Source organism: Salmo salar, chromosome 17 (assembly GCF_965601325.2).
Source record: "Salmo salar chromosome 17, fSalSal1, whole genome shotgun sequence".
NCBI lineage: Eukaryota > Metazoa > Chordata > Actinopteri > Salmoniformes > Salmonidae > Salmo > Salmo salar.
The window spans coordinates 87,554,794-87,698,972 of NC_138307.1; the positions used below are offsets into that span (position 1 = coordinate 87,554,794).

A 144,179-nucleotide genomic window follows, 5' to 3' on the forward strand; every position below is an offset into this window, starting at 1 on the left:
TGTGGAACTACAACCACGCTGCACTTTGGTCCGATCCTTTCGACAGCCGTGACACCTCCAGTGACTGCCTGGGTGGGTGAAGGTCGGGGGGTGTCCCTGCCTTCCCTCCAGTGACTGGCTGGGTGGGTGTGGGTCTGGGGTGTCCCTGCCTTCCCTCCAGTGACTGGCTGGGTGGGTGAAGGTCGGGGGGTGTCCCTGCCTTCCCTCCAGTGACTGGCTGGGTGGGTGAAGGTCGGGGGGTGTCCCTGCCTTCCCTCCAGTGACTGGCTGGGTGGGTGAAAGTCGGGGGGTGTCCCTGTCTTCCCTCCAGTGACTGGCTGGGTGGGTGAAGGTCGGGGGGTGTCCCTGCCTTCCCTCCAGTGACTGGCTGGGTGGGTGAAGGTCGGGGGGTGTCCCTGCCTTCCCTCCAGTGACTGGCTGGGTGGGTGAAGGTCGGGGGGTGTCCCTGCCTTCCCTCCAATGACTGGCTGGGTGGGTGAAGGTCGGGGGGAGTCCTTGCATTCTCCACATTGACTGGAGTGGGAGTCTCAAATGGGGCTCTGGTTAAATGTATTGCACTATCTAGGGAACACGGGTGCTATTTGGGACACAGGCCGGGTAATATGCTGGGTGTCCCTGCATTCTCCACAGTGGCTAGGTTACTGTATATACCATAGTACCATTAAGCTGGTTTGGGGGGAAACCTCTCTGTTGAATGGAAATCATTTTTTAAGGGTTGAGAGTTTGAAATACATTTTATTCCCTCCTCTCCATTCAGCCAAGTGGACTTTAATTCCTAGTCTCGGAATCTCAATAAGAAGATTTATGGTCAATTATTAAATAGGTTGGCTCTGAATTTCTCAGTAATAAACAAAGCAGGCTAGAAAATCATGGTAAATCATTCATTCACACGATAAATACATGATCAACTTTAAAGCAGTGCACATTCATTATGTTATACTAGTCAGAACAGTAATCATTGTGTTATAAACTAGTCAAAACAGTAATCATTGTGTTAAACTAGTCAGAACAGTAATCATTGTGTTATAAACTAGTCAGAACAGTAATCATTGTGTTAAACTAGTCAGAACAGTAATCATTGTGTTATAAACTAGTCAGAACAGTAATCATTGTGTTAAACTAGTCAGAACAGTAATCATTGTGTTATAAACTAGTCAGAACAGTAATCATTGTGTTAAACTAGTCAGAACAGTAATCATTGTGTTAAACTAGTCAGAACAGTAATCATTGTGTTAAACTAGTCTTCCAAGGTTAATATATGTTTGAAATGGTGACTGTATTTGTTCTGTTTGTCAGAGCTACTGATCCCTTCAGAGAAATTATCCCCTGTTTGGTTTCACATAGAATAGAGGACGATTAATCCAACCCTCTCTCTCTTCTTCTCTTTAATACAACCCTCTCTCTCTCTTCTTCTCTCTTCTTCTCTTTAATACAACCTTCTCTCTCTCTTCTTCTCTTTAATACAACCCTCTCTCTTCTTCTTCTCTCTTCTTCTCTTTAATACAACTCTCTCTTCTTCTTCTCTTTAATCCAACCCTCTCTCTCTTCTTCTCTTTAATCCAACCCTCTCTCTCTTCTTCTCTTTAATACAACCCTCTCTCTCTAATTCTCTCTTCTTCTCTTTAATACAACTCTCTCTCTCTTCTTCTCTCTTCTTCTCTTTAATACAACTCTCTCTCTCTTCTTCTCTTTAATACAACCCTCTCTCTCTTCTCTCTCTCTTCTTCTCTTTAATACAACTCTTTCTCTCTTCTTCTCTTTAATACAACCCTCTCTCTCTTCTCTCTCTCTTCTTCTCTTTAATACAACCCTCTCGCTCTTCTTCTCTCTTCTTCTCTTTAATACAACCCTCTCTCTCTCTTCTTCTCTTTAATACAACCCTCTCTCTCTTCTTCTCTTTAATACAACTCTCTCTCTCTCTTCTTCTCTCTTCTTCTGTTTAATACAACTCTCTCTCTCTCTTCTTCTCTTTAATACAACTCTCTCTCTCTTCTTCTCTTTAATACAACTCTCTCTCTCTTCTTCTCTTTAATACAACTCTCTCTCTCTTCTTCTCTTTAATACAACCTCTCTCTCTTCTTCTCTTTAATGCAACCCTCTCTCTCTCTCTCTTCTTCTCTTTAATCCAACCCTCTCTCTCTCTTCTTCTCTTTAATCCAACCCTCTCTTTCTCTCTCTCTGTCCGTCTTGCTTTCTCATCCTCTCTCTCCCTTCCCAGCCTGTGCTGCTGTAGTACAGATTATCAGAGTAGATAGAAGACAAAGCTCCTGTCTCCCTGTAACGTCTCACCGTTGATGTGAACAAGGCAGCAGAACAAGGCAGCATGTTTATATCATAATGTGTTTGTTTGTGGTTAAATCCTGCCCTCCAGGGCACCGTGCTGCTCAGTACTCAGCCCTGCAGCTCCACAGTACGGACGCATCCCAAATGGCACCCTATTCCCTACATAGTGCACTACTCTCAACCCGAGCCTTACGGGCATTATAAAGGGAACAGGGAACCATTTGGGACGTAGGATGGAGCCATTAGAAGCAGCAGCTGTTTGACACAGAGCTTGATAGCAACTCATACATATTCATTTCTGGCTTATTGAGAGGATCAGTGGGCGGAGTCAGACACAAAAACACATTCTGGTTCTCAGCCACCTCTCTCTCTCTCTCTCTCTCTCTCTCTCTCTCTCTCTCTCTCTCTCTCTCTCTCTCTCTCTCTCTCTCTCTCTCTCTCTCTCTCTCTCTCTCTCTCTCTCTCTCTCTCTCTCTCTCTCTCTCTCTCTCTCTCTCTCTCTCTGCTTTAAGCCAGGGCTGAATCAACCACGCGTTCTGTTTCAGCTGGATGTGTCCAGACATCAGAAGGAGGAGCGTAGCCATAGTGCAGGTGAATCAACCACGCGTTCTGTTTCAGCTGGATGTGTCCAGACATCAGAAGGAGGAGCGTAGCCACAGTGCAGGTGAATCAACCACGCGTTCTGTTTCAGCTGGATGTGTCCAGACATCAGAAGGAGGAGCGTAGCCATAGTGCAGGTGAATCAACCACGCGTTCTGTTTCAGCTGGATGTGTCCAGACATCAGAAGGAGGAGCGTAGCCATAGTGCAGGTGAATCAACCACGCGTTCTGTTTCAGCTGGATGTGTCCAGACATCAGAAGGAGGAGCGTAGCCATAGTGCAGGTGTGTGTTGGCAGTGGGCACAGAGCTCTACGGCTTGCTGTGCTGGGATTGGTTAGCGGACGGTCATGTGGAGCAGGTCTCTGATGTCACTGCATCGTCTAGGAGCTCAGTACCAATCAGAGAGTGTTGAGGGGGGAGAATTATAGTTTGGCGTGGCTGGTATGAGGTGTCATGGGTGTTGGTGTGTGTGTGTGTTTTGTGTTGAGCTAGTGCTGATGGTTTTGGAGAACAGTCCCCAGGCTAGATGGTAAGCCAATAGGGAGCCAGCCATTCAAACCCACTACTGAACACTGTGCTGTTCCTCATCCCTCCACCAGGTGTCAGGCTTTCTCTAGATTTTACCCCAGCCAGCTCCGAGGGGCATCAGAATGTCATGCTGTTCAATGTATTCCTGTCATGAAGTGATCTGAACAGGACAGAGAATGGCACTGTTGCCAGACGACAGGACTGTTGCCGGACGACAGGACTGTTGCCGGACGACAGGACTGCTGCCGGACGACAGGACTGTTGCCGGACGACAGGACTGCTGCCGGACGACAGGACTGTTGCCGGACGACAGGACTGCTGCCGGACGACAGGACTGCTGCCGGACGACAGGACTGCTGCCAGACGACAGGACTGCTGCCAGACGACAGGACTGCTGCCAGACGACAGGACTGCTGCCAGACGACAGGACTGCTGCCAGACGACAGGACTGCTGCCAGACGACAGGATGTGATTCAGGATGTGAACAGCCATGTCAGGGAGTGTAAAGACAAAACACATGTGAATTTACCATGTGATAATCTTTTAGCATCATTGGTCTATGATGCTGGTTATCAAAACAATCTATGTATTCATGTTTTGACTGCGTGTCACTTATTTTCAGATGTTATTCACCAAAATGTTTTTCCCATTTTCCGGGCAGTGAGGAAACAGCAATCAGAAGCAATGTGTGATCCCTGTTAAATCGCAGAAGGAAAGGTTTTACCAGTAGGGGTCACTACTACACTACATTGGTTATAAGAAGTGGCTGATGATAGCTCATCCTGTTCTTTAATGCGAATGTCTGTCTGTCTGTCTGTCTGTCTGTCTGTCTGTCTGTCTGTCTGTCCGCCCGTCCGTCTGTCCGCTCTGACTGACTCACCTCCAATAGCTCAAATCTACTTCCCAAATGACACCCTATTCCCTATATAGTGCACTTCTTTTAACCAGGGCCGATAGGGGGATAGGGGACAGACAGATCAAATCAAATGTATTTATAAAGCCCTTCGTACGTCAGCTGATATTCTCAAAGTGCTGTACAGAAACCCAGCCTAAAACCCCAAACAGCAAGCAATGCAGGTGTAGAAGCACAGTGGCTAGGAAAAACTCCCTAGGAAAAACTCCCTAGAAAGGCCAAAAACCTAGGAAGAAACCTAGAGAGGAACCAGGCTATGAGGGGTGGCCAGTCCTCTTCTGGCTGTGCCGGGTGGAGATTATAACAGAACATGGTCAAGATGTTAAAATGTCAGACTGACACACATCAGTCAGCTGTCCATCACGGCACAGGGAAAAATGGACACACACACACACACACACACACACACACACACACACACACACACACACACACACACACACACACACACACACACACACAGTTTTTCATAGAGATATCAGTCAGCTGTCCATCACTGCACAGGGAAAGACCAGGATATTAAAAAGGGTAGAGATGGATGCACAGGAGGCTGGTATTTAAAGAAGTAGAAGGTTGGAAGCAGAGGACAGCTGAGAACATTTGACTGACACGGGCCAGACGGTCTGCCAGATCTGAAGAACGTCTCACTGCTGGGTGATAGAGGGAGACGGGCCAGACGGTCTGCCAGATCTGAAGAACGTCTCACTGCTGGGTGATAGAGGGAGACGGGCCAGACGGTCTGCCAGATCTGAAGAACGTCTCACTGCTGGGTGATAGAGGGAGACGGGCCAGACGGTCTGCCAGATCTGAAGAACGTCTCACTGCTGGGTGATAGAGGGAGACGGGCCAGACGGTCTGCCAGATCTGAAGAACGTCTCACTGCTGGGTGATAGAGGGAGACGGGCCAGACGGTCTGCCAGATCTGAAGAACGTCTCACTGCTGGGTGATAGAGGGAGACGGGCCAGACGGTCTGCCAGATCTGAAGAACGTCTCACTGCTGGGTGATAGAGGGAGACGGGCCAGACGGTCTGCCAGATCTGAAGAACGTCTCACTGCTGGGTGATAGAGGGAGACGGGCCAGACGGTCTGCCAGATCTGAAGAACGTCTCACTGCTGGGTGATAGAGGGAGACGGGCCAGACGGTCTGCCAGATCTGAAGAACGTCTCACTGCTGGGTGATAGAGGGAGACGGGCCAGACGGTCTGCCAGATCTGAAGAACGTCTCACTGCTGGGTGATAGAGGGAGACGGGCCAGACGGTCTGCCAGATCTGAAGAACGTCTCACTGCTGGGTGATAGAGGGAGACGGGCCAGACGGGCTGTCAGGTCGGATTGCAGAGAAGAGAAATGTGCGATATTAGCAAAGAAAATAATGTAAATGTTGGTTACTGTAGGTCTATAGATAAACAAACTGGGGTAATACAAGCAGAACAATAAGGTAAATATTTGGCATTGAACCAACACAGTTATGATATCCAGAGTCTAGGTAGAGTTGTGGTATTGATCCTATATAACGGAGACCAGAGGTAGAGTTGTGGTATTGATCCTATATAACGGAGAACAGAGGTAGAGTTGTGGTATTGATCCTATACAACAGAGGTAGAGTTGTGGTATTGATCCTATACAACAGAGGTAGAGTTGTGGTATTGATCCTATACAACAGAGGTAGAGTTATGGTATTGATCCTATACAATGGAGAACAGAGTCAGTATGTTTCTGTAGGCTACAGGACCAGTATGTTTCTATAGGCTACAGGACCAGTATGTTTCTATAGGCTACAGGACCAGTATGTTTCTATAGGCTACAGGACCAGTATGTTTCTGTAGGCTACAGGACCAGTATGTTTCTGTAGGCTACAGGACCAGTATGTTTCTGTAGGCTACAGGTCCAGTATGTTTTTGTAGGCTACAGGACCAGTATGTTTCTGTAGGCTACAGGACCAGTATGTTTCTGTAGGCTACAGGTCCAGTATGTTTCTATAGCCTACAGGGCCAGAATGTTTCTGTAGGCTACAGGACCAGAATGTTTCTGTAGGCTACAGGACCAGAATGTTTCTATAGGCTACAGGACCAGTATGTTTCTGTAGGCTACAGGACCAGTATGTTTCTGTAGGCTACAGGACCAGTATGTTTCTGTAGGCTACAGGACCAGTATGTTTATATAGCCTACAGGACCAGTATGTTTCTACAGGCTACAGGACCAGTATGTTTCTACAGGCTACAGGACCAGTATGTTTCTATAGCCTACAGGACCAGTATGTTTCTACAGGCTACAGGACCAGTATGTTTCTACAGGCTACAGGACCAGTATGTTTCTGTAGGCTACAGGACCAGTATGTTTCAGTAGGCTATAGGACCACTATGTTTCTATAGGCTACAGGACCAGAATGTTTCTATAGCCTACAGGGCCAGAATGTTTCTGTAGGCTACAGGACCAGAATGTTTCTATAGGCTACAGGACCAGTATGTTTCTATAGGCTACAGGACCAGAATGTTTCTATAGGCTACAGGACCAGAATGTTTCAGTAGGCTACAGGACCAGTATATTTCTATAGGCTACAGGACCAGTATGTTTCTATAGGCTACAGGACCAGTATGTTTCTATAGGCTACAGGACCAGAATGTTTCAGTAGGCTACAGGACCAGTATATTTCTATAGCTACAGGACCAGTATGTTTCTATAGGCTACAGGACCAGTATGTTTCTGTAGGCTACAGGACCAGTATGTTTATATAGCCTACAGGACCAGTATGTTTCTATAGCCTACAGGACCAGTATGTTTCTATAGCCTACAGGACCGGTATGTTTCTGTAGGCTACAGGACCAGTATGTTTCTATAGGCTACAGGACCAGTATGTTTCTATAGGCTACAGGACCAGTATGTTTCTATAGGCTACAGGACCAGAATGTTTCTATAGGCTACAGGACCAGTATGTTTCTATAGGCTACAGGACCAGTATGTTTCTATAGGCTACAGGACCAGTATGTTTCTATAGGCTACAGGACCAGTATGTTTCTGTAGGTGTGACCTTCCTTGTCCCGTCCCTCCAGTCCGTGAGTCGACACAGGAAGGAGTAATGGATGGATAGTCATTTTATTTCCAAAGCTGCGATCACGGGACACACACAGCATGGAGGAATGAAGAGTAGTAGACGGGATATAACAGCCCTCCTAAAGATGAATTCTCCAGTTAGCTACCAACTTCAAAGAGGGAATTTTTAGCTAGCATAAAACCCACATGGCAAAAATGAGCTTCGACAAATTTTTTATTTATTTTTATTTCACCTTTATTTAACCAGGTAGGCTAGTTGAGAACAAGTCCTTTATTTAACCAGGTAGGCTAGTTGAGAACAAGTCCTTTATTTAACCAGGTTAGGCTAGTTGAGAACAAGTCCTTTATTTAACCAGGTAGGCTAGTTGAGATCAAGTTCTCATTTAAAACTGCGACCTGGCCAAGATAAAGCAAAGCAGTGGGACAACATACAACAACACAGAGTTACACATAAACAAACGTACAGTCCAATAACACAATAGAAAAACAAATAGAAAATAAAAAATGTCGTCATGAAATACACTAGAGTGCAGCCTACCGAGGGCCTACTCATCGTTAGACATAGAAGACTTCCTGCTTTCACCACCAACCAACCTCTTTTAGCACAAATATAATAATTCAGGAAACCTGAAGTCCCGTTGAACAATTTGTCCATCGAGACAGCATATAATTGCAATATTTGGAGATTTCAGACAGCCATCTACATTTCCCCTTCTTGTTATAAAGTCAAATATTTTCTGTCTTTTAGACATTCACTTCCTTGTAATCAGGGGAGAAGAAGAATATAACACTGGACTTACTTTCGTTTTCTTACCATTTTTAATTCCTACTTTTTCTTTCTTCCCCATATCGGACTACTGGTTTGATTGAATACCACAGGAGGACTCTGTTTGAGCATGCGCATTACCCTGTCAGCATGGAAGAGGAAGTTTAGTTCCAGAAACACCTGAGCAGAACATGTCTCCTATTCAAACCGCTACGGAGGTAAGGGTCATATTTCATTGTTCTTAGTAGGATCATGGCGTTGTTCTCATGTTGTGTTTCGGGTCAGAATAGTTAGAAAACTAACGTTATTTTAATCCGTTATCAAGGAGTTGTGTCCAGGTGTAGTTGAGAATCAATCGCACACGCGGAATGTTTCCGTCCTTCACGCCTTTTTCCGTAGTCTCGTCCGTTTTTTACCGGATTTAATAAAGGATTCTTCTCTTCCAGTTGTGTTCCAGTCTGGTTTAATACAGGAATAATAGTGTGTAGGAGACTGTGCATGTTAAACTGAACGGACAGAACAGGAGCACATCTGCTCAGGTCGTCTAGTTATTCTGTGTTATGAGAAAACATTGAAAGACGTGAGACTTTTGTACTGAAGTAAAGTTGGTTTTATAGTCACACATTCATCACGCATTCGACCAAAAAAATACATTTAAAAATGTAAAAAAATCAATAACTAATTCACCGTTTGTCACAGAATCATCAAGCTAGATATGATTTGTTTTTTATAAATGTCTAGTATACTTTTACAACTTTTTTGGTTTTGAGTAGAAATTCCAGTTTTGACTTGATAGAAAAACATCAAATCTATAAAATCAATAACTAATTCACTGTTTGTCACAGAGATGGAAACCATTCAGCTTGTTTGGGGATGACGACAAAGGACTTCAACAAAGACAAGATAGAAAATAATTGAAGGGGCCTGTTTGCTGTTAAATTTTATATATATATATATATATATATATATATATATATATATGACTGTTGTGCCTTGTAACTACTTTAACATGTGGAACTGTTGCACTAACAATACAAACATTACTTTGGCATACCATTTAAGATGGAAAACATTGTAAAATTTTTATGTAAATATTGTCTAATTTCATATAGAACAAATTGCACTTGAAATTAAACATTTATTTTTAAAAGTTATTGCAAATAAATGCATATTGTCTCCGAAAAAAAGTGAAAATCACTGAATTAGTTATTGATTTGTTCATCTTTTAAAATGCAATATTTGAGATTTTATTTATTTCTTCAAAACTGGAATTTTTCATTGAAAACGAAAGTTGTGAGAGTAAGCTAGACATTTCATAGAATAAATCATACATCGTTTGATGTTTCTGCGACAAACGGTGAATTAGTTATTGATTTATACGTTTTGAAATGGCTTTTAGCGAATGTCTGTTCGAATGTATGAAATATAAAACCAACTTTTACCTCTGATATTTGCCTAGTTACTTATGTGGCTACTTGGATCAAAAACAACAGGAGTCGCACACAAGCTGATTTTTAAAAAATGAAACCCTTTCCCAGCATGCAATGTAGATGAGGAAAATATTGTTCTCCTTTAGTGGGATCATTTCCGTCATCCCTGTCAATAGGTTTATATAATTTCTGTATCCTCCGGGTAACCATTTTATAAATTCACCACTCAACTGATGTTAAACCTTCCTAGAGTTCATTACAGATTGTAAACCAGATCATGTGATATAACCAAAGAGGTTGTTTGTCCATTACTGGGCGTTACATTAACCCCGTACAAACCCGCCGCCAGAGAGTTGAACTAACATGCAGAACGGACCGTGTGTTGTTGTCCACCCACACCAGACGCCGTCAGGACACGCAGCTGGAAATATCAAAACCGGGATTAAACATTGGGTTGTTATTTTACCTGAAATGCACAAGGTCCTCTACTCTGACAATTAATCCACAGATAAAAAAACCAGTCAACCATTTCTAGTCGTCTCTCCTCTTCATTCTTCTTCTGTGGACTTTATATTGTGGTTGGCAAACAACTTTAAGGTGCATTACCACCACCAGCTGGACTGGAGACCTCAGTTCATCTTTCAATCACCCACGTGGGTATATGCTCCTAACATCCAATGAGGAGATGGTATATGCTCCTAACATCCAATGAGGAGATGGCATGTGGGTATATGCTCCTAACATCCAATGAGGAGATGGTATATGCTCCTAACATCCAATGAGGAGATGGTATATGCTCCTATCATCCAATGAGGAGATGGCATGTGGGTATATGCTCCTAACATCCAATGAGGAGATGGCATGTGGGTATATGCTCCTAACATCCAATGAGGAGATGGCATGTGGGTATATGCTCCTAACATCCAATGAGGAGACGGCATGTGGGTATATGCTCCTAACATCCAATGAGGAGATGGTATATACTCCTAACATCCAATGAGGAGATGGCATGTGGGTATATGCTCCTAACATCCAATGAGGAGATGGTATATGCTCCTAACATCCAATGAGGAGACGGCATGTGGGTATATGATCCTAACATCCAATGAGGAGATGGCATGTGGGTATATGCTCCTAACAACCAATGAGGAGATGGCATGTGGGTATATGCTCCTAACATCCAATGAGGAGATGGCATGCGGGTATACGCTCCTAACATCCAATGAGGAGATGGCATGTGGGTATATGCTCCTAACAACCAATGAGGAGATGGCATGTGGGTATATGCTCCTAACATCCAATGAGGAGATGGGAGAAGCGGGACTTGCAGCGCATCAAGCGTAGAGAGAGAGAGCAGTGTGGGTGTGAAGATTGAATAACATATTATGTGTAGATTTATTTTGCGTCGCTCGAGTCGTGTGCGGTGTGGTCAGCCTGTTACATACAGTGTTTCCTGTAAACCCCCCAGTAATGGACACCACAAATCTTTGGTTATATCATGTTAAGTGGCCTAGAATCTATAGCTGGCCTACAGTATGTGCAGTCAGCCTCCAGGTGTACTGGGTAGGGTCCCACAGTCAACCCCCAGGTGTACTGGGTAGGGTCCCACAGTCAACCCCCAGGTGTACTGGGTAGGGTCCCACAGTCAACCCCCAGGTGTACTGGGTAGGGTCCAACAGTCAACCCCCAGGTGTACTGGGTAGGGTCCCACAGTCAACCCCCAGGTGTACTGGGTAGGGTCCCACAGTCAACCCCCAGGTGTACTGGGTAGGGTCCCACAGTCAACCCCCAGGTGTACTGGGTAGGGTCCCACAGTCAACCCCCAGGTGTACTGGGTAGGGTCCCACAGTCAACCCCCAGGTGTACTGGGTAGGGTCCCACAGTCAACCCCCAGGTGTACTGGGTAGGGTCACACAGTCAACCCCCAGGTGTATTGGGTAGGGTCCCACAGTCAACCCCCAGGTGTATTGGGTAGGGTCCCACAGTCAACCCCCAGGTGTACTGGGTAGGGTCCCACAGTCAACCCCCAGGTGTACTGGGTAGGGTCCCACAGTCAACCCCCAGGTGTACTGGGTAGGGTCCCACAGTCAACCCCCAGGTGTACTGGGTAGGGTCCCACAGTCAACCCCCAGGTGTACTGGGTAGGGTCCCACAGTCAACCCCCAGGTGTACTGGGTAGGGTCCCACAGTCAACCCCCAGGTGTACTGGGTAGGGTCCCACAGTCAACCCCCAGGTGTACTGGGTAGGGTCCCACAGTCAACCCCCAGGTGTACTGGGTAGGGTCCCACAGTCAACCCCCAGGTGTACTGGGTAGGGTCCCACAGTCAACCCCCAGGTGTACTGGGTAGGGTCCCACAGTCAACCCCCAGGTGTACTGGGTAGGGTCCCACAGTCAACCCCCAGGTGTACTGGGTAGGGTCCCACAGTCAACCCCCAGGTGTACTGGGTAGGGTCCCACAGTCAACCCCCAGGTGTACTGGGTAGGGTCCCACAGTCAACCCCCAGGTGTACTGGGTAGGGTCCCACAGTCAACCCCCAGGTGTACTGGGTAGGGTCCCACAGTCAACCCCCAGGTGTACTGGGTAGGGTCCCACAGTCAACCCCCAGGTGTACTGGGTAGGGTCCCACAGTCAACCCCCAGGTGTACTGGGTAGGGTCCCACAGTCAACCCCCAGGTGTACTGGGTAGGGTCCCACAGTCAACCCCCAGGTGTACTGGGTAGGGTCCCACAGTCAACCCCCAGGTGTCAACCCCCAGGTGTACTGGGTAAGGTCCCACAGTCAACCCCCAGGTGTACTGGGTAGGGTCCCACAGTCAACCCCCAGGTGTACTGGGTAGGGTCCCACAGTCAACCCCCAGGTGTACTGGGTAGGGTCCCACAGTCAACCCCCAGGTGTACTGGGTAAGGTCCCACAGTCAACCCCCAGGTGTACTGGTAGGGTGCAACAGTCAACCCCCAGGTGTACTGGGTAGGGTCCTACAGTCAACCCCCAGGTGTACTGGGTAGGGTCACACAGTCAACCCCCAGGTGTACTGGGTAGGGTCACTACAGTCAACCCCCAGGTGTACTGGGTAGGGTCCCACAGTCAACCCCCAGGTGTACTGGGTAAGGTCCTACAGTCAACCCCCAGGTGTACTGGGTAGGGTCCCACAGTACAACCCCCAGGTGTACTGGGTAGGGTCCCACAGTCAACCCCCAGGTGTACTGGGTAGGGTCCCACAGTCAACCCCCAGGTGTACTGGGTAGGGTCCCACAGTCAACCCCCAGGTGTACTGGGTAGGGTCCCACAGTCAACCCCCAGGTGTACTGGGTAGGGTCCCACAGTCAACCCCCAGGTGTACTGGGTAAGGTCCCACAGTCAACCCCCAGGTGTACTGGGTAGGGTCCCACAGTCAACCCCCAGGTGTACTGGGTAGGGTCCCACAGTCAACCCCCAGGTGTACTGGGTAGGGTCCCACAGTCAAACCCCCAGGTGTACTGGGTAGGGGTCCCACAGTCAACCCCCAGGTGTACTGGGTAAGGTCCCACAGTCAACCCCCAGGTGTCCTGGTAGGGTGCAACAGTCAACCCCCAGGTGTCCTGGGTAGGGGTCCTGACGGAGTCTCCAGGGGTAATGAGACGGGGTCTCCAGGGGTAATGAGACGGGGTCTCCAGGGGTAATGAGACGGGGTTCCAGGGGTAATGAGACGCTCCGGGGTAATGAGACGGGGTCTACAGACGGGGTCTCCAGGGGTAATGAGACAGACGGGGTCCGGGGTAATGAGACGCTCTACGGTGGTAATGAGACGGGGTCTCAGGGGTAATGAGACGGGGTCTCCAGGGGTAATGAGACAGACGGGGTCCGGGGTAATGAGACAGACGGGGTCTCCAGGGTAATGAGACGGGGTTCAGGGGTAATGAGACGGGGTCTCCAGGGGTAATGAGACAGACGGGGTCCAGGGTAATGAGACGGGGTCTCCAGGGTAATGAGACGGGGTCTACAGGGGTAATGAGACGGGGTCTCCAGGGGTAATGAGACGGGGTCTCAGGGGTAATGAGACGGGGTCTCAGGGTAATGAGACGGGTCTCCAGGGTAATGAGACGCGGGGTCTCCAGGGGTAATGAGACAGACGGGGTCTCCAGGGGTAATGAGACAGACGGGGTCTACAGTGGTAATGAGACGGGGTCTAAGGTGTTTACATAATCATGTGATCTGTGTTTTCAGTGTTGACAGTGAAAGGTGAAAGTGAAAACCAGAGTTCAATGGCAACGATCTCAGCTACTGATCTGGAGCAGCTGGCTGAAATAGGTGACACACACACACACACACACACACACACACACTATTTAATAGTTGAGATTGTAACACTATTCGTCCTATCCATGAAACACATAAAATCTACATCGTCTTCCTACCTTCTATTCCTCTAAATATATATATACCACTATATATATATATATATATATTATTACCACTATATATATGTTATATAAATATATTATTACCACTATATATATTATTACCACTTTATATATATATGTTATATAAATATATTATTACCACTATATATATTATTACCACTTTATATATATATGTTATATAAATATATTATTACCACTATATATGTATGTATGTATGTATGTATGTATGTATATATATATATATATATATATATATGTATATGTATATATATATATGTATGTATGTATGTATGTTATATAAATATATTATTACCACTATATATATATTATTACCACTATATATATATTATTACCACTATATATATATATATATATATATATATTATATATATATATATATATATATATATATATATATATATATATATATATATATATATACCAGTTAGAATTCAAAGAGATCCAGATTTGGGGTCATATGTAGCTCTAATTAACAAACCATTAAAATGTCTAACGTGCTCTATGATTAGGGGTCATATCTAGTTCTTCTATATGTATATCTAATTATCAAAGTACTACATTTCAATAACATTTCAACAATATTTATTGCACATTTTCAATGCAGACACATTAAACATGAGGTGAAATTAATGTGCAGCCGAATCGTAATTAAAAGTAGGTCTGTCACAAATGTTCTCATTTCAAACGCAACGAGGCCGCGTCTTCAAACGCAACGGGGCCGCGTCTTCAAACGCAACGGGGCCGCGTCTTCAAACGCAACGGGGGGCCGCGTCTTCAAACGCAACGGGGCCGCGTCTTCAAACGCAACGCGGGGCCGCGTCTTCAAACGCAACGGGGCCGCGTCTTCAAACGCAACGGGGCCGCGTCTTCAAACGCAACGGGGCCGCGTCTTCAAACGCAACGAGGCCGCGTCTTCAAACATAGCGAGACTGCGTCGTCTGCATCTTGTCTGTCTCCTACAGCATCATGGGTATTAGAAGGGGGAAATGATCAATGCCCGAGATCTAACTGAAGAGGTACCAATCTCTCACCATGACCCACAAACACTCAGGCTGTCATTGGCCATGTAGCTAAGATCTGTCTGACCCCCTCCTCCTCTGTGAGTCAGACTTACTGACTGTGTTCTCTGGAACAGAGGATATGATTCAGTCAGGGGACCCAAACACAAACAGGCTTAGTTTCCTCCCAACCACATTCTGCACCTCACCATACAAAGCTGTTTTTAGAACGGGCAATCTTGCAAGAAGGAGGAGGAGAGGGATATGAAGGAGGAGGAGGAGGAGGGATATGGAGGAGGAGAGGGGATATGGAGGAGGAGAGGGATATGAAGGAGGAGGAGGAGGAGAGGGGATATGAAGGAGGAGGAGAGGGGATATGAAGGAGGAGGAGAGGGGATATGGAGGAGGAGGAGAGGGGATATGGAGGAGGAGGAGAGGGGATATGAAGGAGGAGGAGAGGGGATATGGAGGAGGAGGAGGAGGAGTGGGATATGGAGGAGGAGGAGGAGAGGGAGGAGAGGGGATATGGAGGAGGAGGAGGAGAGAGGATATGGAGGAGGAGAGGGGATATGAAGGAGGAGGAGAGGGGAGAGGGGATATGAAGGAGGAGGGAGAGGGGATATGGAGGAGGAGGAGGAGGAGGTATATGAAGGAGGAGGACGGGTCATCTTGCTGATAAGAGGCCCAGCTCGTAATTGTATCTGGAGGGGCTTGGAGAGGGAGAGGAGGAGGAGGAGGAGGAGGAGGAGGGAAGCTGGTAGCTGGTCATTGTTAATGAACAAATCTGGGCAGGGCTTAGTGCCAGCTCCTCTCTCCCTCCTTCCTCCTCTCTCCCTCCTTCCCCCTCTCTCCCTCCTTCCTCCTCTCCCTCCTTCCTCCTCTCTGCCTCCTTCCTCCTCTCTGCCTCCTTCCTCCTCTCTGCCTCCTTCCTCCTCTCTGCCTCCTTCCTCCTCTCTCCCTTCTTCCTCCTCTCTCCCTCCCTCCTCTCTCCTCCCTCCTCTCCCTCTCCTCCTCCTCTCTCCCTCCTTCCTCCACTCTCCCTCCTTCCTCCTCTCTCCCTCCCTCCTTCCTTCCTCCTCTCTCCCTCCCTCCTCTCCTCTCTCCCTCCTTCTTCCTCTCTCCCTCCTTCCTCCACTCTCCCTCCTTCCTCCACTCTCCCTCCTTCCTCCACTCTCCCTCCTTCCTCCACTCTCCCTCCTCCTCCTCCTCCCTTCCTCCTCTCTCCCTCCCTCCTTCCTCCTCTCTCCTCCCTCCTTCCTCCTCCCCCTTCCTCCTCTCTCCCTCCCTCCCTCCTCTCTCCTCCTCTCTCCCTCCCCCTCCCTCCTCTCTCCCTCCCTCCTTCCTCCTCCCTCCCTCCTCTCCCTCCCTCCTCCTCCTCTCTCCCTCCTTCCTCCACTCTCCCTCCTTCCTCCCTCTCCCTCCTTCCTCCTCTCTCCCTCCCTCCTTCCTCCTCTCTCCCTCCCTCCTTCCTCCTCCTCCCTCCCTCCTTCCTCCTCCTCCCTCCTCCTCCTCCCTCCCTCCTCTCTCCTCCCTCCTTCCTCCTCTCCCTCCCTCCTCCTCCCTCCCTCCCTCCTCCTCCTCCCTCCCTCCTTCCTCCCTCTCCCTCCTCCTCCTCTCTCCCTCCTCCTCCTCTCTCCTCCCTCCTTCCTCCTCCCTCCCTCCTCTCTCCCTCCCTCCTTCCTCCTCTCTCCCTCCCTCCTTCCTCCTCTCTCCCTCCCTCCTTCCTCCTCCCTCCCTCCTCTCTCCCTCCCTCCTTCCTCCTCTCTCCCTCCCTCCTTCCTCCTCTCTCTCTCCCTCCTTCCTCCTCTCTCTCTCCCTCCTTCCTCCTCTCTCCCTCCCTCCTTCCTCCTCTCTCTCTCCCTCCTTCCTCCTCTCTCCCTCCCTCCTCCCTCCTCTCTCCCTCCCTCCTTCCTCCTCTCCTCCCTCCTTCCTCCTCTCTCCCTCCCTCCCTCCTCCTCCTCCTCCTCCTCCCTCCCTCCCTCCTTCCTCCTCTCTCCCTCCCTCCTTCCTCTCTCCCTCCCTCCTCCCTCCCCTCTCCCTCCCTCCTCCCTCCTCTCTCCCTCCCTCCTCCTCCTCCTCTCTCCCTCCCTCCTCTCTCCCTCCCTCCTTCCTCCTCCCTCCCTCCTTCCTCCTCCTTCCCTCCTTCCTCCTCTCTGCCTCCTTCCTTCCTTCCTCCTTCCTCTCTCTCTCCTTCCTCCTCTCTGCCTCCTTCCTCCCTCCGCCTCCTTCCTCCTCTCTCTCCTTCCTCCTCTCTCCCTCCTTCCTCCTCTCTCCCTCCTTCCTCCTCTCTGCCTCCTTCCTCCTCCGCCTCCTTCTCCTCTCTCTCTCCTTCCTCTTCTCTCCCTCCGTCCTCCTCTCTTCTTCCTCTCTGCCTCCTTCCTTCCTCCTCTCTCTCTCTCTCCTTCCTCCTCTCTGCCTCCTTCCTCTCTCTCTCCTTCCTCCTCTCTGCCTCCTTCCTCCCTCCGCCTCCTTCCTCCTCTCCCTCCTTCCTCCTCTCTCCCTCCTTCCTCCTCTCTCCCTCCTTCCTCCTCTCTCCCTCCTTCCTCCTCTCTCCCCCCCTCCTTCCTCCTCTCTCCCTCCCTCCTTCCTCCTCTCTGCCAAGCCAAGGACTGGGAGGTCATCTGGCCGAGTGTTAGCTGCTTACCATTCCGTCACACCACTTCAAGGAAAACCAAGCAGCTGGAAAGTACCTAGAATATCAACACGTCTTTGATGTTTTTTGTGACCACAGCTGACTGTGTTCTCCTTCCAATGTTTATTCCTGGAAGGAGGATCGTTAAGAATATTCTCCCCATTCCACAGTTAGTCCACTAGTTAGACTGAGCCGTTCCACAGTTAGTCCATTAGTTAGACTGAGCCGTTCCACAGTTAGTCCATTAGTTAGACTGAGCCGTTCCACAGTTAGTCCAGTAGTTAGACTGAGCCGTTCCACAGTTAGTCCACTAGTTAGACTGAGCCGTTCCACAGTTAGTCCACTAGTTAGACTGAGCCGTTCCACAGTTAGTCCACTAGTTAGACTGAGCCGTTCCACAGTTAGTCCATTAGTTAGACTGAGCCGTTCCACAGTTAGTCCATTAGTTAGACTGAGCCGTTCCACAGTTAGTCCATTAGTTAGACTGAGCAGTATCTCCCCATTCCACAGTTAGTCCACTAGTTAGACTGAGCCGTTCCACAGTTAGTCCACTAGTTAGACTGAGCCGTTCCACAGTTAGTCCATTAGTTAGACTGAGCAGTAGTCTCCCCATTCCACAGTTAGTCCATTAGTTAGACTGAGCCGTTCCACAGTTAGTCCATAGTTAGACTGAGCCGTTCCACAGTTAGTCCACTAGTTAGACTGAGCAGTAGTCTCCCCATTCCACAGTTAGTCCATTAGTTAGACTGAGCCGTTCCACAGTTAGTCCACTAGTTAGACTGAGCCGTTCCACAGTTAGTCCATTAGTTAGACTGAGCCGTTCCACAGTTAGTCCACTAGTTAGACTGAGCCGTTCCACAGTTAGTCCACTTAGTTAGACTGAGCCGTTCCACAGTTAGTCCATTAGTTAGACTGAGCCGTTCCACAGTTAGTCCATTAGTTAGACTGAGCCGTTCCACAGTTAGTCCATTAGTTAGACTGAGCCGTTCCACAGTTAGTCCACTAGTTAGACTGAACAGTAGTGTTGAGACCTGTATTGTTGTTGGAACTATCCCGGTAGACATTATGAGACCAGAAGATTAAATGGTCTCATTGTCCCCCAGAATAAACAACAGAGAACTCTGGGTAGCTTTTCCCAACATCGGCTCACTATATATATATCAGTACACTACACTTGACAAGGGCCCTTAGGGCTCTGCTCATAAGTAGTCTCCTCTATAGCGAAATAGGGTGTCATTTGGGACACAATCAGTAATTGTGGTTTCCTTCCCTCTGGACCGCCGGGCAGAGCAGGGTAAACACCCATCTAGATTAGGACACAGTTTCCAGTCTCTGTTTTGGATATTTTTTCTCTTTTTAATCCGTTTTTTTTTGTTTTCTGTGGATTATCAGTTTTTCGGTTGGCGGAAACAGCAACGGACAGGAAAGACCCAACACGACCCAGGAAGTGGATGTGAATTTATAGAGGAGAGATTTATATGGTTGTTATATATTATTGTTATTAATCAAAATGTTTAGACGGGAATGGGCCCATAACCTAGTCAGTAGTCTGTAGTCTGTACAGGACTAGTTATGTGTCGTTGAAGTGATGTCATAACCTAGTCACTAGTCGGTAGTCTGTACAGGACTAGTTATGTGTCGTTGAAGTGACGTCATAACCTAGTCACTAGTCGGTAGTCTGTACAGGACTAGTTATGTGTCGTTGAAGTGACGTCATAACCTAGTCACTAGTCAGTAGTCTGTACAGGACTAGTTATGTGTCGTTGAAGTGATGTCATAACCTAGTCAGTAGTCTGTACAGGACTAGTTATGTGTCGTTGAAGTGATGTCATAACCTAGTCAGTAGTAGTAGTCTGTACAGGACTAGTTATGTGTCGTTGAAGTGATGTCATAACCTAGTCACTAGTCGGTAGTCTGTACAGGACTAGTTATGTGTCATTAAAGTGATGTCATAACCTAGTCGGTAGTCTGTACAGGACTAGTTATGTGTCGTTGAAGTGATGTCATAACCTAGTCACTAGTCTGTACAGGACTAGTTATGTGTCGTTGAAGTGATGTCATAACCTAGTCAGTAGTAGTAGTCTGTACAGGACTAGTTATGTGTCGTTGAAGTGATGTCATAACCTAGTCACTAGTCGGTAGTCTGTACAGGACTAGTTATGTGTCGTTGAAGTGATGTCATAACCTAGTCAGTAGTAGTAGTCTGTACAGGACTAGTTATGTGTCGTTGAAGTGATGTCATAACCTAGTCATAACCTAGTAATCCTTCTAACCCCCCCCTTAAAAGATTTAGATGCACTATTGTAAAGTGGTTGTTCCACTGGATATTATAAGGTGAATGCACCAATTTGTAAGTCGCTCTGGATAAGAGCGTCTGCTAAATGACTAAAATGTAAAATGTAAAATGTAGTCACTAGTCGGTAGTCTGTACAGGACTAGTTATGTGTCGTTGAAGTGACGTCATAACCTAGTCAGTAGTCTGTACAGGACTAGTTATGTGTCGTTGAAGTGATGTCATAACCTAGTCACTAGTCTGTACAGGACTAGTTATGTGTCGTTGAAGTGACGTCATAACCTAGTCAGTAGTCGGTAGTCTGTACAGGACTAGTTATGTGTCGTTGAAGTGATGTCATAACCTAGTCACTAGTCGGTAGTCTGTACAGGACTAGTTATGTGTCATTGAAGTGATGTCATAACCTAGTCGGTAGTCTGTACAGGACTAGTTATGTGTCGTTGAAGTGATGTCATAACCTAGTCACTAGTCTGTACAGGACTAGTTATGTGTCATTGAAGTGATGTCATAACCTAGTCGGTAGTCTGTACAGGACTAGTTATGTGTCGTTGAAGTGACGTCATAACCTAGTCACTAGTCAGTAGTCTGTACAGGACTAGTTATGTGTCGTTGAAGTGATGTCATAACCTAGTCACTAGTCAGTAGTCTGTACAGGACTAGTTATGTGTCGTTGAAGTGATGTCATAACCTAGTCACTAGTCGGTAGTCTGTACAGGACTAGTTATGTGTCGTTGAAGTGACGTCATAACCTAGTCAGTAGTCTGTACAGGACTAGTTATGTGTCGTTGAAGTGACGTCATAACCTAGTCACTAGTCAGTACAGGACTAGTTATGTGTCGTTGAAGTGATGTCATAACCTAGTCACTAGTCAGTACACGACTAGTTATGTGTCGTTGAAGTGATGTAATAACCTAGTCAGTAGTCGGTAGTCTGTACAGGACTAGTTATGTGTCGTTGAAGTGACGTCATAACCTAGTCACTAGTCAGTACAGGACTAGTTATGTGTCGTTGAAGTGACGTAATAACCTAGTCAGTAGTCACTAGTCAGTACAGGACTAGTTATGTGTCGTTGAAGTGACGTAATAACCTAGTCACTAGTCGGTAGTCTGTACAGGACTAGTTATGTGTCGTTGAAGTGACGTCATAACCTAGTCACTAGTCAGTACAGGACTAGTTATGTGTCGTTGAAGTGATGTCATAACCTAGTCACTAGTCAGTACAGGACTAGTTATGTGTCGTTGAAGTGACGTAATAACCTAGTCAGTAGTCGGTAGTCTGTACAGGACTAGTTATGTGTCGTTGAAGTGATGTCATAACCTAGTCACTAGTCAGTACAGGACTAGTTATGTGTCGTTGAAGTGACGTAATAACCTAGTCAGTAGTCGGTAGTCTGTACAGGACTAGTTATGTGTCGTTGAAGTGATGTAATAACCTAGTCAGTAGTCGGTAGTCTGTACAGGACTAGTTATGTGTCGTTGAAGTGACGTCATAACCTAGTCACTAGTCTGTACAGGACTAGTTATGTGTCGTTGAAGTGACGTAATAACCTAGTCAGTAGTCGGTAGTCTGTACAGGACTAGTTATGTGTCGTTGAAGTGACGTATAACCTAGTCACTAGTCGTACAGGACTAGTTATGTGTCGTTGAAGTGACGTAATAACCTAGTCAGTAGTCTAGTCAGTACAGGACTAGTTATGTGTCGTTGAAGTGACGTAATAACCTAGTCAGTAGTCGGTAGTCTGTACAGGACTAGTTATGTGTCGTTGAAGTGACGTAATAACCTAGTCAGTAGTCACTAGTCAGTACAGGACTAGTTATGTGTCGTATTTTGAAAGAACAGCATGTATAACATTGTCATCAACCTCCTCAGTGTGCTACAGAACAACACTGACGTTTACCATCTACTTTTTTGGGTTCAACATGGCTGTTTAATCAAGGTGTAGTGCTATCCGGGATCCCTGGGATGTCCATATCCTAAATCCTAATCCTAATCCATTGCCCTATACAATCCAGTACATTCTTTTAGCCTGATTCTGTCTCGGGTTTTCGCTCTCAAAAATCACTATTTAAAAATAAAGAAATAAATTGTAATAGAAAAACAACTAAATTGAAGCACTTTGACAGCTGCTAATGTAGAAAAAATACTTTATATAAATAAATCTGATCTACCAGAAGGTTTCTCATTTACAATCGTTGTTAACGGCTAGACAGCGGTCTGTACACACGGGGACATTCTCGTTGTCTCTTCGGTAAATTGTAGGAAATGAAATCACTAATGCATTCTGTTCATGTCTTATGATAAACTCGGGCAAATTTAATACATTTTCAATACATTTAGTTGATTCCCTATTGAGTTCAATACATTTAGTTCGATTCCCTATTGAGTTCAATACATTTAGTTGATTCCCTACTGAGTTCAATACATTTAGTTGATTCCCTACTGAGTTCAATACATTTAGTTGATTCCCTACTGAGTTCAATACATTTAGTTGATTCCCTACTGAGTTCAATACATTTAGTTGATTCCCTATTGAGTTCAATACATTTAGTTGATTCCCTATTGAGTTCAATACATTTAGTTGATTCCCTATTGAGTTCAATACATTTAGTTGATTCCCTATTGAGTTCAATACATTTAGTTGATTCCCTATTGAGTTCAATACATTTAGTTGATTCCCTACTGAGTTCAATACATTTAGTTGATTCCCTACTGAGTTCAATACATTTAGTTGATTCCCTATTGAGTTCAATACATTTAGTTCGATTCCCTACTGAGTTCAATACATTTAGTTCGATTCCCTACTGAGTTCAATACATTTAGTTGATTCCCTATTGAGTTCAATACATTTAGTTCGATTCCCTACTGAGTTCAATACATTTAGTTGATTCCCTACTGAGTTCAATACATTTAGTTGATTCCCTATTGAGTTCAATACATTTAGTTCGATTCCCTACTGAGTTCAATACATTTAGTTCGATTCCCTACTGAGTTCAATACATTTAGTTGACTCCCTATTGAGTTCAATACATTTAGTTGATTCCCTACTGAGTTCAATACATTTAGTTGATTCCCTATTGAGTTCAATACATTTAGTTGACTCCCTATTGAGTTCAATACATTTAGTTGACTCCCTATTGAGTTCAATACATTTAGTTGACTCCCTACTGAGTTCAATACATTTAGTTGACTCCCTACTGAGTTCAATACATTTAGTTGATTCCCTACTGAGTTCAATACATTTAGTTGACTCCCTATTGAGTTCAATACATTTAGTTGACTCCCTATTGAGTTCAATACATTTAGTTGACTCCCTATTGAGTTCAATAAATTTAGTTGACTCCCTATTGAGTTCAATACATTTAGTTCGATTCCCTATTGAGTTCAATACATTTAGTTCGATTCCCTACTGAGTTCAGTAGATTTTTGAATATTGTTGAATTCCGTTTTATTTTCTGGATTCTGTGACTCCGTCCGCGTTCTCCGAATGACGTATTTTATAGAGCCCTGCTAACCTTAACCATTTTAAATGGGTTAGGGACGTCCCGAGGATCCCAGAGCCCTGCTAACCTTAACCATTTTAAATGGGTTAGGGACGTCCCGAGGATCCCAGAGCCCTGCTAACCTTAACCATTTTAAATGGGTTAGGGACGTCCCGAGGATCCCAGAGCCCTGCTAACCTTAACCATTTTAAATGGGTTAGGGACGTCCCGAGGATCCCAGAGCCCTGCTAACCTTAACCATTTTAAATGGGTTAGGGACGTCCCGAGGATCCCAGAGCCCTGCTAACCTTAACCATTTTAAATGGGTTAGGGACGTCCCGAGGATCCCAGAGCCCTGCTAACCTTAACCATTTTAAATGGGTTAGGGACGTCCCGAGGATCCCAGAGCCCTGCTAACCTTAACCATTTTAAATGGGTTAGGGACGTCCCGAGGATCCCAGAGCCCTGCTAACCTTAACCATTTTAAATGGGTTAGGGACGTCCCGAGGATCCCAGAGCCCTGCTAACCTTAACCATTTTAAATGGGTTAGGGACGTCCCGAGGATCCCAGAGCCCTGCTAACCTTAACCATTTTAAATGGGTTAGGGACGTCCCGAGGATCCCAGAGCCCTGCTAACCTTAACCATTTTAAATGGGTTAGGGACGTCCCGAGGATCCCAGAGCCCTGCTAACCTTAACCATTTTAAATGGGTTAGGGACGTCCCGAGGATCCCAGAGCCCTGCTAACCTTAACCATTTTAAATGGGTTAGGGACGTCCCGAGGATCCCAGAGCCCTGCTAACCTTAACCATTTTAAATGGGTTAGGGACGTCCCGAGGATCCCAGAGCCCTGCTAACCTTAACCATTTTAAATGGGTTAGGGACGTCCCGAGGATCCCAGAGCCCTGCTAACCTTAACCATTTTAAATGGGTTAGGGACGTCCCGAGGATCCCAGAGCCCTGCTAACCTTAACCATTTTAAATGGGTTAGGGACGTCCCGAGGATCCCAGAGCCCTGCTAACCTTAACCATTTTAAATGGGTTAGGGACGTCCCGAGGATCCCAGAGCCCTGCTAACCTTAACCATTTTAAATGGGTTAGGGACGTCCCGAGGATCCCAGAGCCCTGCTAACCTTAACCATTTTAAATGGGTTAGGGACGTCCCGAGGATCCCAGAGCCCTGCTAACCTTAACCATTTTAAATGGGTTAGGGACGTCCCGAGGATCCCAGAGCCCTGCTAACCTTAACCATTTTAAATGGGTTAGGGACGTCCCGAGGATCCCAGAGCCCTGCTAACCTTAACCATTTTAAATGGGTTAGGGACGTCCCGAGGATCCCAGAGCCCTGCTAACCTTAACCATTTTAAATGGGTTAGGGACGTCCCGAGGATCCCAGAGCCCTGCTAACCTTAACCATTTTAAATGGGTTAGGGACGTCCCGAGGATCCCAGAGCCCTGCTAACCTTAACCATTTTAAATGGGTTAGGGACGTCCCGAGGATCCCAGAGCCCTGCTAACCTTAACCATTTTAAATGGGTTAGGGACGTCCCGAGGATCCCAGAGCCCTGCTAACCTTAACCATTTTAAATGGGTTAGGGACGTCCCGAGGATCCCAGAGCCCTGCTAACCTTAACCATTTTAAATGGGTTAGGGACGTCCCGAGGATCCCAGAGCCCTGCTAACCTTAACCATTTTAAATGGGTTAGGGACGTCCCGAGGATCCCAGAGCCCTGCTAACCTTAACCATTTTAAATGGGTTAGGGACGTCCCGAGGATCCCAGAGCCCTGCTAACCTTAACCATTTTAAATGGGTTAGGGACGTCCCGAGGATCCCAGAGCCCTGCTAACCTTAACCATTTTAAATGGGTTAGGGACGTCCCGAGGATCCCAGAGCCCTGCTAACCTTAACCATTTTAAATGGGTTAGGGACGTCCCGAGGATCCCAGAGCCCTGCTAACCTTAACCATTTTAAATGGGTTAGGGACGTCCCGAGGATCCCAGAGCCCTGCTAACCTTAACCATTTTAAATGGGTTAGGGACGTCCCGAGGATCCCAGAGCCCTGCTAACCTTAACCATTTTAAATGGGTTAGGGACGTCCCGAGGATCCCAGAGCCCTGCTAACCTTAACCATTTTAAATGGGTTAGGGACGTCCCGAGGATCCCAGAGCCCTGCTAACCTTAACCATTTTAAATGGGTTAGGGACGTCCCGAGGATCCCAGAGCCCTGCTAACCTTAACCATTTTAAATGGGTTAGGGACGTCCCGAGGATCCCAGAGCCCTGCTAACCTTAACCATTTTAAATGGGTTAGGGACGTCCCGAGGATCCCAGAGCCCTGCTAACCTTAACCATTTTAAATGGGTTAGGGACGTCCCGAGGATCCCAGAGCCCTGCTAACCTTAACCATTTTAAATGGGTTAGGGACGTCCCGAGGATCCCAGAGCCCTGCTGACCTTAACCATTTTAAATGGGTTAGGGACGTCCCGAGGATCCCAGAGCCCTGCTGACCTTAACCATTTTAAATGGGTTAGGGACGTCCCGAGGATCCCAGAGCCCTGCTGACCTTAACCATTTTAAATGGGTTAGGGACGTCCCGAGGATCCCAGAGCCCTGCTAACCTTAACCATTTTAAATGGGTTAGGGACGTCCCGAGGATCCCAGAGCCCTGCTAACCTTAACCATTTTAAATGGGTTAGGGACGTCCCGAGGATCCCAGAGCCCTGCTAACCTTAACCATTTTAAATGGGTTAGGGACGTCCCGAGGATCCCAGAGCCCTGCTAACCTTAACCATTTTAAACGGGTTAGGGACGTCCCGAGGATCCCAGAGCCCTGCTAACCTTAACCATTTTAAACGGGTTAGGGACGTCCCGAGGATCCCAGAGCCCTGCTAACCTTAACCATTTTAAATGGGTTAGGGACGTCCCGAGGATCCCAGAGCCCTGCTAACCTTAACCATTTTAAATGGGTTAGGGACGTCCCGAGGATCCCAGAGCCCTGCTAACCTTAACCATTTTAAATGGGTTAGGGACGTCCCGAGGATCCCAGAGCCCTGCTAACCTTAACCATTTTAAATGGGTTAGGGACGTCCCGAGGATCCCAGAGCCCTGCTAACCTTAACCATTTTAAATGGGTTAGGGACGTCCCGAGGATCCCAGAGCCCTGCTAACCTTAACCATTTTAAATGGGTTAGGGACGTCCCGAGGATCCCAGAGCCCTGCTAACCTTAACCATTTTAAATGGGTTAGGGACGTCCCGAGGATCCCAGAGCCCTGCTAACCTTAACCATTTTAAATGGGTTAGGGACGTCCCGAGGATCCCATCAACCGCAGTAGTCTACCGAGAAGGCCTAAGACTGGTACTGCAACATGGCCCGTTTTGGTGTAACAATGCGACCCTCTATTTGTCTCCTCAGAGCTGCAGAAGGAGGAAGATGAGGAACAGGGTCGTCACAGCTACCGTCCGGATCGCCCTCCACCCCCACGTAGAGTCAGCTTCAGCCAGGACACCTCTCACCCCTACTACGATGTGGCTCGACACGGCATCCTCCAGGTCACAGGTAACCAGGACACCTCTCACCCCTACTACGATGTGGCTCGACACGGGATCCTCCAGGTAACCAGGACACCTCCTACTACGATGTGGCTCGGCACGGGATCCTCCAGGTAACCAGGACACCCCCTACTACGATGTGGCTCGACACGGGATCCTCCAGGTCACAGGTAACCAGGACACCTCCTACTACGATGTGGCTCGACACGGGATCCTCCAGGTCACAGGTAACCAGGACACCTCCTACTACGATGTGGCTCGACACGGGATCCTCCAGGTCACAGGTAAACAGGACACCCCCTACTACGATGTGGCTCGACACGGGATCCTCCAGGTAACCAGGACACCCCCTACTACGATGTGGCTCGACACGGGATCCTCCAGGTCACAGGTAAACAGGACACCCCCTACTACGATGTGGCTCGACACGGGATCCTCCAGGTAACCAGGACACCTCCTACTACGATGTGGCTCGACACGGGATCCTCCAGGTCACAGGTAACAGGACACCCCTACTACGATGTGGCTCGACACGGGATCCTCCAGGTCCAGGACACCCCCTACTAGATGTGGCTCGACACGGGATCCTCCAGGTCACAGGTAACCAGGACACCTCCTACTACGATGTGGCTCGACACGGGATCCTCCAGGTACACCAGGTAACTCAGGACACCTCCTACTACGATGTGGCTCGACACGGGATCCTCCAGGTCACAGGTAAACAGGACACCTCCTACTACGATGTGGCTCGACACGGGATCCTCCAGGTCACAGGTAAACAGGACACCCCCTACTACGATGTGGCTCGACACGGGATCCTCCAGGTCACAGGTAAACAGGACACCTCTCACCCCTACTACGATGTGGCTCGACACGGGATCCTCCAGGTCACAGGACACCTCTCACCCCTACTACGATGTGGCTCGACACAGGAACATCCAGGTAACCAGGACACCTCCTACTACGATGTGGCTCGACACGGGATCCTCCAGGTCACAGGTAACCAGGACACCTCCTACTACGATGTGGCTCGACACGGGATCCTCCAGGTCACAGGTAACCAGGACACCTCCTACTACGATGTGGCTCGACACGGGATCCTCCAGGTCACAGGTAAACAGGACACCCCCTACTACGATGTGGCTCGACACGGGATCCTCCAGGTCACAGGTAAACAGGACACCCCCTACTACGATGTGGCTCGACACGGGATCCTCCAGGTCACAGGTAACCAGGACACCTCCTACTACGATGTGGCTCGACACGGGATCCTCCAGGTCACAGGACACCTCCTACTACGATGTGGCTCGACACGGGATCCTCCAGGTCACAGGTAAACAGGACACCTCCTACTACGATGTGGCTCGACACGGGATCCTCCAGGTAACCAGGTGAGTTTTTAGGGCTGTGGCGGTCAGTACATTTTGTCAGCCGGTGATTGTCAAGTAAATAATAATAACAATTAACATAAACACGTTTATCATCTCCTGGCTTCCACACACAGCCTACAAGCCACTGATACAGACCTTTAAGAACATCTACATTCAAAAATATATACAAAAAAAGTCCAATACATCCATCTAATATAGTCTACACCTTCACAATAAATCCATGATTTATAGTCTACACCTTCACAATACATCCATCTAATATAGTCTAAACCTTCACAATACATCCATCTAATATAGTCTACACCTTCACAATAAATCCATCTAATATAGTCTACACCTTCACAATACATCCATCTAATATAGTCTACACCTTCACAATAAATCCATGATTTATAGTCTACACCTTCACAATACATCCATCTAATATAGTCTAAACCTTCATAATACATCCATCTAATATAGTCTACACCTTCACAATACAACCATCTAATATAGTCTACACCTTCACAATAAATACATCTAATATAGTCTACACCTTCACAATACATCCATCTAATATAGTCTACACCTTCACAATACAACCATCTAATATAGTCTACACCTTCACAATACATCCATCTAATATAGTCTACACCTTCACAATACATCCATCTAATATAGTCTACACCTTCACAATACATCCATCTAATATAGTCTACACCTTCACAATACATCCATCTAATATAGTCTACACCTTCACAATAAATCCATGTAATATAGTCTACACCTTCACAATACATCCATCTAATATAGTCTACACCTTCACAATAAATCCATGATTTATAGTCTACACCTTCACAATACATCCATCTAATATAGTCTACACCTTCACAATAAATCCATGTAATATAGTCTACACCTTCACAATACATCCATCTAATATAGTCTACACCTTCACAATAAATCCATCTAATATAGTCTACACCTTCACAATACATCCATCTAATATAGTCTACACCTTCACAATAAATCCATGTAATATAGTCTACACCTTCACAATACATCCATGTAATATAGTCTACACCTTCACAATACATCCATCTAATATAGTCTACACCTTCACAATACATCCATCTAATATAGTCTACACCTTCACAATAAATCCATGATTTATAGTCTACACCTTCACAATACATCCATCTAATATAGTCTACACCTTCACAATACATCCATCTAATATAGTCTACAACTTCACAATACATCCATCTAATATAGTCTACACCTTCACAATAAATCCATCTAATATAGTCTACACCTTCACAATACATCCATCTAATATAGTCTACACCTTCACAATAAATCCATGATTTATAGTCTACACCTTCACAATACATCCATCTAATATAGTCTAAACCTTCATAATACATCCATCTAATATAGTCTACACCTTCACAATACAACCATCTAATATAGTCTACACCTTCACAATACATCCATGTAATATAGTCTACACCTTCACAATACATCCATGTAATATAGTCTACACCTTCACAATACATCCATCTAATATAGTCTACACCTTCACAATACATCCATCTAATATAGTCTACACCTTCACAATACATCCATCTAATATAGTCTACACCTTCACAATACATCCATCTAATGTAGTCTACACCTTCACAATACATCCATCTAATATAGTCTACACCTTCACAATACATCCATCTAATATAGTCTACACCTTCACAATAAATCCATCTAATATAGTCTACACCTTCACAATACATCCATCTAATATAGTCTACACCTTCACAATAAATCCATCTAATATAGTCTACACCTTCACAATAAATCCATCTAATATAGTCTACACCTTCACAATACATCCATCTAATATAGTCTACACCTTCACAATACATCCATCTAATATAGTCTACACCTTCACAATACATCCATCTAATATAGTCTACACCTTCACAATAAATCCATCTAATATAGTCTACAACTTCACAATAAATGCATCTAATATAGTCTACACCTTCACAATAAATCCATCTAATATAGTCTACACCTTCACAATACATCCATCTAATATAGTCTACACCTTCACAATAAATCCATGATTTATAGTCTACACCTTCACAATAAATCCATCTAATATAGTCTACACCTTCACAATACATCCATCTAATATAGTCTACACCTTCACAATAAATCCATCTAATATAGTCTACACCTTCACAATAAATCCATCTAATATAGTCTACACCTTCACAATACATCCATCTAATATAGTCTACACCTTCACAATACATCCATCTAATATAGTCTACACCTTCACAATACATCCATCTAATATAGTCTACACCTTCACAATACATCCATCTAATATAGTCTACACCTTCACAATACATCCATCTAATATAGTCTACACCTTCACAATAAATCCATCTAATATAGTCTACACCTTCACAATAAATCCATCTAATATAGTCTACACCTTCACAATAAATCCATGATTTATAGTCTACACCTTCACAATACATCCATCTAATATAGTCTAAACCTTCATAATACATCCATCTAATATAGTCTACACCTTCACAATAAATCCATGATTTATAGTCTACACCTTCACAATAAATCCATCTAATATAGTCTACACCTTCACAATAAATCCATCTAATATAGTCTACACCTTCACAATACATCCATCTAATATAGTCTACACCTTCACAATAAATCCATCTAATATAGTCTACACCTTCACAATACATCCATCTAATATAGTCTACACCTTCACAATACATCCATCTAATATAGTCTACACCTTCACAATAAATCCATGTAATATAGTCTACACCTTCACAATACATCCATCTAATATAGTCTACACCTTCACAATAAATCCATCTAATATAGTCTACACCTTCACAATACATCCATCTAATATAGTCTACACCTTCACAATACATCCATCTAATATAGTCTACACCTTCACAATACATCCATCTAATATAGTCTACACCTTCACAATACATCCATCTAATATAGTCTACACCTTCACAATACATCCATCTAATATAGTCTACACCTTCACAATAAATCCATCTAATATAGTCTACAACTTCACAATAAATGCATCTAATATAGTCTACACCTTCACAATAAATCCATCTAATATAGTCTACACCTTCACAATACATCCATCTAATATAGTCTACACCTTCACAATAAATCCATGATTTATAGTCTACACCTTCACAATAAATCCATCTAATATAGTCTACACCTTCACAATACATCCATCTAATATAGTCTACACCTTCACAATAAATCCATCTAATATAGTCTACACCTTCACAATAAATCCATCTAATATAGTCTACACCTTCACAATAAATCCATGATTTATAGTCTACACCTTCACAATACATCCATCTAATATAGTCTACACCTTCACAATACATCCATCTAATATAGTCTACACCTTCACAATAAATCCATCTAATATAGTCTACACCTTCACAATACATCCATCTAATATAGTCTACACCTTCACAATACATCCATCTAATATAGTCTACACCTTCACAATACATCCATCTAATATAGTCTACACCTTCACAATACATCCATCTAATATAGTCTACACCTTCACAATAAATCCATGATTTATAGTCTACACCTTCACAATAAATCCATCTAATATAGTCTACACCTTCACAATAAATCCATCTAATATAGTCTACACCTTCACAATACATCCATCTAATATAGTCTACACCTTCACAATAAATCCATCTAATATAGTCTACACCTTCACAATAAATCCATGATTTATAGTCTACACCTTCACAATAAATCCATGATTTATAGTCTACACCTTCACAATACATCCATGTAATATAGTCTACACCTTCACAATAAATCCATGTAATATAGTCTACACCTTCACAATAAATCCATGTAATATAGTCTACACCTTCACAATACATCCATCTAATATAGTCTACACCTTCACAATACATCCATCTAATATAGTCTACACCTTCACAATAAATCCATCTAATATAGTCTACACCTTCACAATACATCCATCTAATATAGTCTACACCTTCACAATAAATCCATCTAATATAGTCTACATCTTCACAATAAATCCATCTAATATAGTCTACACCTTCACAATACATCCATCTAATATAGTCTACACCTTCACAATACATCCATCTAATATAGTCTACACCTTCACAATAAATCCATCTAATATAGTCTACAACTTCACAATAAATGCATCTAATATAGTCTACACCTTCACAATAAATCCATCTAATATAGTCTACACCTTCACAATACATCCATCTAATATAGTCTACACCTTCACAATAAATCCATGATTTATAGTCTACACCTTCACAATAAATCCATCTAATATAGTCTACACCTTCACAATACATCCATCTAATATAGTCTACACCTATACAATAAATCCATCTAATATAGTCTACACCTTCACAATAAATCCATCTAATATAGTCTACACCTTCACAATACATCCATCTAATATAGTCTACACCTTCACAATACATCCATCTAATATAGTCTACACCTTCACAATACATCCATCTAATATAGTCTACACCTTCACAATACATCCATCTAATATAGTCTACACCTTCACAATACATCCATCTAATATAGTCTACACCTTCACAATAAATCCATCTAATATAGTCTACACCTTCACAATAAATCCATCTAATATAGTCTACACCTTCACAATAAATCCATGATTTATAGTCTACACCTTCACAATAAATCCATGATTTATAGTCTACACCTTCACAATACATCCATCTAATATAGTCTAAACCTTCATAATACATCCATCTAATATAGTCTACACCTTCACAATAAATCCATGATTTATAGTCTACACCTTCACAATAAATCCATCTAATATAGTCTACACCTTCACAATAAATCCATCTAATATAGTCTACACCTTCACAATACATCCATCTAATATAGTCTACACCTTCACAATAAATCCATCTAATATAGTCTACACCTTCACAATACATCCATCTAATATAGTCTACACCTTCACAATACATCCATCTAATATAGTCTACACCTTCACAATAAATCCATGTAATATAGTCTACACCTTCACAATACATCCATCTAATATAGTCTACACCTTCACAATAAATCCATCTAATATAGTCTACACCTTCACAATACATCCATCTAATATAGTCTACACCTTCACAATACATCCATCTAATATAGTCTACACCTTCACAATACATCCATCTAATATAGTCTACACCTTCACAATACATCCATCTAATATAGTCTACACCTTCACAATACATCCATCTAATATAGTCTACACCTTCACAATAAATCCATCTAATATAGTCTACAACTTCACAATAAATGCATCTAATATAGTCTACACCTTCACAATAAATCCATCTAATATAGTCTACACCTTCACAATACATCCATCTAATATAGTCTACACCTTCACAATAAATCCATGATTTATAGTCTACACCTTCACAATAAATCCATCTAATATAGTCTACACCTTCACAATACATCCATCTAATATAGTCTACACCTTCACAATAAATCCATCTAATATAGTCTACACCTTCACAATAAATCCATCTAATATAGTCTACACCTTCACAATAAATCCATGATTTATAGTCTACACCTTCACAATACATCCATCTAATATAGTCTACACCTTCACAATACATCCATCTAATATAGTCTACACCTTCACAATAAATCCATCTAATATAGTCTACACCTTCACAATACATCCATCTAATATAGTCTACACCTTCACAATACATCCATCTAATATAGTCTACACCTTCACAATACATCCATCTAATATAGTCTACACCTTCACAATACATCCATCTAATATAGTCTACACCTTCACAATAAATCCATGATTTATAGTCTACACCTTCACAATAAATCCATCTAATATAGTCTACACCTTCACAATAAATCCATCTAATATAGTCTACACCTTCACAATACATCCATCTAATATAGTCTACACCTTCACAATAAATCCATCTAATATAGTCTACACCTTCACAATAAATCCATGATTTATAGTCTACACCTTCACAATAAATCCATGATTTATAGTCTACACCTTCACAATACATCCATGTAATATAGTCTACACCTTCACAATAAATCCATGTAATATAGTCTACACCTTCACAATAAATCCATGTAATATAGTCTACACCTTCACAATACATCCATCTAATATAGTCTACACCTTCACAATACATCCATCTAATATAGTCTACACCTTCACAATAAATCCATCTAATATAGTCTACACCTTCACAATACATCCATCTAATATAGTCTACACCTTCACAATAAATCCATCTAATATAGTCTACATCTTCACAATAAATCCATCTAATATAGTCTACACCTTCACAATAAATCCACCTAATATAGTCTACACCTTCACAATACATCCATCTAATATAGTCTACACCTTCACAATAAATCCATGATTTATTTTAGAGGTCTAAAGAAACATGATATGAAGAAAATGTATTTCAGAAGAACAGAATAGCATCCTCTGAGTTATCCTTATGTTAGGTCCTGATGTGGTTATGTCATATGGCTGTGGGGCTACACTAGTTCATTTAGCAGGTCCTGATGTGGTTATGTCATATGGCTGTGGGCTACACTAGTTCATTTAGCAGGTCCTGATGTGGTTATGTCATATGGCTGTGGGCTACTACACTAGTTCATTTAACAGGTCCTGATGTGGTTATGTCATATGGCTGTGGGGCTACACTAGTTCATTTAGCAGGTCCTGATGTGGTTATGTCATATGGCTGTGGGGCTACACTAGTTCATTTAGCAGGTCCTGATGTGGTTATGTCATATGGCTGTGGGGCTACACTAGTTCATTTAGCAGGTCCTGATGTGGTTATGTCATATGGCTGTGGGCTACTACACTAGTTCATTTAGCAGGTCCTGATGTGGTTATGTCATATGGCTGTGGACTACTACACTAGTTCATTTAGCAGGTCCTGATGTGGTTATGTCATATGGCTGTGGGCTACTACACTAGTTCATTTAGCAGGTCCTGATGTGGTTATGTCATATGGCTGTGGGCTACTACACTAGTTCATTTAGCAGGTCCTGATGTGGTTATGTCATATGGCTGTGGGGCTACACTAGTTCATTTAACAGGTCCTGATGTGGTTATGTCATATGGCTGTGGGCTACTACACTAGTTCATTTAGCAGGTCCTGATGTGGTTATGTCATATGGCTGTGGACTACTACACTAGTTCATTTAGCAGGTCCTGATGTGGTTATGTCATATGGCTGTGGACTACTACACTAGTTCATTTAGCAGGTCCTGATGTGGTTATGTCATATGGCTGTGGGCTACTACACTAGTTCATTTAGCAGGTCCTGATGTGGTTATGTCATATGGCTGTGGACTACTACACTAGTTCATTTAGCAGGTCCTGATGTGGTTATGTCATATGGCTGTGGGGCTACACTAGTTCATTTAGCAGGTCCTGATGTGGTTATGTCATATGGCTGTGGGCTACTACACTAGTTCATTTAGCAGGTCCTGATGTGGTTATGTCATATGGCTGTGAGGCTACACTAGTTCATTTAGCAGGTCCTGATGTGGTTATGTCATATGGCTGTGAGGCTACACTAGTTCATTTAGCAGGTCCTGATGTGGTTATGTCATATGGCTGTGGGCTACTACACTAGTTCATTTAGCAGGTCCTGATGTGGTTATGTCATATGGCTGTGGACTACTACACTAGTTCATTTAGCAGGTCCTGATGTGGTTATGTCATATGGCTGTGGGCTACTACACTAGTTCATTTAACAGGTCCTGATGTGGTTATGTCATATGGCTGTGGGCTACTACACTAGTTCATTTAGCAGGTCCTGATGTGGTTATGTCATATGGCTGTGAGGCTACACTAGTTCATTTAGCAGGTCCTGATGTGGTTATGTCATATGGCTGTGGGCTACTACACTAGTTCATTTAGCAGGTCCTGATGTGGTTATGTCATATGGCTGTGGGGCTACACTAGTTCATTTAGCAGGTCCTGATGTGGTTATGTCATATGGCTGTGGGGCTACACTAGTTCATTTAGCAGGTCCTGATGTGGTTATGTCATATGGCTGTGGGGCTACACTAGTTCATTTAGCAGGTCCTGATGTGGTTATGTCATATGGCTGTGGGCTACTACACTAGTTCATTTAGCAGGTCCTGATGTGGTTATGTCATATGGCTGTGGGGCTACACTAGTTCATTTAGCAGGTCCTGATGTGGTTATGTCATATGGCTGTGGACTACTACACTAGTTCATTTAGCAGGTCCTGATGTGGTTATGTCATATGGCTGTGAGGCTACACTAGTTCATTTAGCAGGTCCTGATGTGGTTATGTCATATGGCTGTGGGCTACTACACTAGTTCATTTAGCAGGTCCTAATGTGGTTATGTCATATGGCTGTGGGGCTACACTAGTTCATTTAGCAGGTCCTGATGTGGTTATGTCATATGGCTGTGAGGCTACACTAGTTCATTTAGCAGGTCCTGATGTGGTTATGTCATATGGCTGTGAGGCTACACTAGTTCATTTAGCAGGTCCTGATGTGGTTATGTCATATGGCTGTGGGCTACTACACTAGTTCATTTAGCAGGTCCTGATGTGGTTATGTCATATGGCTGTGGGGCTACACTAGTTCATTTAGCAGGTCCTGATGTGGTTATGGCTGTGGGGCTACACTAGTTCATTTAGCAGGTCCTGATGTGGTTATGTCATATGGCTGTGGGCTACTACACTAGTTCATTTAGCAGGTCCTGATGTGGTTATGTCATATGGCTGTGGACTACTACACTAGTTCATTTAGCAGGTCCTGATGTGGTTATGTCATATGGCTGTGGGCTACTACACTAGTTCATTTAGCAGGTCCTGATGTGGTTATGTCATATGGCTGTGGACTACTACACTAGTTCATTTAGCAGGTCCTGATGTGGTTATGTCATATGGCTGTGGACTACTACACTAGTTCATTTAGCAGGTCCTGATGTGGTTATGTCATATGGCTGTGGACTACTACACTAGTTCATTTAGCAGGTCCTGATGTGGTTATGTCATATGGCTGTGGACTACTACACTAGTTCATTTAGCAGGTCCTGATGTGGTTATGTCATATGGCTGTGGGCTACTACACTAGTTCATTTAGCAGGTCCTGATGTGGTTATGTCATATGGCTGTGGGGCTACACTAGTTCATTTAGCAGGTCCTGATGTGGTTATGTCATATGGCTGTGAGGCTACACTAGTTCATTTAGCAGGTCCTGATGTGGTTATGTCATATGGCTGTGAGGCTACACTAGTTCATTTAGCTGGTCCTGATGTGGTTATGTCATATGGCTGTGAGGCTACACTAGTTCATTTAGCAGGTCCTGATGTGGTTATGTCATATGGCTGTGGGCTACTACACTAGTTCATTTAGCAGGTCCTGATGTGGTTATGTCATATGGCTGTGGGGCTACACTAGTTCATTTAGCAGGTCCTGATGTGGTTATGTCATATGGCTGTGGGGCTACACTAGTTCATTTAGCAGGTCCTGATGTGGTTATGTCATATGGCTGTGGACTACTACACTAGTTCATTTAGCAGGTCCTGATGTGGTTATGTCATATGGCTGTGGGGCTACACTAGTTCATTTAGCAGGTCCTGATGTGGTTATGTCATATGGCTGTGGACTACTACACTACTTCATTTAGCAGGTCCTGATGTGGTTATGTCATATGGCTGTGGGGCTACACTAGTTCATTTAGCAGGTCCTGATGTGGTTATGTCATATGGCTGTGGGGCTACACTAGTTCATTTAGCAGGTCCTGATGTGGTTATGTCATATGGCTGTGGGGCTACACTAGTTCATTTAGCAGGTCCTGATGTGGTTATGTCATATGGCTGTGGGGCTACACTAGTTCATTTAGCAGGTCCTGATGTGGTTATGTCATATGGCTGTGGGGCTACACTAGTTCATTTAGCAGGTCCTGATGTGGTTATGTCATATGGCTGTGGGCTACTACACTACTTCATTTAGCAGGTCCTGATGTGGTTATGTCATATGGCTGTGGACTACTACACTAGTTCATTTAGCAGGTCCTGATGTGGTTATGTCATATGGCTGTGGGGCTACACTAGTTCATTTAGCAGGTCCTGATGTGGTTATGTCATATGGCTGTGGGCTACACTAGTTCATTTAGCAGGTCCTGATGTGGTTATGTCATATGGCTGTGGGCTACTACACTAGTTCATTTAGCAGGTCCTGATGTGGTTATGTCATATGGCTGTGGGGCTACACTAGTTCATTTAGCAGGTCCTGATGTGGTTATGTCATATGGCTGTGGGGCTACACTAGTTCATTTAGCAGGTCCTGATGTGGTTATGTCATATGGCTGTGGGGCTACTACACTAGTTCATTTAGCAGGTCCTGATGTGGTTATGTCATATGGCTGTGGGGCTACTACACTAGTTCATTTAGCAGGTCCTGATGTGGTTATGTCATATGGCTGTGGACTACTACACTAGTTCATTTAGCAGGTCCTGATGTGGTTATGTCATATGGCTGTGGGCTACTACACTAGTTCATTTAGCAGGTCCTGATGTGGTTATGTCATATGGCTGTGAGGCTACACTAGTTCATTTAGCAGGTCCTGATGTGGTTATGTCATATGGCTGTGGACTACTACACTAGTTCATTTAGCACGTCCTGATGTGGTTATGTCATATGGCTGTGGGCTACTACACTAGTTCATTTAGCAGGTCCTGATGTGGTTATGTCATATGGCTGTGGGGCTACACTAGTTCATTTAGCACGTCCTGATGTGGTTATGTCATATGGCTGTGGGCTACTACACTAGTTCATTTAGCAGGTCCTGATGTGGTTATGTCATATGGCTGTGGACTACTACACTAGTTCATTTAGCAGGTCCTGATGTGGTTATGTCATATGGCTGTGGGGCTACTACACTAGTTCATTTAACAGGTCCTGATGTGGTTATGTCATATGGCTGTGGGCTACTACACTAGTTCATTTAGCAGGTCCTGGTGTGGTTATGTCATATGGCTGTGAGGCTACACTAGTTCATTTAGCAGGTCCTGATGTGGTTATGTCATATGGCTGTGGGCTACTACACTAGTTCATTTAGCAGGTCCTGATGTGGTTATGTCATATGGCTGTGAGGCTACACTAGTTCATTTAGCAGGTCCTGATGTGGTTATGTCATATGGCTGTGGGGCTACACTAGTTCATTTAGCAGGTCCTGATGTGGTTATGTCATATGGCTGTGGACTACACTAGTTCATTTAGCAGGTCCTGATGTGGTTATGTCATGGCTGTGGACTACTACACTAGTTCATTTAGCAGGTCATGATGTGGTTATGTCATATGGCTGTGGGGCGACACTAGTTCATTTAGCAGGTCCTGATGTGGTTATGTCATATGGCTGTGGGGCTACACTAGTTCATTTAGCAGGTCCTGATGTGGTTATGTCATATGGCTGTGGGGCTACACTAGTTCATTTAGCAGGTCCTGATGTGGTTATGTCATATGGCTGTGGGGCTACACTAGTTCATTTAGCAGGTCCTGATGTGGTTATGTCATATGGCTGTGGGGCTACACTAGTTCATTTAGCAGGTCCTGATGTGGTTATGTCATATGGCTGTGGGGCTACACTAGTTCATTTAGCAGGTCCTGATGTGGTTATGTCATATGGCTGTGGGGCTACACTAGTTCATTTAGCAGGTCCTGATGTGGTTATGTCATATGGCTGTGGGGCTACTACACTAGTTCATTTAGCAGGTCCTGATGTGGTTATGTCATATGGCTGTGGGGCGACACTAGTTCATTTAGCACGTCCTGATGTGGTTATGTCATATGGCTGTGGGCTACTACACTAGTTCATTTAGCAGGTCCTGATGTGGTTATGTCATATGGCTGTGGGCTACTACACTAGTTCATTTAGCAGGTCCTGGTGTGGTTATGTCATATGGCTGTGGGCTACTACACTAGTTCATTTAGCAGGTCCTGATGTGGTTATGTCATATGGCTGTGAGGCTACACTAGTTCATTTAGCAGGTCATGATGTGGTTATGTCATATGGCTGTGGAGCTACACTAGTTCATTTAGCAGGTCCTGATGTGGTTATGTCATATGGCTGTGGGCTACTACACTAGTTCATTTAGCAGGTCCTGATGTGGTTATGTCATATGGCTGTGGGGCTACACTAGTTCATTTAACAGGTCCTGATGTGGTTATGTCATATGGCTGTGGACTACTACACTAGTTCATTTAGCAGGTCCTGATGTGGTTATGTCATATGGCTGTGGGGCTACACTAGTTCATTTAGCAGGTCCTGATGTGGTTATGTCATATGGCTGTGGGCTACTACACTAGTTCATTTAGCAGGTCCTGATGTGGTTATGTCATATGGCTGTGGGGCTACACTAGTTCATTTAGCAGGTCCTGATGTGGTTATGTCATATGGCTGTGGGCTACTACACTAGTTCATTTAGCAGGTCCTGATGTGGTTATGTCATATGGCTGTGGGCTACTACACTAGTTCATTTAGCAGGTCCTGATGTGGTTATGTCATATGGCTGTGGACTACTACACTAGTTCATTTAGCAGGTCCTGATGTGGTTATGTCATATGGCTGTGGGCTACTACACTAGTTCATTTAGCAGGTCCTGGTGTGGTTATGTCATATGGCTGTGGGCTACTACACTAGTTCATTTAGCAGGTCCTGATGTGGTTATGTCATATGGCTGTGGGGCTACACTAGTTCATTTAGCAGGTCCTGATGTGGTTATGTCATATGGCTGTGGACTACTACACTAGTTCATTTAGCAGGTCCTGATGTGGTTATGTCATATGGCTGTGGGCTACTACACTAGTTCATTTAGCAGGTCCTGATGTGGTTATGTCATATGGCTGTGGGGCTACACTAGTTCATTTAGCAGGTCCTGATGTGGTTATGTCATATGGCTGTGGGCTACTACACTAGTTCATTTAGCAGGTCCTGATGTGGTTATGTCATATGGCTGTGGACTACTACACTAGTTCATTTAGCAGGTCCTGGTGTGGTTATGTCATATGGCTGTGGGGCTACACTAGTTCATTTAGCAGGTCCTGATGTGGTTATGTCATATGGCTGTGGGACTACACTAGTTCATTTAGCAGGTCCTGATGTGGTTATGTCATATGGCTGTGAGGCTACACTAGTTCATTTAGCAGGTCATGATGTGGTTATGTCATATGGCTGTGGAGCTACACTAGTTCATTTAGCAGGTCCTGATGTGGTTATGTCATATGGCTGTGGGCTACTACACTAGTTCATTTAGCAGGTCCTGATGTGGTTATGTCATATGGCTGTGGGGCTACACTAGTTCATTTAACAGGTCCTGATGTGGTTATGTCATATGGCTGTGGACTACTACACTAGTTCATTTAGCAGGTCCTGATGTGGTTATGTCATATGGTTGTGGGGCTACACTAGTTCATTTAGCAGGTCCTGATGTGGTTATGTCATATGGCTTTGGACTACACTAGTTCATTTAGCAGGTCCTGATGTGGTTATGTCATATGGCTGTGGGCTACTACACTAGTTCATTTAGCAGGTCCTGGTGTGGTTATGTCATATGGCTGTGGGCTACTACACTAGTTCATTTAGCAGGTCCTGATGTGGTTATGTCATATGGCTGTGGGCTACTACACTAGTTCATTTAGCAGGTCCTGATTTGGTTATGTCATATGGCTGTGGGGCTACACTAGTTCATTTAGCAGGTCCTGATGTGGTTATGTCATATGGCTGTGGGGCTACACTAGTTCATTTAGCAGGTCCTGATGTGGTTATGTCATATGGCTGTGGACTACACTAGTTCATTTAACAGGTCCTGATGTGGTTATGTCATATGGCTGTGGGGCTACACTAGTTCATTTAGCAGGTCCTGATGTGGTTATGTCATATGGCTGTGGGGCTACACTAGTTCATTTAGCAGGTCCTGATGTGGTTATGTCATATGGCTGTGGGCTACTACACTAGTTCATTTAGCAGGTCCTGATGTGGTTATGTCATATGGCTGTGGACTACTACACTAGTTCATTTAGCAGGTCCTGATGTGGTTATGTCATATGGCTGTGGGGCTACACAAGTTCATTTAACAGGTCCTGATGTGGTTATGTCATATGGCTGTGGGGCTACACTAGTTCATTTAGCAGGTCCTGATGTGGTTATGTCATATGGCTGTGGGCTACTACACTAGTTCATTTAGCAGGTCCTGATGTGGTTATGTCATATGGCTGTGGGCTACTACACTAGTTCATTTAACAGGTCCTGATGTGGTTATGTCATATGGCTGTGGGCTACTACACTAGTTCATTTAGCAGGTCCTGATGTGGTTATGTCATATGGCTGTGGACTACTACACAAGTTCATTTAGCAGGTCCTGATGTGGTTATGTCATATGGCTGTGGGGCTACTACACTAGTTCATTTAGCAGGTCCTGATGTGGTTATGTCATATGGCTGTGGGGCTACACTAGTTCATTTAGCAGGTCCTGATGTGGTTATGTCATATGGCTGTGGGGCTACACTAGTTCATTTAGCAGGTCCTGATGTGGTTATGTCATATGGCTGTGGGCTACTACACTAGTTCATTTAGCAGGTCCTGATGTGGTTATGTCATATGGCTGTGGGGCTACACTAGTTCATTTAGCAGGTCCTGATGTGGTTATGTCATATTGCTGTGGGGCTACACTAGTTCATTTAGCAGGTCCTGATGTGGTTATGTCATATGGCTGTGGGGCTACACTAGTTCATTTAACAGGTCCTGATGTGGTTATGTCATATGGCTGTGGGGCTACACTAGTTCATTTAGCAGGTCCTGATGTGGTTATGTCATATGGCTGTGGACTACTACACTAGTTCATTTAGCAGGTCCTGATGTGGTTATGTCATATGGCTGTGGACTACTACACTAGTTCATTTAGCAGGTCCTGATCTGGTTATGTCATATGGCTGTGGACTACTACACTAGTTCATTTAGCAGGTCCTGATGTGGTTATGTCATATGGCTGTGGGCTACTACACTAGTTCATTTAGCAGGTCCTGATGTGGTTATGTCATATGGCTGTTGTGCTACACTAGTTCATTTAGCAGGTCCTGATGTGGTTATGTCATATGGCTGTGGGGCTACACTAGTTCATTTAGCAGGTCCTGATGTGATTATGTCATATGGCTGTGGGCTACTACACTAGTTCATTTAGCAGGTCCTGATGTGGTTATGTCATATGGCTGTGGGCTACTACACTAGTTCATTTAGCAGGTCCTGATGTGGTTATGTCATATGGCTGTGGACTACTACACTAGTTCATTTAGCAGGTCCTGATGTGGTTATGTCATATGGCTGTGGGCTACTACACTAGTTCATTTAGCAGGTCCTGATGTGGTTATGTCATATGGCTGTGGACTACTACACTAGTTCATTTAGCAGGTCCTGATGTGGTTATGTCATATGGCTGTGGGGCTACACTAGTTCATTTAGCAGGTCCTGATGTGGTTATGTCATATGGCTGTGGGCTACACTAGTTCATTTAGCAGGTCCTGATGTGGTTATGTCATATGGCTGTGGGCTACTACACTAGTTCATTTAGCAGGTCCTGATGTGGTTATGTCATATGGCTGTGGGGCTACACTAGTTCATTTAGCAGGTCCTGATGTGGTTATGTCATATGGCTGTGGGGCTACACTAGTTCATTTAGCAGGTCCTGATGTGGTTATGTCATATGGCTGTGGGGCTACACTAGTTCATTTAGCAGGTCCTGATGTGGTTATGTCATATGGCTGTGGGGCTACACTAGTTCATTTAGCAGGTCCTGATCTGGTTATGTCATATGGCTGTGGGGCTACACTAGTTCATTTAGCAGGTCCTGATGTGGTTATGTCATATGGCTGTGGGACTACACTAGTTCATTTAGCAGGTCCTGATGTGGTTATGTCATATGGCTGTGGACTACTACACTAGTTCATTTAGCAGGTCCTGATGTGGTTATGTCATATGGCTGTGGGGCTACACTAGTTCATTTAGCAGGTCCTGATGTGGTTATGTCATATGGCTGTGGGCTACTACACTAGTTCATTTAGCAGGTCCTGATGTGGTTATGTCATATGGCTGTGGGCTACTACACTAGTTCATTTAGCAGGTCCTGATGTGGTTATGTCATATGGCTGTGGACTACTACACTAGTTCATTTAGCAGGTCCTGATGTGGTTATGTCATATGGCTGTGGGCTACTACACTAGTTCATTTAGCAGGTCCTGATGTGGTTATGTCATATGGCTGTGGACTACTACACTAGTTCATTTAGCAGGTCCTGATGTGGTTATGTCATATGGCTGTGGGGCTACACTAGTTCATTTAACAGGTCCTGATGTGGTTATGTCATATTGCTGTGGACTACTACACTAGTTCATTTAGCAGGTCCTGATGTGGTTATGTCATATGGCTGTGGGGCTACACTAGTTCATTTAGCAGGTCCTGATGTGGTTATGTCATATGGCTGTGGGGCTACACTAGTTCATTTAGCAGGTCCTGATGTGGTTATGTCATATGGCTGTGGGGCTACACTAGTTCATTTAGCAGGTCCTGATGTGGTTATGTCATATGGCTGTGGGCTACTACACTAGTTCATTTAGCAGGTCCTGATGTGGTTATGTCATATGGCTGTGGGACTACACTAGTTCATTTAGCAGGTCCTGATGTGGTTATGTCATATGGCTGTGGGCTACTACACTAGTTCATTTAGCAGGTCCTGATGTGGTTATGTCATATGGCTGTGGGACTACACTAGTTCATTTAGCAGGTCCTGGTGTGGTTATGTCATATGGCTGTAGGGCTACACTAGTTCATTTAGCAGGTCCTGATGTGGTTATGTCATATGGCTGTGGGGCTACACTAGTTCATTTAGCAGGTCCTGATGTGGTTATGTCATATGGCTGTGGACTACTACACTAGATCATTTAGCAGGTCCGGATGTGGTTATGTCATATGGCTGTGGACTACTACACTAGTTCATTTAGCAGGTCCTGATGTGGTTATGTCATATGGCTGTGGGGCTACACTAGTTCATTTAACAGGTCCTGATGTGGTTATGTCATATGGCTGTGGACTACTACACTAGTTCATTTAGCAGGTCCTGATGTGGTTATGTCATATGGCTGTGGACTACTACACTAGTTCATTTAGCAGGTCCTTATGTGGTTATGTCATATGGCTGTGGACTACTACACTAGTTCATTTAGCAGGTCCTGATGTGGTTATATCATATGGCTGTGGACTACTACACTAGTTCATTCAGCAGGTCCTGATGTGGTTATGTCATATGGCTGTGGGACTACACTAGTTCATTTAACAGGTCCTGATGTGGTTATGTCATATGGCTGTGGGGCTACACTAGTTCATTTAGCAGGTCCTGATGTGGTTATGTCATATGGCTGTGGGGCTACACTAGTTCATTTAGCAGGTCCTGATGTGGTTATGTCATATGGCTGTGGGGTTATGTCATATGGCTGTGGGGCTACACTAGTTCATTTAGCAGGTCCTGATGTGGTTATGTCATATGGCTGTGGGGCTACACTAGTTCATTTAGCAGGTCCTGATGTGGTTATGTCATATGGCTGTGGGGCTACACTAGTTCATTTAGCAGGTCCTGATGTGGTTATGTCATATGGCTGTGGACTACTACACTAGTTCATTTAGCAGGTCCTGATGTGGTTATGTCATATGGCTGTGGGGCTACACTAGTTCATTTAGCAGGTCCTGATGTGGTTATGTCATATGGCTGTGGGGCTACACTAGTTCATTTAGCAGGTCCTGATGTGGTTATGTCATATGGCTGTGGGCTACACTAGTTCATTTAGCAGGTCCTGATGTGGTTATGTCATATGGCTGTGGACTACTACACTAGTTCATTTAGCAGGTCCTGATGTGGTTATGTCATATGGCTGTGGGGCTACACTAGTTCATTTAGCAGGTCCTGATGTGGTTATGTCATATGGCTGTGGGGCTACACTAGTTCATTTAGCAGGTCCTGATGTGGTTATGTCATATGGCTGTGGGCTACTACACTAGTTCATTTAGCAGGTCCTGATGTGGTTATGTCATATGGCTGTGGGCTACTACACTAGTTCATTTAGCAGGTCCTGATGTGGTTATGTCATATGGCTGTGGACTACTACACTAGTTCATTTAGCAGGTCCTGATGTGGTTATGTCATATGGCTGTGGGGCTACACTAGTTCATTTAGCAGGTCCTGATGTGGTTATGTCATATGGCTGTGGGGCTACACTAGTTCATTTAGCAGGTCCTGATGTGGTTATGTCATATGGCTGTGGGGCTACACTAGTTCATTTAACAGGTCCTGATGTGGTTATATCATATGGCTGTGGGGCTACACTAGTTCATTTAGCAGGTCCTGATGTGGTTATGTCATATGGCTGTGGACTACTACACTAGTTCATTTAGCAGGTCCTGATGTGGTTATGTCATATGGCTGTGGGGCTACACTAGTTCATTTAGCAGGTCCTGATGTGGTTATGTCATATGGCTGTGGGGCTACACTAGTTCATTTAGCAGGTCCTGATGTGGTTATGTCATATGGCTGTTGTCTACTACACTAGTTCATTTAGCAGGTCCTGATGTGGTTATGTCATATGGCTGTGGGGCTACACTAGTTCATTTAGCAGGTCCTGATGTGGTTATGTCATATGGCTGTGGACTACTACACTAGTTCATTTAGCAGGTCCTGATGTGGTTATGTCATATGGCTGTGGACTACTACACTAGTTCATTTAGCAGGTCCTGATGTGGTTATGTCATATGGCTGTGGACTACTACACTAGTTCATTTAGCAGGTCCTGATGTGGTTATGTCATATGGCTGTGGGGCTACACTAGTTCATTTAGCAGGTCCTGATGTGGTTATGTCATATGGCTGTGGACTACTACACTAGTTCATTTAACAGGTCCTGATGTGGTTATGTCATATGGCTGTGGGCTACACTAGTTCATTTAGCAGGTCCTGATGTGGTTATGTCATATGGCTGTGGGGCTACACTAGTTCATTTAGCAGGTCCTGATGTGGTTATGTCATATGGCTGTGGGCTACTACACTAGTTCATTTAGCAGGTCCTGATGTGGTTATGTCATATGGCTGTGGGGCTACACTAGTTCATTTAGCAGGTCCTGATGTGGTTATGTCATATGGCTGTGGGCTACTACACTAGTTCATTTAGCAGGTCCTGATGTGGTTATGTCATATGGCTGTGGGGCGACACTAGTTCATTTAGCAGGTCCTGATGTGGTTATGTCATATGGCTGTGGGGCTACACTAGTTCATTTAGCAGGTCCTGATGTGGTTATGTCATATGGCTGTGGGCTACTACACTAGTTCATTTAGCAGGTCCTGATGTGGTTATGTCATATGGCTGTGGGGCTACACTAGTTCATTTAGCAGGTCCTGATTCTGGTTATGTCATATGGCTGTAGGCTACACTAGTTAATTTAGCAGGTCCTGATGTGGTTATGTCATATGGCTGTGGGGCTACACTAGTTCATTTAGCAGGTCCTGATGTGGTTATGTCATATGGCTGTGGACTACTACACTAGTTCATTTAGCAGGTCCTGATGTGGTTATGTCATATGGCTGTGGGCTACTACACTAGTTCATTTAGCAGGTCCTGATGTGGTTATGTCATATGGCTGTGGACTACTACACTAGTTCATTTAGCAGGTCCTGATGTGGTTATGTCATATGGCTGTGGGCTACTACACTAGTTCATTTAGCAGGTCCTGATGTGGTTATGTCATATGGCTGTGGGCTACTACACTAGTTCATTTAGCAGGTCCTGATGTGGTTATGTCATATGGCTGTGGGGCTACACTAGTTCATTTAGCAGGTCCTGATGTGGTTATGTCATATGGCTGTGGGCTACTACACTAGTTCATTTAGCAGGTCCTGATGTGGTTATGTCATATGGCTGTGGGGCTACACTAGTTCATTTAGCAGGTCCTGATGTGGTTATGTCATATGGCTGTGGGCTACTACACTAGTTCATTTAGCAGGTCCTGATGTGGTTATGTCATATGGCTGTGGGGCTACACTAGTTCATTTAGCAGGTCCTGATGTGGTTATGTCATATGGCTGTGGGCTACACTAGTTCATTTAGCAGGTCCTGATGTGGTTATGTCATATGGCTGTGGACTACTACACTAGTTCATTTAGCAGGTCCTGATGTGGTTATGTCATATGGCTGTGGGCTACACTAGTTCATTTAGCAGGTCCTGATGTGGTTATGTCATATGGCTGTGGGGCTACACTAGTTCATTTAGCAGGTCCTGATGTGGTTATGTCATATGGCTGTGGACTACTACACTAGTTCATTTAGCAGGTCCTGATGTGGTTATGTCATATGGCTGTGGGGCTACACTAGTTCATTTAGCAGGTCCTGATGTGGTTATGTCATATGGCTGTGGACTACTACACTAGTTCATTTAGCAGGTCCTGATGTGGTTATGTCATATGGCTGTGGGCTACTACACTAGTTCATTTAGCAGGTCCTGATGTGGTTATGTCATATGGCTGTGGACTACTACACTAGTTCATTTAGCAGGTCCTGATGTGGTTATGTCATATGGCTGTGGGGCTACACTAGTTCATTTAGCAGGTCCTGATGTGGTTATGTCATATGGCTGTGGGCTACACTAGTTCATTTAGCAGGTCCTGATGTGGTTATGTCATATGGCTGTGGACTACTACACTAGTTCATTTAGCAGGTCCTGATGTGGTTATGTCATATGGCTGTGGGGCTACACTAGTTCATTTAGCAGGTCCTGATGTGGTTATGTCATATGGCTGTGGGCGCTACACTAGTTCATTTAGCAGGTCCTGATGTGGTTATGTCATATGGCTGTGGGGCTACACTAGTTCATTTAGCAGGTCCTGATGTGGTTATGTCATATGGCTGTGGGCTACTACACTAGTTCATTTAGCAGGTCCTGATGTGGTTATGTCATATGGCTGTGGGCTACTACACTAGTTCATTTAGCAGGTCCTGATGTGGTTATGTCATATGGCTGTGGGGCTACACTAGTTCATTTAGCAGGTCCTGATGTGGTTATGTCATATGGCTGTGGGGCTACACTAGTTCATTTAGCAGGTCCTGATGTGGTTATGTCATATGGCTGTGGGGCTACACTAGTTCATTTAGCAGGTCCTGATGTGGTTATGTCATATGGCTGTGGGGCTACACTAGTTCATTTAGCAGGTCCTGATGTGGTTATGTCATATGGCTGTGGGGCTACACTAGTTCATTTAGCAGGTCCTGATGTGGTTATGTCATATGGCTGTGGGCTACTACACTAGTTCATTTAGCAGGTCCTGATGTGGTTATGTCATATGGCTGTGGGGCTACACTAGTTCATTTAGCAGGTCCTGATGTGGTTATGTCATATGGCTGTGGGGCTACACTAGTTCATTTAGCAGGTCCTGATGTGGTTATGTCATATGGCTGTGGGCTACTACACTAGTTCATTTAGCAGGTCCTGATGTGGTTATGTCATATGGCTGTGGGGCTACACTAGTTCATTTAGCAGGTCCTGATGTGGTTATGTCATATGGCTGTGGGCTACTACACTAGTTCATTTAGCAGGTCCTGATGTGGTTATGTCATATGGCTGTGGGCTACTACACTAGTTCATTTAGCAGGTCCTGATGTGGTTATGTCATATGGCTGTGGACTACTACACTAGTTCATTTAGCAGGTCCTGATGTGGTTATGTCATATGGCTGTGGGGCTACACTAGTTCATTTAGCAGGTCCTGATGTGGTTATGTCATATGGCTGTGGACTACTACACTAGTTCATTTAGCAGGTCCTGATGTGGTTATGTCATATGGCTGTGGGGCTACACTAGTTCATTTAGCAGGTCCTGATGTGGTTATGTCATATGGCTGTGGGCTACTACACTAGTTCATTTAGCAGGTCCTGATGTGGTTATGTCATATGGCTGTGGGCTACTACACTAGTTCATTTAGCAGGTCCTGATGTGGTTATGTCATATGGCTGTGGACTACTACACTAGTTCATTTAGCAGGTCCTGATGTGGTTATGTCATATGGCTGTGGGGCTACACTAGTTCATTTAGCAGGTCCTGATGTGGTTATGTCATATGGCTGTGGACTGCTACACTAGTTCATTTAGCAGGTCCTGATGTGGTTATGTCATATGGCTGTGGACTACTACACTAGTTCATTTAGCAGGTCCTGATGTGGTTATGTCATATGGCTGTGGACTACTACACTAGTTCATTTAGCAGGTCCTGATGTGGTTATGTCATATGGCTGTGGGCTACACTAGTTCATTTAGCAGGTCCTGATGTGGTTATGTCATATGGCTGTGGGGCTACACTAGTTCATTTAGCAGGTCCTGATGTGGTTATGTCATATGGCTGTGGGGCTACACTAGTTCATTTAGCAGGTCCTGATGTGGTTATGTCATATGGCTGTGGACTACTACACTAGTTCATTTAGCAGGTCCTGATGTGGTTATGTCATATGGCTGTAGGCTACTACACTAGTTCATTTAGCAGGTCCTGATGTGGTTATGTCATATGGCTGTGGGGCTACTACACTAGTTCATTTAGCAGGTCCTGGTGTGGTTATGTCATATGGCTGTGGGGCTACACTAGTTCATTTAGCAGGTCCTGATGTGGTTATGTCATATGGCTGTGGGCTACTACACTAGTTCATTTAGCAGGTCCTGATGTGGTTATGTCATATGGCTGTGGGGCTACACTAGTTCATTTAGCAGGTCCTGATGTGGTTATGTCATATGGCTGTGGGGCTACACTAGTTCATTTAGCAGGTCCTGATGTGGTTATGTCATATGGCTGTGGGCTACTACACTAGTTTATTTAGCAGGTCCTGATGTGGTTATGTCATATGGCTGTGGGGCTACTACACTAGTTCATTTAGCAGGTCCTGATGTGGTTATGTCATATGGCTGTGGGGCTACACTAGTTCATTTAGCAGGTCCTGATGTGGTTATGTCATATGGCTGTGGGCTACTACACTAGTTCATTTAGCAGGTCCTGATGTGGTTATGTCATATGGCTGTGGGCTACTACACTAGTTCATTTAGCAGGTCCTGATGTGGTTATGTCATATGGCTGTGGACTACTACACTAGTTCATTTAGCAGGTCCTGATGTGGTTATGTCATATGGCTGTGGGCTACTACACTAGTTCATTTAACAGGTCCTGATGTGGTTATGTCATATGGCTGTGGGGCTACACTAGTTCATTTAGCAGGTCCTGATGTGGTTATGTCATATGGCTGTGGGGCTACACTAGTTCATTTAGCAGGTCCTGATGTGGTTATGTCATATGGCTGTGGGGCTACACTAGTTCATTTAGCAGGTCCTGATGTGGTTATGTCATATGGCTGTGGGCTACTACACTAGTTCATTTAGCAGGTCCTGATGTGGTTATGTCATATGGCTGTGGGGCTACACTAGTTCATTTAGCAGGTCCTGATGTGGTTATGTCATATGGCTGTGGGCTACTACACTAGTTCATTTAGCAGGTCATGATGTGGTTATGTCATATGGCTGTGGGCTACTACACTAGTTCATTTAGCAGGTCCTGATGTGGTTATGTCATATGGCTGTGGGCTACTACACTAGTTCATTTAGCAGGTCCTGATGTGGTTATGTCATATGGCTGTGGACTACTACACTAGTTCATTTAGCAGGTCCTGATGTGGTTATGTCATATGGCTGTGGGGCTACACTAGTTCATTTAGCAGGTCCTGATGTGGTTATGTCATATGGCTGTGGACTACTACACTAGTTCATTTAGCAGGTCCTGATGTGGTTATGTCATATGGCTGTGGACTACTACACTAGTTCATTTAGCAGGTCCTGATGTGGTTATGTCATATGGCTGTGGACTACTACACTAGTTCATTTAGCAGGTCCTGATGTGGTTATGTCATATGGCTGTGGGCTACTACACTAGTTCATTTAGCAGGTCCTGATGTGGTTATGTCATATGGCTGTGGGGCTACACTAGTTCATTTAGCAGGTCCTGATGTGGTTATGTCATATGGCTGTGGGCTACTACACTAGTTCATTTAGCAGGTCCTGATGTGGTTATGTCATATGGCTGTGGACTACTACACTAGTTCATTTAGCAGGTCCTGATGTGGTTATGTCATATGGCTGTGGGGCTACTACACTAGTTCATTTAGCAGGTCCTGATGTGGTTATGTCATATGGCTGTGGGGCTACACTAGTTCATTTAGCAGGTCCTGATGTGGTTATGTCATATGGCTGTGGACTACTTCACTAGTTCATTTAGCAGGTCCTGATGTGGTTATGTCATATGGCTGTGGGCTACTACACTAGTTCATTTAGCATGTCCTGATGTGGTTATGTCATATGGCTGTGGGGCTACACTAGTTCATTTAGCAGGTCCTGATGTGGTTATGTCATATGGCTGTGGACTACACTAGTTCATTTAGCAGGTCCTGATGTGGTTATGTCATATGGCTGTAGGGCTACACTAGTTCATTTAGCAGGTCCTGATGTGGTTATGTCATATGGCTGTGGGGCTACACTAGTTCATTTAGCACGTCCTGATGTGGTTATGTCATATGGCTGTGGGGCTACACTAGTTCATTTAGCACGTCCTGATGTGGTTATGTCATATGGCTGTGGGGCTACACTAGTTCATTTAGCAGACTAGTGTAGCATTGTGGTGTTATTTTATAGTATGAAGAATAGAATTTAAAATGGCTGAATGGAATAGAAATCGGAGGACGTAACAGAGCTCGTTCTTCCTATCAGATTCCAAGGCGCATTTTGCTCTTTTTGCACCCCAGTATCTCTACATGCACATCTTCATCTGTTCATCATCATCTGCTCATCTATCACTCCAGTGTTAATCTGCTAAATTGTAATTACTTTGCTACTACGGCTCATTTATTGCCTTACCTCCTCACGCCTTTTACACACACTGTATATAGACTTTCTTTTTTTCTCTACTGTATTATTGACTGTATGTTTGTTTACTCCAAGTGTAACTCTGTGTTGTTGTTTTTGTCGCACTGCTTTGCTTTATTCTTGGTCAGGTCGCAGTTGTAAATGACAACTTGTTCTCAACTTGCCTACCTGGTTAAACAAAGGTGAAATAAATAAAATACAAATTGAAGATGTTGGAAGAACTGTCTACATTTACTTTTAACATTTTCATCAGCCAACAAGCTGAGTAGGCCTAACGAACAGCGAAAGCACTAGCCTATGTCAATCTACTATCCCCTATAAGTACAAAAGTTGACCTAGAGAGCATTTGGAAAGTATTCAGTCCTCCAATTTCCATATTTTGTTACGTTTACAGCCTTATTCTAAAATGTATTAAATTGTTTTTTTCCTCCTCATCAATCTACACACAATACCCCATAATGACATCACAATACCCCATAATGACATCACAATACCCCATAATGACATCACAATACCCCATAATGACATCACAATACCCCATAATGACATCACAATACCCCATAATGACATCACAATACCCCATAATGACAAAGCGTAAACAGGTTGAGAAATGTTTGCGAATTTATTACAAATAAAAAAACTGAAATCTCATTTACATAAGTATTCAGACCCTTTACTCAGTACTTTGTTGAAGCACCTTTGGCAGTGATTACAGCATCGAGTCTTCTTGGAAATGAAGCTACAAGCTTGGCACACCTGTATTTGGGGAGTTTCTCCCATTCTTCTCGACAGATCCTCTCAAGGTCTGTTAGGTTGGATGGGGAGCGTCGCTGCACAGCTATTTTCAGGTCTCTCCAGAGATGTTTGATTGGGTTCAAGTCCGGGCTCTGGCTGGGCCACTCAAGGACATTCAGAGACTTGTCCCGAAGCCACTCCTGCATTGTCTTGTCTGTGTGCTTAGGGTCGTTGTCCTGTTGGAAGGTGAACCTTCGCCCCAGTCTGAGGTCCTGAGTGCTCTGGAGCAGGTTTTCATCTAGGATCTCTCAGTTCTTTGCTCCGTTCATCTTTCCCTCGATCCTGACTAGTCTCCCAGCCCCTGCTGCTGAAAAACATCCCCACAGTGTGATGCTGCCACCACCATGCTTCACCGTAGGGATGGTGCCAGGTTTCCTCCAGATGTGAAGCTTGGCATTCAGGCCAAAGAATTCAATCTTGGTTTCATCAGACCAGAGAATCTTGTTTCTCAAGGTCTGAGTCCTTTAGATGCCTTTTGCCAAACTCCAAGCGGGCTGTCATGTGCCTTTTACTGAGGAGTGGCTTCCGTCTGGCTACTCTACCATAAAGGCCTGATTGGTGGAGTGCTGCAGAGATGGTTGTCCTTCTGGAAGATTCTCCCATCTCCACAGAGGAACTCTGGAGCTCTGTCAGAGTGACCATCAGGTTCTTGGTCACCTCCCTGACCAAGGCCCTTCTCCTCCGATTGCTCAGTTTGGCCGGGCGGCCAGCTCTAGGAAGAGTCTTGGTGGTTCCAAACGTCTTCCATTTAAGAATGATGGAGGCCACTGTGTTCTTGGGGACCTTCAATGCTGCAGACATTTTTTTGTTGTTGGTACCCTTCCCCCAGATCTGTGCCTCGACACAATCCTGTCTCGGAGCTCTATCAATCAGATTTATCATTGAAGTGTATTTATAAAGCCCTTTTTACATCAACCGATGTCACAAAGTGCTCTACGGGCCAATTCCTTTGACCTCATGGCTTGGTTTTTGCTCTGACGTGCACTGTCAACCGTGGGACCTTATATAGACAGGTGTGTGCTTTTCTAAGTCATGTCCAATCAATAGAATTTACCACAGGTGGAGCTAAATTTTACCTCCAGATTTGACCTCCAAATTTACCACCAATCAAGTTGTAGAAACATCCAGAGCTCCTTTTCGAGTCTGAATACTTATGTAAATAAGGTATTTCTGTTTTTTTATTTATTTTTAATAGATTTTCTAAAAATCTATTTTTTGCTTTGTCATTATGGGGTAGTGTGTGTCGATTGATGAGGAAAAAACATGTATTTAATCCATTTTAGAATGAGTCTGTAACATAACAAAATGCGGGGTGAAAAAAAAGGCAAAGGTTCTGAGTACTTTTCTGAATGCAATGTTTGGTCTATTGGTCGACTTGTCCTTCTGCGAGAGAGAAATATTCCAAACATAGTCTGAGATAGTTGTGGGATGCAATATATCCCAAATGAATACAACCACTCACATCAAAACACCTTTTAAAAGCAATGAAGCTGATGCACCAGATCAGAACGTTTTTTTAAATGTTTTATTTTACCTTTATTTAAACTAAGCAAGTCAGTTAAGAACAAATTCTTATTTACAATCACGGCCTACACCGGCCTAATTTAGCCTGAAAATCTTCACAAAATGGCAGCAATTCACACAGCAGTAGGCTATGTTCCAAAATGCTATCAATTAGTGGGAAAACACCATTAATTAATGTGCTGATGTGCTCTCTCTCTCTTCGTTCTCTCTCTCTCCTCCTGTTCTCTCTCTCTCCTCCTGTTCTCTCTCTCTCCTCCTGTTCTCTCTCTCTCCTCCTGTTCTCTCTCTCCTCCTGTTCTCTCTCTCTCCTCCTGTTCTCTCTCTCCTCCTGTTCTCTCTCTCTCCTCCTGTTCTCTCTCTCCTCCTGTTCTCTCTCTCCTCCTGTTCTCTCTCTCTCCTCCTGTTCTCTCTCTCCTCCTGTTCTCTCTCTCTCCTCCTGTTCTCTCTCTCCTCCTGTTCTCTCTCTCCTCCTGTTCTCTCTCTCTCCTCCTGTTCTCTCTCTCTCCTGTTCTCTCTCTCCTGTTCTCTCTGTTCTCTCCTCCTGTTCCCTCTGTTTTCTCCTCCTGTTCTCTTTCTCCTCCTGTTCTCTTTCTCCTCCTGTTCTCTCTGTTCTCTCCTCCTGTTCCCTTCTGTTCTCTCTGTTCTCTCCTGTTCTCTCCTCCTGTTCCCTCCTGTTCTCTCTCTTCCTGTTCTCTCTCTCTTCCTGTTCTCTCTCTCTTCCTGTTCTCTCTCTCTCTCTCCTGTTCTCTCTCTCTCCTGTTCTCTCTCTCTCCTGTTCTCTCTCTCTCCTGTTCTCTCTCTCTCCTGTTCTCTCTCTCTCCTGTTCTCTCTCTCTCCTGTTCTCTCTCTCTCTCCTGTTCTCTCTCTTCCTGTTCTCTCTCTCTTCCTGTTCTCTCTCTCTTCCTGTTCTCTCTCTCTTCCTGTTCTCTCTCTCTTCCTGTTCTCTCTCTTCCTGTTCTCTCTCTCTCCCTGTTCTCTCTCACTTCCTGTTCTCTCTCACTTCCTGTTCTCTCTCTCTCTCTCTCTCTCCCTGCTCTCTCTCACTTCCTGTTCTCTCTCACTTCCTGTTCTCTCTCTCTCTCCTGTTCTCTCTCACTTCCTGTTCTCTCTCACTTCCTGTTCTCTCTCTCTCCTGTTCTCTCTCTCTCCTGTTCTCTCTCTCTCTCTCTCCTGTTCTCTCTCTCTTCCTGTACTCCCTCTCTTCCTGTTCTCTCTCCTGTTCTCTCCTCCTGTTCCCTTCTGTTCTCTCCTCCTGTTCCCTTCTGTTCTCTCCTCCTGTTCCCTTCTGTTCTCTCCTCCTGTTCCCGTCTGTTCTCTCCTCCTGTTCTCTCTCTGTTCTCTCCAGGTGATGATAACTACGGCAGGAAGTTAGTTATCTTCAGTAGCTGCCTGATGCCCCCCTCCCATCAGCTCAACCACCACCACCTACTGCAGTGAGTCAGCACGACCATCATATCATATGTGGTGTTTATGTACACTGAGTAGTCCATATCTCCCCTGTAGAACGTCCTCTATGGTCTGTTCTGCTATATGTAGTCCATATCTCCCCTGTAGAATGTCCTCTATGGTCTGTTCTGCTATATGTAGTCCATATCTCTGTAGAATGTCCTCTATGGTCTGTTCTGCTATATGTAGTCCATATCTCCCCTGTAGAATGTCCTCTATGGTCTGTTCTGCTATATGTAGTCCATATCTCTGTAGAATGTCCTCTATGGTCTGTTCTGCTATATGTAGTCCATATCTCTGTAGAACGTCCTCTATGGTCTGTTCTGCTATATGTAGTCCATATCTCTGTAGAATGTCCTCTATGGTCTGTTCTGCTATATGTAGTCCATATCTCCCCTGTAGAATGTCCTCTATGGTCTGTTCTGCTATATGTAGTCCATATCTCTGTAGAACGTCCTCTATGGTCTGTTCTGCTATATGTAGTCCATATCTCTGTAGAATGTCCTCTATGGTCTGTTCTGCTATATGTAGTCCATATCTCCCCTGTAGAATGTCCTCTATGGTCTGTTCTGCTATATGTAGTCCATATCTCCCCTGTAGAATGTCCTCTATGGTCTGTTCTGCTATATGTAGTCCATATCTCCCCTGTAGAACGTCCTCTATGGTCTGTTCTGCTATATGTAGTCCATATCTCCCCTGTAGAATGTCCTCTATGGTCTGTTCTGCTATATGTAGTCCATATCTCCCCTGTAGAATGTCCTCTATGGTCTGTTCTGCTATATGTAGTCCATATCTCTGTAGAATGTCCTCTATGGTCTGTTCTGCTATATGTAGTCCATATCTCTGTAGAACGTCCTGTATGGTCTGTTCTGCTATATGTAGTCCATATCTCTGTAGAATGTCCTCTATGGTCTGTTCTGCTATATGTAGTCCATATCTCTGTAGAATGTCCTCTATGGTCTGTTCTGCTATATGTAGTCCATATCTCCCCTGTAGAATGTCCTCTATGGTCTGTTCTGCTATATGTAGTCCATATCTCCCCTGTAGAATGTCCTCTATGGTCTGTTCTGCTATATGTAGTCCATATCTCTGTAGAATGTCCTCTATGGTCTGTTCTGCTATATGTAGTCCATATCTCTGTAGAACGTCCTCTATGGTCTGTTCTGCTATATGTAGTCCATATCTCCCCTGTAGAATGTCCTCTATGGTCTGTTCTGCTATATGTAGTCCATATCTCTGTAGAATGTCCTCTATGGTCTGTTCTGCTATATGTAGTCCATATCTCCCCTGTAGAATGTCCTCTATGGTCTGTTCTGCTATATGTAGTCCATATCTCCCCTGTAGAATGTCCTCTATGGTCTGTTCTGCTATATGTAGTCCATATCTCTGTAGAATGTCCTCTATGGTCTGTTCTGCTATATGTAGTCCATATCTCCCCTGTAGAATGTCCTCTATGGTCTGTTCTGCTATATGTAGTCCATATCTCCCCTGTAGAACGTCCTCTATGGTCTGTTCTGCTTTATGTAGTCCATATCTCTGTAGAATGTCCTCTATGGTCTGTTCTGCTATATGTAGTCCATATCTCTGTAGAACGTCCTCTATGGTCTGTTCTGCTATATGTAGTCCATATCTCCCCTGTAGAATGTCCTCTATGGTCTGTTCTGCTATATGTAGTCCATATCTCTGTAGAATGTCCTCTATGGTCTGTTCTGCTATATGTAGTCCATATCTCTGTAGAATGTCCTCTATGGTCTGTTCTGCTATATGTAGTCCATATCTCTGTAGAATGTCCTCTATGGTCTGTTCTGCTATATGTAGTCCATATCTCCCCTGTAGAATGTCCTCTATGGTCTGTTCTGCTATATGTAGTCCATATCTCTGTAGAATGTCCTCTATGGTCTGTTCTGCTATATGTAGTCCATATCTCCCCTGTAGAATGTCCTCTATGGTCTGTTCTGCTATATGTAGTCCATATCTCCCCTGTAGAATGTCCTCTATGGTCTGTTCTGCTATATGTAGTCCATATCTCTGTAGAATGTCCTCTATGGTCTGTTCTGCTATATGTAGTCCATATCTCTGTAGAATGTCCTCTATGGTCTGTTCTGCTATATGTAGTCCATATCTCTGTAGAATGTCCTCTATGGTCTGTTCTGCTATATGTAGTCCATATCTCCCCTGTAGAATGTCCTCTATGGTCTGTTCTGCTATATGTAGTCCATATCTCCCCTGTAGAATGTCCTCTATGGTCTGTTCTGCTATATGTAGTCCATATCTCTGTAGAATGTCCTCTATGGTCTGTTCTGCTATATGTAGTCCATATCTCCCCTGTAGAATGTCCTCTATGGTCTGTTCTGCTATATGTAGTCCATATCTCCCCTGTAGAATGTCCTCTATGGTCTGTTCTGCTATATGTAGTCCATATCTCTGTAGAATGTCCTCTATGGTCTGTTCTGCTATATGTAGTCCATATCTCCCCTGTAGAATGTCCTCTATGGTCTGTTCTGCTATATGTAGTCCATATCTCTGTAGAATGTCCTCTATGGTCTGTTCTGCTATATGTAGTCCATATCTCCCCTGTAGAACGTCCTCTATGGTCTGTTCTGCTATATGTAGTCCATATCTCTGTAGAATGTCCTCTATGGTCTGTTCTGCTATATGTAGTCCATATCTCCCCTGTAGAACGTCCTCTATGGTCTGTTCTGCTATATGTAGTCCATATCTCTGTAGAATGTCCTCTATGGTCTGTTCTGCTATATGTAGTCCATATCCCTGTAGAATGTCCTCTATGGTCTGTTCTGCTATATGTAGTCCATATCTCTGTAGAACGTCCTCTATGGTCTGTTCTGCTATATGTAGTCCATATCTCCCCTGTAGAATGTCCTCTATGGTCTGTTCTGCTATATGTAGTCCATATCTCTGTAGAATGTCCTCTATGGTCTGTTCTGCTATATGTAGTCCATATCTCTGTAGAATGTCCTCTATGGTCTGTTCTGCTATATCTAGTCCATATCTCCCCTGTAGAATGTCCTCTATGGTCTGTTCTGCTATATGTAGTCCATATCTCCCCTGTAGAACGTCCTCTATGGTCTGTTCTGCTATATGTAGTCCATATCTCTGTAGAACGTCCTCTATGGTCTGTTCTGCTATATGTAGTCCATATCTCTGTAGAACGTCCTCTATGGTCTGTTCTGCTATATGTAGTCCATATCTCCCCTGTAGAACGTCCTCTATGGTCTGTTCTGCTATATGTAGTCCATATCTCTGTAGAACGTCCTCTATGGTCTGTTCTGCTATATGTAGTCCATATCTCTGTAGAACGTCCTCTATGGTCTGTTCTGCTATATGTAGTCCATATCTCCCCTGTAGAATGTCCTCTATGGTCTGTTCTGCTATATGTAGTCCATATCTCTGTAGAATGTCCTCTATGGTCTGTTCTGCTATATGTAGTCCATATCTCCCCTGTAGAACGTCCTCTATGGTCTGTTCTGCTATATGTAGTCCATATCTCCCCTGTAGAATGTCCTCTATGGTCTGTTCTGCTATATGTAGTCCATATCTCCCCTGTAGAATGTCCTCTATGGTCTGTTCTGCTATATCTAGTCCATATCTCCCCTGTAGAATGTCCTCTATGGTCTGTTCTGCTATATGTAGTCCATATCTCCCCTGTAGAACGTCCTCTATGGTCTGTTCTGCTATATGTAGTCCATATCTCCCCTGTAGAACGTCCTCTATGGTCTGTTCTGCTATATGTAGTCCATATCTCTGTAGAATGTCCTCTATGGTCTGTTCTGCTATATGTAGTCCATATCTCTGTAGAATGTCCTCTATGGTCTGTTCTGCTATATGTAGTCCATATCTCTGTAGAATGTCCTCTATGGTCTGTTCTGCTATATGTAGTCCATATCTCTGTAGAATGTCCTCTATGGTCTGTTCTGCTATATGTAGTCCATATCTCTGTAGAATGTCCTCTATGGTCTGTTCTGCTATATGTAGTCCATATCTCCCCTGTAGAATGTCCTCTATGGTCTGTTCTGCTATATGTAGTCCATATCTCTGTAGAATGTCCTCTATGGTCTGTTCTGCTATATGTAGTCCATATCTCTGTAGAACGTCCTCTATGGTCTGTTCTCCTATATGTAGTCCATATCTCTGTAGAACGTCCTCTATGGTCTGTTCTGCTATATGTAGTCCATATCTCCCCTGTAGAACGTCCTCTATGGTCTGTTCTGCTATATGTAGTCCATATCTCTGTAGAATGTCCTCTATGGTCTGTTCTGCTATATGTAGTCCATATCTCCCCTGTAGAATGTCCTCTATGGTCTGTTCTGCTATATGTAGTCCATATCTACAGGGCCTTCAGAAAGTATTCATACCCCTGGACTTATTCCACATTGTATTGTGTTACAGCTTGAATTCAAAATGGATTCATTCTACACACAAATACCCTGTAATGACGAAGTGAAAACATGTTTTTAGACATTTTAGCAAATTGTTTGAAAATTAATTACAGAATTATCTAGTTTACATCAGTATCTCACACCCCTGAGTCAATTCATGTTAGAATCACCTTTTGGTAGCGATTTACAGCAGTGAGTCTTTCTGGGTAATTCTCCCGATTGGCACATATGTTTTTTTCTGTTGCTCATTAGATAAACTGACCTATTCCTCGTAGGGCTGGGCGATATGACGATATTTATATCGCGTGACGATTGGTAAAAACGTTGATCGTTTCATATTCTGCTCTGTCATTTTTATTTCGTTGTGTCGCAAATCACACTCTTTACGACAATATTTTTCCGTTCCATTGGACGTGCCGTGTGGAAGGAAATTTGCAACACAAACAAACATGGAGGAGAGCGAAGGTGACACAGAGCTCATACCTAACATACGGGGCTATGTACATTTCAGCTTTGCATTTTTTATTAATTTGTAAAATTATTCTAAAAACATATTGTGTTTAAGGTCAGTGACACAATTTCAATTGAATCATTTTGGCGCCGCTCCAGAATCTCCCATAAGTGTTCAGTTGAGATCTGGTGACTGAGACGGCCATGGAATATGGTTTACATGGGTTTTCATGCTCATCAAACCATTCGGTGAACCTTCCTGTCTTGTGGATGGGAGGGGGGGCATTGGCATCCTATGGGGCCTTACCCACGGTACCCAAAATAACATACATGACCCTAAGCATGATGGGATGTTAATTGCTTAATGAACTCATGAATCACACCTGTGTGGAAGCACATGCTTTCAATATACTTTGTATCCTTCATTTACATTTTACATTTACATTTTAGTCATTTAGCAGACGCTCTTATCCAGAGCGACTTACAGTAGTGAATGCATACATTTCATTTCATTTCATGCATTTTTTTGTACTGGCCCCCCGTGGGAATCGAACCCACAACACTGGCGTTGCACACACCATGCTCTACCAACTGAGCCAAGAGTTTCCGTTTTATTTTGGGCAGTTACCTGAGTGTTCTGCTCTACTCTCTCCTCTCCCTGGCTGTAGGTATCTGATGTACACTCTGGACCAGTACGTAGAGAGTGATTATACGGTAGTGTACTTCCACCATGGTCTCCGCAGCAACAACAAGCCCTCACTACACTGGCTACGAAACGCATACAGAGAATTTGACAGGAAGTAAGTCACCCTGATCTCTCTAACCTACGACTTTTCAAGCCCTCTCAAACAAAATATAACTCGATATGAGCCAGTTTTTCCAGAATTATGTTTACTGTGTGTGTGTGTGTGTGTGTGTGTGTGTGTGTGTGTGTGTGTGTGTGTGTGTGTGTGTGTGTGTGTGTGTGTGTGTGTGTGTGTGTGTGTGTGTGTGTGTGTGTGTGTCCAATGTATTTCCTGACAGGTACAAGAAGAACCTGAAAGCCCTCTATGTCGTCCATCCTACTAACTTTATCAGAATCATCTGGAATATATTCCAACCACTCATCAGGTATGGTGCCCAGTCATCATTCTACAGTAAAGCTCTAGAATACAGTATATTCCAACCACTCATCAGGTATGGTGCCCAGTCATCATTCTACAGTAAAGATCTAGAATACAGTATATTCCCACCACTCATCAGGTATGGTGCCCAGTCATCATTCTACAGTAAAGCTCTAGAATACAGTATATTCCAACCACTCATCAGGTATGGTGCCCAGTCATCATTCTACAGTAAAGATCTAGAATACAGTATATTCCCACCACTCATCAGGTATGGTGCCCAGTCATCATTCTACAGTAAAGCTCTAGAATACAGTATATTCCCACCACTCATCAGGTATGGTGCCCAGTCATCATTCTACAGGAAAGCTCTAGAATACAGTATATTCCAACCACTCATCAGGTATGGTGCCCAGTCATCATTCTACAGTAAAGCTCTAGAATACAGTATATTCCCACCACTCATCAGGTATGGTGCCCAGTCATCATTCTACAGTAAAGCTCTAGAATACAGTATATTCCCACCACTCATCAGGTATGGTGCCCAGTCATCATTCTACAGTAAAGATCTAGAATACAGTATATTCCAACCACTCATCAGGTATGGTGCCCAGTCATCATTCTACAGTAAAGCTCTAGAATACAGTATATTCCAACCACTCATCAGGTATGGTGCCCAGTCATCATTCTACAGTAAATATCTAGAATACAGTATATTCCCACCACTCATCAGGTATGGTGCCCAGTCATCATTCTACAGTAAAGCTCTAGAATACAGTATATTCCAACCACTCATCAGGTATGGTGCCCAGTCATCATTCTACAGTAAAGCTCTAGAATACAGTATATTCCAACCACTCATCAGGTATGGTGCCCAGTCATCATTCTACAGTAAAGATCTAGAATACAGTATATTCCAACCACTCATCAGGTATGGTGCCCAGTCATCATTCTACAGTAAAGCTCTAGAATACAGTATATTCCAACCACTCATCAGGTATGGTGCCCAGTCATCATTCTACAGTAAAGATCTAGAATACAGTATATTCCCACCACTCATCAGGTATGGTGCCCAGTCATCATTCTACAGTAAAGCTCTAGAATACAGTATATTCCAACCACTCATCAGGTATGGTGCCCAGTCATCATTCTACAGTAAAGCTCTAGAATACAGTATATTCCCACCACTCATCAGGTATGGTGCCCAGTCATCATTCTACAGTAAAGCTCTAGAATACAGTATATTCCAACCACTCATCAGGTATGGTGCCCAGTCATCATTCTACAGTAAAGCTCTAGAATACAGTATATTCCCACCACTCATCAGGTATGGTGCCCAGTCATCATTCTACAGTAAAGCTCTAGAATACAGTATATTCCCACCACTCATCAGGTATGGTGCCCAGTCATCATTCTACAGTAAAGATCTAGAATACAGTATATTCCCACCACTCATCAGGTATGGTGCCCAGTCATCATTCTACAGTAAAGCTCTAGAATACAGTATATTCCCACCACTCATCAGGTATGGTGCCCAGTCATCATTCTACAGTAAAGCTCTAGAATACAGTATATTCCAACCACTCATCAGGTATGGTGCCCAGTCATCATTCTACAGTAAAGATCTAGAATACAGTATATTCCCACCACTCATCAGGTATGGTGCCCAGTCATCATTCTACAGTAAAGATCTAGAATACAGTATATTCCAACCACTCATCAGGTACGGTGCCCAGTCATCATTCTACAGTAAAGCTCTAGAATACAGTATATTCCAACCACTCATCAGGTACGGTGCCCAGTCATCATTCTACAGTAAAGCTCTAGAATACAGTATATTCCAACCACTCATCAGGTATGGTGCCCAGTCATCATTCTACAGTAAAGATCTAGAATACAGTATATTCCCACCACTCATCAGGTATGGTGCCCAGTCATCATTCTACAGTAAAGCTCTAGAATACAGTATATTCCAACCACTCATCAGGTATGGTGCCCAGTCATCATTCTACAGTAAAGCTCTAGAATACAGTATATTCCAACCACTCATCAGGTATGGTGCCCAGTCATCATTCTACAGTAAAGCTCTAGAATACAGTATATTCCCACCACTCATCAGGTATGGTGCCCAGTCATCATTCTACAGTAAAGATCTAGAATACAGTATATTCCCACCACTCATCAGGTATGGTGCCCAGTCATCATTCTACAGTAAAGCTCTAGAATACAGTATATTCCCACCACTCATCAGGTATGGTGCCCAGTCATCATTCTACAGTAAAGATCTAGAATACAGTATATTCCAACCACTCATCAGGTATGGTGCCCAGTCATCATTCTACAGTAAAGATCTAGAATACAGTATATTCCAACCACTCATCAGGTATGGTGCCCAGTCATCATTCTACAGTAAAGATCTAGAATACAGTATATTCCAACCACTCATCAGGTATGGTGCCCAGTCATCATTCTACAGTAAAGCTCTAGAATACAGTATATTCCAACCACTCATCAGGTATGGTGCCCAGTCATCATTCTGCAGTAAAGCTCTAGAATACAGTATATTCCAACCACTCATCAGGTATGGTGCCCAGTCATCATTCTACAGTAAAGATCTAGAATACAGTATATTCCCACCACTCATCAGGTATGGTGCCCAGTAATCATTCTACAGTAAAGCTCTAGAATACAGTATATTCCCACCACTCATCAGGTATGGTGCCCAGTAATCATTCTACAGTAAAGCTCTAGAATACAGTATATTCCCACCACTCATCAGGTATGGTGCCCAGTCATCATTCTACAGTAAAGCTCTAGAATACAGTATATTCCAACCACTCATCAGGTATGGTGCCCAGTCATCATTCTACAGTAAAGCTCTAGAATACAGTATATTCCAACCACTCATCAGGTATGGTGCCCAGTCATCATTCTACAGTAAAGATCTAGAATACAGTATATTCCAACCACTCATCAGGTATGGTGCCCAGTCATCATTCTACAGTAAATATCTAGAATACAGTATATTCCCACCACTCATCAGGTATGGTGCCCAGTCATCATTCTACAGTAAATATCTAGAATACAGTATATTCCCACCACTCATCAGGTATGGTGCCCAGTCATCATTCTACAGTAAAGCTCTAGAATACAGTATATTCCAACCACTCATCAGGTATGGTGCCCAGTCATCATTCTACAGTAAAGCTCTAGAATACAGTATATTCCAACCACTCATCAGGTATGGTGCCCAGTCATCATTCTACAGTAAAGCTCTAGAATACAGTATATTCCAACCACTCATCAGGTATGGTGCCCAGTCATCATTCTACAGTAAAGCTCTAGAATACAGTATATTCCCACCACTCATCAGGTATGGTGCCCAGTCATCATTCTACAGTAAAGATCTAGAATACAGTATATTCCAACCACTCATCAGGTATGGTGCCCAGTCATCATTCTACAGTAAAGCTCTAGAATACAGTATATTCCAACCACTCATCAGGTATGGTGCCCAGTCATCATTCTACAGTAAATATCTAGAATACAGTATATTCCAACCACTCATCAGGTATGGTGCCCAGTCATCATTCTACAGTAAAGATCTAGAATACAGTATATTCCCACCACTCATCAGGTATGGTGCCCAGTCATCATTCTACAGTAAAGATCTAGAATACAGTATATTCCCACCACTCATCAGGTATGGTGCCCAGTCATCATTCTACAGTAAAGATCTAGAATACAGTATATTCCAACCACTCATCAGGTATGGTGCCCAGTCATCATTCTACAGTAAAGCTCTAGAATACAGTATATTCCAACCACTCATCAGGTATGGTGCCCAGTCATCATTCTACAGTAAAGATCTAGAATACAGTATATTCCAACCACTCATCAGGTATGGTGCCCAGTCATCATTCTACAGTAAAGCTCTAGAATACAGTATATTCCAACCACTCATCAGGTATGGTGCCCAGTCAACATTCTACAGTAAAGCTCTAGAATACAGTATATTCCAACCACTCATCAGGTATGGTGCCCAGTCATCATTCTACAGTAAAGATCTGGAATACAGTATATTCCAACCACTCATCAGGTATGGTGCCCAGTCATCATTCTACAGTAAAGCTCTAGAATACAGTATATTCCCACCACTCATCAGGTATGGTGACCAGTCATCATTCTACAGTAACGATCTAGAATACAGTATATTCCCACCACTCATCAGGTATGGTGCCCAGTCATCATTCTACAGTAAAGCTCTAGAATACAGTATATTCCCACCACTCATCAGGTATGGTGCCCAGTCATCATTCTACAGTAAAGATCTAGAATACAGTATATTCCAACCACTCATCAGGTATGGTGCCCAGTCATCATTCTACAGTAAAGCTCTAGAATACAGTATATTCCAACCACTCATCAGGTATGGTGCCCAGTCATCATTCTACAGTAAAGCTCTAGAATACAGTATATTCCAACCACTCATCAGGTATGGTGCCCAGTCATCATTCTACAGTAAAGCTCTAGAATACAGTATATTCCCACCACTCATCAGGTATGGTGACCAGTCATCATTCTACAGTAAAGCTCTAGAATACAGTATATTCCAACCACTCATCAGGTATGGTGCCCAGTCATCATTCTACAGTAAAGATCTAGAATACAGTATATTCCAACCACTCATCAGGTATGGTGCCCAGTCATCATTCTACAGTAATGATCTAGAATACAGTATATTCCAACCACTCATCAGGTATGGTGCCCAGTCATCATTCTACAGTAAAGCTCTAGAATACAGTATATTCCAACCACTCATCAGGTATGGTGCCCAGTCATCATTCTACAGTAAAGCTCTAGAATACAGTATATTCCAACCACTCATCAGGTATGGTGCCCAGTCATCATTCTACAGTAAAGATCTAGAATACAGTATATTCCAACCACTCATCAGGTATGGTGACCAGTCATCATTCTACAGTAAAGCTCTAGAATACAGTATATTCCCACCACTCATCAGGTATGGTGCCCAGTCATCATTCTACAGTAAAGATCTAGAATACAGTATATTCCAACCACTCATCAGGTATGGTGCCCAGTCATCATTCTACAGTAAAGATCTAGAATACAGTATATTCCCACCACTCATCAGGTATGGTGCCCAGTCATCATTCTACAGTAAAGATCTAGAATACAGTATATTCCCACCACTCATCAGGTATGGTGCCCAGTCATCATTCTACAGTAAACATCTAGAATACAGTATATTCCCACCACTCATCAGGTATGGTGCCCAGTCATCATTCTACAGTAAAGCTCTAGAATACAGTATATTCCCACCACTCATCAGGTATGGTGCCCAGTCATCATTCTACAGTAAAGCTCTAGAATACAGTATATTCCCACCACTCATCAGGTATGGTGCCCAGTCATCATTCTACAGTAATGATCTAGAATACAGTATATTCCAACCACTCATCAGGTATGGTGCCCAGTCATCATTCTACAGTAAAGATCTAGAATACAGTATATTCCAACCACTCATCAGGTATGGTGCCCAGTCATCATTCTACAGTAAAGATCTAGAATACAGTATATTCCAACCACTCATCAGGTATGGTGCCCAGTCATCATTCTACAGTAAAGCTCTAGAATACAGTATATTCCCACCACTCATCAGGTATGGTGCCCAGTCATCATTCTACAGTAAATATCTAGAATACAGTATATTCCAACCACTCATCAGGTATGGTGCCCAGTCATCATTCTACAGTAAAGATCTAGAATACAGTATATTCCCACCACTCATCAGGTATGGTGCCCAGTCATCATTCTACAGTAAAGATCTAGAATACAGTATATTCCCACCACTCATCAGGTATGGTGCCCAGTCATCATTCTACAGTAAAGATCTAGAATACAGTATATTCCAACCACTCATCAGGTATGGTGCCCAGTCATCATTCTACAGTAAAGCTCTAGAATACAGTATATTCCAACCACTCATCAGGTATGGTGCCCAGTCATCATTCTACAGTAAAGATCTAGAATACAGTATATTCCAACCACTCATCAGGTATGGTGCCCAGTCATCATTCTACAGTAAAGCTCTAGAATACAGTATATTCCAACCACTCATCAGGTATGGTGCCCAGTCATCATTCTACAGTAAAGATCTAGAATACAGTATATTCCAACCACTCATCAGGTATGGTGCCCAGTCATCATTCTACAGTAAAGCTCTAGAATACAGTATATTCCAACCACTCATCAGGTATGGTGCCCAGTCATCATTCTACAGTAAAGCTCTAGAATACAGTATATTCCAACCACTCATCAGGTATGGTGCCCAGTCATCATTCTACAGTAAAACTCTAGAATACAGTATATTCCAACCACTCATCAGGTATGGTGCCCAGTCATCATTCTACAGTAAAGATCTAGAATACAGTATATTCCAACCACTCATCAGGTATGGTGCCCAGTCATCATTCTACAGTAAAGCTCTAGAATACAGTATATTCCAACCACTCATCAGGTATGGTGACCAGTCATCATTCTACAGTAAAGCTCTAGAATACAGTATATTCCCACCACTCATCAGGTATGGTGCCCAGTCATCATTCTACAGTAAAGATCTAGAATACAGTATATTCCCACCACTCATCAGGTATGGTGCCCAGTCATCATTCTACAGGAAAGCTCTAGAATACAGTATATTCCAACCACTCATCAGGTATGGTGCCCAGTCATCATTCTACAGTAAAGCTCTAGAATACAGTATATTCCAACCACTCATCAGGTATGGTGCCCAGTCATCATTCTACAGTAAAGATCTAGAATACAGTATATTCCAACCACTCATCAGGTATGGTGCCCAGTCATCATTCTACAGTAAAGCTCTAGAATACAGTATATTCCAACCACTCATCAGGTATGGTGCCCAGTCATCATTCTACAGTAAAGCTCTAGAATACAGTATATTCCCACCACTCATCAGGTATGGTGCCCAGTCATCATTCTACAGTAAAGCTCTAGAATACAGTATATTCCAACCACTCATCAGGTATGGTGCCCAGTCATCATTCTACAGTAAAGCTCTAGAATACAGTATATTCCCACCACTCATCAGGTATGGTGCCCAGTCATCATTCTACAGTAAAGCTCTAGAATACAGTATATTCCAACCACTCATCAGGTATGGTGCCCAGTCATCATTCTACAGTAAAGCTCTAGAATACAGTATATTCCCACCTCTCATCAGGTATGGTGCCCAGTCATCATTCTACAGTAAAGCTCTAGAATACAGTATATTCCCACCACTCATCAGGTATGGTGCCCAGTCATCATTCTACAGTAAAGCTCTAGAATACAGTATATTCCCACCACTCATCAGGTATGGTGCCCAGTCATCATTCTACAGTAAAGCTCTAGAATACAGTATATTCCAACCACTCATCAGGTATGGTGCCCAGTCATCATTCTACAGTAAAGCTCTAGAATACAGTATATTCCAACCACTCATCAGGTATGGTGCCCAGTCATCATTCTACAGTAAAGCTCTAGAATACAGTATATTCCAACCACTCATCAGGTATGGTGCCCAGTCATCATTCTACAGTAAAGCTCTAGAATACAGTATATTCCCACCACTCATCAGGTATGGTGCCCAGTCATCATTCTACAGTAAAGCTCTAGAATACAGTATATTCCCACCACTCATCAGGTATGGTGACCAGTCATCATTCTACAGTAAAGCTCTAGAATACAGTATATTCCAACCACTCATCAGGTATGGTGCCCAGTCATCATTCTACAGTAAATCTCTAGAATACAGTATATTCCAACCACTCATCAGGTATGGTGCCCAGTCATCATTCTGCAGTAAAGCTCTAGAATACAGTATATTCCCACCACTCATCAGGTATGGTGCCCAGTCATCATTCTACAGTAAAGCTCTAGAATACAGTATATTCCCACCACTCATCAGGTATGGTGCCCAGTCATCATTCTACAGTAAAGCTCTAGAATACAGTATATTCCCACCACTCATCAGGTATGGTGCCCAGTCATCATTCTACAGTAAAGCTCTAGAATACAGTATATTCCCACCACTCATCAGGTATGGTGCCCAGTCATCATTCTACAGTAAAGCTCTAGAATACAGTATATTCCAACCACTCATCAGGTATGGTGCCCAGTCATCATTCTACAGTAAAGCTCTAGAATACAGTATATTCCAACCACTCATCAGGTATGGTGACCAGTCATCATTCTACAGTAAAGCTCTAGAATACAGTATATTCCCACCACTCATCAGGTATGGTGCCCAGTCATCATTCTACAGTAAAGATCTAGAATACAGTATATTCCCACCACTCATCAGGTATGGTGCCCAGTCATCATTCTACAGTAAAGCTCTAGAATACAGTATATTCCCACCACTCATCAGGTATGGTGCCCAGTCATCATTCTACAGTAAAGCTCTAGAATACAGTATATTCCAACCACTCATCAGGTATGGTGACCAGTCATCATTCTACAGTAAAGCTCTAGAATACAGTATATTCCCACCACTCATCAGGTATGGTGCCCAGTCATCATTCTACAGTAAAGCTCTAGAATACAGTATATTCCAACCACTCATCAGGTATGGTGCCCAGTCATCATTCTACAGTAAAGCTCTAGAATACAGTATATTCCCACCACTCATCAGGTATGGTGCCCAGTCATCATTCTACAGTAAAGCTCTAGAATACAGTATATTCCAACCACTCATCAGGTATGGTGCCCAGTCATCATTCTACAGTAAAGCTCTAGAATACAGTATATTCCAACCACTCATCAGGTATGGTGCCCAGTCATCATTCTACAGTAAAGCTCTAGAATACAGTATATTCCAACCACTCATCAGGTATGGTGCCCAGTCATCATTCTACAGTAAAGCTCTAGAATACAGTATATTCCCACCACTCATCAGGTATGGTGCCCAGTCATCATTCTACAGTAAAGATCTAGAATACAGTATATTCCCACCACTCATCAGGTATGGTGCCCAGTCATCATTCTACAGTAAAGCTCTAGAATACAGTATATTCCAACCACTCATCAGGTATGGTGCCCAGTCATCATTCTACAGTAAAGCTCTAGAATACAGTATATTCCAACCACTCATCAGGTATGGTGCCCAGTCATCATTCTACAGTAAAGTTGCCGTTCAGGCCTGTACTGTACATCTCTAAGTCTCGTCTCCACAACAGTATTCATGGCTATGAAAGACGTTTGTCATATTGACTGACCTTTCCAACATTCTGTTCTTCCTGTTTTTTTTAGTCACAAGTTTGGTAAGAAGCTGACCTATGTGAACTACCTGGCTGAGCTCAGAGATCACCTGAGCTGGGATCAGCTCATCATCCCACCTGATGTCCTCAGGTAGGTTACATCTCTATACCACTACCTTAACCCTAACTACCTGACCTTAACCCTAACTACCTGGCTGAGCTCAGAGATCACCTGAGCTGGGATCAGCTCATCATCCCACCTGATGTCCTCAGGTAGGTTACATCTCTATACCACTACCTTAACCCCTGACCTTCACCCTAACTACCTGACCTTCACCCTAACTACCTGACCTTACCCCTGACCTTAGCCCTAACTACCTGGCCTTAACCCTAACTACCTGACCTTAACCCTGACCTTAACCCTGACCCCTGACCTTAACCCTAACTACCTGACCTTAACCCTAACTACCTGACCTTAACCCTAACTACCTGGCTGAGCTCAGAGATCACCTGAGCTGGGATCAGCTCATCATCCCACCTGATGTCCTCAGGTAGGTTACACCTCTATACCACTACCTTAACCCCTGACCTTAACCCTAACTACCTGACCTTCACCCTAACTACCTGACCTTCACCCTAACTACCTGACCTTCACCCTAACTACCTGACCTTCACCCTAACTACCTGACCTTCACCCTAACTACCTGACCTTCACCCTAACTACCTGACCTTCACCCTAACTACCTGACCTTACCCCTGACCTTAGCCCTAACTACCTGGCCTTAACCCTAACTACCTGACCTTAACCCTGACCTTAACCCTGACCCCTGACCTTAACCCTAACTACCTGACCTTCACCCTAACTACCTGACCTTCACCCTAACTACCTGGCTGAGCTCAGAGATCACCTGAGCTGGGATCAGCTCATCATCCCACCTGATGTCCTCAGGTAGGTTACACCTCTATACCACTACCTTAACCCCTGACCCCTGACCTTATCCCTAACTACCTGACCTTAACCCTAACTACCTGACCTTAACCCTAACTACCTGACCTTCACCCTAACTCCCTGACCTTCACCCAAACTCCCTGACCTTCACCCGAACTCCCTGACCTTAACCCTAACTACCTGACCTTCTCCCTAACTACCTGACCTTCTCCCTAACTACCTGACCTTCTCCCTAACTACCTGACCTTCACCCTAACTACCTGACCTTCGCCCTAACTACCTGACCTTCACCCTAACAACCTGACCTTCACCCTAACTCCCTGACCTTCACCCTAACTCCCTGACCTTCACCCTAACTCCCTGACCTTAACCCTAACTCCCTGACCTTAACCCTAACTACCTGACCTTCTCCCTAACTCCCTGACCTTAACCCTAACTACCTGACCTCCCTAACTACCTGGCCTTAACCCTAACTAACTACCTGACCTCCCTAACTACCTGGCCTCCTACACCGGCCTAACCCTACCTGGCCTTAACCCTAACTACCTGGCCTTAACCCTAACTACCTGGCCTTAACCCTAACTACCTGGCCTTAACCCTAACTAACTACCTGACCTCCCTAACTACCTGGCCTTAACCCTAACTACCTGGCCTTAACCCTAACTACCTGACCTTAACCCCTGACCTTAACCCTGTAGGTACTGTACTGTATTCATGTATCCAACCAGCCACGGAGGTACTGTACTGTATTCATGTAACATACAGTTGAAGTCGGAAGTTTACATACACCTTAGCCAAATACATTTAAACTCAGTTTTTCACAATTCCTGACATTTAATCCTAGTAAAAATTCCCTGTCTTAGGTCAGTTAGGATCACCACTTTATTTTCAGAATGTGAAACGTCAGAATAATAGTAGAGAGAATGATTTAATTCAGCTTTTATTTCTTTCATCACATTCCCAGTGGGTCAGACGTTTACATACACTCAATTAATATTTGGTAGCATTGCCTTTAAATTGTTTAACTTGGGTCAAATGTTTTGGGTAGCCTTCCACAGGCTTCCCACAAAACGTTGGGTGAATTTTGGCCCATTCCTCTTGACAGAGCTGGCGTAACTGAGTCAGGTTTGTAGGCCTCCTTGCTCGCACATGCTTTTTCAGTTCTGCCCACAAATTTTCCACAGGTTTGAGGTCAGGGCTTTGTGATGGCCACTCCAATACCTTGACTTTGTTGTCCGTAAGCCATTTTGCCATAACTTTGGAAGTATGCTTGCGGTTATTGTCCATTTGGAAGACGCATTTGCGACCAAGCTTTAACTTCCTGACTGATGTCTTGAGATGTTGCTTCAATATATCCACATACTTTTCCTTCCTCATGATGCCATCTATTTTGTGAAGTGCACCAGTCCCTCCTGCAGCAAAGCACCCCCACAACATGATGCTGCAACCCCCGTGCTTCACGGTTGGGATGGTGTTCTTTGGCTTGCAAGCCTCCCCCTTTTTCCTCCAAACATAACGATGGTCATTATGGCTAAACAGTTCTATTTTTGTTTCATCAGACCAGAGGACATTTCTCCAAAAAGTATGATCTTTGTCCCTATGTGCAGTTGCAAACCGTAGTCTGGCTTTTTTATGGTGGTTTTGGAGCAGTGGCTTCTTTCTTGCTGAGCGGCCTTTCAGGTAATGTCGATATAGGACTCGTTTTACTGTGGATATAGATACTTTTGTACCTGTTTCCTCCAACATCTTCACAAGGTCCTTTGCTGTTGTTCTGGGATTGATTTGCACTTTTCCCACCAAAGTACATTCATCTCTAGGAGACAGAATGTGTCTCCTTCCTGAGCGGTATGACGGCTGCGTGGTCCCATGGTGTTTATACTTGCGTACTACTGTTTGTACAGATGAACATGGTACCTTCAGGCGTTTGGAAATTGCTCCCAAGGATGAACCAGACTTGTGGAGGTCAAATCTTTTTTCTTCCTGAGATCTTGGCTGATTTCTTTTGATTTTCCCATGATGTCAAGCAAAGAGGCACTGCGTTTGAAGGTTGACCTTGAAATACATCCACAGGTACACCTGCAATTGACTCAAATTATGTCAATTAGCCTATCAGAAGCTTCTAAAGCCATGACATCATTTTCTGGAATTTTCCAAGCTGTTTAAAGGCACAGTCAACTTAGTGTATGTAAACTTCTGCCCCACTGGAATTATGATACAGTGAATTATAAGTGAAATAATCTGTCTGTAAACAATTGTTGGAAAGATGACTTGTGTCATGCAGAAAGTAGATGTCCTAACCGACTTGCCAAAACTATAGTTTGTTAACAAGTCATTTGTGGAGTGTTTGAAAAACGAGTTTTAATGACTCCAACCTAAGTGGATGTAAACTTCCGACTTCAACTTTATATGACCATGTATTTACTACAGGCATGACGAGAGGCTGCAGGCGGCCCAGAAGGGAGGTCCGCACCCCTCATCTAAGACTCCTCCCCCCAGACCTCCCCTGCCCACTCAGCAGTTTGGAGTCAGCCTGCAATAGTGAGTATTTAGCCGAGTCCCCTTTAATCGTCCCCAACCCCCCCCCCCCCCCCCCCCAGCCGCTCCATATTTCCACCATGGTGATGCCAACTAATATGATGTACCAATACTGCAAGCCGACTGAACTAGACGTGTTCTGTTTCCAGTATTGGTGAGAAGAACCAGGGTGTTATGATCCCTCCTGTGATGTCCCAGACTGTGTCTTATCTCAAAGACAAAGGTAAGAAGCTAGGAGCTGTCTGGTAGGACCTGTCTGGTAGGACCTTGGATCAGGTACAGGACCTCTACAGTAATAGTTGAGGTAGGAGCTGTCTGGTAGGACCTTGGATCAGGTACAGGTCCTCTACAGTAATAGTTGAGGTAGGAGCTGTCTGGTAGGACCTTGGATCAGGTACAGGACCTCTACAGTAATAGTTGAGGTAGGAGCTGTCTGGTAGGACCTTGGATCAGGTACAGGTCCTCTACAGTAATAGTTGAGGTAGGAGCTGTCTGGTAGGACCTTGGATCAGGTACAGGACCTCTACAGTAATAGTTGAGGTAGGAGCTGTCTGGTAGGACCTTGGATCAGGTACAGGACCTCTACAGTAATAGTTGAGGTAGGAGCTGTCTGGTAGGACCTTGGATCAGGTACAGGACCTCTACAGTAATAGTTGAGGTAGGAGCTGTCTGGTAGGACCTTGGATCAGGTACAGGACCTCTACAGTAATAGTTGAGGTAGGAGCTGTCTGGTAGGACCTTGGATCAGGTACAGGACCTCTACAGTAATAGTTGAGGTAGGAGCTGTCTGGTAGGACCTTGGATCAGGTACAGGACCTCTACAGTAATAGTTGAGGTAGGAGCTGTCTGGTAGGACCTTGGATCAGGTACAGGACCTCTACAGTAATAGTTGAGGTAGGAACTGTCTGGTAGGACCTTGGATCAGGTACAGGACCTCTACAGTAATAGTTGAGGTAGGAGCTGTCTGGTAGGACCTTGGATCAGGTACAGGTCCTCTACAGTAATAGTTGAGGTAGGAGCTGTCTGGTAGGACCTTGGATCAGGTACAGGACCTCTACAGTAATAGTTGAGGTAGGAGCTGTCTGGTAGGACCTTGGATCAGGTACAGGACCTCTACAGTAATAGTTGAGGTAGGAGCTGTCTGGTAGGACCTTGGATCAGGTACAGGTCCTCTACAGTAATAGTTGAGGTAGGAGCTGTCTGGTAGGACCTTGGATCAGGTACAGGACCTCTACAGTAATAGTTGAGGTAGGAGCTGTCTGGTAGGACCTTGGATCAGGTACAGGACCTCTACAGTAATAGTTGAGGTAGGAGCTGTCTGCTAGGACCTTGGATCAGGTACAGGACCTCTACAGTAATAGTTGAGGTAGGAGCTGTCTGGTAGGACCTTGGATGAGGTACAGGTCCTCTACAGTAATAGTTGAGGTAGGAGCTGTCTGGTAGGACCTTGGATCAGGTACAGGACCTCTACAGTAATAGTTGAGGTAGGAGCTGTCTGGTAGGACCTTGGATCAGGTACAGGTCCTCTACAGTAATAGTTGAGGTAGGAGCTGTCTGGTAGGACCTTGGATCAGGTACAGGACCTCTACAGTAATAGTTGAGGTAGGAGCTGTCTGGTAGGACCTTGGATCAGGTACAGGACCTCTACAGTAATAGTTGAGGTAGGAGCTGTCTGGTAGGACCTTGGATCAGGTACAGGTCCTCTACAGTAATAGTTGAGGTAGGAGCTGTCTGGTAGGACCTTGGATCAGGTACAGGTCCTCTACAGTAATAGTTGAGGTAGGAGCTGTCTGGTAGGACCTTGGATCAGGTACAGGACCTCTACAGTAATAGTTGAGGTAGGAGCTGTCTGGTAGGACCTTGGATCAGGTACAGGACCTCTACAGTAATAGTTGAGGTAGGAGCTGTCTGGTAGGACCTTGGATCAGGTACAGGACCTCTACAGTAATAGTTGAGGTAGGAGCTGTCTGGTAGGACCTTGGATCAGGTACAGGACCTCTACAGTAATAGTTGAGGTAGGAGCTGTCTGGTAGGACCTTGGATCAGGTACAGGACCTCTACAGTAATAGTTGAGGTAGGAGCTGTCTGGTAGGACCTTGGATCAGGTACAGGACCTCTACAGTAATAGTTGAGGTAGGAGCTGTCTGGTAGGACCTTGGATCAGGTACAGGACCTCTACAGTAATAGTTGAGGTAGGAGCTGTCTGGTAGGACCTTGGATCAGGTACAGGACCTCTACAGTAATAGTTGAGGTAGGAACTGTCTGGTAGGACCTTGGATCAGGTACAGGACCTCTACAGTAATAGTTGAGGTAGGAGCTGTCTGGTAGGACCTTGGATCAGGTACAGGTCCTCTACAGTAATAGTTGAGGTAGGAGCTGTCTGGTAGGACCTTGGATCAGGTACAGGTCCTCTACAGTAATAGTTGAGGTAGGAGCTGTCTGGTAGGACCTTGGATCAGGTACAGGACCTCTACAGTAATAGTTGAGGTAGGAGCTGTCTGGTAGGACCTTGGATCAGGTACAGGACCTCTACAGTAATAGTTGAGGTAGGAGCTGTCTGGTAGGACCTTGGATCAGGTACAGGACCTCTACAGTAATAGTTGAGGTAGGAGCTGTCTGGTAGGACCTTGGATCAGGTACAGGACCTCTACAGTAATAGTTGAGGTAGGAGCTGTCTGGTAGGACCTTGGATCAGGTACAGGACCTCTACAGTAATAGTTGAGGTAGGAGCTGTCTGGTAGGACCTTGGATCAGGTACAGGACCTCTACAGTAATAGTTGAGGTAGGAGCTGTCTGGTAGGACCTTGGATCAGGTACAGGACCTCTACAGTAATAGTTGAGGTAGGAGCTGTCTGGTAGGACCTTGGATCAGGTACAGGTCCTCTACAGTAATAGTTGAGGTAGGAGCTGTCTGGTAGGACCTTGGATCAGGTACAGGACCTCTACAGTAATAGCTGTTGAAGCCTTTCACTCCCTCCCACCTCTCCTCAGGCCTCCAGACAGAAGGTATGTTCAGGAGGTCCGCTCGTGTTCAGCTCATCAAGGACGTCCAGAAGCTCTACAACCAGGGTGAGATGGAACCACTATAACATCCATAATAACCTTTATAACATCCATAATAACCTTTATAACCTCTATTAGCTCTTTAACCAGAGGGAGATGGAACCTCTATAACATTCATAATACTACATAACATTCATACTAGATACTGTACAGAGAGAGATTTGTAGAAAACATGACAATTGTAACAATCAATAATTCAATTTCAATACTTTTGAATGTAGCATTTGCGTCAGGGTTGTCCATGGAATCGTTTTACTCTGGACTCAGATAGACTTCCTGTGTGCTCAGTATTCATAATGAAGTTCGATGGTCACCATCAGTCAGAGGATGAATTTGTGGTCCAGGTTTTTTAGCTGCTCAGTTAGTCTGTTATCAGGTCTCTGTCTCTCTTCCTCAGGGGAAGCTCAGTTAGTCTGTTATCAGGTCTCTGTCTCTCTCTTCCTCAGGGGAAGCTCAGTTAGTCTGTTATCAGGTCTCTGTCTCTCTCTTCCTCAGGGGAAGCTCAGTTAGTCTGTTATCAGGTCTCTGTCTCTCTCTTCCTCAGGGGAAGCTCAGTTAGTCTGTTATCAGGTCTCTGTCTCTCTCTTCCTCAGGGGAAGCTCAGTTAGTCTGTTATCAGGTCTCTGTCTCTCTCTTCCTCAGGGGAAGCTCAGTTAGTCTGTTATCAGGTCTCTGTCTCTCTCTTCCTCAGGGGAAGCTCAGTTAGTCTGTTATCAGGTCTCTGTCTCTCTCTTCCTCAGGGGAAGCTCAGTTAGTCGGTTATCAGGTCTCTGTATAGCTGGTCTATGTGCAGAAAGAAGAGTACAACTCTCTGTCTCTCTTCCTCGGGGAAGCTCAGTCTGTTATCAGGTCTCTGTCTCTCTCTTCCTCAGGGGAAGCTCAGTTAGTCTGTTATCAGGTCTCTGTCTCTCTCTTCCTCAGGGGAAGCTCAGTTAGTCTGTTATCAGGTCTCTGTCTCTCTCTTCCTCAGGGGAAGCTCAGTTAGTCTGTTATCAGGTCTCTGTCTCTCTTCCTCAGGGAAGCTCAGTTAGTCTGTTATCAGGTCTCTGTCTCTCTCTTCCTCAGGGGAAGCTCAGTTAGTCTGTTATCAGGTCTCTGTCTCTCTCTTCCTCAGGGGAAGCTCAGTTAGTCTGTTATCAGGTCTCTGTCTCTCTTCCTCAGGGAAGCTCAGTTAGTCTGTTATCAGGTCTCTGTCTCTCTCTTCCTCAGGGGAAGCTCAGTTAGTCTGTTATCAGGTCTCTGTCTCTCTCTTCCTCAGGGGAAGCTCAGTTAGTCTGTTATCAGGTCTCTGTCTCTCTCTTCCTCAGGGGAAGCTCAGTTAGTCTGTTATCAGGACTCTGTCTCTCTTCCTCAGGGAAGCTCAGTTAGTCTGTTATCAGGTCTCTGTCTCTCTCTTCCTCAGGGGAAGCTCAGTTAGTCTGTTATCAGGTCTCTGTCTCTCTCTTCCTCAGGGGAAGCTCAGTTAGTCTGTTATCAGGTCTCTGTCTCTCTCTTCCTCAGGGGAAGCTCAGTTAGTCTGTTATCAGGACTCTGTCTCTCTTCCTCAGGGAAGCTCAGTTAGTCTGTTATCAGGTCTCTGTCTCTCTCTTCCTCAGGGGAAGCTCAGTTAGTCTGTTATCAGGTCTCTGTCTCTCTTCCTCAGGGAAGCTCAGTTAGTCTGTTATCAGGTCTCTGTCTCTCTCTTCCTCAGGGGAAGCTCAGTTAGTCTGTTATCAGGTCTCTGTCTCTCTCTTCCTCAGGGGAAGCTCAGTTAGTCTGTTATCAGGTCTCTGTGTCTCTCTTCCTCAGGGAAGCTCAGTTAGTCTGTTATCAGGTCTCTGTCTCTCTCTTCCTCAGGGAAGCTCAGTTAGTCTGTTATCAGGTCTCTGTCTCTCTCTTCCTCAGGGGAAGCTCAGTTAGTCTGTTATCAGGTCTCTGTCTCTCTCTTCCTCAGGGAAGCTCAGTTAGTCTGTTATCAGGTCTCTGTCTCTCTCTTCCTCAGGGAAGCTCAGTTAGTCTGTTATCAGGTCTCTGTCTCTCTTCCTCAGGGGAAGCTCAGTTAGTCTGTTATCAGGTCTCTGTCTCTCTCTTCCTCAGGGGAAGCTCAGTTAGTTTGTTATCAGGTCTCTGTCTCTCCTCCTCAGGGGAAGCTCAGTTAGTCTGTTATCAGGTCTCTGTCTCTCTTCCTCAGGGAAGCTCAGTTAGTCTGTTATCAGGTCTCTGTCTCTCTCTTCCTCAGGGAAAGCTCAGTTAGTCTGTTATCAGGTCTCTGTCTCTCTCTTCCTCAGGGAAGCTCAGTTAGTCTGTTATCAGGTCTCTGTCTCTCTCCTCCTCAGGGAAGCTCAGTTAGTCTGTTATCAGGTCTCTGTCTCTCTCTTCCTCAGGGGAAGCTCAGTTAGTCTGTTATCAGGTCTCTGTCTCTCTCTTCCTCAGGGAAGCTCAGTTAGTCTGTTATCAGGTCTCTGTCTCTCTCTTCCTCAAGGGAAGCTCAGTTAGTCTGTTATCAGGTCTCTGTCTCTCTCCTCCTCAGGGAAGCTCAGTTAGTCTGTTATCAGGTCTCTGTCTCTCTCTTCCTCAGGGGAAGCTCAGTTAGTCTGTTATCAGGTCTCTGTCTCTCTCTTCCTCAGGGAAGCTCAGTTAGTCTGTTATCAGGTCTCTGTCTCTCTCTTCCTCAGGGAAGCTCAGTTAGTCTGTTATCAGGTCTCTGTCTCTCTTCCTCAGGGGAAGCTCAGTTAGTCTGTTATCAGGTCTCTGTCTCTCTCTTCCTCAGGGGAAGCTCAGTTAGTTTGTTATCAGGTCTCTGTCTCTCCTCCTCAGGGGAAGCTCAGTTAGTCTGTTATCAGGTCTCTGTCTCTCTTCCTCAGGGAAGCTCAGTTAGTCTGTTATCAGGTCTCTGTCTCTCTCTTCCTCAGGGAAAGCTCAGTTAGTCTGTTATCAGGTCTCTGTCTCTCTCCTCCTCAGGGAAGCTCAGTTAGTCTGTTATCAGGTCTCTGTCTCTCTCTTCCTCAGGGAAGCTCAGTTAGTCTGTTATCAGGTCTCTGTCTCTCTCTTCCTCAGGGGAAGCTCAGTTAGTCTGTTATCAGGTCTCTGTCTCTCTCCTCCTCAGGGAAGCTCAGTTAGTCTGTTATCAGGTCTTTGTCTCTCTCTTCCTCAGGGGAAGCTCAGTTAGTCTGTTATCAGGTCTCTGTCTCTCTCTTCCTCAGGGAAGCTCAGTTAGTCTGTTATCAGGTCTCTGTCTCTCTCTTCCTCAGGGAAGCTCAGTTAGTCTGTTATCAGGTCTCTGTCTCTCTTCCTCAGGGAAGCTCAGTTAGTCTGTTATCAGGTCTCTGTCTTTCTTCCTCAGGGGAAGCTCAGTTAGTCTGTTATCAGGTCTCTGTCTCTCTTCCTCAGGGGAAGCTCAGTTAGTCTGTTATCAGGTCTCTGTCTCTCCTCCTCAGGGAAGCTCAGTTAGTCTGTTATCAGGTCTCTGTCTCTCCTCCTCAGGGAAGCTCAGTTAGTCTGTTATCAGGTCTCTGTCTTTCTTCATCAGGGGAAGCTCAGTTAGTCTGTTATCAGGACTCTGTCTCTCTTCCTCAGGGAAGCTTAGTTAGTCTGTTATCAGGTCTCTGTCTCTCTCCTCCTCAGGGAAGCTCAGTTAGTCTGTTATCAGGTCTTTGTCTCTCTCTTCCTCAGGGAAGCTCAGTTAGTCTGTTATCAGGTCTCTGTCTCTCTTCCTCAGGGAAGCTCAGTTAGTCTGTTATCAGGTCTCTGTCTCTCTTCCTCAGGGAAGCTCAGTTAGTCTGTTATCAGGTCTCTGTCTCTCTTCCTCAGGGAAGCTCAGTTCGTCTGTTATCAGGTCTCTGTATAGCTGGTCTATGTGCAGAAAGAAGAGTACAACTCTCTGTCTCTCTTCCTCGGGGAAGCTCAGTCTGTTATCAGGTCTCTGTCTCTCTTCCTCAGGGAAGCTCAGTTAGTCTGTTATCAGGTCTCTGTCTCTCTCTTCCTCAGGGAAGCTCAGTTAGTCTGTTATCAGGTCTCTGTCTCTCTCTTCCTCAGGGGAAGCTCAGTTAGTCTGTTATCAGGTCTCTGTCTCTCTTCCTCAGGGGAAGCTCAGTTAGTCTGTTATCAGGTCTCTGTCTCTCCTCCTCAGGGAAGCTCAGTTAGTCTGTTATCAGGTCTCTGTCTTTCTTCCTCAGGGGAAGCTCAGTTAGTCTGTTATCAGGTCTCTGTCTCTCTTCCTCAGGGAAGCTCAGTTAGTCTGTTATCAGGACTCTGTCTTTCTTCCTCAGGGAAGCTCAGTTAGTCTGTTATCAGGACTCTGTCTCTCTTCCTCAGGGAAGCTCAGTTAGTCTGTTATCAGGTCTCTGTCTCTCTCCTCCTCAGGGAAGCTCAGTTAGTCTGTTATCAGGTCTCTGTCTCTCTCTTCCTCAGGGAAGCTCAGTTAGTCTGTTATCAGGTCTCTGTCTCTCCTCCTCAGGGAAGCTCAGTTAGTCTGTTATCAGGTCTCTGTCTCTCTTCCTCAGGGAAGCTCAGTTCGTCTGTTATCAGGTCTCTGTATAGCTGGTCTATGTGCAGAAAGAAGAGTACAACTCTCTGTCTCTCTTCCTCGGGGAAGCTCAGTCTGTTATCAGGTCTCTGTCTCTCTTCCTCAGGGAAGCTCAGTTAGTCTTTTATCAGGTCTCTGTCTCTCTCTTCCTCAGGGAAAGCTCAGTTAGTCTGTTATCAGGTCTCTGTCTCTCCTCCTCAGGGGAAGCTCAGTTAGTCTGTTATCAGGTCTCTGTCTCTCTCTTCCTCAGGGGAAGCTCAGTTAGTCTGTTATCAGGTCTCTGTCTCTCTTCCTCAGGGGAAGCTCAGTTAGTCTGTTATCAGGTCTCTGTCTCTCCTCCTCAGGGGAAGCTCAGTTAGTCTGTTATCAGGTCTCTGTCTCTCTCTTCCTCAGGGAAGCTCAGTTAGTCTGTTATCAGGTCTCTGTCTCTCTCTTCCTCAGGGGAAGCTCAGTTAGTCTGTTATCAGGTCTCTGTCTCTCTTCCTCAGGGGAAGCTCAGTTAGTCTGTTATCAGGTCTCTGTCTCTCCTCCTCAGGGGAAGCTCAGTTAGTCTGTTATCAGGTCTCTGTCTCTCTCTTCCTCAGGGAAGCTCAGTTAGTCTGTTATCAGGTCTCTGTCTCTCCTCCTCAGGGAAGCCAGTGGTGTTTGAGCAGTATGGAGACATCCATGTGCCTGCTGTCATCCTGAAGACCTTCCTCAGAGAGCTTCCTGAACCCCTGCTCACCTTCGCCCTCTACCACCAGATACAGGACATCGTCCGTAAGTACATGTGCCTGCCGAGGCTTTTTTAGCTCTGCAGGCTAACACACTGTTGTAACACACTGTTGTAACACACTGTTGTAACACACTGTTGTAACACACTGTTGTAACACACTGTTGTAACACACTGTTGTGACACACTGTTGTGACACACTGTTGTGACACACTGTTGTGACACACTGTTGTAACACACTGTTGTAACACACTGTTGTAACACACTGTTGTAACACACTGTTGGAACACACTGTTGAACACACTGTTGAACACACTGTTGAACACACTGTTGTAACACACTGTTGTGACACACTGTTGGAACACACTGTTGGAACACACTGTTGGAACACACTGTTGTAACACACTGTTGAACACACTGTTGTGACACACTGTTGTGACACACTGTTGTGACACACTGTTGTGACACACTGTTGTAACACACTGTTGTACACACTGTTGAACACACTGTTGTAACACACTGTTGTAACACACTGTTGTGACACACTGTTGTGACACACTGTTGTAACACACTGTTGTGACACACTGTTGTACACACTGTTGAACACACTGTTGTAACACACTGTTGGACACACTGTTGTAACACACTGTTGGAACACACTGTTGGAACACACTGTTGTAACACACTGTTGTAACACACTGTTGAACACACTGTTGTGACACACTGTTGGACACACTGTTGTGAGAAGGGTCCAATAATATTCGTTTTTCTAGAGAGTTTCTCCGTCAGCATCGTTCACACGCCCTCTTAAGCCTTAGCTCCACCCATCTCTTTAAAATGTCACATGTCGACGGCTCTCTCGTTGTCGTCGACGGCTCTCTCGTTGTCGACGACGGCTCTCTCGTTGTCGACGACGGCTCTCTCGTTGTCGACGACGGCTCTCTCTCTGTCGTCGTCGACGGCTCTCTCTGTTGAGAGAGACTCGTGATTCGAAATGGTCGGTGATTTGTTTATTTTCTTGGCTTTCGAAGATTTTAGAAAGGCAGGGCAGGATGGATATAGGTCTATAACAGTTTGGGTCTAGAGTGTCTCCCCCTTTGAAGAGGGGGATGACCGCTGCAGCTTTCCAATCTTTGGGGATCTCAGATGATACAAAAAAGAGATTGAACAGGCTAGTAATAGGGGTTGCAACAATATCGGCGGATACATTTAGAAAGAGAGGGTCCAGATTGTCTAGCCCGGCTGTTTTGTAGGGATCCAGGTTTTGCAGCTCTTTCAGAACATCAGCTATCTAGATTTGGGTGAAGGAGAAGCGGGGGGAAGGGGGGCTTGGGCAAGTTTCTGCGGGAGATGCAGAGCTGTTGGCCGGGGTTGGGGTAGCCAGGTGGAAAGCATTGCCAGCCGTAGAAAAATTCTTATTGAAATCATCGATTATCGTAGATTTATCAGTGGTAACAGTGTTTCCTATCCTCAGTGCAGTGGGCAGCTGGGAGGAGGTGCTCTTATTCTCCATGGACTTTACAGTGTCCCAGAACTTTTTTGAGTTTGTACTACAGGATGCAAATTTCTGTTTGAAAAAGCTAGCCTTAGCTTTCCTAACTGCCTGTGTATATTGGTTCCTAACTTCCTGGGAAAGTTGCATATCGCGGGGGCTATTCGATGCTAATTCAGTACGCCACAGGATGTTTTTGTGCTGGTCAAGGGCAGTCTGGGGTGAACCAAGGGCTATATCTGTTCTTAGTTGTACATTTTTTGAATGGGGCATGCTTATTTAAGATGGTGAGGAAGGCACTTTTAAGGAATAACCAGGCATCCTCTACTGATGGGATGAGGTCAATATCCTTCCAGGATACCCGGGCCAGGTCGATTAGAAAGGCCTACTAGCTGAAGTGTTTTAGGGAGCATTTGACAGTGATGAGTGGAGGTCGTTTGACCGCAGACCCATTACGGACGCAGACAATGAGGCAGTGATCGCTGAGATCCTGGTTGAAGACAGCAGAGGTGTATTTAGAGGGCAAGTTGGTCAGGTTACGGATTTAGGGTTGTACCTGGTAGGTTCCTTGATCATTTGTGTGATCGTAGGACGGACAGGGTGTTAAGCATATCCCAGTTTAGGTCAACATTGGAATTCATATCTCCAGATCCCAGAAGTTTGTGAAGTAGAAACTTGCAACAATATACTCATTTAACGACCCTACTGTGAAGTAGGAACCTGCATCAATTGCCCAACTTCCTGAATTGGGTCACATATGAAACCGACCGTGGTGACCCAGTCTATCTGAACTGAAAAGAGAACCTCAACATGCATTGTAATGTGTGACATGCAGCTTGTTGTTCCAGGAGTGGAGAGCAGCCTACGAGTGACCACCTGTAAACACATCCTAGAGAGTCTACCAGAACACAACTACATGGTGTTGAAGTACCTGCTCTGTTTCCTGAACATGGTAACAGCACCGCACGGCAACGCACAACACCGCACCGGCAACACACAACGCAACACACCACACCGTACGGAAACACACCACACCGCACGGCAACACACCGCAACACATAACGCTGCACGGAAACGCACAGCGCCGCACGACAACGCACAACACCGCACCGGCAACACACAACGCAACACACCACACCGTACGGAAACACACCACACCGCACGGCAACACACCGCAACACATAACGCCGCACGGCAACACACCACGCCGCATGGCAACACACCGCAACAGACAACACCGCACGGCAACACACAACACCGCACGGCAACACACAACACCGCACCGGCAACACACAACGCAACACACCACACCGTACGGAAACACACCACACCGCACGGCAACACACCGCAACACATAACGCTGCACGGAAACACACAACGCCGCACGGCAACACACCACGCCGCATGGCAACACACCGCAACAGACAACACCGCACGGCAACACACAACACCGCACGGCAACACACAACACCGCACGGCAACACACAACACCGCACGGCAACACACCGCAACACACGACACCGCACGGCAACACACAACACCGCACGGCAACACACCACACCGCAACACATAACGCTGCACGGAAACACACAACGCCGCACGGCAACACACCACGCCGCATGGCAACACACCGCAACAGACAACACCGCACGGCAACACACAACACCGCACGGCAACACACAACACCGCACGGCAACACACCGCAACACACCGCAACACACAACGCTGCACGGAAACACACCGCACGGCGACACACCATGCCGCACGGCAACCACACCACGCCACATGGCAACACACCACGGCAACACACAACACCGCAACAGACAACACCGCAACACACATTTACATTTTACATTTTAGTCATTTAGCAGACGCTCTTATCCAGAGCGACTTACAGTAAGTAGTGAATGCATACATTTCATACATTTTTTTTTTATTTTTTTTAATCATTATTATTTTTTCTCCGTACTGGTCCCCCGTGGGAATCGAACCCACAACCCTGGCGTTGCAAACACCATGCTCTGCCGAGCCACACAGGACTACACACAACACCACACAACACCGCACGGCAACACCGCACGGCAACACCGCACGGCAACACCGCACGGCAACATAGTGCTGAAGTGCCGCTCTGCTTCCTCTTCGTGATCAGAACCACGTCATTAAACAGAACACCATTATCCTTCTATCGGGCTGCACGGCTGATGTTCTGGCCCGTCTCCACAATACAACCCAGCTGCCAAAACTTCTCGCTTTGGTCCTTCATATGAAGACAGTCTCTTTACACAATGTAATGTTCTTAAAATACAACATCTCAAAGGGCTTTGGTCCTTCATATGAAGACAGTCTCTTTACACAATGTAATGTCCTTAAAATACAACATCTCAAAGCCCACTGAATAAATATTACTGAAAATGCCTGTTTTTTTTTAGGGGGGGAGGCTGTAAATCAAAATGCACAGCGAAATGAATGCCGTGTAGACGTTTTAGGACAAAAACAAAAAACGGACCACTACAATAATATTCCACTGTTGCGAAAAATCAAACCCACTTCCCCTCTGTCCCGTGTGAAACGCTGAGCTTTCAATTGTAGAAACCCTTCTCTCCAGAACTAACCCACAAGGCCTCAGACAGGAAGACTGCAGGTGTGTCCCAAACAGCACCCTGGCCCCTATATAGTGCACTACTTTTAACCAGGAGCCGTAGGGAATAGGGAGCCATTTTGGGATGAGGGCTTGCTCTGATCCAGATCGTAAAGACTCCCAGGCTATGTATAAAGTTCTCCGGTAGACAGAATAATGCTGAGCATCACTCTCTGAGACTTTACATTCACTTCTCATGGTGATGTTAATATAATGCTGCTTGTCTGTAACCCGCAGGTTAATATGGTGAGACTGTATTAGACTGTATCATCTAGTCAGATCTCTCCTGGGTGACCGGGCTGATGGGAGACTGGTTACCAGACCGGGCTGATGGGGGAGACTGGTTACCAGACCGGGCTGATGGGAGACTGGTTACCAGACCGGGCTGACGGGGGAGACTGGTTACCAGACCGGGCTGATGGGAGACTGGTTACCAGACCGGGCTGATGGGAGACTGGTTACCAGACCGGGCTGATGGGAGACTGGTTACCAGACCGGGCTGACGGGGGAGACTGGTTACCAGACCGGGCTGACGGGGGAGACTGGTTACCAGACCGGGCTGATGGGGGAGACTGGTTACCAGACCGGGCTGATGGGAGACTGGTTACCAGACCGGGCTGACGGGGGACTGGTTACCAGACCGGGCTGATGGGAGACTGGTTACCAGACCGGGCTGATGGGGGAGACTGGTTACCAGACCGGGCTGATGGGGGAGACTGGTTACCAGACCGGGCTGATGGGAGACTGGTTACCAGACCGGGCTGATGGGGGAGACTGGTTACCAGACCGGGCTGATGGGGGAGACTGGTTACCAGACCGGGCTGATGGGAGACTGGTTACCAGACCGGGCTGACGGGGGAGACTGGTTACCAGACCGGGCTGATGGGGGAGACTGGTTACCAGACCGGGCTGATGGGAGACTGGTTACCAGACCGGGCTGACGGGAGACTGGTTACCAGACCGGGCTGATGGGAGACTGGTTACCAGACCGGGCTGATGGGAGACTGGTTACCAGACCGGGCTGATGGGAGGCTGTTAAAGGGCTTTTTTGTGGATTAGCAGGCTTCTGTTCCACCATGTACTGTGTCAAACCAATAGGAGTAAAATACATTCCTGGAATAACAGGTCTTCTGTTGTCATACAGATCATTAGGATGTTGCCATTTTATATGTGGACTAGGTTGAATGGCAGGCAGTCTGTTTAGTCATGATCAAGTGTAAACACTTTCTCTCTCTCTCTCTCTCTCCCTCTTCTCCTCCCTTCCTCCTCCTCCTCCAGGTCTCTCAGCAGAGTATCGTCAACAAGATGTCTCCCTCCAACCTGGCTTGTGTGTTTGGTGTCAATCTGTCCTGGCCTTCTCAGGGTTCTGTCTCTCTGACATCTCTAACGCCGCTCAACATCTTCATTGAGATCCTTATAGAACATTATCATACAGTCTTCAGCTCCCGCTGCCCACAAGCAGAGGTACTGCCCTGATACCTGCCCTGATACCAGCCCTGATACCAGCCCTGGTACCTGCCCTGGTACCAGCCCTGATACCAGCCCTGATACCTGCCCCTGATACCTGCCCCTGATACCAGCCCTGATACCAGCCCCAGATACCTGCCCCAGATACCTGCCCCAGATACCTGCCCTGATACCAGCCCTGATACCTGCCCTGGTGCCAGCCCTGATACCAGCCCTGATACCTGCCCTGATACCCGCCCTGATACCAGCCCCTGATACCAGCCCTGATACCTGCCCTGATACCAGCCCTGATACCAGCCCTGATACCTGCCCTGATACCAGCCCTGATACCTGCCCTGATACCTGCCCTGATACCTGCCCTGATACCTGCCCTGATACCTGCCCTGATACCCGCCCTGATACCTGCCCTGATACCAGGCACAGCCAACCACCGCACGGACAGGCTCCACTACACAGCCAACCACCCCACGGACAGGCTCCACTACACAGCCAACCACCCCACAGACAGGCTCCACTACACAGCCAACCACCCCACAGACAGGCTCCACTACACAGCCAACCACCGCACGGACAGGCTCCACTACACAGCCAACCACCCCACAGACAGGCTCCACTACACAGCCAACCACCCCACAGACAGGCTCCACTACACAGCCAACCACCCCACAGACAGGCTCCACTACACAGCCAACCACCCCACAGACAGGCTCCACTACACAGCCAACCACCGCACAGACAGGCTCCACTACACAGCCAACCACCCCACAGACAGGCTCCACTACACAGCCAACCACCCCACGGACAGGCTCCACTACACAGCCAACCACCCCACAGACAGGCTCCACTACACAGCCAACCACCCCACGGACAGGCTCCACTACACAGCCAACCACCGCACAGACAGGCTCCACTACACAGCCAACCACCCCACAGACAGGCTCCACTACACAGCCAACCACCCCACGGACAGGCTCCACTACACAGCCAACCACCCCACGGACAGGCTCCACTACACAGCCAACCACCCCACAGACAGGCTCCACTACACAGCCAGACACCTTGCTACTCAACCCAACAAAACGGACACGCTGTGATTGCCTCCTGGGATGACCTGTTTTGAAGAATGTCCCGACCACCTGTTGCTCCTGAGACAAGATGGCTCCCAGAATCAGTTCCTTTTCCTTTTCTCCCGTGACATAATCCAGTTTGTTTTGCTACATTACTGACTGACATGTTGTTGCAGTGTCATGTACACATTTAAAGTGGCGGTTAAATAAAAAAACAACAACATTGACAACTTTCATAACAGTTACATACCAATATATATTTTTAATTAAAAATAAATAAATAAATAAAAAATGTGTTGTTAAATGACTAGCCTGCTCATATGGTTCTTGAACACTTAGTTTGTCAGCAGATTGTGGTTTTCCTGCTGGAGTTAAATTTATACTGCCCCCTACTGGAGTAACAACAGGTCTATACTGCCCCCTACTGTAGTAACAACAGGTCTATACTGCCCCCTACTGTAGTAACAACAGGTCTATACTGCCCCCTACTGTAGTAACAACAGGTCTATACTGCCCCCTACTGTAGTAACAACAGGTCTATACTGCCCCCTACTGTAGTAACAACAGGTCTATACTGCCCCCTACTGGAGTAACAACAGGTCTATACTGCCCCCTACTGTAGTAACAACAGGTCTATACTGCCCCCTACTGGAGTAACAACAGGTCTATACTGCCCCCTACTGTAGTAACAACAGGTCTATACTGCCCCCTACTGTAGTAACAACAGGTCTATACTGCCCCCTACTGGAGTAACAACAGGTCTATACTGCCCCCTACTGGAGTAACAACAGGTCTATACTGCCCCCTACTGGAGTAACAACAGGTCTATACTGCCCCCTACTGGAGTAACAACAGGTCTATACTGCCCCCTACTGGAGTAACAACAGGTCTATACTGCCCCCTACTGGAGTAACAACAGGTCTATACTGCCCCCTACTGGAGTAACAACAGGTCTATACTGCCCCCTACTGTAGTAACAACAGGTCTATACTGCCCCCTACTGTAGTAACAACAGGTCTATACTGCCCCCTACTGGAGTAACAACAGGTCTATACTGCCCCCTACTGTAGTAACAACAGGTCTATACTGCCCCCTACTGGAGTAACAACAGGTCTATACTGCCCCCTACTGTAGTAACAACAGGTCTATACTGCCCCCTACTGTAGTAACAACAGGTCTATACTGCCCCCTACTGTAGTAACAGGTCTATACTGCCCCCTGCTGTAGTAACAACAGGTCTATACTGCCCCCTACTATAGTAACAACAGGTCTATACTGCCCCCTACTGTAGTAACAACAGGTCTATACTGCCCCCTACTATAGTAACAACAGGTCTATACTGCCCCCTACTGTAGTAACAACAGGTCTATATTGCCCCCTACTGGAGTAACAACAGGTCTATACTGCCCCCTACTGGAGTAACAACAGGTCTATACTGCCCCCTACTGGAGTAACAACAGGTCTATACTGCCCCCTACTGTAGTAACAACAGGTCTATACTGCCCCCTACTGGAGTAACAACAGGTCTATACTGCCCCCTACTGTAGTAACAACAGGTCTATACTGCCCCCTACTGTAGTAACAACAGGTCTATACTGCCCCCTACTGTAGTAACAACAGGTCTATACTGCCCCCTACTGTAGTAACAACAGGTCTATACTGCCCCCTACTGTAGTAACAACAGGTCTATACTGCCCCCTACTGGAGTAACAACAGGTCTATACTGCCCCCTACTGTAGTAACAACAGGTCTATACTGCCCCCTACTGTAGTAACAACAGGTCTATACTGCCCCCTACTGGAGTAACAACAGGTCTATACTGCCCCCTACTGGAGTAACAACAGGTCTATACTGCCCCCTACTGGAGTAACAACAGGTCTATACTGCCCCCTACTGTAGTAACAACAGGTCTATACTGCCCCCTACTGTAGTAACAGGTCTATACTGCCCCCTGCTGTAGTAACAACAGGTCTATACTGCCCCCTACTGTAGTAACAACAGGTCTATACTGCCCCCTACTGTAGTAACAACAGGTCTATACTGCCCCCTACTGTAGTAACAACAGGTCTATACTGCCCCCTACTGTAGTAACAACAGGTCTATACTGCCCCCTACTGGAGTAACAACAGGTCTATACTGCCCCCTACTGGAGTAACAACAGGTCTATACTGCCCCCTACTGGAGTAACAACAGGTCTATACTGCCCCCTACTGTAGTAACAACAGGTCTATACTGCCCCCTACTGGAGTAACAACAGGTCTATACTGCCCCCTACTGTAGTAACAACAGGTCTATACTGCCCCCTACTGTAGTAACAACAGGTCTATACTGCCCCCTACTGTAGTAACAACAGGTCTATACTGCCCCCTACTGGAGTAACAACAGGTCTATACTGCCCCCTACTGGAGTAACAACAGGTCTATACTGCCCCCTACTGGAGTAACAACAGGTCTATACTGCCCCCTACTGTAGTAACAACAGGTCTATACTGCCCCCTACTGTAGTAACAACAGGTCTATACTGCCCCCTACTGTAGTAACAACAGGTCTATACTGCCCCCTACTGTAGTAACAACAGGTCTATACTGCCCCCTACTGGAGTAACAACAGGTCTATACTGCCCCCTACTGGAGTAACAACAGGTCTATACTGCCCCCTACTGGAGTAACAACAGGTCTATACTGCCCCCTACTGGAGTAACAACAGGTCTATACTGCCCCCTACTGTAGTAACAACAGGTCTATACTGCCCCCTACTGTAGTAACAACAGGTCTATACTGCCCCCTACTGGAGTAACAACAGGTCTATACTGCCCCCTACTGGAGTAACAACAGGTCTATACTGCCCCCTACTGGAGTAACAACAGGTCTATACTGCCCCCTACTGTAGTAACAACAGGTCTATACTGCCCCCTACTGTAGTAACAACAGGTCTATACTGCCCCCTACTGTAGTAACAACAGGTCTATATTGCCCCCTACTGGAGTAACAACAGGTCTATACTGCCCCCTACTGGAGTAACAACAGGTCTATACTGCCCCCTACTGGAGTAACAACAGGTCTATACTGCCCCCTACTGGAGTAACAACAGGTCTATACTGCCCCCTACTGTAGTAACAACAGGTCTATACTGCCCCCTACTGTAGTAACAACAGGTCTATACTGCCCCCTACTGTAGTAACAACAGGTCTATACTGCCCCCTACTGGAGTAACAACAGGTCTATACTGCCCCCTACTGGAGTAACAACAGGTCTATACTGCCCCCTACTGGAGTAACAACAGGTCTATACTGCCCCCTACTGGAGTAACAACAGGTCTATACTGCCCCCTACTGTAGTAACAACAGGTCTATACTGCCCCCTACTGGAGTAACAACAGGTCTATACTGCCCCCTACTGTAGTAACAACAGGTCTATACTGCCCCCTACTGTAGTAACAACAGGTCTATACTGCCCCCTACTGGAGTAACAACAGGTCTATACTGCCCCCTACTGTAGTAACAACAGGTCTATACTGCCCCCTACTGGAGTAACAACAGGTCTATACTGCCCCCTACTGGAGTAACAACAGGTCTATACTGCCCCCTACTGTAGTAACAACAGGTCTATACTGCCCCCTACTGTAGTAACAACAGGTCTATACTGCCCCCTACTGGAGTAACAGGTCTATACTGCCCCCTACTGTAGTAACAACAGGTCTATACTGCCCCCTACTGGAGTAACAACAGGTCTATACTGCCCCCTACTGTAGTAACAACAGGTCTATACTGCCCCCTACTGGAGTAACAACAGGTCTATACTGCCCCCTACTGGAGTAACAACAGGTCTATACTGCCCCCTACTGGAGTAACAACAGGTCTATACTGCCCCCTACTGGAGTAACAACAGGTCTATACTGCCCCCTACTGGAGTAACAACAGGTCTATACTGCCCCCTACTGGAGTAACAACAGGTCTATACTGCCCCCTACTGGAGTAACAACAGGTCTATACTGCCCCCTACTGTAGTAACAACAGGTCTATACTGCCCCCTACTGTAGTAACAACAGGTCTATACTGCCCCCTACTGTAGTAACAACAGGTCTATACTGCCCCCTACTGGAGTAACAACAGGTCTATACTGCCCCCTACTGGAGTAACAACAGGTCTATACTGCCCCCTACTGTAGTAACAACAGGTCTATACTGCCCCCTACTGGAGTAACAGGTCTATACTGCCCCCTACTGGAGTAACAACAGGTCTATACTGTAGTAACAACAGGTCTATACTGTAGTAACAACAGGTCTATACTGCCCCCTACTGTAGTAACAACAGGTCTATACTGCCCCCTACTGTAGTAACAACAGGTCTATACTGCCCCCTACTGTAGTAACAACAGGTCTATACTGCCCCCTACTGTAGTAACAACAGGTCTATACTGCCCCCTACTGGAGTAACAACAGGTCTATACTGCCCCCTACTGGAGTAACAACAGGTCTATACTGCCCCCTACTGGAGTAACAACAGGTCTATACTGCCCCCTACTGGAGTAACAACAGGTCTATACTGCCCCCTACTGGAGTAACAACAGGTCTATACTGCCCCCTACTGGAGTAACAACAGGTCTATACTGCCCCCTACTGGAGTAACAACAGGTCTATACTGCCCCCTACTGGAGTAACAACAGGTCTATACTGCCCCCTACTGTAGTAACAACAGGTCTATACTGCCCCCTACTGTAGTAACAACAGGTCTATACTGCCCCCTACTGTAGTAACAACAGGTCTATACTGCCCCCTACTGGAGTAACAACAGGTCTATACTGCCCCCTACTGGAGTAACAACAGGTCTATACTGCCCCCTACTGTAGTAACAACAGGTCTATACTGCCCCCTACTGTAGTAACAACAGGTCTATACTGCCCCCTACTGGAGTAACAGGTCTATACTGCCCCCTACTGGAGTAACAACAGGTCTATACTGCCCCCTACTGTAGTAACAACAGGTCTATACTGCCCCCTACTGGAGTAACAACAGGTCTATACTGCCCCCTACTGGAGTAACAGGTCTATACTGCCCCCTACTGTAGTAACAACAGGTCTATACTGCCCCCTACTGGAGTAACAACAGGTCTATACTGTAGTAACAACAGGTCTATACTGTAGTAACAACAGGTCTATACTGCCCCCTACTGTAGTAACAACAGGTCTATACTGCCCCCTACTGTAGTAACAACAGATCTATACTGCCCCCTACTGTAGTAACAACAGGTCTATACTGCCCCCTACTGGAGTAACACCAGGTCTATACTGCCCCCTACTGGAGTAACACCAGGTCTATACTGCCCCCTACTGGAGTAACAACAGGTCTATACTGCCCCCTACTGTAGTAACAACAGGTCTATACTGCCCCCTACTGGAGTAACAACAGGTCTATACTGCCCCCTACTGGAGTAACAACAGGTCTATACTGCCCCCTACTGGAGTAACAACAGGACTATACTGCCCCCTACTGTAGTAACAACAGGTCTATATTGCCGCCTACTGTAGTAACAACAGGTCTATACTGCCCCCTACTGGAGTAACAACAGGTCTATACTGCCCCCTACTGTAGTAACAACAGGTCTATACTGCCCCCTACTGTAGTAACAACAGGTCTATACTGCCCCCTACTGTAGTAACAACAGGTCTATACTGCCCCCTACTGTAGTAACAACAGGTCTATACTGCCCCCTACTGTAGTAACAACAGGTCTATGCTGCCCCCTACTGTATTAACAACAGGTCTATACTGCCCCCTACTGTAGTAACAACAGGTCTATACTGCCCCCTACTGTAGTAACAACAGGTCTATACTGCCCCCTACTGGAGTAACAACAGGTCTATACTGCCCCCTACTGGAGTAACAACAGGTCTATACTGCCCCCTACTGGAGTAACAACAGGTCTATACTGCCCCCTACTGTAGTAACAACAGGTCTATACTGCCCCCTACTGGAGTAACACCAGGTCTATACTGCCCCCTACTGGAGTAACAACAGGTCTATACTGCCCCCTACTGTAGTAACAACAGGTCTATACTGCCCCCTACTGGAGTAACAACAGGTCTATACTGCCCCCTACTGGAGTAACAACAGGTCTATACTGCCCCCTACTGGAGTAACAACAGGTCTATACTGCCCCCTACTGGAGTAACACCAGGTCTATACTGCCCCCTACTGGAGTAACAACAGGTCTATACTGCCCCCTACTGTAGTAACAACAGGTCTATACTGCCCCCTACTGGAGTAACAACAGGTCTATACTGCCCCCTACTGTAGTAACAATAGGTCTATACTGCCCCCTACTGGAGTAACAACAGGTCTATACTGCCCCCTACTGTAGTAACAACAGGTCTATACTGCCCCCTACCTGAGTAACAACAGGTCTATACTGCCCCCTGCTGTAGTAACAACAGGTCTATACTGCCCCCTACTGGAGTAACAACAGGTCTATACTGCCCCCTACTGGAGTAACAACAGGTCTATACTGCCCCCTACTGGAGTAACAGGTCTATACTGCCCCCTACTGGAGTAACAACAGGTCTATACTGCCCCCTGCTGTAGTAACAACAGGTCTATACTGCCCCCTACTGTAGTAACAACAGGTCTATACTGCCCCCTACTGTAGTAACAACAGGTCTATACTGCCCTCTACTGTAGTAACAACAGGTCTATACTGCCCCCTACTGTAGTAACAACAGGTCTATACTGCCCCCTACTGTAGTAACAACAGGTCTATACTGCCCCCTACTGTAGTAACAGGTCTATACTGCCCCCTACTGGAGTAACAGGTCTATACTGCCCCCTACTGTAGTAACAACAGGTCTATACTGCCCCCTACTGTAGTAACAACAGGTCTATACTGCCCCCTACTGTAGTAACAACAGGTCTATACTACCCCCTACTGGAGTAACAACAGGTCTATACTGCCCCCTACTGTAGTAACAACAGGTCTATACTGCCCCCTACTGTAGTAACAACATGTCTATACTGCCCCCTACTGGAGTAACAACAGGTCTATACTGCACCCTACTGGAGTAACAACAGGTCTATACTGCCCCCTACTGGAGTAACAACAGGTCTATACTGCCCCCTACTGTAGTAACAACAGGTCTATACTGCCCCCTACTGTAGTAACAACAGGTCTATACTGCCCCCTACTGGAGTAACAACAGGTCTATACTGCCCCCTACTGTAGTAACAACAGGTCTATACCTCCCCCTACTGGAGTAACAACAGGTCTATACTGCCCCCTACTGTAGTAACAACAGGTCTATACTGCCCCCTACTGTAGTAACAGGTCTAAACTGCCCCCTACTGTAGTAACAACAGGTCTATACTGTAGTAACAACAGGTCTATACTGCCCCCTACTGGAGTAACAACAGGTCTATACTGTAGTAACAACAGGTCTATACTGCCCCCTACTGTAGAAACAACAGGTCTATACTGCCCCCTACTGTAGTAACAACAGGTCTATACTGTAGTAACAACAGGTCTATACTGCCACCTACTGCAGTAACAACAGGGCTATACTGCCCCCTACTGTAGTAACAACAGGTCTATACTGCCCCCTACTGGAGTAACAACAGGTCTATACTGCCCCCTACTGGAGTAACAACAGGTCTATACTGCCCCCTACTGGAGTAACCGCAGGTCTATACTGCCCCCTACTGTAGTAACAACAGGTCTATACTGCCCCCTACTGTAGTAACAACAGGTCTATACTGCCCCCTACTGTAGTAACAACAGGTCTATACTGCCCCCTACTGTAGTAACAACAGGTCTATACTGCCCCCTACTGTAGTAACAACAGGTCTATACTGCCCCCTACTGGAGTAACAACAGGTCTATACTGCCCCCTACTGTAGTAACAACAGGTCTATACTGCCCCCTACTGGAGTAACAACAGGTCTATACTGCCCCCTACTGTAGTAACAACAGGTCTATACTGCCCCCTACTGTAGTAACAACAGGTCTATACTGCCCCCTACTGTAGTAACAACAGGTCTATACTGCCCCCTACTGTAGTAACAACAGGTCTATACTGCCCCCTACTGGAGTAAAAGGTCTATACTGCCCCCTACTGGAGTAACAACAGGTCTATACTGCCCCCTACTGGAGTAACAACAGGTCTATACTGCCCCCTACTGTAGTAACAGCAGGTCTATACTGCCCCCTACTGGAGTAACAGCAGGTCTATACTGCCCCCTACTGTAGTAACAACAGGTCTATACTGCCCCCTACTGTACTAACAGGTCTATACTGCCCCCTACTGTAGTAACAACAGGTCTATACTGTAGTAACAACAGGTCTATACTGTAGTAACAACAGGTCTATACTGCCCCCTACTGGAGTAACAACAGGTCTATACTGCCCCCTACTGTAGTAACGACAGGTCTATACTGCCCCCTACTGTAGTAACAACAGGTCTATACTGCCCCCTACTGGAGTAACAACAGGTCTATACTGCCCCTTACTGGAGTAACAACAGGTCTATACTGCCCCCTACTGTAGTAACAACAGGTCTATACTGCCCCCTACTGGAGTAACAGGTCTATACTGCCCCCTACTGGAGTAACAACAGGTCTATACTGTAGTAACAACAGGTCTATACTGCCCCCTACTGTAGTAACAACAGGTCTATACTGCCCCCTACTGGAGTAACAACAGGTCTATACTGCCCCCTACTGTAGTAACAACAGGTCTATACTGCCCCCTACTGTAGTAACAACAGGTCTATACTGCCCCCTACTGGAGTAACAACAGGTCTATACTGCCCCCTACTGTAGTAACAACAGGTCTATACTGCCCCCTACTGTAGTAACAACAGGTCTATACTGCCCCCTACTGTAGTAACAACAGGTCTATACTGCCCCCTACTGGAGTAACAACAGGTCTATACTGCCCCCTACTGTAGTAACAACAGGTCTATACTGCCCCCTACTGTAGTAACAACAGGTCTATACTGCCCCCTACTGGAGTAACAACAGGTCTATACTGCCCCCTACTGTAGTAACAACAGGTCTATACTGCCCCCTACTGTAGTAACAACAGGTCTATACTGCCCCCTACTGGAGTAACAACAGGTCTATACTGCCCCCTACTGTAGTAACAACAGGTCTATACTGCCCCCTACTGTAGTAACAACAGGTCTATACTGCCCCCTACTGTAGTAACAACAGGTCTATACTGCCCCCTACTGTAGTAACAACAGGTCTATACTGCCCCCTACTGGAGTAACAACAGGTCTATACTGCCCCCTACTGTAGTAACAACAGGTCTATACTGCCCCCTACTGGAGTAACAACAGGTCTATACTGCCCCCTACTGTAGTAACAACAGGTCTATACTGCCCCCTACTGTAGTAACAACAGGTCTATACTGCCCCCTACTGTAGTAACAACAGGTCTATACTGCCCCCTACTGTAGTAACAACAGCTCTATACTGCCCCCTACTGGAGTAACACCAGGTCTATACTGCCCCCTACTGGAGTAACAACAGGTCTATACTGCCCCCTACTGTAGTAACAACAGGTCTATACTGCCCCCTACTGGAGTAACAACAGGTCTATACTGCCCCCTACTGTAGTAACAACAGGTCTATACTGCCCCCTACTGGAGTAACAACAGGTCTATACTGCCCCCTACTGTAGTAACAACAGGTCTATACTGCCCCCTACCTGAGTAACAACAGGTCTATACTGCCCCCTGCTGTAGTAACAACAGGTCTATACTGCCCCCTACTGGAGTAACAACAGGTCTATACTGCCCCCTACTGGAGTAACAACAGGTCTATACTGCCCCCTACTGGAGTAACAGGTCTATACTGCCCCCTACTGGAGTAACAACAGGTCTATACTGCCCCCTACTGTAGTAACAACAGGTCTATACTGCCCCCTACTGTAGTAACAACAGGTCTATACTGCCCCCTACTGTAGTAACAACAGGTCTATACTGCCCCCTACTGTAGTAACAACAGGTCTATACTGCCCCCTACTGTAGTAACAACAGGTCTATACTGCCCCCTACTGTAGTAACAACAGGTCTATACTGCCCCCTACTGTAGTACACAGGTCTATACTGCCCCCTACTGGAGTAACAGGTCTATACTGCCCCCTACTGTAGTAACAACAGGTCTATACTGCCCCCTACTGTAGTAACAACAGGTCTATACTGCCCCCTACTGTAGTAACAACAGGTCTATACTACCCCCTACTGGAGTAACAACAGGTCTATACTGCCCCCTACTGTAGTAACAACAGGTCTATACTGCCCCCTACTGTAGTAACAACATGTCTATACTGCCCCCTACTGGAGTAACAACAGGTCTATACTGCCCCCTACTGGAGTAACAACAGGTCTATACTGCCCCCTACTGGAGTAACAACAGGTCTATACTGCCCCCTACTGTAGTAACAACAGGTCTATACTGCCCCCTACTGTAGTAACAACAGGTCTATACTGCCCCCTACTGGAGTAACAACAGGTCTATACTGCCCCCTACTGTAGTAACAACAGGTCTATACTGCCCCCTACTGTAGTAACAACAGGTCTATACTGCCCCCTACTGGAGTAACAACAGGTCTATACTGCCCCCTACTGTAGTAACAGGTCTATACTGTAGTAACAACAGGTCTATACTGCCCCCTACTGGAGTAACAACAGGTCTATACTGCCCCCTACTGTAGTAACAACAGGTCTATACTGCCCCCTACTGTAGTAACAGGTCTAAACTGCCCCCTACTGTAGTAACAACAGGTCTATACTGTAGTAACAACAGGTCTATACTGCCCCCTACTGGAGTAACAACAGGTCTATACTGTAGTAACAACAGGTCTATACTGCCCCCTACTGTAGAAACAACAGGTCTATACTGCCCCCTACTGTAGTAACAACAGGTCTATACTGTAGTAACAACAGGTCTATACTGCCACCTACTGCAGTAACAACAGGGCTATACTGCCCCCTACTGTAGTAACAACAGGTCTATACTGCCCCCTACTGGAGTAACAACAGGTCTATACTGCCCCCTACTGGAGTAACAACAGGTCTATACTGCCCCCTACTGGAGTAACCGCAGGTCTATACTGCCCCCTACTGTAGTAACAACAGGTCTATACTGCCCCCTACTGTAGTAACAACAGGTCTATACTGCCCCCTACTGTAGTAACAACAGGTCTATACTGCCCCCTACTGTAGTAACAACAGGTCTATACTGCCCCCTACTGTAGTAACAACAGGTCTATACTGCCCCCTACTGGAGTAACAACAGGTCTATACTGCCCCCTACTGTAGTAACAACAGGTCTATACTGCCCCCTACTGGAGTAACAACAGGTCTATACTGCCCCCTACTGTAGTAACAACAGGTCTATACTGCCCCCTACTGTAGTAACAACAGGTCTATACTGCCCCCTACTGTAGTAACAACAGGTCTATACTGCCCCCTACTGTAGTAACAACAGGTCTATACTGCCCCCTACTGGAGTAAAAGGTCTATACTGCCCCCTACTGGAGTAACAACAGGTCTATACTGCCCCCTACTGGAGTAACAACAGGTCTATACTGCCCCCTACTGTAGTAACAGCAGGTCTATACTGCCCCCTACTGGAGTAACAGCAGGTCTATACTGCCCCCTACTGTAGTAACAACAGGTCTATACTGCCCCCTACTGTACTAACAGGTCTATACTGCCCCCTACTGTAGTAACAACAGGTCTATACTGTAGTAACAACAGGTCTATACTGTAGTAACAACAGGTCTATACTGCCCCCTACTGGAGTAACAACAGGTCTATACTGCCCCCTACTGTAGTAACGACAGGTCTATACTGCCCCCTACTGTAGTAACAACAGGTCTATACTGCCCCCTACTGGAGTAACAACAGGTCTATACTGCCCCTTACTGGAGTAACAACAGGTCTATACTGCCCCCTACTGTAGTAACAACAGGTCTATACTGCCCCCTACTGGAGTAACAGGTCTATACTGCCCCCTACTGGAGTAACAACAGGTCTATACTGTAGTAACAACAGGTCTATACTGCCCCCTACTGTAGTAACAACAGGTCTATACTGCCCCCTACTGGAGTAACAACAGGTCTATACTGCCCCCTACTGTAGTAACAACAGGTCTATACTGCCCCCTACTGTAGTAACAACAGGTCTATACTGCCCCCTACTGGAGTAACAACAGGTCTATACTGCCCCCTACTGTAGTAACAACAGGTCTATACTGCCCCCTACTGTAGTAACAACAGGTCTATACTGCCCCCTACTGTAGTAACAACAGGTCTATACTGCCCCCTACTGGAGTAACAACAGGTCTATACTGCCCCCTACTGTAGTAACAACAGGTCTATACTGCCCCCTACTGTAGTAACAACAGGTCTATACTGCCCCCTACTGGAGTAACAACAGGTCTATACTGCCCCCTACTGTAGTAACAACAGGTCTATACTGCCCCCTACTGTAGTAACAACAGGTCTATACTGCCCCCTACTGGAGTAACAACAGGTCTATACTGCCCCCTACTGTAGTAACAACAGGTCTATACTGCCCCCCACTGTAGTAACAACAGGTCTATACTGCCCCCTACTGTAGTAACAACAGGTCTATACTGCCCCCTACTGGAGTAACAACAGGTCTATACTGCCCCCTACTGTAGTAACAACAGGTCTATACTGCCCCCTACTGTAGTAACAACAGGTCTATACTGCCCCCTACTGTAGTAACAACAGGTCTATACTGCCCCCTACTGTAGTAACAACAGGTCTATACTGCCCCCTACTGGAGTAACAACAGGTCTATACTGCCCCCTACTGTAGTAACAACAGGTCTATACTGCCCCCTACTGGAGTAACAACAGGTCTATACTGCCCCCTACTGTAGTAACAACAGGTCTATACTGCCCCCTACTGTAGTAACAACAGGTCTATACTGCCCCCTACTGTAGTAACAACAGGTCTATACTGCCCCCTACTGTAGTAACAACAGCTCTATACTGCCCCCTACTGGAGTAACACCAGGTCTATACTGCCCCCTACTGGAGTAACAACAGGTCTATACTGCCCCCTACTGTAGTAACAACAGGTCTATACTGCCCCCTACTGGAGTAACAACAGGTCTATACTGCCCCCTACTGTAGTAACAACAGGTCTATACTGCCCCCTACTGGAGTAACAACAGGTCTATACTGCCCCCTACTGTAGTAACAACAGGTCTATACTGCCCCCTACCTGAGTAACAACAGGTCTATACTGCCCCCTGCTGTAGTAACAACAGGTCTATACTGCCCCCTACTGGAGTAACAACAGGTCTATACTGCCCCCTACTGGAGTAACAACAGGTCTATACTGCCCCCTACTGGAGTAACAGGTCTATACTGCCCCCTACTGGAGTAACAACAGGTCTATACTGCCCCCTGCTGTAGTAACAACAGGTCTATACTGCCCCCTACTGTAGTAACAACAGGTCTATACTGCCCCCTACTGTAGTAACAACAGGTCTATACTGCCCTCTACTGTAGTAACAACAGGTCTATACTGCCCCCTACTGTAGTAACAACAGGTCTATACTGCCCCCTACTGTAGTAACAACAGGTCTATACTGCCCCCTACTGTAGTAACAGGTCTATACTGCCCCCTACTGGAGTAACAGGTCTATACTGCCCCCTACTGTAGTAACAACAGGTCTATACTGCCCCCTACTGTAGTAACAACAGGTCTATACTGCCCCCTACTGTAGTAACAACAGGTCTATACTACCCCCTACTGGAGTAACAACAGGTCTATACTGCCCCCTACTGTAGTAACAACAGGTCTATACTGCCCCCTACTGTAGTAACAACATGTCTATACTGCCCCCTACTGGAGTAACAACAGGTCTATACTGCACCCTACTGGAGTAACAACAGGTCTATACTGCCCCCTACTGGAGTAACAACAGGTCTATACTGCCCCCTACTGTAGTAACAACAGGTCTATACTGCCCCCTACTGTAGTAACAACAGGTCTATACTGCCCCCTACTGGAGTAACAACAGGTCTATACTGCCCCCTACTGTAGTAACAACAGGTCTATACCTCCCCCTACTGGAGTAACAACAGGTCTATACTGCCCCCTACTGTAGTAACAACAGGTCTATACTGCCCCCTACTGTAGTAACAGGTCTAAACTGCCCCCTACTGTAGTAACAACAGGTCTATACTGTAGTAACAACAGGTCTATACTGCCCCCTACTGGAGTAACAACAGGTCTATACTGTAGTAACAACAGGTCTATACTGCCCCCTACTGTAGAAACAACAGGTCTATACTGCCCCCTACTGTAGTAACAACAGGTCTATACTGTAGTAACAACAGGTCTATACTGCCACCTACTGCAGTAACAACAGGGCTATACTGCCCCCTACTGTAGTAACAACAGGTCTATACTGCCCCCTACTGGAGTAACAACAGGTCTATACTGCCCCCTACTGGAGTAACAACAGGTCTATACTGCCCCCTACTGGAGTAACCGCAGGTCTATACTGCCCCCTACTGTAGTAACAACAGGTCTATACTGCCCCCTACTGTAGTAACAACAGGTCTATACTGCCCCCTACTGTAGTAACAACAGGTCTATACTGCCCCCTACTGTAGTAACAACAGGTCTATACTGCCCCCTACTGTAGTAACAACAGGTCTATACTGCCCCCTACTGGAGTAACAACAGGTCTATACTGCCCCCTACTGTAGTAACAACAGGTCTATACTGCCCCCTACTGGAGTAACAACAGGTCTATACTGCCCCCTACTGTAGTAACAACAGGTCTATACTGCCCCCTACTGTAGTAACAACAGGTCTATACTGCCCCCTACTGTAGTAACAACAGGTCTATACTGCCCCCTACTGTAGTAACAACAGGTCTATACTGCCCCCTACTGGAGTAAAAGGTCTATACTGCCCCCTACTGGAGTAACAACAGGTCTATACTGCCCCCTACTGGAGTAACAACAGGTCTATACTGCCCCCTACTGTAGTAACAGCAGGTCTATACTGCCCCCTACTGGAGTAACAGCAGGTCTATACTGCCCCCTACTGTAGTAACAACAGGTCTATACTGCCCCCTACTGTACTAACAGGTCTATACTGCCCCCTACTGTAGTAACAACAGGTCTATACTGTAGTAACAACAGGTCTATACTGTAGTAACAACAGGTCTATACTGCCCCCTACTGGAGTAACAACAGGTCTATACTGCCCCCTACTGTAGTAACGACAGGTCTATACTGCCCCCTACTGTAGTAACAACAGGTCTATACTGCCCCCTACTGGAGTAACAACAGGTCTATACTGCCCCTTACTGGAGTAACAACAGGTCTATACTGCCCCCTACTGTAGTAACAACAGGTCTATACTGCCCCCTACTGGAGTAACAGGTCTATACTGCCCCCTACTGGAGTAACAACAGGTCTATACTGTAGTAACAACAGGTCTATACTGCCCCCTACTGTAGTAACAACAGGTCTATACTGCCCCCTACTGGAGTAACAACAGGTCTATACTGCCCCCTACTGTAGTAACAACAGGTCTATACTGCCCCCTACTGTAGTAACAACAGGTCTATACTGCCCCCTACTGGAGTAACAACAGGTCTATACTGCCCCCTACTGTAGTAACAACAGGTCTATACTGCCCCCTACTGTAGTAACAACAGGTCTATACTGCCCCCTACTGTAGTAACAACAGGTCTATACTGCCCCCTACTGGAGTAACAACAGGTCTATACTGCCCCCTACTGTAGTAACAACAGGTCTATACTGCCCCCTACTGTAGTAACAACAGGTCTATACTGCCCCCTACTGGAGTAACAACAGGTCTATACTGCCCCCTACTGTAGTAACAACAGGTCTATACTGCCCCCTACTGTAGTAACAACAGGTCTATACTGCCCCCTACTGGAGTAACAACAGGTCTATACTGCCCCCTACTGTAGTAACAACAGGTCTATACTGCCCCCTACTGTAGTAACAACAGGTCTATACTGCCCCCTACTGTAGTAACAACAGGTCTATACTGCCCCCTACTGTAGTAACAACAGGTCTATACTGCCCCCTACTGGAGTAACAACAGGTCTATACTGCCCCCTACTGTAGTAACAACAGGTCTATACTGCCCCCTACTGGAGTAACAACAGGTCTATACTGCCCCCTACTGTAGTAACAACAGGTCTATACTGCCCCCTACTGTAGTAACAACAGGTCTATACTGCCCCCTACTGTAGTAACAACAGGTCTATACTGCCCCCTACTGTAGTAACAACAGGTCTATACTGCCCCCTACTGGAGTAACAACAGGTCTATACTGCCCCCTACTGTAGTAACAACAGGTCTATACTGCCCCCTACTGTAGTAACAACAGGTCTATACTGCCCCCTACTGGAGTAACAACAGGTCTATACTACCCCCTACTGTAGTAACAACAGGTCTATACTGCCCCCTACTGGAGTAACAACAGGTCTATACTGCCCCCAACTGTAGTAACAACAGGTCTATACTGCCCCCTACTGTAGTAACAACAGGTTTATACTGCCCCCTACTGTAGTAACAACAGGTCTATACTGCCCCCTACTGTAGTAACAGGTCTATACTGCCCCCTACTGTAGTAACAACAGGTCTATACTGCCCCCTACTGTAGTAACAACAGGTCTATACTGCCCCCTACTGTAGTAACAACAGATCTATACTGCCCCCTACTGTAGTAACAACAGGTCTATACTGCCCCCTACTGGAGTAACACCAGGTCTATACTGCCCCCTACTGGAGTAACACCAGGTCTATACTGCCCCCTACTGGAGTAACAACAGGTCTATACTGCCCCCTACTGGAGTAACAACAGGTCTATACTGCCCCCTACTGGAGTAACAACAGGTCTATACTGCCCCCTACTGGAGTAACAACAGGACTATACTGCCCCCTACTGTAGTAACAACAGGTCTATACTGCCCCCTACTGTAGTAACAACAGGTCTATACTGCCCCCTACTGTAGTAACAACAGGTCTATACTGCCCCCTACTGTAGTAACAACAGGTCTATACTGCCCCCTACTGGAGTAACAACAGGTCTATACTGCCCCCTACTGGAGTAACAACAGGTCTATACTGCCCCCTACTGGAGTAACAACAGGACTATACTGCCCCCTACTGTAGTAACAACAGGTCCATACTGCCCCCTACTGTAGTAACAACAGGTCTATACTGCCCCCTACTGGAGTAACAACAGGTCTATATTGCCGCCTACTGTAGTAACAACAGGTCTATACTGCCCCCTACTGTAGTAACAACAGGTCTATACTGCCCCCTACTGTAGTAACAACAGGTCTATGCTGCCCCCTACTGTATTAACAACAGGTCTATACTGCCCCCTACTGTAGTAACAACAGGTCTATACTGCCCCCTACTGGAGTAACAACAGGTCTATACTGCCCCCTACTGTAGTAACAACAGGTCTATACTGCCCCCTACTGTAGTAACAACAGGTCTATACTGCCCCCTACTGTAGTAACAACAGGTCTATACTGCCCCCTACTGGAGTACAAAGGTCTATACTGCCCCCTACTGGAGTAACAACAGGTCTATACTGCCCCCTACTGGAGTAACAACAGGTCTATACTGCCCCCTACTGTAGTAACAGCAGGTCTATACTGCCCCCTACTGGAGTAACAGCAGGTCTATACTGCCCCCTACTGTAGTAACAACAGGTCTATACTGCCCCCTACTGTACTAACAGGTCTATACTGCCCCCTACTGTAGTAACAACAGGTCTATACTGTAGTAACAACAGGTCTATACTGTAGTAACAACAGGTCTATACTGCCCCCTACTGGAGTAACAACAGGTCTATACTGCCCCCTACTGTAGTAACGACAGGTCTATACTGCCCCCTACTGTAGTAACAACAGGTCTATACTGCCCCCTACTGGAGTAACAACAGGTCTATACTGCCCCTTACTGGAGTAACAACAGGTCTATACTGCCCCCTACTGTAGTAACAACAGGTCTATACTGCCCCCTACTGGAGTACAACAGGTCTATACTGCCCCCTACTGGAGTAACAACAGGTCTATACTGTAGTAACAACAGGTCTATACTGCCCCCTACTGTAGTAACAACAGGTCTATACTGCCCCCTACTGGAGTAACAACAGGTCTATACTGCCCCCTACTGTAGTAACAACAGGTCTATACTGCCCCCTACTGTAGTAACAACAGGTCTATACTGCCCCCTACTGTAGTAACAACAGGTCTATACTGCCCCCTACTGGAGTAACAACAGGTCTATACTGCCCCCTACTGTAGTAACAACAGGTCTATACTGCCCCCTACTGTAGTAACAACAGGTCTATACTGCCCCCTACTGTAGTAACAACAGGTCTATACTGCCCCCTACTGGAGTAACAACAGGTCTATACTGCCCCCTACTGTAGTAACAACAGGTCTATACTGCCCCCTACTGTAGTAACAACAGGTCTATACTGCCCCCTACTGGAGTAACAACAGGTCTATACTGCCCCCTACTGTAGTAACAACAGGTCTATACTGCCCCCTACTGTAGTAACAACAGGTCTATACTGCCCCCTACTGGAGTAACAACAGGTCTATACTGCCCCCTACTGTAGTAACAACAGGTCTATACTGCCCCCTACTGTAGTAACAACAGGTCTATACTGCCCCCTACTGTAGTAACAACAGGTCTATACTGCCCCCTACTGTAGTAACAACAGGTCTATACTGCCCCCTACTGGAGTAACAACAGGTCTATACTGCCCCCTACTGTAGTAACAACAGGTCTATACTGCCCCCTACTGGAGTAACAACAGGTCTATACTGCCCCCTACTGTAGTAACAACAGGTCTATACTGCCCCCTACTGTAGTAACAACAGGTCTATACTGCCCCCTACTGTAGTAACAACAGGTCTATACTGCCCCCTACTGTAGTAACAACAGGTCTATACTGCCCCCTACTGGAGTAACAACAGGTCTATACTGCCCCCTACTGTAGTAACAACAGGTCTATACTGCCCCCTACTGTAGTAACAACAGGTCTATACTGCCCCCTACTGGAGTAACAACAGGTCTATACTACCCCCTACTGTAGTAACAACAGGTCTATACTGCCCCCTACTGTAGTAACAACAGGTCTATACTGCCCCCAACTGTAGTAACAACAGGTCTATACTGCCCCCTACTGTAGTAACAACAGGTCTATACTGCCCCCTACTGTAGTAACAACAGGTCTATACTGCCCCCTACTGTAGTAACAGGTCTATACTGCCCCCTACTGTAGTAACAACAGGTCTATACTGCCCCCTACTGTAGTAACAACAGGTCTATACTGCCCCCTACTGTAGTAACAACAGATCTATACTGCCCCCTACTGTAGTAACAACAGGTCTATACTGCCCCCTACTGGAGTAACACCAGGTCTATACTGCCCCCTACTGGAGTAACACCAGGTCTATACTGCCCCCTACTGGAGTAACAACAGGTCTATACTGCCCCCTACTGGAGTAACAACAGGTCTATACTGCCCCCTACTGGAGTAACAACAGGTCTATACTGCCCCCTACTGTAGTAACAACAGGTCTATACTGCCCCCTACTGTAGTAACAACAGGTCTATACTGCCCCCTACTGGAGTAACAACAGGTCTATACTGCCCCCTACTGGAGTAACAACAGGTCTATACTGCCCCCTACTGGAGTAACAACAGGACTATACTGCCCCCTACTGTAGTAACAACAGGTCCATACTGCCCCCTACTGTAGTAACAACAGGTCTATACTGCCCCCTACTGGAGTAACAACAGGTCTATATTGCCGCCTACTGTAGTAACAACAGGTCTATACTGCCCCCTACTGTAGTAACAACAGGTCTATACTGCCCCCTACTGTAGTAACAACAGGTCTATGCTGCCCCCTACTGTATTAACAACAGGTCTATACTGCCCCCTACTGTAGTAACAACAGGTCTATACTGCCCCCTACTGGAGTAACAACAGGTCTATACTGCCCCCTACTGTAGTAACAACAGGTCTATACTGCCCCCTACTGTAGTAACAACAGGTCTATACTGCCCCCTACTGGAGTAACAACAGGTCTATACTGCCCCCTACTGTAGTAACAATAGGTCTATACTGCCCCCTACTGGAGTAACAACAGGTCTATACTGCCCCCTACTGTAGTAACAACAGGTCTATACTGCCCCCTACTGGAGTAACAACAGGTCTATACTGCCCCCTGCTGTAGTAACAACAGGTCTATACTGCCCCCTACTGTAGTAACAACAGGTCTATACTGCCCCCTACTGGAGTAACAGGTCTATACTGCCCCCTACTGTAGTAACAACAGGTCTATACTGCCCCCTACTGTAGTAACAACAGGTCTATACTGCCACCTACTGTAGTAACAACAGGTCTATACTGCCCCCTACTGTAGTAACAACAGGTCTATACTGTAGTAACAACAGGTCTATACTGCCCCCTACTGTAGTAACAACAGGTCTATACTGCTCCCTACTGGAGTAACAACAGGTCTATACTGCCCCCTACTGGAGTAACAACAGGTCTATACTGCCCCTACTGGAGTAACAACAGGTCTATACTGCCCCCTACTGGAGTAACAGGTCTATACTGCCCCCTACTGGAGTAACAACAGGTCTATACTGCCCCCTACTGTAGTAACAACAGGTCTATACTGCCACCTACTGTAGTAACAGGTCTATACTGCCCCCTACTGGAGTAACAACAGGTCTATACTGCCCCCTACTGTAGTAACAACAGGTCTATACTGCCCCCTACTGGAGTAACAACAGGTCTATACTGCCCCCTACTGGAGTAACAACAGGTCTATACTGCCCCCTACTGTAGTAACAACAGGTCTATACTGCCCCCTACTGGAGTAACAACAGGTCTATACTGCCCCCTACTGTAGTAACAACAGGTCTATACTGCCCCCTACTGTAGTAACAACAGGTCTATACTGCCCCCTACTGTAGTAACAACAGGTCTATACTGCCCCCTACTGTAGTAACAACAGGTCTATACTGCCCCCTACTGTAGTAACAACAGGTCTATACTGCCCCCTACTGTAGTAACAACAGGTCTATACTGCCCCCTACTGTAGTAACAACAGGTCTATACTGCCCCCTACTGTAGTAACAACAGGTCTATACTGCCCCCTACTGGAGTAACAACAGGTCTATACTGCCCCCAACTGTAGTAACAACAGGTCTATACTGCCCCCTACTGTAGTAACAACAGGTCTATACTGCCCCCTACTGTAGTAACAACAGGTCTATACTGCCCCCTACTGTAGTAACAGGTCTATACTGCCCCCTACTGTAGTAACAACAGGTCTATACTGCCCCCTACTGTAGTAACAACAGGTCTATACTGCCCCCTACTGTAGTAACAACAGATCTATACTGCCCCCTACTGTAGTAACAACAGGTCTATACTGCCCCCTACTGGAGTAACACCAGGTCTATACTGCCCCCTACTGGAGTAACAACAGGTCTATACTGCCCCCTACTGTAGTAACAACAGGTCTATACTGCCCCCTACTGTAGTAACAACAGGTCTATACTGTAGTAACAACAGGTCTATACTGGAGTAACAACAGGTCTATACTGCCCCCTACTGTAGTAACAACAGGTCTATACTGCCCCCTACTGTAGTAACAACAGGTCTATACTGCCCCCTACTGTAGTAACAACAGGTCTATACTGCCCCCTACTGTAGTAACAACAGGTCTATACTGTAGTAACAACAGGTCTATACTGCCCCCTACTGTAGTAACAACAGGTCTATACTGCCCCCTACTGGAGTAACAACAGGTCTATACTGCCCCCTACTGGAGTAACAACAGGTCTATACTGCCCCCTACTGTAGTAACAACAGGTCTATACTGCCCCCTACTGTAGTAACAACAGGTCTATACTGCCCCCTACTGTAGTAACAACAGGTCTATACTGCCCCCTACTGTAGTAACAACAGGTCTATACTGCCCCCTACTGTAGTAACAACAGGTCTATACTGCCCCCTACTGGAGTAACAACAGGTCTATACTGCCCCCTACTGTAGTAACAACAGGTCTATACTGCCCCCTACTGTAGTAACAACAGGTCTATACTGCCCCCTACTGTAGTAACAGGTCTATACTGCCCCCTACTGTAGTAACAACAGGTCTATACTGCCCCCTACTGTAGTAACAACAGGTCTATACTGCCCCCTACTGTAGTAACAACAGATCTATACTGCCCCCTACTGTAGTAACAACAGATCTATACTGCCCCCTACTGTAGTAACAACAGATCTATACTGCCCCCTACTGTAGTAACAACAGGTCTATACTGCCCCCTACTGTAGTAACAACAGGTCTATACTGCCCCCTACTGTAGTAACAACAGGTCTATACTGCCCCCTACTGTAGTAACAACAGGTCTATACTGCCCCCTACTGGAGTAACAACAGGTCTATACTTCCCCCTACTGGAGTAACAACAGGTCTATACTGCCCCCTACTGGAGTAACAACAGGTCTATATTGCCGCCTACTGTAGTAACAACAGGTCTATACTGCCCCCTACTGTAGTAACAACAGGTCTATACTGCCCCCTACTGGAGTAACAACAGGTCTATACTGCCCCCTACTGTAGTAACAACAGGTCTATACTGCCCCCTACTGTAGTAACAACAGGTCTATACTGCCCCCTACTGTAGTAACAACAGGTCTATACTGCCCCCTACTGGAGTAACAACAGGTCTATACTGCCCCCTACTGTAGTAACAACAGGTCTATACTGCCCCCTACTGCAGTAACAACAGGTCTATACTGCCCCCTACTGTAGTAACAACAGGTCTATGCTGCCCCCGACTGTATTAACAACAGGTCTATACTGCCCCCTACTGTAGTAACAACAGGTCTATACTGCCCCCTACTGGAGTAACAACAGGTCTATACTGCCCCCTACTGTACTAACAACAGGTCTATACTGCCCCCTACTGTAGTAACGACAGGTCTATACTGCCCCCTACTGGAGTAACAACAGGTCTATACTGCCCCCTACTGGAGTAACAACAGGTCTATACTGCCCCTACTGTAGTAACAACAGGTCTATACTGCCCCCTACTGTAGTAACAACAGGTCTATACTGCCCCCTACTGTAACAACAGGTCTATACTGCCCCCTACTGTAGTAACAACAGGTCTATACTGCCCCCTACTGTAACAACAGGTCTATACTGCCCCCTACTGTAGTAACAACAGGTCTATACTGCCCCCTACTGTAGTAACAATAGGTCTATACTGCCCCCTACTGGAGTAACAACAGGTCTATACTGCCCCCTACTGGAGTAACAGGTCTATACTGCCCCCTACTGTAGTAACAACAGGTCTATACTGCCCCCTACTGGAGTAACAACAGGTCTATACTGCCCCCTACTGCAGTAACAACAGGTCTATACTGCCCCCTACTGGAGTAACAACAGGTCTATACTGCCCCCTACTGTAGTAACAACAGGTCTATACTGCCCCCTACTGGAGTAACAACAGGTCTATACTGCCCCCTACTGGAGTAACAACAGGTCTATACTGCCCCCTACTGGAGTAACAACAGGTCTATACTGCCCCCTACTGGAGTAACAACAGGTCTATACTGCCCCCTACTGTAGTAACAACAGGTCTATACTGCCCCCTACTGTAGTAACAACAGGTCTATACTGCCCCCTACTGGAGTAACAACAGGTCTATACTGCCCCCTACTGTAGTAACAACAGGTCTATACTGCCCCCTACTGTAGTAACAACAGGTCTATACTGCCCCCTACTGTAGTAACAGGTCTATACTGCCCCCTACTGGAGTAACAACAGGTCTATACTGCCCCCTACTGTAGTAACAACAGGTCTATACTGCCCCCTACTGTAGTAACAACAGGTCTATACTGCCCCCTACTGGAGTAACAACAGGTCTATACTGCCCCCTACTGGAGTAACAACAGGTCTATACTGCCCCCTACTGTAGTAACAGGTCTATACTGCCCCCTACTGGAGTAACAACAGGTCTATACTGCCCCCTACTGTAGTAACAACAGGTCTATACTGCCCCCTACTGTAGTAACAACAGGTCTATACTGCCCCCTACTGGAGTAACAACAGGTCTATACTGCCCCCTACTGGAGTAACAACAGGTCTATACTGCCCCCTACTGTAGTAACAACAGGTCTATACTGCCCCCTACTGGAGTAACAACAGGTCTATACTGCCCCCTACTGTAGTAACAACAGGTCTATACCTCCCCCTACTGTAGTAACAACAGGTCTATACTGCCCCCTACTGTAGTAACAACAGGTCTATACTGCCCCCTACTGTAGTAACAACAGGTCTATACCTCCCCCTACTGTAGTAACAACAGGTCTATACTGCCCCCTACTGTAGTAACAACAGGTCTATACTGCCCCCTACTGTAGTAACAACAGGTCTATACTGCCCCCTACTGTAGTAACAACAGGTCTATACTGCCCCCTACTGTAGTAACAACAGGTCTATACTGCCCCCTACTGTAGTAACAACAGGTCTATACTGCCCCCTACTGTAGTAACAACAGGTCTATACTGCCCCCTACTGTAGTAACAACAGGTCTATACTGCCCCCTACTGTAGTAACAACAGGTCTATACTGCCCCCTACTGTAGTAACAACAGGTCTATACTGCCCCCTACTGGAGTAACAACAGGTCTATACTGCCCCCTACTGGAGTAACAACAGGTCTATACTGCCCCCTACTGGAGTAACAACAGGTCTATACTGCCCCCTACTGTAGTAACAACAGGTCTATACTGCCCCCTACTGTAGTAACAACAGGTCTATACTGCCCCCTACTGGAGTAACAACAGGTCTATACTGCCCCCTACTGTAGTAACAACAGGTCTATACTGCCCCCTACTGTAGTAACAACAGGTCTATACTGCCCCCTACTGGAGTAACAACAGGTCTATACTGCCCCCTACTGTAGTAACAACAGGTCTATACTGCCCCCTACTGGAGTAACAACAGGTCTATACTGCCCCCTACTGGAGTAACAACAGGTCTATACTGCCCCCTACTGTAGTAACAACAGGTCTATACTGCCCCCTACTGTAGTAACAACAGGTCTATACTGCCCCCTACTGGAGTAACAACAGGTCTATACTGCCCCCTACTGTAGTAACAACAGGTCTATACTGCCCCCTACTGTAGTAACAACAGGTCTATACTGCCCCCTACTGGAGTAACAACAGGTCTATACTGCCCCCTACTGTAGTAACAGGTCTATACTGCCCCCTACTGTAGTAACAACAGGTCTATACTGCCCCCTACTGGAGTAACAGGTCTATACTGCCCCCTACTGTAGTAACAACAGGTCTATACTGCCCCCTACTGGAGTAACAACAGGTCTATACTGCCCCCTACTGGAGTAACAACAGGTCTATACTGCCCCCTACTGTAGTAACAACAGGTCTATACTGCCCCCTACTGTAGTAACAACAGGTCTATACTGCCCCCTACTGGAGTAACAACAGGTCTATACTGCCCCCTACTGTAGTAACAACAGGTCTATACTGCCCCCTACTGGAGTAACAACAGGTCTATACTGCCCCCTACTGTAGTAACGACAGGTCTATACTGCCCCCTACTGTAGTAACGACAGGTCTATACTGCCCCCTACTGGAGTAACAACAGGTCTATACTGCCCCCTACTGGAGTAACAACAGGTCTATACTGCCCCCTACTGGAGTAACAGGTCTATACTGCCCCCTACTGTAGTAACAACAGGTCTATACTGCCCCCTACTGTAGTAACAACAGGTCTATACTGCCCCCTACTGGAGTAACAACAGGTCTATACTGCCCCCTACTGGAGTAACAACAGGTCTATACTGCCCCCTGCTGGAGTAACAACAGGTCTATACTGCCCCCTACTGGAGTAACAACAGGTCTATACTGCCCCCTACTGTAGTAACAACAGGTCTATACTGCCCCCTACTGTAGTAACAACAGGTCTATACTGCCCCCTACTGTAGTAACAACAGGTCTATACTGCCCCCTACTGGAGTAACGACAGGTCTATACTGCCCCCTACTGTAGTAACAACAGGTCTATACTGTAGTAACAACAGGTCTATACTGCCCCCTACTGGAGTGACAACAGGACTATACTGCCCCCTGCTGGAGTAACAACAGGTCTATACTGCCCCCTACTGTAGTAACAACAGGTCTATACTGCCCCCTACTGTAGTAACAACAGGTCTATACTGCCCCCTACTGTAGTAACAACAGGTCTATACTGCCCCCTACTGTAGTAACAACAGGTCTATACTGCCCCCTACTGTAGTAACGACAGGTCTATACTGCCCCCTACTGTAGTAACAACAGGTCTATACTGCCCCCTACTGGAGTAACAACAGGTCTATACTGCCCCCTACTGGAGTAACAACAGGTCTATACTGCCCCCTACTGTAGTAACAGGTCTATACTGCCCCCTACTGGAGTAACAACAGGTCTATACTGCCCCCTACTGGAGTAACAACAGGTCTATACTGCCCCCTACTGTAGTAAAAACAGGTCTATACTGCCCCCTACTGGAGTAACAGGTCTATACTGCCCCCTACTGGAGTAACAACAGGTCTATACTGTAGTAACAACAGGTCTATACTGCCCCCTACTGTAGTAACAACAGGTCTATACTGCCCCCTACTGGAGTAACAACAGGTCTATACTGCCCCCTACTGTAGTAACAACAGGTCTATACTGCCCCCTACTGTAGTAACAACAGGTCTATACTGCCCCCTACTGGAGTAACAACAGGTCTATACTGCCCCCTACTGTAGTAACAACAGGTCTATACTGCCCCCTACTGTAGTAACAACAGGTCTATACTGCCCCCTACTGTAGTAACAACAGGTCTATACTGCCCCCTACTGGAGTAACAACAGGTCTATACTGCCCCCTACTGTAGTAACAACAGGTCTATACTGCCCCCTACTGTAGTAACAACAGGTCTATACTGCCCCCTACTGGAGTAACAACAGGTCTATACTGCCCCCTACTGTAGTAACAACAGGTCTATACTGCCCCCTACTGTAGTAACAACAGGTCTATACTGCCCCCTACTGGAGTAACAACAGGTCTATACTGCCCCCTACTGTAGTAACAACAGGTCTATACTGCCCCCTACTGTAGTAACAACAGGTCTATACTGCCCCCTACTGTAGTAACAACAGGTCTATACTGCCCCCTACTGTAGTAACAACAGGTCTATACTGCCCCCTACTGGAGTAACAACAGGTCTATACTGCCCCCTACTGTAGTAACAACAGGTCTATACTGCCCCCTACTGTAGTAACAACAGGTCTATACTGCCCCCTACTGGAGTAACAACAGGTCTATACTGCCCCCTACTGTAGTAACAACAGGTCTATACTGCCCCCTACTGTAGTAACAACAGGTCTATACTGCCCCCTACTGGAGTAACAACAGGTCTATACTGCCCCCTACTGTAGTAACAACAGGTCTATACTGCCCCCTACTGGAGTAACAGGTCTATACTGCCCCCTACTGTAGTAACAACAGGTCTATACTACCCCCTACTGTAGTAACAACAGGTCTATACTGCCCCCTACTGGAGTAACAACAGGTCTATACTGCCCCCAACTGTAGTAACAACAGGTCTATACTGCCCCCTACTGTAGTAACAACAGGTCTATACTGCCCCCTACTGTAGTAACAACAGGTCTATACTGCCCCCTACTGTAGTAACAGGTCTATACTGCCCCCTACTGTAGTAACAACAGGTCTATACTGCCCCCTACTGTAGTAACAACAGGTCTATACTGCCCCCTACTGTAGTAACAACAGATCTATACTGCCCCCTACTGTAGTAACAACAGGTCTATACTGCCCCCTACTGGAGTAACACCAGGTCTATACTGCCCCCTACTGGAGTAACACCAGGTCTATACTGCCCCCTACTGGAGTAACAACAGGTCTATACTGCCCCCTACTGTAGTAACAACAGGTCTATACTGCCCCCTACTGGAGTAACAACAGGTCTATACTGCCCCCTACTGGAGTAACAACAGGTCTATACTGCCCCCTACTGGAGTAACAACAGGTCTATACTGCCCCCTACTGGAGTAACAACAGGTCTATACTGCCCCCTACTGTAGTAACAACAGGTCTATACTGCCCCCTACTGGAGTAACAACAGGTCTATACTGCCCCCTACTGGAGTAACAACAGGTCTATACTGCCCCCTACTGTAGTAACAACAGGTCTATACTGCCCCCTACTGGAGTAACAACAGGTCTATACTGCCCCCTACTGTAGTAACAACAGGTCTATACTGCCCCCTGCTGTAGTAACAACAGGTCTATACTGCCCCCTACTGTAGTAACAACAGGTCTATACTGCCCCCTACTGTAGTAACAACAGGTCTATACTGCCCCCTACTGGAGTAACAACAGGTCTATACTGCCCCCTACTGTAGTAACAACAGGTCTATACTGCCCTCTACTGTAGTAACAACAGGTCTATACTGCCCCCTACTGTAGTAACAACAGGTCTATACTGCCCCCTACTGGAGTAACAACAGGTCTATACTGCCCCCTACTGGAGTAACAACAGGTCTATACTGCCCCCTACTGTAGTAACAACAGGTCTATACTGCCCCCTACTGTAGTAACAACAGGTCTATACTGCCCCCTACTGGAGTAACAACAGGTCTATACTGCCCCCTACTGGAGTAACAACAGGTCTATACTGCCCCCTACTGTAGTAACAACAGGTCTATACTGCCCCCTACTGGAGTAACAGAAGATGTGTAGGCATCCTGATAAATAATAGTACTCCCTTATCCCAGCACACGGACCAAGGATGTTTTCTAATATTGAATTGTTCCCTACATGGTGAAAAATACACATTGATTTCATTATATATCACACCAGGTGCAAATCTGGGGGTTTTAGCAAGAATTCAAGCAATATTAGATCAAATCCAGAGAGGAATTATTATTTTAGCAGGTGAGCTACATCATACATTACATGTAATCCAGACAGGAAGTAGTATTTTAGCAGCTGAGCTACATCATACATTACATGTAATCCAGACAGGAAGTAGTATTTTAGCAGCAGAGCTACATCATACATTACATGTAATCCAGACAGGAAGTAGTATTTTAGCAGCTGAGCTACATCATACATTACATGTAATCCAGACAGGAAGTAGTATTTTAGCAGCTGAGCTACATCATACATTACATGTAATCCAGACAGGAAGTAGTATTTTAGCAGCTGAGCTACATCATACATTACATGTAATCCAGACAGGAAGTAGTATTTTAGCAGCTGAGCTACATCACACATTACATGTAATCCAGACAGGAAGTAGTATTTTAGCAGCTGAGCTACATCATACATTACATGTAATCCAGACAGGAAGTAGTATTTTAGCAGCTGAGCTACATCATACATTACATGTAATCCAGACAGGAAGTAGTATTTTAGCAGCTGAGCTACATCATACATTACATGTAATCCAGACAGGAAGTAGTATTTTAGCAGCTGAGCTACATCATACATTAGATTGACAGACGTAGCAATATAAAAAAAAGGCAAATTCAAGGAAACTCCAAAGAGGCTAAATATTTTCATTTCTACAAATAATCTACCGGATACCTGGAGATTGATTATTCCCAACTACAAAAAAACTACAATTTCTCTCAAATAAAATCTATTCAAGATTTGACTATTTTTTTTAATTTTAAAAACACTGAACAATTTACAGGGTTAAAAAAAAATCCCTAACCTGGTGATATCAGATCATTCTCCAGTATCATGTTTAATTACACCAATAGAAAATACACTTGGAGAATGAAGAGGGCATCTTTAACACCCTTAAATGTATTAAATACAACAAAAAAAAACGTTACCATTATATAGACATAGAGGTTAAAGATAAGCCCCGATATACTGTAATATGGGATGCTTTTAAGGCCTCATTAGGGGAATTACAATTTCATTCTCGTTAAATCTGAGCTAGTGATCTATTTTTCTTTCATTTCTATTTTAGAAAAATCCCAAAAAGCTTTACAAGGTAAAGAAGAAGAAAAAATATCTCGCCTTGCTGTGTAGATTGGTGTTGTCCTAGATGCCTTGCTGTGTAGATTGGTGTTGTCCTAGATGCCTTGCTGTGTAGATTGGTGTTGTCCTAGATAGCCTTGCTGTGTAGATTGGTGTTGTCCTAGATGCCTTGCTGTGTAGATTGGTGTTGTCCTAGATGGCTTGCTGTGTAGATTGGTGTTGTCCTAGATGCCTTGCTGTGTAGATTGGTGTTGTCCTAGATGCCTTTCTGTGTAGATTGGTGTTGTCCTAGATGCCTTGCTGTGTAGATTGGTGTTGTCCTAGATGCCTTGCTGTTTGCTGTGTAGATTGGTGTTGTCCTAGATGCCTTGCTGTGTAGATTGGTGTTGTCCTAGATGCCTTGCTGTGTAGATTGGTGTTGTCCTAGATGCCTTGCTGTGTAGATTGGTGTTGTCCTAGATGCCTTGCTGTGTAGATTGGTGTTGTCCTAGATGCCTTGCTGTGTAGATTGGTGTTGTCCTAGATGCCTTGCTGTGTAGATTGGTGTTGTCCTAGATGCCTTGCTGTGTAGATTGGTGTTGTCCTAGATGCCTTGCTGTGTAGATTGGTGTTGTCCTAGATGCCTTGCTGTGTAGATTGGTGTTGTCCTAGATGCCTTGCTGTGTATATTGGTGTTGTCCTAGATGCCTTGCTGTGTAGATTGGTGTTGTCCTAGATGCCTTGCTGTGTAGATTGGTGTTGTCCTAGATGCCTTGCTGTGTAGATTGGTGTTGTCCTAGATGCCTTGCTGTGTAGATTGGTGTTGTCCTAGATGCCTTGCTGTGTAGATTGGTGTTGTCCTAGATGCCTTGCTGTGTAGATTGGTGTTGTCCTAGATGCCTTGCTGTGTAGATTGGTGTTGTCCTAGATGCCTTGCTGTGTAGATTGGTGTTGTCCTAGATGCCTTGCTGTGTAGATTGGTGTTGTCCTAGATGCCTTGCTGTGTAGATTGGTGTTGTCCTAGATGCCTTGCTGTGTAGATTGGTGTTGTCCTAGATGCCTTGCTGTGTAGATTGGTGTTGTCCTAGATGCCTTGCTGTTTAGATTGGTGTTGTCCTAGATGCCTTGCTGTGTAGATTGGTGTTGTCCTAGATGCCTTGCTGTGTAGATTGGTGTTGTCCTAGATGCCTTGCTGTGTAGATTGGTGTTGTCCTAGATGCCTTGCTGTGTAGATTGGTGTTGTCCTAGATGCCTTGCTGTGTAGATGATTGGTGTTGTCCTAGATGCCTTGCTGTGTAGATGATTGGTGTTGTCCTAGATGCCTTGCTGTGTAGATGATTGGTGTTGTCCTAGATGCCTTGCTGTGTAGATGATTGGTGTTGTCCTAGATGCCTTGCTGTGTAGATTGGTGTTGTCCTAGATGCCTTGCTGTGTAGATTGGTGTTGTCCTAGATGCCTTGCTGTGTAGATTGGTGTTGTCCTAGATGCCTTGCTGTGTAGATTGGTGTTGTCCTAGATGCCTTGCTGTGTAGATTGGTGTTGTCCTAGATGCCTTGCTGTGTAGATTAGTGTTGTCCTAGATGCCTTGCTGTGTAGATTGGTGTTGTCCTAGATGCCTTGCTGTGTAGATTGGTGTTGTCCTAGATGCCTTGCTGTGTAGATTGGTGTTGTCCTAGATGCCTTGCTGTGTAGATTGGTGTTGTCCTAGATAGCCTTGCTGTGTAGATTGGTGTTGTCCTAGATGCCTTGCTGTGTAGATTGGTGTTGTCCTAGATGCCTTGCTGTGTAGATTGGTGTTGTCCTAGATGCCTTGCTGTGTAGATTGGTGTTGTCCTAGATGCCTTGCTGTGTAGATTGGTGTTGTCCTAGATGCCTTGCTGTGTAGATTGTTGTTGTCCTAGATGCCTTGCTGTGTAGATTGGTGTTGTCCTAGATGCCTTGCTGTGTAGATGATTGGTGTTGTCCTAGATGCCTTGCTGTGTAGATTGGTGTTGTCCTAGATGCCTTGCTGTGTAGATTGGTGTTGTCCTAGATGCCTTGCTGTGTAGATTGGTGTTGTCCTAGATGCCTTGCTGTGTAGATTGGTGTTGTCCTAGATGCCTTGCTGTGTAGATTGGTGTTGTCCTAGATGCCTTGCTGTGTAGATTGGTGTTGTCCTAGATGCCTTGCTGTGTAGATTGGTGTTGTCCTAGATGCCTTGCTGTGTAGATTGGTGTTGTCCTAGATGCCTTTCTGTGTAGATTGGTGTTGTCCTAGATGCCTTGCTGTGTAGATTGGTGTTGTCCTAGATGCCTTGCTGTGTAGATTGGTGTTGTCCTGGATGCCTTGCTGTGTAGATTGGTGTTGTCCTAGATGCCTTGCTGTGTAGATTGTTGTTGTCCTAGATGCCTTGCTGTGTAGATTGGTGTTGTCCTAGATGCCTTGCTGTGTAGATTGGTGTTGTCCTAGATGCCTTGCTGTTTAGATTGGTGTTGTCCTAGATGCCTTGCTGTTTAGATTGGTGTTGTCCTAGATGCCTTGCTGTGTAGATTGGTGTTGTCCTAGATGCCTTGCTGTTTAGATTGGTGTTGTCCTAGATGCCTTGCTGTGTAGATTGGTGTTGTCCTAGATGCCTTGCTGTGTAGATTGGTGTTGTCCTAGATGCCTTGCTGTGTAGATTGGTGTTGTCCTAGATGCCTTGCTGTGTAGATTGGTGTTGTCCTAGATGCCTTGCTGTGTAGATTGGTGTTGTCCTAGATGCCTTGCTGTGTAGATTGGTGTTGTCCTAGATGCCTTGCTGTGTAGATTGGTGTTGTCCTAGATGCCTTGCTGTGTAGATTGGTGTTGTCCTAGATGCCTTGCTGTGTAGATTGGTGTTGTCCTAGATGCCTTGCTGTGTAGATTGGTGTTGTCCTAGATGCCTTGCTGTGTAGATTGGTGTTGTCCTAGATGCCTTGCTGTGTAGATTGGTGTTGTCCTAGATGCCTTGCTGTTTAGATTGGTGTTGTCCTAGATGCCTTGCTGTGTAGATTGGTGTTGTCCTAGATGCCTTGCTGTGTAGATTGGTGTTGTCCTAGATGCCTTGCTGTGTAGATTGGTGTTGTCCTAGATGCCTTGCTGTGTAGATTGGTGTTGTCCTAGATGCCTTGCTGTGTAGATGATTGGTGTTGTCCTAGATGCCTTGCTGTGTAGATGATTGGTGTTGTCCTAGATGCCTTGCTGTGTAGATGATTGGTGTTGTCCTAGATGCCTTGCTGTGTAGATGATTGGTGTTGTCCTAGATGCCTTGCTGTGTAGATTGGTGTTGTCCTAGATGCCTTGCTGTGTAGATTGGTGTTGTCCTAGATGCCTTGCTGTGTAGATTGGTGTTGTCCTAGATGCCTTGCTGTGTAGATTGGTGTTGTCCTAGATGCCTTGCTGTGTAGATTGGTGTTGTCCTAGATGCCTTGCTGTGTAGATTAGTGTTGTCCTAGATGCCTTGCTGTGTAGATTGGTGTTGTCCTAGATGCCTTGCTGTGTAGATTGGTGTTGTCCTAGATGCCTTGCTGTTTAGATTGGTGTTGTCCTAGATGCCTTGCTGTTTAGATTGGTGTTGTCCTAGATGCCTTGCTGTGTAGATTGGTGTTGTCCTAGATGCCTTGCTGTGTAGATTGTTGTTGTCCTAGATGCCTTGCTGTGTAGATTGGTGTTGTCCTAGATGCCTTGCTGTGTAGATTGGTGTTGTCCTAGATGCCTTGCTGTGTAGATTGGTGGTGTCCTAGATGCCTTGCTGTTTAGATTGGTGTTGTCCTAGATGCCTTGCTGTTTAGATTGGTGTTGTCCTAGATGCCTTGCTGTGTAGATTGGTGTTGTCCTAGATGCCTTGCTGTGTAGATTGGTGTTGTCCTAGATGCCTTGCTGTGTAGATTGGTGTCGTCCTAGATGCCTTGCTGTGTAGATTGTTGTTGTCCTAGATGCCTTGCTGTTTAGATTGGTGTTGTCCTAGATGCCTTGCTGTTTAGATTGGTGTTGTCCTAGATGCCTTGCTGTGTAGATTGTTGTTGTCCTAGATGCCTTTCTGTGTAGATTGGTGTTGTCCTAGATGCCTTGCTGTGTAGATTGGTGTTGTCCTAGATGCCTTTCTGTGTAGATAGGTGTTGTCCTAGATGCCTTGCTGTGTAGATTGGTGTTGTCCTAGATGCCTTGCTGTGTAGATTGGTGTTGTCCTAGATGCCTTGCTGTGTAGATTGGTGTTGTCCTAGATGCCTTGCTGTGTAGATTGGTGGTGTTGTCCTAGATGCCTTGCTGTGTAGATTGGTGGTGTTGTCCTAGATGCCTTGCTGTGTAGATTGGTGGTGTTGTCCTAGATGCCTTGCTGTGTAGATTGGTGGTGTTGTCCTAGATGCCTTGCTGTGTAGATTGGTGTTGTTGTCCTAGATGCCTTGCTGTGTAGATGATTGGTGTTGTCCTAGATGCCTTGCTGTGTAGATTGGTGTTGTCCTAGATGCCTTGCTGTGTAGATTGGTGTTGTCCTAGATGCCTTGCTGTGTAGATTGGTGTTGTCCTAGATGCCTTGCTGTGTAGATTGGTGTTGTCCTAGATGCCTTGCTGTGTAGATTGTTGTTGTCCTAGATGCCTTGCTGTGTAGATTGGTGTTGTCCTAGATGCCTTGCTGTGTAGATTGGTGTTGTCCTAGATGCCTTGCTGTGTAGATTGTTGTTGTCCTAGATGCCTTGCTGTGTAGATTGGTGTTGTCCTAGATGCCTTGCTGTGTAGATTGGTGGTGTTGTCCTAGATGCCTTGCTGTGTAGATTGGTGTTGTTGTCCTAGATGCCTTGCTGTGTAGATGATTGGTGTTGTCCTAGATGCCTTGCTGTGTAGATTGGTGTTGTCCTAGATGCCTTGCTGTGTAGATTGGTGTTGTCCTAGATGCCTTGCTGTGTAGATTGGTGTTGTCCTAGATGCCTTGCTGTGTAGATTGTTCTTGTCCTAGATGCCTTGCTGTGTATATTGGTGTTGTCCTAGATGCCTTGCTGTGTAGATTGGTGGTGTTGTCCTAGATGCCTTGCTGTGTAGATTGGTGTTGTTGTCCTAGATGCCTTGCTGTGTAGATGATTGGTGTTGTCCTAGATGCCTTGCTGTGTAGATTGGTGTTGTCCTAGATGCCTTGCTGTGTAGATTGGTGTTGTCCTAGATGCCTTGCTGTGTAGATTGGTGTTGTCCTAGATGCCTTGCTGTGTAGATTGTTCTTGTCCTAGATGCCTTGCTGTGTATATTGGTGTTGTCCTAGATGCCTTGCTGTGTAGATTGGTGTTGTCCTAGATGCCTTGCTGTGTAGATTGTTGTTGTCCTAGATGCCTTGCTGTGTAGATTGGTGTTGTCCTAGATGCCTTGCTGTGTAGATTGGTGTTGTCCTAGATGCCTTGCTGTGTAGATTGTTGTTGTCCTAGATGCCTTGCTGTGTAGATTGGTGTTGTCCTAGATGCCTTGCTGTGTAGATTGGTGTTGTCCTAGATGCCTTGCTGTGTAGATTGGTGTTGTCCTAGATGCCTTGCTGTGTAGATTGGTGTTGTCCTAGATGCCTTTTGTGTAGATTGGTGTTGTCCTAGATGCCTTGCTGTGTAGATTGGTGTTGTCCTAGATGCCTTGCTGTGTAGATTGGTGTTGTCCTAGATGCCTTGCTGTGTAGATTGGTGTTGTCCTAGATGCCTTGCTGTGTAGATTGGTCTTGTTGTCCTAGATGCCTTGCTGTGTAGATTGGTCTTGTTGTCCTAGATGCCTTGCTGTGTAGATGATTGGTGTTGTTGTCCTAGATGCCTTGCTGTGTAGATTGGTGTCGTCCTAGATGCCTTGCTGTGTAGATTGGTGTCGTCCTAGATGCCTTGCTGTGTAGATTGGTGTCGTCCTAGATGCCTTGCTGTGTAGATTGGTGTCGTCTTAGATGCCTTGCTGTGTAGATTGGTGTTGTCCTAGATGCCTTGCTGTGTAGATTGGTGTTGTCCTAGATGCCTTGCTGTGTAGATTGGTGTTGTCCTAGATGCCTTGCTGTGTAGATTGGTGTTGTCCTAGATGCCTTGCTGTGTAGATTGTTGTTGTCCTAGATGCCTTGCTGTGTAGATTGGTGTTGTCCTAGATGCCTTGCTGTGTAGATTGGTGTTGTCCTAGATGCCTTGCTGTGTAGATTGTTGTTGTCCTAGATGCCTTGCTGTGTAGATTGGTGTTGTCCTAGATGCCTTGCTGTGTAGATTGGTGTTGTCCTAGATGCCTTGCTGTGTAGATTGGTGTTGTCCTAGATGCCTTTTGTGTAGATTGGTGTTGTCCTAGATGCCTTGCTGTGTAGATTGGTGTTGTCCTAGATGCCTTGCTGTGTAGATTGGTGTTGTCCTAGATGCCTTGCTGTGTAGATTGGTGTTGTCCTAGATGCCTTGCTGTGTAGATTGGTGTTGTCCTAGATGCCTTGCTGTGTAGATGATTGGTGTTGTCCTAGATGCCTTGCTGTGTAGATGATTGGTGTTGTCCTAGATGCCTTGCTGTGTAGATTGGTGTTGTCCTAGATGCCTTGCTGTGTAGATTGGTGTTGTCCTAGATGCCTTGCTGTGTAGATGATTGGTGTTGTCCTAGATGCCTTGCTGTGTAGATTGGCGTTGTCCTAGATGCCTTGCTGTGTAGATGATTGGTGTTGTCCTAGATGCCTTGCTGTGTAGATTGGCGTTGTCCTAGATGCCTTGCTGTGTAGATTGGCGTTGTCCTAGATGCCTTGCTGTGTAGATTGGCGTTGTCCTAGATGCCTTGCTGTGTAGATTGGTGTTGTCCTAGATGCCTTGCTGTGTAGATTGGTGTTGTCCTAGATGCCTTGCTGTGTAGATTGGTGTTGTCCTAGATGCCTTGCTGTGTAGATGATTGGTGTTGTCCTAGATGCCTTGCTGTGTAGATGATTGGTGTTGTCCTAGATGCCTTGCTGTGTAGATGATTGGTGTTGTCCTAGATGCCTTGCTGTGTAGATGATTGGTGTTGTCCTAGATGCCTTGCTGTGTAGATTGGTGTTGTCCTAGATGCCTTGCTGTGTAGATGATTGGTGTTGTCCTAGATGCCTTGCTGTGTAGATGATTGGTGTTGTCCTAGATGCCTTGCTGTGTAGATGATTGGTGTTGTCCTAGATGCCTTGTTGTGTAGATGATTGGTGTTGTCCTAGATGCCTTGCTGTGTAGATTGGTGGTGTCCTAGATGCCTTGCTGTTTAGATTGGTGTTGTCCTAGATGCCTTGCTGTTTAGATTGATGTTGTCCTAGATGCCTTGCTGTGTAGATTGGTGTTGTCCTAGATGCCTTGCTGTGTAGATTGTTGTTGTCCTAGATGCCTTGCTGTTTAGATTGGTGTTGTCCTAGATGCCTTGCTGTTTAGATTGGTGTTGTCCTAGATGCCTTGCTGTGTAGATTGTTGTTGTCCTAGATGCCTTTCTGTGTAGATTGGTGTTGTCCTAGATGCCTTGCTGTGTAGATTGGTGTTGTCCTAGATGCCTTTCTGTGTAGATAGGTGTTGTCCTAGATGCCTTGCTGTGTAGATTGGTGTTGTCCTAGATGCCTTGCTGTGTAGATTGGTGTTGTCCTAGATGCCTTGCTGTGTAGATTGGTGTTGTCCTAGATGCCTTGCTGTGTAGATTGGTGGTGTTGTCCTAGATGCCTTGCTGTGTAGATTGGTGGTGTTGTCCTAGATGCCTTGCTGTGTAGATTGGTGGTGTTGTCCTAGATGCCTTGCTGTGTAGATTGGTGTTGTTGTCCTAGATGCCTTGCTATGTAGATGATTGGTGTTGTCCTAGATGCCTTGCTGTGTAGATTGGTGTTGTCCTAGATGCCTTGCTGTGTAGATTGGTGTTGTCCTAGATGCCTTGCTGTGTAGATTGGTGTTGTCCTAGATGCCTTGCTGTGTAGATTGGTGTTGTCCTAGATGCCTTGCTGTGTAGATTGTTGTTGTCCTAGATGCCTTGCTGTGTAGATTGGTGTTGTCCTAGATGCCTTGCTGTGTAGATTGGTGTTGTCCTAGATGCCTTGCTGTGTAGATTGTTGTTGTCCTAGATGCCTTGCTGTGTAGATTGGTGTTGTCCTAGATGCCTTGCTGTGTAGATTGGTGTTGTCCTAGATGCCTTGCTGTGTAGATTGGTGTTGTCCTAGATGCCTTGCTGTGTAGATTGGTGGTGTTGTCCTAGATGCCTTGCTGTGTAGATTGGTGTTGTTGTCCTAGATGCCTTGCTGTGTAGATGATTGGTGTTGTCCTAGATGCCTTGCTGTGTAGATTGGTGTTGTCCTAGATGCCTTGCTGTGTAGATTGGTGTTGTCCTAGATGCCTTGCTGTGTAGATTGGTGTTGTCCTAGATGCCTTGCTGTGTAGATTGTTCTTGTCCTAGATGCCTTGCTGTGTATATTGGTGTTGTCCTAGATGCCTTGCTGTGTAGATTGGTGTTGTCCTAGATGCCTTGCTGTGTAGATTGTTGTTGTCCTAGATGCCTTGCTGTGTAGATTGGTGTTGTCCTATATGCCTTGCTGTGTAGATTGGTGTTGTCCTAGATGCCTTGCTGTGTAGATTGTTGTTGTCCTAGATGCCTTGCTGTGTAGATTGGTGTTGTCCTAGATGCCTTGCTGTGTAGATTGGTGTTGTCCTAGATGCCTTGCTGTGTAGATTGGTGTTGTCCTAGATGCCTTGCTGTGTAGATTGGTGTTTTCCTAGATGCCTTTTGTGTAGATTGGTGTTGTCCTAGATGCCTTGCTGTGTAGATTGGTGTTGTCCTAGATGCCTTGCTGTGTAGATTGGTGTTGTCCTAGATGCCTTGCTGTGTAGATTGGTGTTGTCCTAGATGCCTTGCTGTGTAGATTGGTCTTGTTGTCCTAGATGCCTTGCTGTGTAGATTGGTCTTGTTGTCCTAGATGCCTTGCTGTGTAGATGATTGGTGTTGTTGTCCTAGATGCCTTGCTGTGTAGATTGGTGTCGTCCTAGATGCCTTGCTGTGTAGATTGGTGTCGTCCTAGATGCCTTGCTGTGTAGATTGGTGTTGTCCTAGATGCCTTGCTGTGTAGATTGGTGTTGTCTTAGATGCCTTGCTGTGTAGATTGGTGTTGTCCTAGATGCCTTGCTGTGTAGATTGGTGTTGTCCTAGATGCCTTGCTGTGTAGATTGGTGTTGTCCTAGATGCCTTGCTGTGTAGATTGGTGTTGTCCTAGATGCCTTGCTGTGTAGATTGTTGTTGTCCTAGATGCCTTGCTGTGTAGATTGGTGTTGTCCTAGATGCCTTGCTGTGTAGATTGGTGTTGTCCTAGATGCCTTGCTGTGTAGATTGTTGTTGTCCTAGATGCCTTGCTGTGTAGATTGGTGTTGTCCTAGATGCCTTGCTGTGTAGATTGGTGTTGTCCTAGATGCCTTGCTGTGTAGATTGGTGTTGTCCTAGATGCCTTTTGTGTAGATTGGTGTTGTCCTAGATGCCTTGCTGTGTAGATTGGTGTTGTCCTAGATGCCTTGCTGTGTAGATTGGTGTTGTCCTAGATGCCTTGCTGTGTAGATTGGTGTTGTCCTAGATGCCTTGCTGTGTAGATTGGTGTTGTCCTAGATGCCTTGCTGTGTAGATTGGTGTTGTTGTCCTAGATGCCTTGCTGTGTAGATTGGTGTTGTTGTCCTAGATGCCTTGCTGTGTAGATGATTGGTGTTGTCCTAGATGCCTTGCTGTGTAGATTGGTGTTGTCCTAGATGCCTTGCTGTGTAGATTGTTGTTGTCCTAGATGCCTTGCTGTGTAGATTGGTGTTGTCCTAGATGCCTTGCTGTGTAGATTGGTGTCGTCCTAGATGCCTTGCTGTGTAGATTGTTGTCGTCCTAGATGCCTTGCTGTGTAGATTGTTGTCGTCCTAGATGCCTTGCTGTGTAGATTGTTGTCGTCCTAGATGCCTTGCTGTGTAGATTGGTGTCGTCCTAGATGCCTTGCTGTGTAGATTGGTGTCGTCCTAGATGCCTTGCTGTGTAGATTAGTGTCGTCCTAGATGCCTTGCTGTGTAGATTGGTGTCGTCCTAGATGCCTTGCTGTGTAGATTGGTGTCGTCCTAGATGCCTTGCTGTGTAGATTGGTGTCGTCCTAGATGCCTTGCTGTGTAGATTGGTGTCGTCCTAGATGCCTTGCTGTGTAGATTGGTGTCGTCCTAGATGCCTTGCTGTGTAGATTGTTGTCGTCCTAGATGCCTTGCTGTGTAGATTGGTGTCGTCCTAGATGCCTTGCTGTGTAGATTGGTGTCGTCCTAGATGCCTTGCTGTGTAGATTGGTGTCGTCCTAGATGCCTTGCTGTGTAGATTGGTGTCGTCCTAGATGCCTTGCTGTGTAGATTGGTGTCGTCCTAGATGCCATGCTGTGTAGATTGGTGTCGTCCTAGATGCCTTGCTGTGTACATTGGTGTCGTCCTAGATGCCTTGCTGTGTAGATTGGTGTCGTCCTAGATGCCTTGCTGTGTAGATTGGTGTCGTCCTAGATGCCTTGCTGTGTAGATTGGTGTCGTCCTAGATGCCTTGCTGTGTAGATTGGTGTCGTCCTGGATGCCTTGCTGTGTAGATTGGTGTCGTCCTAGATGCCTTGCTGTGTAGATTGGTGTCGTCCTAGATGCCTTGCTGTTTAGATTGGTGTCGTCCTAGATGCCTTGCTGTTTAGATTGGTGTCGTCCTAGATGCCTTGCTGTGTAGATTGGTGTCGTCCTAGATGCCTTGCTGTGTAGATTGGTGTTGTCCTAGATGCCTTGCTGTGTAGATTGGTGTCGTCCTAGATGCCTTGCTGTGTAGACTGGTGTTGTCCTTGATGCCTTGCTGTGTAGATTGGTGTTGTCCTAGATGCCTTGCTGTGTAGATTGGTGTTGTCCTTGATGCCTTGCTGTTTAGATTGGTGTTGTCCTAGATGCCTTGCTGTGTAGATTGGTGTTGTCCTAGATGCCTTGCTGTGTAGATTGGTGTTGTCCTAGATGCCTTGCTGTGTAGATTGGTGTTGTCCTAGATGCCTTGCTGTGTAGATTGGTGTTGTCCTAGATGCCTTGCTGTGTAGATTGGTGTTGTCCTAGATGCCTTGCTGTGTAGATTGGTGTTGTCCTAGATGCCTTGCTGTTTAGATTGGTGTTGTCCTTGATGCCTTGCTGTGTAGATTGGTGTTGTCCTAGATGCCTTGCTGTGTAGATTGGTGTTGTCCTTGATGCCTTGCTGTGTAGATTGGTGTTGTCCTAGATGCCTTGCTGTGTAGATTGGTGTTGTCCTAGATGCCTTGCTGTGTAGATTGGTGTTGTCCTAGATGCCTTGCTGTGTAGATTGGTGTTGTCCTAGATGCCTTGCTGTGTAGATTGGTGTTGTCCTAGATGCCTTGCTGTTTAGATTGGTCTTGTCCTTGATGCCTTGCTGTGTAGATTGGTGTTGTCCTAGATGCCTTGCTGTGTAGATTGGTGTTGTCCTAGATGCCTTGCTGTGTAGATTGGTGTTGTTGTCCTAGATGCCTTGCTGTGTAGATTGGTGTTGTTGTCCTAGATGCCTTGCTGTGTAGATGATTGGTGTTGTCCTAGATGCCTTGCTGTGTAGATTGGTGTTGTCCTAGATGCCTTGCTGTGTAGATTGTTGTTGTCCTAGATGCCTTGCTGTGTAGATTGGTGTTGTCCTAGATGCCTTGCTGTGTAGATTGGTGTCGTCCTAGATACCTTGCTGTGTAGATTGTTGTCGTCCTAGATGCCTTGCTGTGTAGATTGTTGTCGTCCTAGATGCCTTGCTGTGTAGATTGTTGTCGTCCTAGATGCCTTGCTGTGTAGATTGGTGTCGTCCTAGATGCCTTGCTGTGTAGATTGGTGTCGTCCTAGATGCCTTGCTGTGTAGATTAGTGTCGTCCTAGATGCCTTGCTGTGTAGATTGGTGTCGTCCTAGATGCCTTGCTGTGTAGATTGGTGTCGTCCTAGATGCCTTGCTGTGTAGATTGGTGTCGTCCTAGATGCCTTGCTGTGTAGATTGGTGTCGTCCTAGATGCCTTGCTGTGTAGATTGGTGTCGTCCTAGATGCCTTGCTGTGTAGATTGTTGTCGTCCTAGATGCCTTGCTGTGTAGATTGGTGTCGTCCTAGATGCCTTGCTGTGTAGATTGGTGTCGTCCTAGATGCCTTGCTGTGTAGATTGGTGTCGTCCTAGATGCCTTGCTGTGTAGATTGGTGTCGTCCTAGATGCCTTGCTGTGTAGATTGGTGTCGTCCTAGATGCCATGCTGTGTAGATTGGTGTCGTCCTAGATGCCTTGCTGTGTACATTGGTGTCGTCCTAGATGCCTTGCTGTGTAGATTGGTGTCGTCCTAGATGCCTTGCTGTGTAGATTGGTGTCGTCCTAGATGCCTTGCTGTGTAGATTGGTGTCGTCCTAGATGCCTTGCTGTGTAGATTGGTGTCGTCCTGGATGCCTTGCTGTGTAGATTGGTGTCGTCCTAGATGCCTTGCTGTGTAGATTGGTGTCGTCCTAGATGCCTTGCTGTTTAGATTGGTGTCGTCCTAGATGCCTTGCTGTTTAGATTGGTGTCGTCCTAGATGCCTTGCTGTGTAGATTGGTGTCGTCCTAGATGCCTTGCTGTGTAGATTGGTGTTGTCCTAGATGCCTTGCTGTGTAGATTGGTGTCGTCCTAGATGCCTTGCTGTGTAGACTGGTGTTGTCCTTGATGCCTTGCTGTGTAGATTGGTGTTGTCCTAGATGCCTTGCTGTGTAGATTGGTGTTGTCCTTGATGCCTTGCTGTTTAGATTGGTGTTGTCCTAGATGCCTTGCTGTGTAGATTGGTGTTGTCCTAGATGCCTTGCTGTGTAGATTGGTGTTGTCCTAGATGCCTTGCTGTGTAGATTGGTGTTGTCCTAGATGCCTTGCTGTGTAGATTGGTGTTGTCCTAGATGCCTTGCTGTGTAGATTGGTGTTGTCCTAGATGCCTTGCTGTGTAGATTGGTGTTGTCCTAGATGCCTTGCTGTTTAGATTGGTGTTGTCCTTGATGCCTTGCTGTGTAGATTGGTGTTGTCCTAGATGCCTTGCTGTGTAGATTGGTGTTGTCCTTGATGCCTTGCTGTGTAGATTGGTGTTGTCCTAGATGCCTTGCTGTGTAGATTGGTGTTGTCCTAGATGCCTTGCTGTGTAGATTGGTGTTGTCCTAGATGCCTTGCTGTGTAGATTGGTGTTGTCCTAGATGCCTTGCTGTGTAGATTGGTGTTGTCCTAGATGCCTTGCTGTTTAGATTGGTCTTGTCCTTGATGCCTTGCTGTGTAGATTGGTGTTGTCCTAGATGCCTTGCTGTGTAGATTGGTGTTGTCCTAGATGCCTTGCTGTGTAGATTGGTTTTGTCCTAGATGCCTTGCTGTGTAGATTGGTGTTGTCCTAGATGCCTTGCTGTGTAGATTGGTGTTGTCTTAGATGCCTTGCTGTGTAGATTGGTGTTGTCCTAGATGCCTTGCTGTTTACATTGGTGTTGTCCTAGATGCCTTGCTGTGTAGATTGGTGTTGTCCTTGATGCCTTGCTGTGTAGATTGGTGTTGTCCTAGATGCCTTGCTGTGTAGATTGTTGTTGTCCTAGATGCCTTGCTGTGTAGATTGGTGTTGTCCTAGATGCCTTGCTGTGTAGATTGGTGTTGTCCTAGATGCCTTTCTGTGTAGATTGGTGTTGTCCTAGATGCCTTGCTGTTTAGATTGGTGTTGTCCTAGATGCCTTGCTGTGTAGATTGGTGTCGTCCTAGATGCCTTGCTGTGTAGATTGGTGTTGTCCTAGATGCCTTGCTGTTTAGATTGGTGTCGTCCTAGATGCCTTGCTGTTTAGATTGGTGTCGTCCTAGATGCCTTGCTGTGTAGATTGGTGTCGTCCTAGATGCCTTGCTGTGTAGATTGGTGTCGTCCTAGATGCCTTGCTGTGTAGATTGGTGTCGTCCTAGATGCCTTGCTGTGTAGATTGGTGTCGTCCTAGATGCCTTGCTGTGTAGATTGGTGTCGTCCTAGATGCCTTGCTGTGTAGATTGGTGTCGTCCTAGATGCCTTGCTGTGTAGATTGTTGTCGTCCTAGATGCCTTCCTGTGTAGATTGGTGTCGTCCTAGATGCCTTGCTGTGTAGATTGGTGTCGTCCTAGATGCCTTGCTGTGTAGATTGGTGTCGTCCTAGATGCCTTGCTGTGTAGATTGGTGTCGTCCTAGATGCCATGCTGTGTAGATTGGTGTCGTCCTAGATGCCTTGCTGTGTAGATTGGTGTCGTCCTAGATGCCTTGCTGTGTAGATTGGTGTCGTCCTAGATGCCTTGCTGTGTAGATTGGTGTCGTCCTAGATGCCTTGCTGTGTAGATTGGTGTTGTCCTAGATGCCTTGCTGTGTAGATTGGTGTTGTCCTAGATGCCTTGCTGTGTAGATTGGTGTTGTCCTAGATGCCTTGCTGTGTAGATTGGTGTCGTCCTAGATGCCTTGCTGTTTAGATTGGTGTCGTCCTAGATGCCTTGCTGTGTAGATTGGTGTCGTCCTAGATGCCTTGCTGTGTAGATTGGTGTCGTCCTAGATGCCTTGCTGTGTAGATTGGTGTCGTCCTAGATGCCTTGCTGTGTAGATTGGTGTCGTCCTAGATGCCTTGCTGTTTAGATTGGTGTCGTCCTAGATGCCTTGCTGTTTAGATTGGTGTCGTCCTAGATGCCTTGCTGTGTAGATTGGTGTCGTCCTAGATGCCTTGCTGTGTAGATTGGTGTCGTCCTAGATGCCTTGCTGTTTAGATTGGTGTCATCCTAGATGCCTTGCTGTGTAGATTGGTGTCGTCCTAGATGCCTTGCTGTGTAGATTGGTGTTGTCCTCGATGCCTTGCTGTGTAGATTGGTGTTGTCCTAGATGCCTTGCTGTGTAGATTGGTGTTGTCCTAGATGCCTTGCTGTGTAGATTGGTGTTGTCCTAGATGCCTTGCTGTGTAGATTGGTGTTGTCCTAGATGCCTTGCTGTGTAGATTGGTGTTGTCCTAGATGCCTTGCTGTGTAGATTGGTGTTGTCCTAGATGCCTTGCTGTGTAGATTGGTGTTGTCCTAGATGCCTTGCTGTTTAGATTGGTGTTGTCCTAGATGCCTTGCTGTGTAGATTGGTGTTGTCCTAGATGCCTTGCTGTGTAGATTGGTGTTGTCCTAGATGCCTTGCTGTTTAGATTGGTGTTGTCCTTGATGCCTTGCTGTGTAGATTGGTGTTGTCCTAGATGCCTTGCTGTGTAGATTGGTGTTGTCCTAGATGCCTTGCTGTGTAGATTGGTGTTGTCCTAGATGCCTTGCTGTTTACATTGGTGTTGTCCTAGATGCCTTGCTGTGTAGATTGGTGTTGTCCTTGATGCCTTGCTGTGTAGATTGGTGTTGTCCTACATGCCTTGCTGTGTAGATTGTTGTTGTCCTAGATGCCTTGCTGTGTAGATTGGTGTTGTCCTAGATGCCTTGCTGTGTAGATTGGTGTTGTCCTAGATGCCTTGCTGTGTAGATTGGTGTTGTCCTAGATGCCTTTCTGTGTAGATTGGTGTTGTCCTAGATGCCTTGCTGTTTAGATTGGTGTTGTCCTAGATGCCTTGCTGTGTAGATTGGTGTTGTCCTAGATGCCTTGCTGTGTAGATTGTTGTTGTCCTAGATGCCTTTCTGTGTAGATTGGTGTTGTCCTAGATGCCTTGCTGTGTAGATTGTTGTTGTCCTAGATGCCTTGCTGTGTAGATTGGTGTTGTCCTAGATGCCTTGCTGTGTAGATTGGTGTTGTCCTAGATGCCTTTCTGTGTAGATTGGTGTTGTCCTAGATGCCTTGCTGTGTAGATTGGTGTTGTCCTAGATGCCTTGCTGTTTAGATTGGTGTTGTCCTAGATGCCTTGCTGTTTAGATTGGTGTTGTCCTAGATGCCTTGCTGTGTAGATTGGTGTTGTCCTAGATGCCTTGCTGTGTAGATTGTTGTTGTCCTAGATGCCTTGCTGTTTAGATTGGTGTTGTCCTAGATGCCTTGCTGTTTAGATTGGTGTTGTCCTAGATGCCTTGCTGTGTAGATTGGTGTTGTCCTAGATGCCTTTCTGTGTAGATTGGTGTTGTCCTAGATGCCTTGCTGTGTAGATTGGTGTTGTCCTAGATGCCTTGCTGTGTAGATTGGTGTTGTCCTAGATGCCTTGCTGTGTAGATTGGTGTTGTCCTAGATGCCTTGTTGTGTAGATTGGTGTTGTCCTAGATGCCTTGCTGTGTAGATTGGTGTTGTCCTAGATGCCTTGCTGTGTAGATTGGTGTTGTCCTAGATGCCTTGCTGTGTAGATTGGTGTTGTTTTTCTCTATTTGTTGTTGGGGGGTGGTTGTTGGGGGGTGGGGAGTGGAGGGAGAGGGGTTTTTCCCGGGGGGGGGGCATCATGGTTGCGGGGCGTCTGCCGGGAACTGATCGGGGATCATGGATGGTTGGTGGCCCAGGCGGTTGCGAGCTTGGGCCGATGGACGATAGGTCGTTGGGGCCGGCTCCCGGATTTGACTTGGGTGGGAGATGTGTTTGCCGTGCCCCTGGGCGGGGTGCTCGACCCTGGTTGGTCCTGTGGGTCTTTCTGGATGGGAGTGTCTGCTAGATGACTGAATGTGATGTAAATGTTGAGCAGCTTCACTGCAGGTAGATTGTACGTTTTAACGTTTAATAAAATAACATCTGAACTTCAGCAGGAATGTGATTTATTTTTTTTACTTTTGAAATAAAACATACTACTTGATGGCAAATAAACTTTTTAAACACCTCACAGCCCACAAAATGAATACACGCCAAACCAGTTATAGTTTTCAAGATACGGATTAATTAATTAGAAACAACAATTAATGAGCCACCGGACCCAGCTGATGAAACTGAGTATTTCTGTCTGTAATAAATCCTTTTTGTGGGGGGGAAAAACTCATTCTGATTGGCTGGGCCTGGGTGGGTGGGCTGGCTGCCAAGTGGATGGTCCTATGCCCTCCCAAGCCCACCCATGGCTTGTGCCCCTGCCCAGTCATGTGAAATTCCATAGATTAGGGCCTAGTGAATTTATTTCAATTGACTGATTTCTTTATATGAACTGTAACTCAGTAAAATCGTTAATTGTTGCATGTTGTGTTTTATATTTTATATATGTTGGTCACAGATAACTTAAAGCTAGGGGGCGTGGGTCAGAAAACCAGTCAGTATCTGGTGTGACCACCATTTGCCTCATGCAGCGCGACACATCTCCTTCACATAGAGTTGATCAGGCTGTTGATTGTGGCCCTGTTTGGATGTTTTCCCCACCTCCTCTTCAACGGCTGTGTGAAATTACTGGATGTTGGCGGGAACTGGAACAAGCTGTCGTACACTGTCGATCCAGAGCATCCCAAACATGCTCAATAGGTGACATGTCTGGTGAGTATGCAGGTCATAGAAGAACTGGGAGATTTTCAGCTTCCAGGAATTGTGTACAGATCCTTGCGACATGGGGGCTGTGCATTATCATGCTGAAACATGAGGTGATGGAGGAGGATGAACGGCACGACAATGGGGCCTCAGGCTCTCGTCACGGTATCTCTGTGCATTCAAATTGCCATCAATAAAATGCAATTGTGTTCGTTGTCCGTAGCTCATACCTGCCCCATACCATAACCCCACCTCCACCATGGGGCCCATACCATAACCCCACCTCCACCATGGGGCCCATACCATAACCCCACCTCCACCATGGGGCCCATACCATAACCCCACCTCCACCATGGGGCCCATACCATAACCCCACCTCCACCATGGGGTCCATACCATAACCCCACCTCCACCATGGGGCCCATACCATAACCCCACCTCCACCATGGGGCCCATACCATAACCCCACCTCCACCATGGGGCCCATACCATAACCCCACCTCCACCATGGGGCCCATACCATAACCCCACCTCCACCATGGGGCCCATACCATAACCCCACCTCCACCATGGGGCCCATACCATAACCCCACCTCCACCATGGGGCCCATACCATAACCACACCTCCACCATGGGGCCCATACCATAACCCCACCTCCACCATGGGGCCCATACCATAACCCCACCTCCACCATGGGGCTCATACCATAACCCCACCTCCACCATGGGGCCCATACCATAACCCCACCTCCACCATGGGGCCCATACCATAACCCCACCTCCACCATGGGGCCCATACCATAACCCCACCTCCACCATGGGGCCCATACCATAACCCCACCTCCACCATGGGGCTCATACCATAACCCCACCTCCACCATGGGGCCCATACCATAACCCCACCTCCACCATGGGGCCCATACCATAACCCCACCTCCACCATGGGGCCCATACCATAACCCCACCTCCACCATGGGGCCCATACCATAACCCCACCTCCACCATGGGGCCCATACCATAACCCCACCGCCACCATGGGGCCCATACCATAACCTCACCTCCACCATGGGGCCCATACCATAACCCCACCTCCACCATGGGGCCCATACCATAACCCCACCGCCACCATGGGGCCCATACCATAACCCCACCGCCACCATGGGGCCCATACCATAACCCCACCTCCACCATGGGGCCCATACCATAACCCCACCGCCACCATGGGGCCCATACCATAACCCAACCTCCACCATGGGGCCCATACCATAACCCCACCTCCACCATGGGGCCCATACCATAACCCCACCTCCACCATGGGGCCCATACCATAACCCCACCTCCACCATGGGGCCCATAGCATAACCCCACCGCCACCAAGGGCCTTTTATTGTCCCCAGCACAAGGTGCACCTGTGTAATGATCATGCTGTTTAATCAGCTTCTTGATATGCCACACCTGTTAGGTGGCATATGAAACATGAGACCAACACTTTACATGGTGCGTTTTATATTTTAGTTCAGTGTAGATTTATCAATGATGGCTGTCGATGCCAAAAATGATTTTTCCCGTCTTGCATGGCCTTTTCAGCGTAAAGGTGTGATGTTTATGTTGTCGTTTGTATGTGTATGTTTTGTATCGTTTATAAAATGTAAAATAAATTATGTGTCCTAGGGTCTACTGTCCATGTGTCCTAGGGTCTACTGTCCATGTGTCCTAGGGTCTACTGTCCATGTGTCCTAGGGTCTACTGTCCACGTGTCCTAGGGTCTACTGTCCATGTGTCCTAGGGTCTACTGTCCATGTGTCCTAGGGTCTACTGTCCACGTGTCCTAGGGTCTACTGTCCATGTGTCCTAGGGTCTACTGTCCATGTGTCCTAGGGTCTACTGTCCATGTGTCCTAGGGTCTACTGTAGGAGTCCATGTGTCCTAGGGTCTACTGTCCATGTGTCCTAGGGTCTACTGTCCATGTGTCCTAGGGTCTACTGTCCATGTGTCCTAGGGTCTACTGTCCACGTGTCCTAGGGTCTACTGTCCACGTGTCCTAGGGTCTACTGTCCATGTGTCCTAGGGTCTACTGTCCACGTGTCCTAGGGTCTACTGTCCATGTGTCCTAGGGTCTACTGTCCATGTGTCCTAGGGTCTACTGTCCATGTGTCCTAGGGTCTACTGTCCACGTGTCCTAGGGTCTACTGTCCATGTGTCCTAGGGTCTACTGTAGGAGTCCACGTGTCCTAGGGTCTACTGTCCATGTGTCCTAGGGTCTACTGTCCATGTGTCCTAGGGTCTACTGTAGGACAAAGCCTAGTTCATTCTTTGATAAAAGTATTTAACATAAAAGTAGGTCTGCGTATTTGTAAACATTTTGAGTTAAATCTATAATCTACAACCCAAGGCACAATAAAATATATGTACATCTGTATGATTTTAAATAATGAGATTGAAGAATATAGATGTTTTTACCATCACAACACACATCAAAGTATCACGTTTTCACACAGTGTTTTTGTTCTTGAATTTTATTTATTTAACGATTTCAATTTTTCATAAGAACTTGGTAGAAAAAAAAAAGCGAGACTACTCTTAACCATTTACCAACGTCCATCAATCAACTTTAAATGCATCACCATCAAGAAACGACTACACTGGCAATATTACAAAACACTTTCCTGTACACGCTATCCACTGGACCGCCCCCTTGTCATCAATGCCAAAGGGAGGAGAAGAATAAGAAAAAAACACTACTTTTATTAACAAGCCGAAAGACATTTCCAATGTAAACGGAAAAAAAAGTGTAGTCATCTCTCCTGTTTTTACCTTCTCCGTCCTCCTCGTGGCAAAACAAACACATCGAACATCGCAAGCTCATTACTATGCATAATTGGCAAACAATAGAAGAAGAAAAAAAAAGTTCCAATGTTTATTTTCCTTATTTATTTATTTTTGTTCATCGTTGATTTAAAAAAAAAAAGAATATATAAAATCATTTTTTTTAAAGATTTATGTTTTTAATCATTTGTTCAAAGGTTGTGTCTGAGTGTATTAAAATAGATTTGTATTAAAACACAACACAGTTTCTCCCGGAGGATTCTGGGTAATGTAGTCTGGGACACCTCTTGATGGGGGATAATGGATGAAGGGCACACTGTTGAGGTGATAGAAGCTGCTTCACTAAAAACCCTCTGATCTGGAGTTATGTTTTGTGTTTTTGTATTCTGTATTCTCCTAATGTTAATGTTAGGTTGAGCTGATCCTAGACCTGTGGGAGGGGGGGGGGGTTTAACTTCTACCTTGATGCAACATGGAGGAGCACTGATATAGGACCAGTCTTTCCTGTCCCCCTCTCTCTCTCTCTCTCTCGAGGATTTGATTCTCATCAGAGTGGTAGACTGTATGCTGTGAGGAAGCACCTCTCTGTCACGGTCTGTCGATGCCATTCCATGTTGGAGGAGGCAGAGATCACGATATGATATGAATGTTGGACAAGACTAAGGAATGGTAAAGCCCTATTAGATAGATAGATAGATAGATAGACGTAGACAGACAGACAGACAGACAGACAGACAGACAGACAGACAGACAGACAGACAGACAGACAGACAGACAGACAGACAGACAGACAGACAGACAGACAGACAGACAGACAGACAGACAGACAGACAGACAGACAGGCAGGCAGGCAGGCAGAGAGAGACAGACAGACAGACAGACAGACAGACAGACAGACAGACAGACAGACAGACAGACAGACAGACAGACAGACAGACAGACAGACAGACAGACAGACAGACAGACAGACAGACAGACAGACAGACAGACAGACAGACAGACAGACAGACAGACAGACCATACAAATATACTGCTCGGGTTTCAGTTGGACATTTTAAAGATCTTGATTATGAAAGGCAAACTTGGTATGGATGTCCTCAATGTGTTTTGAGGGTTAGTATGGATGTCCTCAATGTGTTTTGAGGGTTAGTATTGATGTCCTCAATGTGTTTTGAGGGTTAGTATGGATGTCCTCAATGTGTTTTGAGGGTTAGTATTGATGTCCTCAATGTGTTTTGAGGGTTGATATGGATGTCCTCAATGTGTTTTGAGGGTTAGTATGGATGTCCTCAATGTGTTTTGAGGGTTAGTATTGATGTCCTCAATGTGTTTTGAGGGTTAGTATTGATGTCCTCAATGTGTTTTGAGGGTTAGTATGGATGTCCTCAATGTGTTTTGAGGGTTAGTATTGATGTCCTCAATGTGTTTTGAGTCTTGATATGGATGTCAGGTGGATCAGTCCTCTCTATAGCCCTCGCTCGGTCAACCACTCAGGCCATAAAGTGCTCTACACTACACTACATCCTAGATTACAGTCAGGCTCTGTGTAGAAAACAAAAGTCTTTTTTCGATATGTATTGGTGACCTCTCTAATTATTGCATTTTTTCCTTCTCATTTGAGCAGTTCCGGATCCAACAAAAACAGATTATAATATGTTGTCGTCTTTTTCCACTGATACATTTTGTCTCGATTCCCATTTATTTATTAATTTATGTATTTATTTTTTGTTCCCCTCAGTGTGTCATTTAAGAATAGAGGGATCCCACACAACACAGCATTTGATTTGATCACCAGAAACGCATGGTGATAACAGTTAAGACTCAGTTGGTAGAGCATGGTGTTTGCAACGCCAGGGTTGTGGGTTCGATTCCCACGGGGGAACCAGTGCGGAGAGAAAAAAAATTGGGAAATGTATGCATTCACTACTGTAAGTGGCTCTGGATAAGAGCGTCTGCTAAATGACTAAAATGTAAAAATGTAAATAGAAATATGTTCTACACCTTTAGGACCCCTCGCTGTGACAACAGGAAGTCTAACAAGAGATCAACACTGAACTGTTGCAGAATGATATGACAGTTCTCCTCCCAATGCCCCTTCACTGGTGTTTTGATCGTTGATTAAATTATAGAATATAGAAACCCTGGTTAGATCTAGTTGCTTTTGAGGCAGTGTTCATTTTGTTCCGTCTAGCAGACTAGAAACAGTTCATTTTGTTCCATCTAGCGGACTAGAAACAGCTCGATTTGTTCCGTCTAGCAGACTAGAAACAGTTCAATTTGTTCCTGTTCCGTCTAGCGGACTAGAAACAGTTCGTTTTGTTCCATCTAGCGGACTAGAAACAGTTCAATTTGTTCCGTCTAGCGGACTAGAAACAGTTCATTTTGTTCCGTCTAGCAGACTAGAAACAGCTCGATTTGTTCCGTCTAGCAGACTAGAAACAGTTAGTTTTGTTCCGTCTAGCGGACTAGAAACAGTTCGTTTTGTTCCATCTAGCAGACTAGAAACAGTTCAATTTGTTCCATCTAGCGGACTAGAAACAGTTCGTTTTGTTCCATCTAGCGGACTAGAAACAGTTCAATTTGTTCCGTCTAGCGGACTAGAAACAGTTCGTTTTGTTCCGTCTAGCGGACTAGAAACAGTTAGTTTTGTTCCGTCTAGCGGACTAGAAACAGTTCGTTTTGTTCCATCTAGCGGACTAGAAACAGTTCGTTTTGTTCCGTCTAGCAGACTAGAAACAGTTCAGTTTTGTTCCATCTAGCGGACTAGAAACAGTTCGTTTTGTTCCGTCTAGCGGACTAGAAACAGTTAGTTTTGTTCCGTCTAGCGACTAGAAACAGTTCATTTTGTTCCGTCTAGCGACTAGAAACAGTTAGTTTTGTTCCGTCTAGCGGACTATAAACAGAACAATATAAAACAGATGAAAATCAGCAGGCTCTTCA

General features: G+C 45.7%; 2 protein-coding genes and 1 long non-coding RNA gene across 7 annotated transcripts in view; 2 read left to right on the plus strand and 1 right to left on the minus strand.

Annotated features, from left to right (window-relative positions):
• The first annotated feature begins 8,223 nt into the window (after nt 1–8,223).
• Nucleotides 8,224–90,556, plus strand: LOC106609851 (rho GTPase-activating protein 8-like). Of its 3 annotated transcripts, none has more exons than XM_082964353.1 (13): nt 8,224–8,360; nt 13,779–13,862; nt 26,812–26,955; nt 57,180–57,267; nt 62,796–62,927; nt 63,151–63,237; nt 72,567–72,665; nt 75,891–76,001; nt 76,148–76,221; nt 78,990–79,067; nt 84,196–84,324; nt 86,618–86,721; nt 89,689–90,556. In XM_082964353.1, the coding sequence occupies exons 2-13, from the start codon at nt 13,817–13,819 to the stop codon at nt 89,884–89,886; spliced, it is 1,290 nt and encodes a 429-aa protein (XP_082820479.1). In that variant the 5' UTR covers nt 8,224–8,360; nt 13,779–13,816; the 3' UTR covers nt 89,887–90,556. The 3 variants fall into 3 exon arrangements, with proteins under 3 accessions (XP_082820479.1, XP_082820482.1, XP_082820481.1); XM_082964356.1 differs by lacking the exon at nt 89,689–90,556 and adding an exon at nt 88,648–89,682; XM_082964355.1 differs by lacking the exon at nt 78,990–79,067.
• On the plus strand, nt 79,074–84,187 carry LOC145861451 (uncharacterized). Of its 2 annotated transcripts, none has more exons than XR_014381261.1 (3): nt 79,074–83,101; nt 83,428–83,841; nt 83,984–84,187. It is a non-coding gene; the product is annotated as an uncharacterized LOC145861451 (long non-coding RNA). The 2 variants fall into 2 exon arrangements; XR_014381260.1 differs by having other exon boundaries at nt 79,074–79,910; nt 80,058–83,841.
• Nucleotides 90,557–141,372: 50,816 nt separating the features above from the next.
• Nucleotides 141,373–144,179, minus strand: part of LOC106592932 (PHD finger protein 21B) — a 29,273-nt gene continuing 26,466 nt past the window's right edge. For both annotated transcript variants that reach the window (XM_082964357.1, XM_082964358.1), the window contains exon 10: nt 141,373–144,179. This exon is cut by the window's right edge. The gene's annotated coding sequence lies outside the window, so the exon portion shown is untranslated.

Bases quoted from the DNA above. Each gene is read 5' to 3' on its own strand.
- LOC106609851 (XM_082964353.1), top strand. From the start codon at position 13,817: ATGGCAACGATCTCAGCTACTGATCTGGAGCAGCTGGCTGAAATAG. The intron at 63,238-72,566 runs GTATGGTGCCCA...TGTTTTTTTTAG, and splicing joins ATATTCCAACCACTCATCAG to TCACAAGTTTGGTAAGAAGC. The intron at 76,222-78,989 runs GTAAGAAGCTAG...ACCTCTCCTCAG, and splicing joins GTCTTATCTCAAAGACAAAG to GCCTCCAGACAGAAGGTATG.